We start from the raw sequence: 126,548 nt of genomic DNA, 5'->3' as shown, positions 1-126,548 counted from the left end.
TATGTTCCACTTGCGGGCTCTGGGTCGCAGGTGGCATTGACTACATCAGCTTCGCCCTAACCCATAGCGTGGCTTAGAGGGCTACGCTTAGAAGCCTATACGAAATAGAACGATAGTTACGCTCCAGATTCTATGAGTATAGGCGTAGCCCTCTAAGATCCGGGCCACCTGCTCAAGTTACATTAGCTGAAGAAAAAGCTTATGTTGGGAGCAGAGCAACGTGTCCGCTCTGTTTATATACAGTATTTGCGGACGTAGTTAAAGCCCGAGCAGTACGCAAGGGCGGGAAAGAAAATCTTCACGACTGCGCATGCGCGAAGGGATAAACCCATAGCGTGGCTTAGAGGGCTACGCCTATACTCATAGAATCTGGAGTTACAATAACGTAACTATCGTTGTTGGCCAAGCTCTCGCGATACATGACCCCATCCATCCTCCCCTCAATACGGTGCAGTCGTCCTGTCCCCTTTGCAGAAAAGCATCCCCAAAGAATGATGTTTCCACCTCCATGCTTCACGGTTGGGATGGTGTTCTTGGGGTTGTACTCATCCTCCTCCTTCATCCAAACATGGCGAGTGGAGTTTAGACCAAAAAGCTATATATATATATATATATATATATATATAAAGTCCATTATTAACTTTCTTGTGATGCAGACTATCACAGCACAGAAATATTGAGGTGAAGTTCCACTGACAGACCTCTGGAGAATTCATACCAGTCAGCTCTAGAATAACTTACATAAGGTAAACGTTATTACTGTAGGTGTACAGTGATACTTGTAGCTATTTGTACAATTAAAACTCAGACAAAAACATCCTTTTCTAAATAAAAATAGTTGATTTATTATTGTTGTTATTATTCTATTAACGCTATCTGACCCACTTACTTCTATACCAAAGGTGTTTGAGATAATTACATATTTTATCTCATTCTCAGGATATAAAATAAACTGGAGTAAAATCAAAGCCATCCAACTTAATTTCTTTACTCAGTCTGCTCATTTGGGCTCTGCCCCTTTGTCTGAAAATCTGAAGGAATGAAATACCTGGGCATAAATATTCAAACCCCAATGAACTAGATTTTTGAATCCAATGGTCCAGGTTTACTAAGGGCGTTTTCACACATGAAAGTCCGGACCAAGGTTCATGTTTTTGTTATATTGTATACATTTGATCCAGTAAATTTTGGTTTCACACTGCAGTTATGCAAGCGCACTAAAGATCTATATGTGACAAAACTACGTCCTGCCGTCATCACATATGTGAGCTGCGTCTCCAGATACTTATAATTGATTGGTTTGTAGACGGGCTTCCCTGTCACGTATCCTCTGTCTGTGTCAGAGTTTTTTCAGCTGACTGCTTTTTGTTTTGTTGTGATGTTGAGAAGCAAAGACACGGGAAATTTCTTCCTGAAGCATTTATTCAGAGACAAACGGAATCCTACACTGTACATTTACAGTGGGGCAAAAAAAATGTATCAGCCACCAATTGTGCAAGTTCTCCCACTTAAAAAAATGAGAGAGGCCTGTAATTTTCTTCATAGGTACACTTCAACTATGAGAGACAAAATGAGAAAAAAAATCCAGAAAATCACATTGTAGGATTTTTAATGAATTTATTTGCAAATGATGGTGGAAAATAAGTATTTGGTCAATAACAAAAGTTCATCTCAATACTTTGTTATATACCCTTTGTTGGCAATGACAGAGGTCAAATGTTTTCTGTAAATCTTCACAAGGTTTTCACACACTGTTGCTGGTATTATGGCCCATTCCTCCATGCAGATCTACTCTAGAGCAGTGATGTTTTGGGGCTGTCGCTGGGCAAAACGGACTTTCAACTCCCTCCAAAGATTTTCTATAGGGTTGAGATCTGGAGACTGGCTAGGCAGCTCCAGGACCTTGAAATGCTTCTTACGAAGCCACTCCTTCATTGCCCGGGCGGTGTGTTTGGGATCATTGTCATGCTGAAAGACCCAGCCATGTTTCATCTTCAATGCCCTTGCTGATGGAAGGAGGTTTTCACTCAAAATCTCACAATACATGGCCCCATTCATTCTTTCCTTTACACGGATCAGTCGTCCTGGTCCCTTTGCAGAAAAACAGCCCCAAAGCATGATGTTTCCACCCCCATTCTTCACAGTAGGTATGGTGTTCTTTGGATGCAACTCAGCATTCTTTCCCCTCCAAACACAACGAGTTGAGTTTTTACCAAAAAGTTCTATTTTGGTTTCATCTGACCATATGACATTCTCCCAATCGTCTTCTGGAGCATCCAAATGCTCTCTAGCAAACTCCAGACGGGCCTGGACATGTAATGGCTTAAGCAGGGGGACACATCTGGCACTGCAGGATTTGAGTCCCTGGTGGCGTAGTGTGTTACTGATGGTAGCCTTTGTTACTTTGGTCCCAGCTCTCTGCAGGTCATTCACTAGGTCCCCCCGTGTGGTTCTGGGATTTTTGCTCACCGTTCTTGTGATCATTTTGCTCCCGGGGTGAGATCTTGTGTGGAGCCCCAGATCGAGGGAGATTATTAGTGGTCTTGTATGTCTTCCATTTTCTTATAATTGCTCCCACAGTTGATTTCTTCACACCAAGCTGCTTACCTATTGCAGATTCAGTCTTCCCAGCCTGGTGCAGGTCTACAATTTTGTTTCTGGTGTCCTTTGACAGCTCTTTGGTCTTGGCCATAGTGGAGTTTGGAGTGTGACTGTTTGAGGTTGTGGACCTGAGGTGTCTTTTATACTGATAACAAGTTCAATCAGGTGCCATTAATACAGGTAACGAGTGGAGGACAGAGGAGCCTCTTAAAGAAGATGTTACAGGTTTGTGAGAGCCAGAAATCTTGCTTGTTTGTAGGTGACCAAATACTTGCACAATTAGTGGCTGACTAAATACTTTTTTGCCCCACTGTACTACCACTTAACAAATAAACTGCTGATGTATTCTCTGCTCTGATAGCTGACAGCTGTCTGCTCTGAGCGCTGACATTGTTACCGTCTCTCACGTACACATAAGCACCGAGCTATTCCTTAAAGGAGCTTCCCAGTTCTTGTAACACAAGGAGAGCCTGCCAGAGCTTCTTGTATTTGGTCCGAAAGTCCGAACCATCCAAAAAATGCTTTCGCACTATATACGAACCGGACCATGGTTCAGTTTGGTCCGGACCGAGACCACCTCTTTTTATCGGACCAAAATTTGGTCTTTTGATCCGGTCCGGGGGAGGTTTCACACCTGTAATTTTGGTTCGGATCAAACTGAAAAGTCCGAAAGTCCGGACCAAATGAGGTATGTGTGAAAACGCCCTAAGAACCTTTAAATATGACTTGGGGGTAGATTATTAAAAATGAATGTCCTCCCTAGATTGACTTACATCATATCCTCCATCCCCCTTCAATTTCCTCAAAATTGGTTTAAAGAAATTAATACTTTATTTTCCCAATTCATACAGAAAGATAGAAACCTAGGATTAATCATAAGAAGTTACTGAGTTTATTTGCAAAGCTTATGTCGGTGAACTAGCATGCTGCTACTCCCCACAGTAGGCTGCTTGAAACACCTACCATCAACACACAGGACGAGTTACCAATCGCAGTCCTTGCGGTCTGTGTTGCCTCGACGCAAAGTTACAAATTTCTGCTACTTCTACTTCGAGCTACGGCGGAGTGCTTGGAGAGGGGTTCGCGGCAACGCAGAGGGGTCTGCGGGGGTACGCCATTGATTCGACGCAGAAGCATAAAACAGCTTTTAGTGTGGGGTTATGGAGCCACAAATAGAACAGATTGGGACTGGCTGGAAAGACAAATAATCAGAGCATAACAAAACTATTTCTCTACCATCATTGTGGTATTATCCCAAAACAGTTGCAAAATTGAACAATCCAGTGATTGATGTATCAGTAAATGTAGTTAAGTAGATTCCCAGGAGGTTAGGTACCAGTGGCACCTTTCTTCCTTCATGCCCACTGTGTAAAAATCCACCTTTTTTCAGCGGGCGGCAACCCATTGAACAACATACATTTGCAAAAACGTAACCTACTTCAGATTGGCCAAATTGTGAAGGACAACACCATGAATTTATTTTCCAATATGGTAACTAAATTCAATGTAAATTAAAGCTGCAAGCAGCGTTAGACGGGCCCTCGCTCCACTGCGCGCGTTTGGTTACCGGCGGACGCCGCTCCTTGCGACCGTGCATTTGCGCGGCACTCAGACACTGCAAATCGTCACCAATGAAAGGGGAACTCCCTGCTGAGTTCAATAATACCTCAAACAAGACTCTATTGGTGCGTTCTATTATTTATCCGAGTCGGAGTTCCGACTAGGAAGACGGACGTTGCCTAGCATCACGCACCAACACGCCCCCTTTCCTTGGATTTCCGAGCTCGGAACTCGGACAACCGTGAGGACACCGAGCAAGAATTCCGATACGGAATCCAAGATGGCAGCGCCCTGTGTGACTTGTAGTATGAATTGTTTTCATTGGCTGTTTAAATGAAGATTTTAATCACTCGTATTACTGCAATACCTTACTGCGTCCGTTTCACTGCCTGTTGGTATGGGAATCGGTCTTGTTGTGAGTGCAATATTGAATGAAGCCTTGTTTGCTAACGTGGCTAGCGTTGCTAACTCGGCTAGTGCTACCATAGCAACAGCTTTCCGGGTGCCGTCCATGTTTTTTCTCTGACTCGGACGCGCAAAACATACCAGAACGCTAAAGTGTGGAAGTGACGTCATGTCCGATCACCAATGAATAAGGAACTCTCTGATTTCAATGATACCTCACACAAGGGTCTACATTAAGCAGGTCATAAGTTATAAAAAAAGGGGGCGTGGCTACATCATAGGGGGTGAGTCAAACATCACCAATCAAAAAGAAACTCTGAGTTCAATGATACCACACAAGACTATCTTAAATGGGTCACCAGTTATGAAAGGGGCGTGGCTTAAGCATAGGGGGCGGGCCAAACACCACCAATGAAGAAGGAACTCTGCAGAGTTCAATGATACCTCACACAAGACTCTACCTTAAACGGTTTAAAAGCCATAAGAGGGGGGCGTGGCCTAAGTACATGGGCATTGTTAAAGTATAGGGGGTGGCTCAGTATCACATGTAGACCACACATAAGTTTCATGTAAATCGGATGATGTTTGTCATATAAGGCTACTTTCCTGTTGCCAGCAGGGGCGGCTATGACCAAAAGTAAATTTTGGCCTGTAGATGTCCTCAGGCCTGGACCCTTGTCAAACGTGAGATATTTTGGGCAGATATGACAATGTACTAGCCTGACATGGTCATACTCAGATTCTAGTCAGAATGTGAGTCTGATACTCTTCCATTGGGCTGTGATTATGGGGCGTGTTTCAACCGAACCAGCAAAGAAAATTCCTCTGTACTCATTGGATGGACCTACAACCAATCAGAGCAACGGAACTCAACTGTCAACAGACGAGACGGTGTTTCGTCTCCATAGCAACCACTCTTTGCACAAGGCACTTTGGTCCTAACTCCCGACTTTTAGACTTTTTTGAAGCTGGATATATCATTTGTTTCGTCTAAATATGAATGTGGATAACGTTGGTGATAGTGAGATGCTTGCTACAGTTGCATTTCTAGTGATGAATCAGCGAAAACACATTTTATTTTTCTGATTCACAGCTTTGTTCTAACGCTGCTGGGCACTCCCTCTCTTCAGTCACTCTCTATGTCTCTCCACCATATAACGCAACCGTGCTTTTGGGCGGTTGTTGAGGCTCCGCTCCGTCTAAAACGCTGCCTTTTCGTAAAGCTGTTTTAATGTAGAAATAAAATGGATTATTGATAATTTCATTTCAATAGTTTTTAGCTGACTTTACCAGCTGACTTCTCTATTGGCCGTTGAAACAGGTGAAGTCTCTTACGTTCTAAAACTAGACACTGTGACTTGAACAGCTGAGTCGCAGCGACACCATCGTGTGTGTGTGTTGTATAAAGCCCGCCACGCCCACACCGTTTGACGAAAAGTTTTTCTTTTAATAACTTTTCATCTTTAAGGTGTTGAGATGGTACAGACCAAATATGAAGTCCATCAGATGAAATCTCTAGGAGGAGTTTGCATAGCACCTTGACTTTTAGGTCTACTTCCTGTTGCCACTACGGGGCGCTATGACTTTGAGCCAATACCGGCCTGTAGATGTCGTCAGGGTTGGACTCCTATCAATCCTGAAACGTTTTGAGCCAATTGGACAATGTACATCCACTTCCTGTTTCGATGGCGAAACGCACAAAATGGCCGCCCCGCCACTATGACGAAAAGTTTTGGTGTATTGCAAAAGTTGTACCAAGTGTAGGGGGCGGGGCAAACTGACTAATGAAAACAGAACTCTCTGCTGAGTTCAATGATACCTCACACATAGTATTCAAGAAACGGGTCATTAGTTATTAAATGGGTCGTGGCTTAAGCATATGGGGTGTGGTAAATCATCACCAATCGAAAGGGAACTCTATGCGGAGTTCAATGATACCTCACACAAGACCTGAAATGGGTCACCAATTATGAAATGAAATGTTAGGCCTATATTAAATTGTAAACAGAAATAAGTATACATTTCAAAATAAATAAGTAGGAACTTTGGCTTCACATAATAAAATTGTTTACAGAAATAACCATTATAGGCCTACCATAGTAATAAATTGCAAAATGCAAACAGAAATATATTTTAGGCCTAGCTTATCCATGGGGTTTCATTGTAATATCAATGTGTAAACCAGACCTAGGCATTGTACGCCCCCGGGCTGAGGTCAATGGGAAGTATGCAATCAAACGTGAATAAGTGTACATGCATGGAATACAACTGCATTGCTTTTATTTTGAAGGCGGCTGTTTTTTGTTGTTGCTTTTTTTTGTGCGAACGTATGCAGCTTCTTCTTCTCTGGTTGCAAGTCGCAATTAAGAAGTAGAAGAAGAACTGCAGTTTGTCGGACCCCCATGTTGGCGAGCCGCGAACTGAGCTCACGAGTGATGTTAGCATGGACTTAAATGAGCTGTTATCCCTAAAAAATGTCAGCTCAATGGAAAGAGGCCGACACGGAGTGCCGAGTTTTTAACCAAACATGAACTTCTAAGTATTCATTTACTGAAGTCAAAGGTAAAGCCATGTGCTTATTTTGCAGAGAACAGATCGCTGTGTTAACAGATTATAATTTGAATCGCCACTACAATACTAAACACCAGAGAAATGCAACAACTTGACTGATGCAGAGCGGGCACGGACATCTGAAGCTTTGCTAGTTAAGCTGCAAAAGCAACAAGGCTTTTTTACCAAGCGTCAAGACCAGCTTTGTGATATCCCACAAAATCGCCAAAAACCGTAAGCCATTTTCTGAAGGGGAGTTTATTAAGGAGTGTTTGGTGGAGTCTGCTACGCTAATATGCCCAGAGAAAAAAGAGGCGTTTGAGAATGTGCGGCTTTCCAGGCAGCACATTCTTTTTTATGTGCCCCCTGACATAAAATTAATATTTAGCAGAATTGAGTTTAGCCTATTGGTCTGGCCCTCCACAAAAGTCCCTGTTTCTCATGTGGCCCCTTGGGAAAATGAATTGCCCACCCCTGGACTAGAGTCTATCAAACGGTTTAGGCTACTGAGAATGTTATTTTTCATTTGAATGTTTATGCTGCGGCCGGAAAATTAACGAGCGACATCATTGCGTTATAATCGATTATGGTCAGTCACTGCATCAGTGCAGCATCGTCCATGTCCGCATCGATTATTTGATTAATTTCAATACCTCTATAAATGAATCTGCCTTCCTTTCTGCTTACAATTGAATAAAATCATGAAAATCTCTTCAAAAGGTATTGATATAGGTTGCCATGAGTATCTGGATGATAGCCTTAAAAACTAGCAAATGAGAGGGGAATGGTATCAGGCATTTACAAACTCCTCCTTTCCTCCTCGAATAGCAAATGTGCTCAGACACAGGAAAGACGGGAAAAAGACTCGGCAGCAATGTCCAAATGTGTAAGACAACTGAAAATACTGCATAGAGCATACATCACCCCCTCAAGACAAAACAAATTGATTCAGTTTTAACCGAATTATGCTGGCGTGGTTGCGGGGTGGTGGGTACCCTTGTGCATTTTTTATGGTCTTGTCCAGCAGTTACTGCCCTTTGGGATGGAGTTAGTGGCACACTTTCCAAAGTCTTAAACATAAATGTACCTTTAGATCCAGCCATGTTTGTTGGGTATTGAGCTCCAAGGCATTAATTGTAAATTAGCGCAGCAAATGATCACACTAGCATGCCTTGTAACTAAACGCTTAATCCTTATGAACTGGAAAGTCAAGCGTTTCGACGTGTAATTGGCTTGAGGAGTTCCTGAACCTTATAAGTATGGAAAAAGCAGCGTCCTTATTGGTATATCTGGATGGGAACGGAATGGGCCGTAATGCAGGCAGAGCAACAACCAACAACGGGACATTTTTCATCTTATTATTTCATCTTATTCATCATTAAATTCACTTCTGACAACGTTTTAGGCGAGAAATTAACTGTTTAGATTGCCCTGCCCTGGCTTCTAGCTCATCACTCGGCCAGTCATGCTCAGACACCTCGCTGTAAGCTGTAGGTCTCTCAGACCGCTCTCGTAAATAAGAGGATTTTATTTCACCGTTGACGGTTCGTTTGTTGAAATATCACAATACATGTCCATCATAAGATTAACGGGAACCTGTGGTTAACTATTTTTTCGGAGTTAAACTCCACACACGCATGTCCTGCGGTTCGCCGGCCGTCACACACTTCCCACACACACACGTCCACAGCGCAGCAGGCAGAGGCGGGGTCTGTTCCGAGTATTATAAAGCCCCGTCTGTGTTGAGCAAAACATCACGTGAATTACTACGAGAATGGACGTGCATTTAATATAGGAAAAGTGCACAAGTATTAGCATCATTTGTTGTTGTTGTATGTGGCGCTAAGGTCTAGTGACGATGCCATAAAGACCGTTGCCGTGGTTGCGTCACTCCCTTACCCCTCCTACCAGTCCCTATGGCCACTTGGCCAGTGGGAATGCAAACGGAAAAAAAAGATTTTGTGGGAGAGTAGTTCTTAGAACTGCTTAGAAGTGTACTTTTCCTCTAAAAAGTACAAGTACTATCCGGTCGGAAAGCACCTTATGAGGGCGTGCCACGCTAGCAGCAGGCCGAGCGTTAATCGCCTTTGGGGAGGACTTTGGGCTTTTTCACTTTGTAAACCTGTAACATGCACAAAAAAAGATATATAATACAATGAAGGAAAGGGAAAAGCCAAAAATCATAATATGAGCACTTTAAGAATATTCTAAACCCTAATTCCTAGGGAGGCACCGATCCGAGTTTTTCAGTCTCGATACCTGGGCTTTGTGTATCTGTCGATACCGATCCGATACCATTTACCGTAACTAAACATTACTTTCCTAACTAAGACAAAATAACATAGATGTAATGTATTGAATTCTTATTTATTTGTACACTCAACTCTTCCAGCATGCGACACACATGCGACAGAGGGAAAAAAAACGAACAAAACTGGATCGGCTCATTGATCTGTTCATTTTTCCGATCCCCGATCCAGCTATTTTGTCAATATCGGGACCGATATCCGATCTTAATATCAGATCGGTGCACCCCTGGTAATTCCCCACCCCCTCCCACCCTTGTATTTCATAAGTTTGTCCTGTCACTAATTTGTAGTTACGTTATGTCTTTGTACTGTGTGTTTCCTTTTTTGTTAATCTGTTTGTCATGGAAAATCTTCAGTAATAAAGGATAGGATAAAAAGTTCAAAATTTGCCAAGACAATACAGTTTCACAAATCTTTGACCTCAGTGTTTAGTATGTGACCACTAATCTATGATTTGTTTCATCCCAGTTGGACAAGTCACAGCTGAAGCCAGGCACCAGAGTGGCTTTGGACATGACTACACTCACTATAATGAGGTAGGCTGGATATAATCATCACTTACAATTGGTAAACTAGTATCACAGGCCAACTGTACACTTGTTTTTGCTGAACACTGAACTGGATTATACTGGAAAACTAGCTTGGCATATGGCCCTTTTACATATGGCTTTCGAGCAGTGTCTTGTTTCAGATTTTTCATAGCACACCGTTATCGTTTGTAGCGAACATGGGGTTCAATCAGCTGCTCAGACTGCTGCTCTCATAATTATTTTTCATGCACATCAGTTTTCCTCCAGGAAATTCTTTAGTTGATATGCTAAGCCACTTGGATCCAGTGACGTATTTCTGCCTTGTGATCAATTTAATTAGACGATGATGACCGCAACACAGAGATTAAATCTATGACATTTTCTGTGTGTAATAGTGCCACTGCTTTTTTCCGGAAGAAAAATGTTTTAAACAGGGTACTTTATGATGTTAGCAATAGTGAGGTGGCTCACCTTACTCACTACGGAAAAATTTATGTATATAAAGTAATACCGCTTATCTTTGTGTAGGTTACTTATTGAAAATTTACAAATGAGTGTGTGCCTTTGAAGCTCAATTCAATCTGTAAATGCCACAAACCAAGTGCGTAGTGGTTTGAGAGCAAACCATCTATACATCTGGTGATGGGTGTGTGCTCAGCCTTTGTTTCCTGTTCTTTCAAAGGTACCTGCCCAGAGAGGTGGACCCTCTAGTGTACAACATGTCCCACGAGGACCCTGGCAGCGTCTCCTACTCTGAAATTGGAGGCTTGTCTGAACAGATTCGTGAGCTGAGAGAGGTACAACAAAGCTGCAACAATTATTCAGCAGGATAGACTTCTTGAGTTTTGGCTGTTTTATATTTTCTTCTATTATCTTACTCACATTTTGATATATATGTGTTTTGTATGGTGGCTTTGATTTGAAGGATTCTTAAGACCAGATACATTTTGATTTTATTATTTATTGAGTCCAAAACAATGCTGCTGTTATTTTGTGGCAGGTGATTGAGCTGCCTCTGACCAACCCTGAGCTCTTCCAGAGAGTGGGGATCATCCCCCCTAAAGGCTGCTTGCTCTATGGGCCTCCAGGTCAGTAGTTAAATGAAAACACACCTGTCTTTATAACGCCATGCACGCACATCACAATTTTAACCTGTGTCTGGTATAGGGTTGAAACAATTCCTCGAGTAACTCAAATAATTTGATTAATAAAAATCCTCGAAGCTTCTTTTTAACAATGTAACTAACATTGTATAGCGCAGAGAGCGGAAATAGTGAGGGGCTAAGAGAAGAGACAGGCGGAGAAAACGGTTAGGAATCATTTTAAGCTGCAAAAAACAAACTGGACAGTGTGTCACAGAGCGGACAAGTTACACAAGGTAACACTAACTTCTGCATGCAGTGTCTCATCCAGCGTTTAACACAACAACAGCATGCTACTTAGCAAATAGCGAATATTTTAGAAAGCTGTCGGTAAACTTAGCTGCTGGCGGAGACAAACCAGCCCCCTCTTAACCAGCGCCTCCTGCACATGGCTACTTAATATGCATGTAAATGACGTCATCGGACCATGCAGGTGATGTCTGCATTCTTCATTCTTTCTAAACTTCACTCAGATCAGCCTTCTGAAAATGTGTCCCCCAGAACAGTATACAGTAGTTGAATAGCCCTGCTGTAAGCTTTGTACAGTCACATGTATCTGGGCTTAGTGAACAGCTTTTTTTGTATTTTGTTTAAAATGCCAGAGGCATGAAGGGGGGCGAAAAAGATTTACATGCAGCCAGTGCTAAAAATATTAGCGTCTATTCCTGTTATTGTATGCAATTTAAGCAATAAAATGGTTGCTTTTTTCTAAAAATGAAACCTTTTTATATTTTTACTACTGCTATTTACTATAAAGCAAAAACATTTATTAATAATATTAACTTATCCGATTACTCAATTAATCAATTGAATAATTGGTAGAATAAATAATCGATAGCTGCATCCTTAGTCCAGTATTGATGAGTGATGTTTTTCTTTAACAGGCACTGGGAAGACTCTTCTTGCCAGAGCAGTGGCCAGTCAGCTGGACTGTAACTTCCTCAAGGTGAGTGTCCGTGCCAATTTCAGGGTGTACTACTACACTGCAGCCAGTCAGCTGATGTCTGTGTGTGTGCCACAGGTGGTATCCAGCTCTATCGTGGACAAGTACATTGGTGAGAGCGCCAGGTTGATCAGAGAGATGTTCAACTATGCCAGGGACCACCAGCCTTGCATCATCTTTATGGATGAGATTGATGCCATCGGTAAGTGACACTGGGGAACTGTTATGGTTTCTGACTTTCCTGGGACTTTAGCATTTTAGTTTACGTTTGATGTTTTTCAAAGGGTATATCAGGGATCAAAAGCGATTTCATTAGTTTTCAGTGGAGGTCTGCAGCTAGACCCCTCTGAAAAAGGACTACTTTTTCTATCCCATTAGGTTTACGCTATATTTAGAATATTTTCACCGCGTTACCTTGCTGTCAAAGAGCCCTTTCCAACGGGGAACTGAAACTGTTATATCGCTCTCTTCAAATCCACCAGACTCCATTGAGAAAAACAATAATTTCACCTCACTGAACACATTTTCTGCAGGTGAAGATGACAACTAACGTTTAGCGATTTATGATTAATCGTTTCCAGCTGTGCTTTCTAACATGATGTCATTGTGCTAACCGAGCACTGTTAGCCTTTACAACAGAGCCGCTTCAATACACTTGTTAGATAATGTTTCATTACAGAGTTCTCTGTTTATTTGTTTAAGCTTAAGCTGTGTGCTAGTGGGGGAAAATGATTGTAAACAAAGTTGCGTGCAAGAAATGCAATGCGCCACGGTGAAGGTCCCCTTCAAGGCCAGGCTAATGTTGGAAGTTCCTCTAGTGGACAGAACGTGTGTGCCATCAACAATACATAAGCCTGAGTAGTGTAGTACATATTAATAACAGGCTGCATTTGAGCATTAAATATTTGAATATTATTTGAATATTTAAAAAAATAACAAATGAAATTCAAATGGTTTTAAAGAGAGAGACAGCTAGAGTGTGACTAGCCAGACCTTCCTCTGCAGCGCTGTGGAGATCGGTCTGGCAATGCGAGACTAAGTCTGACCATATTTAATGTGTATATAAATGAAGTTGCTGTTAAGTTGGATCAATGTGCTGCCCCTGGCATCTCCCTCCTAGATAGAGAGGTGAAGTCTGTTTTTATGCTGATGACCTTGTTCTATTGTCTCCTAGTAGAAAGGTACTGTCAGAACTGGGCCCTTACAGTAAATGTGAAGAAAACTAATGTCATGATCTTTCAAAAACGTTCCAGATGTCAGGAAAACAAACACTAATTTGCCATAAATAATATTTGATAGTGTCATCCAACCCATTGCCCTGTAAAGTTGGGTTCTACTCAGTCATCAGAGCTAAACCCGTTGGGACAAACATCCAACAGAGTCTGTACATGAAGAATTCTGCAGATACATTTTACATGTACACAGAAACACACCAACACATGCATGTAGAGCAGAATTAGGAGATACCCATTAAGAATTAACATTCAAAAGAGAACACTAAAGGTTTTTAATGACCTGAAACCCAGCCCCCAAGAGCTGAGCCCAGAAAAGAGTCCCCTATGTCAGTTGGTTCTGAGGCTAACTGCCCCTTTCTCAGACACACTCTGACCAGCATCACAACAACACTGCTCTCCAAACACCATTTGGAGTAAAGTAAATTATAACGCAATGTAAAGCAACCTATCTGGAACTTTGGAAAGAAGAAACTAATGCCTAAAGTAGAATATTATCCAGCCCTAAAACAAGATTATTAATTAGCAGAATATCTTTCTACTGTCAGATTAAAAGCAGAGACAGATCCTAACCAAGTACATGCTCAGTAGGGTTGGGTATCGAACTCTGTACTTTTTTGGGTACCGACCGAATTACCGAGGACCGATTCATGTTAAATCGTTTTTTAGTTTTGTGTCTTTTGTTTTGAGTGTAAAATGTTCTAAATAAATAACAATGTTTTAACTAAAAAGGATAAATAGGGTACCGTTGGGTACCAGAACCGTATTTCAGGTACCTGACCCTAATGCTCAGTGAGCACAAAATAGCAGTTGAAACGGAAGACAAAAAATCATGACAACCAAACAAAAACGTAGCCACTGTTCGACTGGTAAGGTTGAGACAGAAATGCACTTTCTCCTACTATGTAAAACATTCAATGAAACAGGGAAGACTTATTTTAACTTCAACTCTAATCTCAGATTCCAAAGGGCTAAATGACCATTCAAAATTAAAAATACTTCTGAGAGAAGGAGACAGGCATAACATTTTCCATTATGAGACGGAATGTCTGTTTTCGTTTAGGCCTGTGTGGTGTTGTCAACTGCCCATTTTGACACTTGGGCCAGACATGGAACGCAAACATGCAAAAACAACAGGCTGCAGCCATGGTAGAAGTAGAGTAGTATATACTAGGGATTTCAACATTCATGTGCTCGCATTAAATTATATATAGTACTTGAGTTAGTTACTCGCAAAAAAAAGCGTCACGGCCGGTGAAGTGATCCCGACTGGTGCTAACGATGCCATGCTAACGTTACCAGGGGACCAGGCAAGCGGGACACCACTGTTCACAACCACTGTGACGGACATATGACAGAAGCTGCAAGTTTGACTGCCTCATAATGGAAACGTGATTTAACTTTGACAAAACAACTGTGTAGCCTGAATTGTTGGATTGGGACAAATCTTATGTTCTCTACAGGTCGCTCTACAATGTATGTAACGTTATGTTATGGAATATTCTTGTGGCTAATGTTACCATCGCCAGCTTCAAGGTTGTGATAAGATGATTCCAACTTTGTTACAAACTGGCATGCAACCATAATGTGTAATGTACAGTGTATAGAAAAGCCGTATAACAGGGTCTGGAAAGTAGTAGGTCCAAAAATCTCCCTCCTGCCGAAATTCTTCCCCAGTCTTTTAAGCATCTGTTGCATGACGTTAAGCCGAGAAAGGGTGGCTTGTCAGTCGGGTACAGAGCTCCGCAAGACCGCGGGCTTTTATAACAACATAGGAGCACATAGCAACTCCGCTGTGGAGTAATGTCTGGCAATGCGAGACTATCATCTAGCTAACATGTGGGGCGTGGGGTTAAGCGTTCGCAACCTGGCAACCCCCGTAAGCTTCGCAGTGCATTGTAATTGCTAGTAAATGAGCCATTTTTTTATTTAATTTAATAGGGAGCTAGGGAGGGGTTTTATTTTGTGTGGTGTGCAAAAAGTTAACAGGGTTCCTACGCGGTATGGAAAACCTAGAAAAGTATGGAATTTGATTTTAGTAATTTCCAGGTCTGGATAAGTATGGAAAAAAAGAAACGAGGGTATGGAGAAATATTTGTTTCCAGACTTTCTACCATACGTTATATAAAGTTCAGCCAAAATGCTTAGAACAGGGATATTTGCATTTTCAGTGAGGCAAAAGACGTACCACAACGCGATTTTGGGGAAGCCTATGCTGTCTTAGCAAAGAGTGTTTTTTGCGTAGCTCTTCAATTCAACGTCATGGCAGGTTCCGTAGAGTAAACTGTAACTGTGTGTGTCTGTGCGTGTGTGTTGTGCCTCATGTATTTAAGTGATAGGATATGCTTATGGCAAAAGGAGAGAAAAACGGAGACCCTGAACGTTTGTGATTAACTACTTTACATGTTAATATAAGTTACCGTATTTTCCGGACTATAAGTCGCTCTGGAGTATAAGTCGCATTTATTTAGAAATTTATTTCACAGAATCCAAGACCAAGAACAGACATTTAATCTGGAAAGGCAAGTTATTAAACTACACAACAGCACACAGAACAAGGGGCTGAATACGGTAGGTGTCCGCTATGTTAACGTAACGTAACTGCACTGTTGACGAGCCTCTCCCAGCAGCACGTTGTTCAAGCACCCATCTGTGGACTCGTTCCTCCAGCTCTGGCCATCTGGATTTCAGTGCGCGACTAGCTTTCTTTGTTTTCTTCATTGCAGTAAGACTAACCTTTTCACCAGTCCCTCACAAGTTTCTCTCTCACTCCAAACTTTCATTCTGCTGCTCCATTACCGTTTTCGGCTGCGTATTTTACTACCTGCAGTTTCTTATCTTTCTCAGTTGTCTTTAGGAGCAGCATATAGTTGTCACAAGCCTAGAGCGCCTCTCGCAGCTGTAGACGGTAATGTTTTCAGCATGAAATAACACTTATATACAATTTAACATGTTTTTATTTTGATATATAAGTCGCACCTGACTATAAGTCGCAGGACCAGCCAAAGTATGAAAAAAAAAGTGTGACTTATAGTCCGGAAAATACGGTATGTGTTAAGTTTAAAAATGCATTATTTTAATATATGTAATTATTTTATTTTTAGTTTCTTACGACAAAGTGGTCAGCTCATATTACTTTATTTTTAGTTTCTTGAATAGGGTTCATAGTGAACAGTTTTATGTTATGTCAAGTTTGACTAATTTCAACCCCTAATGGTAACAGTTAAATTGCATAGTTCATTGCTGTTTGAATAAAATTCTGTGCGTTGAACACGTCTGGGTTTGGTTTAAATTGAATTGTATGAGCTATAGTAGTCTATCTACCCACAGGGGTGCTGCAGCAATTTTGGGCTGTACTTAATACTATGATATGCCATGTGTTAACAGTTGGATTTTCAAGTAATTTATTTAAATAATTAAGTTATTATTTGCATGGTGACATCCACATAGTCTGGAAATACAACTATGGAAAAGTATGGAATTTTGAAATGGAAAATGTGTAGGAACCCTATAATAAATAACGCAATGTTTGTAAATAGCATAAATAGGTTTGAAATTGTTTTTACAACTTAAATAATTTTTTTTGTTATTACAGAGGGAAAGTACAGAAAATCAAAGGGTATTGATATAACGGTTAAAATATTAAACAGTACCCAACCCTAACTGTTTTTCATTATTACAAACAAGGAACTTTACATGAATACAGGTGTTCAGATTCCCCTCTTGGGGCTTAATTACTTGAGTTAGGACCTGCCTGGATGTTCTAAATCCTCACTGTAAATTATCTGTCATGTTTGTGTGTTGTTCCCTCTAGGTGGCCGTCGTTTCTCTGAGGGAACTTCTGCTGACAGAGAGATTCAAAGGACTTTGATGGAGGTAACTGAGTCACTGTTTCCTTTATTATTATTTTTTTTTTTAGCAGTGGGGGGCATGTCTGTCCGAACATGGTGTCACACAACAAACTCCACATGTACAATACTCTCGTTTTCCTCACGAACGCACAAACCAGACAGAATGAAGAAAAGGAATAAATAAAAAAAATAAAGTCTGCTGCCTCTCTAAACAGACATCAAAGCGCAGTGCTGCTCACTAACCAACATCAGACTGCAGTATCGCCGTCCACCTGCGGGAGGCGTGGACAGGCTTTCCAACTACAGTCCAGATCAGGCCGAATTTTTCTGTCCGAGCCCGACACAGTTAAAATCTCTTTTCTTTTTTTTCTTCATACTAATGACACAGACATGTACGTTTGTTTGTGTGGAAAGCCCGCTTTTATTAAGCAACTGTAGGAAGGCATTCGGAAATGTCAACAGTGCACGTTAATAAGCTGTTTAATTCAAAATGTTCAATGTGTTAACCTTTCATGATTGCTTCGTGTCCGACCATGGTCAGAAAACCAGGGGAGAGTTGTTACCTCCAGGGCCGAAGTTATAAAATGAATAACGTGGAGGTTAAAATTCTGTTTCTGGTGAGCAAATGAATGAACTTGGCTTTTTTGATTTAACTTGAATCGGTCCTTTGTAGTACCGATGTAATTCCGTCGTTACCCAAAAAAGTACAGATTTTGGTACCCAACCCTACCACTCAGTACATACACATTACATTAATGTGTTTATGTTAAAAAGATTTTTTTTTACTAAAGTATGGCTGACTAGTTCTGCTTAGGCCTGAAACCTGAATGTATTCCGCCCCTTCTGCATCATGACATGTTCTTTTCATAGTTACTCACTGAAGAAAGGTGGTAAACATAAAATAGAGCAGGTGAACAGGCTACTCTACAGGTGTACAATTAAAAATCACACATTTACAATCAAATAGGTAATGCAAGCCCTATATCACAGTACAGTCTATCTGCAGTGTCACAGCTTTGGTCATTTGACATGAATGAATATGCAAAGAGTGGCATGTTTGACTCATTCACTGAACTCAACTGTATTGGCATTATATTCAAAAGATATTTAACTTTTATTGTCGTAAGGTGCAACAGTTAAAGTCAGCCCAGTAAATAAATAATTAAAAGCAGTTATTGATTTAGTTGGTTTATGTGTGGTGTTTTCTGTCAGCTGCTGAACCAGATGGATGGCTTTGACACGCTGCACAGAGTCAAGATGATCATGGCAACCAACAGACCTGACACTCTGGACCCCGCCCTGCTGCGGCCCGGCAGACTGGACCGTAAAATCCGTAAGATCTCTGTTCCTGTTCATTATCTGTGTCAGCTCTCTGTGACCACATGCAGCAAAACTAATGTCCTCTTCTGATCTTCAGACATTGAGCTGCCCAATGAACAGGCTCGTTTGGACATCCTCAAGATCCATTCCAGTCCCATTACCAAGCACGGAGAAATAGGTTAGTGAGCAGAACCGCTACCTTGATGAATTCAGCTCCATAGATTTCATTTGTCCTGATCTTCTCTACACCCTTCTTCTAATCCAAATCTGACGCTAAACTAAAGAGTTCCTACGCTAATTATGACATTTCACACAAATGTCTATTAGAATAAAATTATGAGGTGAAGACATTTATATCCAGAATGTCAAAAGTCAACAATGTCCTGCAAAAAAACTTTCTAGACAATTTTCAACACCATAAGTGGGCATTCAAACAGCCTGCATCGGCCGCCAGACAGTGCTGTAAAAACGCAGGTCTTTACATTTATTTTGAATGGGGGTTGTGCGTTTAATAACAAGGTCACATGAGACACTGCCATCTTCTAACCGTATACAACCTGGAACTATATTCTCAGAAGGCAAAGCACTGCTACGTGATTATCGCAACACCTGAAAAGCACCGTTGTTAACTCTCTGCTCCTCACCATGGCGCTTCTCAGGTGCTGCGTGCAAATCATTACGCCCAAGTAGCAGAAGTAGTAGTGCTACGCTGTCTCTCATGCGACCTTGTTATTTGTACACGCTGTGACTACAAATCACAACATGTAAATAGGAAAATGTTGGCATTATTTTGTCACTTATTGGGAGCAGTAGGCTAGATAGAGCCGGTTACCTCCAGGATCTTTGCTAAGCGAGGCTAGCAGTGGGAGCGTCAGAGTTACGACACGCACAGAGATGAGAAAGATATGTATGGACTTATCTAACTCTGGGGGATATGGTGAATAAGCTAAAGTCCCAATAAGTCGGCGTGTTCCTATACAGGGCCCTCTGACCCTCCCCATATTACCAGCCTAGCTTATTGTGTCCTTTCTTATAGTACTGCAAAAGTTATTTGACAATTCCAGCTCTGAAACAAAAAGCCTTAACAATGCAACGGGCAAACAGCATCGAGACAGTGAGTGTTATCACCAAAACAAAAAACGGCCGATTTCTAAAGCAAAATACAAATCCTCCTTACAAATAATCACATCATCACACGGGCTGTGTCTGTGCACTTCAGCGAAATATGGTGACAACGGGCTGGGGTGCAAAACGCATGACAGAGACCCCCTCTTACCACACAAAACCAAGTACATGTCATGTGCCTATACATCATGACAGTGCGCACACAGCCAAGTAACCATTAGTGAACTGTGGACAGTAAATGTGCATAATCTAGGTAAAGTTAAATTTACAGATGGACGTTCATTTTCATGATGAAAGTATTCCCTAATAAACCTTTTAAAATTATGGGAGTTTTTATTGCTAAACACTCGTTGATTGGAATGCATCTGTTCACGGACGAGTTTACCCATTCAAGTTTATTCACGTTACGTTTAGTAACATTTATTCATGTCATGCTAATAAAATAGCTGCAGTTTTCCCAACATAATTACGTTTTTCTTTCAATCGATTCAATCTGTATTGGTAGCTGGCTGAACAGTGAGTTGGCAAGCTAACATTAGCAGCTAACGTTAGCAGGTTTTACCACACTATCACAGTCTATTTCACATGTGAATGTCACCTTTTGGATTTTACCGGGCAGACGGGGTTTGTTGTAACGCTAGCTACTCTACGAGGCTGAGAGATGGGTGTGGGTGGGGATTGCAGGGGGACTCTCCGTGATGATGTTCGATGCCTGTTGTGCAGCAGCAGAACATCTCCCAGCTGCCCGATCTCCTCCTTCACTTTTCTGTTATCTTAACTATTCGTTTTGGTGTTTAACACACCTGTTGTCGAGTTAATTTAGCTAGCTAACTGTAAAGACAGCTGAACGCGAAGGGGGGAGAAATTCGGCAGGGAGGAGATTTTCGGAACAAACACCGTTAACGTTTACGGAGATGTAGCTAGCTAGCTAACATTATGGATGGCCGATGTTGTGACTAGGATGTCTGGGCTAGCAGACAAGGTGGCCGAGTGGTTAAGGTGATGCCTGGGTCTGATATTCTGTTTCCCGACGCTTCGTTAAACTGCCGTTAGCGCCAATAGCACCCGGCACCGGCTGGGGCTAACGGTAACCAGCTATTGCTACATGTCCCGGTTGTGTTGTCAGCTATCATCCTGAATGAAGTCTCCTTGTGCCGGGGGAGTGAGGCAGGCAGACTGGAGTGTGCTAGCTGGCTAAATTAGCATTAGATTAATCGTCTATCTAGCTATACAGCTAACGTTAACGTTACTAGTGAACTTATTCGTGGGTTAGCGCAGTGCTACTTTTATCCATGGTCAAAACAATTATACTACTAATAACTTTATGAGCGTGATGAACAATGTTGTAACCCTATGATGTTATCCACCAAGCATGAATGTTAGCTACTTGTCAACCAGCACATACATTGTAGTAACATTAAGCTGGATTAAAATTGATATGTATCAATAAATAAGGTTTCTGCTGTATTACCGTGTTGCAAAGTGGCATGTAATTAATCACAAAATTATGCATTTTGGCAGAAAAAGCAGTGTTACCAGTATTTTTTTCTGTGACATTGTATCCTACAACTCAAAAAAATATATAACACAGCTATGGTCGTTTTTAGACATTTTAATGCAGAAAAGTTACATATTGTACCTTTTAACATATACAAAACAGTGGTAGTGGCGGCCAATAACATAGCCCGCCTATTTAGAGTGAAGATATGATTGGTCAATTTGACTATCATTTCAAATTACTCTCATTGAAAACTATTGCTTGGCCCTCTGTAAATTTATAGCTGGACCACCAATCACAGAGCTGAAAGCATAACATCTTCCTAGCAACATCATAGGCAGCAAAATGCTGATAGGTCGACAATTCATTTAACTTTTGTTAATAATGTACTGTACCCCCTGTGAATTGTGCTTTTAGGCCAAGTACCCCCTGACCAGTGCAAAACATTTTTACATCTATAAAGAGGACCAATACAGTGTTGGCAGTGACAGATTTACTAAACAACAACCGTGTAACTGAAAAACATTTAAATGCTACATTTCAAATGTTCAGAATCCATCACTTAATTCATTATTATGGTATAATTATTTTAGGAATTATGCATGACATATTTTTAAATGAGCATTTTGCAAAATGATCACGTACCCCCTGCAGTACTCCAAAGTACCCCCATTTGAGAAACACTGATTTAACCCTTTATATTCCAACGCAAACTGAATAGGCAGTTTTGAAGGGTTTATTTCCTCAATCATCAAACAGTTTAGATGTTGATTGTCAAATTATGAATTGACAAAAAAACAAAATTGCAACTGATGACTTTTTAAATATTATTCTTTATAATATCTTAGGCCCTCACGGTTCCCCACTGATGGTCCTCCTCTGTTAGTAGGAACTTTTCTTAACAATATATGGGTTGTGTTTTTATACATTATTTAACTTTCAAATTGTAGTGTGGCAAAATGTTAATCCCGCAAGGGGAAATTAAATTTGTTCACTGTTTGTTGTTGTTGTTGTTACACACATTACACACATTACACACAGGCCCAAAATACACACATGCTCAGCACCTATACATGCACAAATGGGGAGATGTCAGAGTGCTGCCCATGGAAAGGCTCCCTGAGCAGTTGGGAATTTGGTGCCTTGCTCAAGGGCACCTTTGCAGTGCCCAGGAGGTAAACTGGCACCTCTCCAGCTATCAGTCCACACTCCGTACTTGTTCTGTACAGGAACTTTAAATGGCGACCCTCTAGTAGCCAAGTCCCTTCTGACTGAGCTACTGCCACCAGTTACAGTACACTTGTAAGCATTTGGCCAAAAGTGGCTGAGCTTCTCTCATCCACCATTGAAACAAGCTTTAATCTCTAGATAATAAACATTATAAACAACTAATAGTGAGAAGGGCGATTGTTTGACAATATTCCTGTACATGGAGAGAGAGAGAGAGAGAGAGAGAGCGAGACTCAAAGCCGTACATTTCCTGTGATTGCCTCTGGTTGTTTTCAGATTATGAAGCGATTGTGAAGCTGTCAGACGGTTTCAACGGAGCAGATCTGAGAAACGTGTGCACAGAAGCAGGTTGGACATTGTCATTCAATATTGTCATTGGTTTCATTTACTCAGTTCATGGTACTCACGAACAGCTCTATTCATGTTTGTTTGCAGGTTTGTTTGCCATCCGCTCTGATCGTGAGTATGTCACTCAGGAAGACTTCATGAAAGCTGTGCGGAAAGTGGCTGATTCAAAGAAGCTTGAGTCCAAGCTGGACTACAAGCCTGTATAAACCCTATATGTGTCATCCTTGTCTGATATTTTTCATTGCATGTTCATGGACTTGCAGTGTTGTTCCATGCTTCAATGCCAGGAAAAACTGTGGGAAGCAAAATTAAAAAAAAGTGCATGGACACACAGTTGCTAACAAAGTGACTTTCACTAAGTGACCCATTTCCTTTTGCTACTCTGACCTGCCTTTTTTTTAACACTGGATCAAAAGGCTGATCATTCTGGCATCCCACAAAACAAATAAATAAAATTACCTATGTACTGAAAATGTACTATTCTATCGAAAGTTCTGTGTTTTTCAATTTATAATTCTTTTCTCTCATTACCTTCAAGTGAGCGTGATGGACATTCAGCATCTTAGTCACTGCATTGTCCAAAACTGATTAAAAGTTTGTTCCTAACTTTTGGAAAGTAGTTTTCTTCAGTATCAAAGTATAATCCAGTCATGGTTGCCTGTATATGCATGAGCTCAGTGCAGACAGGAACTGCTAATAGAGTATACTTTTAATGGTGTCGGTTCTCCAAAATGTAAATGCATACAGGCTTAAACAAACATGGGGCTCATAAGAGAATAGCTGTGCCTACCTGTCGATGACATTACAACCGCACATTTGATGAGCTTTTATGGGGTCTTGCTTTACTGATGGCTTTGTAGCTATAGTTTGTCGCCCCCATGCGCTGCTGTTGTCCTTCCTCAGCGCTGAAGCAAAACACATCACTCAAGCTTCTGCGCACAAATTTTGCCGGACTACACCATTTTGTTAACATAGCCGTACTGAGAAATACGGAGAGTTTTGTGGGGGCTTATAGGCTTAATTAGCTTTGTATCAACTCATTTGGCAATGGCTTGAATGTAATGGATGTTAATTAAAGCTTTAGTGCGTAATTTTTTTATATTAATAAACGTCAGTTACATTTAAGCCATTGCCAAATAAGTTGCTACAGTTTTGTTGTCATTACTTAGAATTCCTCATGGGGGTTACAGAAACTACTATGCACTATAGCTTTAATATAAAATAGTTGTGCACTGGCTTTAAGTTTGTCTGTCACATGTTCCCAAATGAACTGTATGCACACCCACAGTTTCCTCTAGCACAGCCAGGCAGAGTAGTTCAGCCTCTTGAAAGTAGTAATATGCAATAAATGCATCATGTAAAGTGTCACATCCTCTCCTTTCTGTGGTGAACTGGACCAACACAAGCTGTTTGTGTTCATATGGGTCAGTGGGAATGCAAAAATACACCCTACCACAACAGTTGCGACAGTAATTATTACCTAACCCAGTTCCCCTTAAGACATAAATCCAGTCCCAATGGGGCTTTAGTTATATATATATATTTGAGCTCATCATATACAGTATGTATTGCAAAAAACATCATCTGTGGTTTGACCAAATGTGATTGACAGTGGCCTGGCAACATAAGCAAACATCCCCACTAAAGTACCAGACATCACTTTTTCCCACTGAGCTCCACCCACTCAATATGAGTGTAAAGAGCTCAGAGAAAAACAAAAATACCGAAATCTTGCAAGCTGTTGCAACTAAGGCTGGACCTAGTGTGTTATTTAGGGAGCATAACATTAGAATGTTTTCAGGGCCTTTTAAGATGTTCTTTCGGGATATTTGATTCTTAGAAAATTACCCCACATGGATCATCAAACCTTAATGTCCTGTGTGATGCAAGAATTGGTGAAGAATATTACTAAAGATCCAAATCACCCAGGTAACAGCCTTTTTTGTTTGTTGAGGTTGGGTAGAAGGTACCGAATACTGCTCTTCTATCTTCCATCATTAATTAGGATCATATTACGCTGGAGCCTTCGTCTTCTGTGTTTTTCTGTTAAGTACTCCAGCCTAGTCTTTAAACGCCGCCGTTCGAACACCATTTATTCTTTATTGTGGCGCTAAAGTCAAGTGATGACGCTATAAAGACTGTTGCCGGGCTTGCGTCACTCCCTTACCCTTCCTACCAGTTCCTGTGGCCACTTGGCCAATGCAAATGGGAAAACCGGTTTTGGGGGAGAGTACTTAGTAGAACTGTTTAGAAGTGGACTGTTCCTATAACTACGTTCCTGTAACTATTTGGTCGGAAAGATGCTACTGGCACACGTCAGAACTGGCGAAAATTGCAAAGTTGTGCAGTGATTGGGCTCAGGCTTGGCCAGCAGGCTCCATTGCCCCCCTAAACGTGTTCCTGGGTTGGGATAAAGTTTATTTGATGTTCATGACATTTGTTGGGAACTTTGTTTTTATCTTTAGCAGGGTTCCCACAGGTCAATAAAATGTCTTAAATTACATTTTGTGAAATTAAGGTCATAATTTAAGGTCTGTAAATTTGCTTAAATTGTCGCCGATGGTCTACCGTAAATCACCTAAGGGACCGTTCGGTATTTATGGAATGGCCACCGGAGGAAAGTAGGGGAGGGTCATGTCAGGGGGGTCAGGGCTACCAGATGGGTCTGACCCATGAGTTTGCTGGGGGGCAGGGGGAGCACTGCCCCATGGTGGCTGAAACGGGTAATTGCATTGTTTAAAAAATGAGTGGAATAATTACATCTGGCATGACCAGATATTTTATAAATATCTTAAATAACACTAAACAACTAAATGGTGGTAGGTAATACATCAGATTTCATATACTGCTTTAGTAAAAAAAATATTACCTGGCTGACGATGGGAGCAGCAGGATGCAAAACAGACTGTAGGTCGAACACTAGCTAAGTTTCCATCCGCTTGTCAATCGAATTATCTGAAGTTAGGGAAAAATAACAAATGCGAATAAAGCTGGTGAAAGTGTGTTTCCATCCAACGGCTTTAAAGCGAATAAAAACCTGTGCGTAATGATGTCACATGCTGTTTTGCTGTTAAATTAGTATATCGAATTGATTTGAGACATTTTAAGGTGTTTCCATTCATTATCGCACTGAATCGCACAACATTCAAGCAAACATTTGCGAACAAAGTTTTGCTAGACAAAATGGATCTACCAACAAATGATCGTTATTGCACAAGTTGTAATAGTGCTTATGTGCCAGCTGACATCAAGCTATAATAAGAAAACAACGATGCTATCAACACATTGCTATGATGATGCAGATGCACGTAAATGCCAGACGACAACGGAGGCGGCCTGGTGTGGGAACGACAGCGTTATATTTTGCTCGTAAATTAAATTCAAAAAGTCTCTCGTCTCCTCGTTCGTCCACTTATATCTGTCTGTATTTACACAAAACTGTTTTGCTACCCCATTGTGGTGTAACTAAGATATCTGCAGATATCTGGTGTGCTCAAATGGCTCTGGTGGTCTGCTGTCATCACGGATGTATTGGCTGTCATGCTGATTTGAGCACGTTCTGGGTTTTCCAAGATGGCAACCGTGTAAGGTGTCTTTTCGGTGCGGTGCTGCACGAAATGTGTAAAACGCGTAGAAAAATAGCAATAACCGATTGTCTAGTATACAATCTAACTGAACTTGGTTTTGTGACAACCTGTAACACCTAAATGCCGGGCCGTGATAGAAAATAATGCTCAACAGCGAAAAGAAAAGTTCTGAAGCTCCGCCAGGTAACGTCTTGATAGCCTCATGCCATGACTATGCTAGCACCATGTCAACAGTAGCAGTCTTGTCAGAAGAATTTCCTCTGTTGCCTGTTACCCCGTGCAAATCCCCTGCTGCAAAAAAGGCCCTTTTTGGAGGAGAAAGTGAACTCTCACAAGTTAACTTTGTCGTATCTGCCCTCTCTAAACTCATAAATGAACATTGAAAAGCTCGTTAACGAAAATTCAAAGAAAATAGATGGAAACTTGTTGAAAATAGAGGGGCTGACGAAAACGATGGACTTTGTGTGCGGTGAAATCAAAGATTCGCAGATGAAAGTGACAAATGTTGATTCCTGTCTCAAAGAGGAAGAACTCAAAGTGACTAAACTCTTAACACATGTCTCTGATCTGGAATCTTACTCCAGAAGGTGGAATTTGAAGCTCTACGGCATTCGCGAGAGCCAGAACGAAAAGGTGAAGAAGAAAGTTGTGGAGCTCTGTCAGGTCATTCTCCCAGACGCAAAGCTTAAACCTGCTGAGGCCATCGACATTGCACAACACCTCTGGAAACCAAATCAACCCAACACCAAACAGTCCAGCACAAGGCCGAGAGCCATCATCATTAGGTTCGCTCTGAGATCTCTGTAGATGCCCTTTGGAAGGCTGCAAAAAATCACCCCTTCTTGCTTGACAACAAGCTACGTTTGGCCGAAGATCTGTCACAACCTGTCAAGTAGGCCAGGATGACGTTTTGGCCAATAATAAAGAAAACACGGAGTGAGGGAAAGTCTGCTTATTACGTCGGAGCAAGGGCTTTCGTTGATGGGCAAGAGTTAACTTGGTTGAATAGGTTAGCCTACTGAGGCCTGTTAAACTTCGGTTCTACCTCTGATGGAAAATATGACCACTTAGTTAGATGTCTATCCACTTCAGAAATCTTTTTGTTGTTGGGAAAAAAAGAACGGGCTTTATGAGTTTGGTTATATTGATTTTTACCACGTGTTGTTACTGTTTTTCATAGGGTTATAATTAGGCCTTTACCTACTATATGTGCATATTTCATTGTCTATAGTTTCGTTAAACGCCAGGGGTTTAAGAAATGTTACAAAACGTAAATCAGTATTTTTATTTGGTAAACAGCAGAACTCAGATTTATGTTTTCTTTCAGGAATCACTCAGTTACAGATGATGTGAATTTTTGTACTGCAGTGAAAGGTCAGCAGGTGTTTTGACTTTGAAACATAGTTTTAATAGTGATGTTTGGGACAATTATAGATGATGATCTCACATTCCAACTTCATGCAGACTACATCTATAAAAAGGCAAGACAGCGTCTCTCCTCAGGAAATTGCGAAGCTTTAACACCAGCAAGCACACCCTGACCATGGTGTATAGGTCATTCACTGAGTGTTCTCACGTTTAACATCACCTCCTGATATGGGGTTCTCTCAGTGAAACATTGGAACAAGCTGACTCAGGTGGTAAACCAAGCCAGCAAAATCACAGGAGAAAAGCAGTTACAACTCCACACCTTATACAGCCGTTCCATAACACAAAAGGCTATCCAGGTCTTCAATGACCCCACCCACCACCTCCATCCATCTTTTCAGCTATTGCCATCTGGCAGAAGATTGATGGTTCCAATGGCCAGGAAAAACGGGTATAAGTAATTTGTTCCTTCTGCTGTGTCCATCCTGAACCAAGGCAAACTAAAATAACTCCCCTCCCCACTCACTCATGCACCACCCAACCAGGGTGATAATGAGAATGATCAGTACTGAGAATTGTACTAGTATTTATTCATTCATGTTTCTTTTTTAACCACTTAGTTTATATTTTATGTAACTATACAACTTAACTTATGTTGTCTGTGTGCTGCGTTTTATGTTGCCAGAGTGCCAAAGATGAATTTTCAGTGTATGTAAATTCAGTGGAAAATAAAGTTTTTATCTATCTATCTATCTAGTTTTACATACATACACTGATCCCAAAGGGCATTTTATTTGTCAGGTTATTGATTGCAATAAGATATTTTTCATTATTCTGAATGTGTACGGGTATAATACCAGTGCAGAGAACATACAATTGTTTGTTGATATAGAAATTAGACTTCAACATTGGTTACTTAAGTTTCCGAATTCACACATAGTAATGGGAGGGGATTCTAATGTAATTCTGAATTCTCTAGTAGACAGATGGCCACATGCCTGCACTAATACTAGAAACACTTATTTGAAGCGTTTTATGGAAAATTTTGATTTAATGGATATATGGAGGGTGAAGTTCCCAGATACAGTCATGTTCACGTGGAATAACAAAGATAATATTAAAGCTGCAAGCAGCGATGGACGGGCCCTCGTGCCTCTGCGCGTGTTGGGGTTACTGGTGGACGACGCTCCTTGCGACCGTGCATTTGCACTCATACACTGCAAATCGTCACCAATGAAAAGGGAACTCCCTGTCGAGTTCAACGATACCTCACACAAGACTCTACGTCATACAGTTCATTAGCTGTGAAAGGGGGCTTGGCTAAATTATAGGGGGCGCCATAATTTAGTCAAGTGTGCTGTATACTGCATTCAGTTTGTTTAAATGCCCTATGCAATGTTTGTGTATTAGAATCAGAAAATGATGTAACCTATTGCCCCATAGTAAGTAACACAATAAATTTGCATTGAGTCATTCAGGGGCCATCCACACAGAGACGCTTTTTGGTTTAGCATCGTTTGGGCCCGTCGTCCACACAAATTCAGTAAACGCACTGCCTGAAAACGCACTTTTTTGAAACCTGAAAACAACTCCCTTTTGGCTTCGTTTTTGGACAGCGAAGCTGCATACTTATCGTATCGATGATGTCATCGCCACACCCGACTTTCACCCAGGAGACCAGGGATCGTGTCCCGCGTGTCACGTTTCCTAAACTCAACCGTCGCTTTCTTCTTTTACTAAATCCCACCCCGTCCGCTGTATACGGTGCTCAAAATGCCTACAGATAACACGCCACTTGGCTTTAGAAAGTGGCATGTATGTTTACGCGATAACACGCCACTTGTAGAAAGTGGCGTGTATGTTTACATCCGCTGTATACAGTGTAGACATACACGGAGATAGCTCAAAATGCATACAGATAACATGCCACTTGGCTTAAGAAAGTGGGCGTGTATGTTTACGGCACCTTTCCAAAATATTGCTTCCAGCGCCCCCCGTCATCATCTGAACGCCCCCGTTGAGAAACACTGCTGTAAAAGCAGATTCCTCCACCTTTCGATTTTCCGGAGAGATATTCAGTCATGCTCTGAACTGCTGGAAACTAGCCACCTCTAGCACCAACTTCTGTATCAGATCACAGAGCCAGGTCTCTGTGAAGTACAAAACGGCAGATCTAGAAAAGTCTGTTTTTCCTCAACAGTAGCTGAGGTTAGTCCAGTTTGTTGCACAATGAACCCAAGTTGGAAAGGAGTGTCCCAGGTAGCGGAGTGCAAAGTTCCTGCCTGCCGAGATGAACAAGTGCTCCGGCCGTCTTCCTCTCCTCTTTCGGCACTGAACTGCATGGGCCAGGGTGAACGCATCGTTGACTAAAATGTCCAATAAATATATATGAAATAATGAGTTAATGTTTGTTGTATGAGAGTGAATTATTATTTTTGAGATACTGTTATTATAATTTTGTATTGTATAGGCCTACTGATCCAACTAGTTCAGTTTGCCCAATGTCTGATGTTCAGTGGGGGGATTTCAGGGCCATAACTAAATAAATGAATAATTAAATGTGTATATATTTATTTATATCTTAATGTATACTTTTATATATACTTTGATTTATACTTTAATTTATACATTTATTTCCTAATTAGTGTGAATGCTGATTCAGCAGCATTCCCACTATTGTTATTCGGTTCTTTATTTTTTCTTATTCCGTTTTTTGGCTCTCCGTAACTTCTGCATACGTTCAGCTATTAAAACCATTCAACTTTTAAAATGTTCAGCTCTTTCAGCTAATGATGGGACTTCTTCAACTTTTTTTGTACTATTTATACTTTTTAAAATATTAAGCTTTTTAACATTGAAGTCAATGAGAGCATGCTTCAAATCCTTAAAATCTTCTTCTGCTCCCAAAAGATTCAGCTCCTTTGTACTTTCAAAAAAACTTTGAAAAAGCTGTTTAAGTTTAGTGATCTTTTCAGGATTTTTTTGAGTTTATAATGAGTGTGTATTGGGCGAGTTAGAGTGGATGATGTCATAGCTAGAGCACAGAGCCTTAAAAAAAATATCTTTGTCCCCTCTATAAATTGCTCTCACACCCACAATATCTACTTATACACAATGTCATACACAATATCAAAATGTAGGTATTTTTGTCTAGTTTCAGCCAATGTGCTCAGTTATGCGATAGGCTCGATGCGATAGGCTCGATGAGCTTCCAAATGACAACAGCTCCAAATCTTCCTCCATTCGCTGCCATGTTAAACGTCCTCCATATTTCTGAGCGAAATGCAGAGCGAACCTCTTTTTTAAATCGCTGATATGCCCACATTTTTAAGTTTATCAACATACATTTTATATGGATGTGTTCATAAAGGCCTTGTCGTGGTCACGATTACATCATTTCACTGATACCCCTTATCGTTTTAGCAGTCTGAGCCTTTATTTGAGAGCTTGCTCTGTGTCTTTGAATAGCTCCAGTGGGGCACAGCTGACAGTTTCAGCAGGTGACACGGTCGTTAACTGATTAAAGATCAAAGAGATCTCATCACAGACTTCAAAGGATGTTTTCACTGGTCATACGTTACCATGACAACACTTTCACAGACAGTTGAATTGAATACTACAGGCAGTAATATTAACATTAGTCTATATCTTTTGCGTTCCACTTCTGTCTGTCTGTCTCTCTCTGTATGTCTCTGTCTCTCTTTGTCTGTCTCTGTCTGTGTGTCTCTCTGTCTGTCTGTCTCTCTGTCTCTGTCTGTCTCTGTATGTCTGTCTCTGTCTCTCTGTCTGTCTGTCTATCTCTGTCTCTCTATCTCTGTCTCTCTGTCTGTCTCTGTCTGTCTGTTTCTGTTTCTCCCTGTCTCTCTGTCTGTCTGTTTGTTTCTCTCTGTCTCAGTCTGTCTGTCTGTTTGTTTGTCTGTCTCTGTCTGTCTGTCTGTCTGTTTCTTGTTTTTATTTCCTCTTCCGTACTTTTTTTGGCTCTCCGTAACTTCTGCATATGTTCAGCAATTAAACCATTCAACTTTTAAAATGTTCAGCTCTTTCAGCTAATGATGGGACTTCTTTAACTTTTTTCCTACTATTTATACTTTTTTAAATATTAAGCTTTTTAACACTTTTTTTAAACATTGAAGTCAATGAGAGCATACTTCAAATCCTTCAAATCTTCTTCCGCTCCCAAAATTGTCAGCCCCTCTATACTTTTACCTACAAACGTCAAACAAACGTCAGGTATTAGGCTATGGCTTTTCAGTTTAATATTTTTTACAGTTTTTGTGAAAAAGCTGTTTAAGTTTAGTGATCATTTCAGGATTTTTTACAGGTGGCAGTTTAACAGCAGGTGACACGTCCATAACTGATCAAAGGATGTTTACAAACACTCGTCACCATGACAGCACTTTCACAGACAGCATCAGCAGTCTTTCAGCCTTTTCAGGCAATTCATTGCAATGGATATGTAATGAATTGCTGATAAGTCTTTTTAGTCAATTCATTGAAACTTCCACTTTTGACAGTATTACAGTTTAACTTCCAGCTTTTCTAAAATGTATTTCAGCTCTTAACTTATGTGCAGTTCAGCTTCCAACTTCCAAGTTTTTCAGCAGTGTAGTGCAATGCATTTGAGATTTTTCAAACAATTTGTTCCATATTTCTGCATTTTCATCAATGTTTCTCACAGCATTTGTAAGTTTTCCATACTGATTCATAATTTCAGATAAAATAAAAATAAATTATTTTACACATTTATTCAACTTTTTAATGAAATTCATACTCATTCTACCGATTTCCACTTTTTCAACTATTCTCACTACTTCAACTTCTTACTGATTTAAGCTATTCATCCAGTTTAGCTTTAGCAATTAAGCTATTCAGCATTCCCATGGATTTTCTGCAGGAAATGCATTTTCTAGTTTGTACTTTTATTGCTTTTATTTATTCATAGTGTAACTTGCTGCACGGTACAAAATAGATCTGTAAACTTTAGTCATCAAAAGTCAGGGGGTGGGTTAAAGCTTCTGATTGGTGAATGAACGTGTTACAGACCCAGCAGGCTCAACTTTTCGATCGAGCTCTCTTTGATCGAGCTATGAGTTTGGTTTGCTCTGTAATGCTACAATCCAGCAGATAGAGATCAGGGCAGAAAGAAGGCATACAATTCAAAATATGTATAGCCTGACAAGCCAGACCCACATCAAGATGTTGGGTCTGGGAACTCACCATTGGCAGGGCTCAATCCGAGGGGTGGGATAAACGGTTGCCTTTCAAATTCCCTCTGCACGCAATAGGATAGCACTAAACAAAGCTGACAGAAGCACAGAAGAGTTATGATACCCGTCTCGTCCAGTTGCAGTGCCGTGAACTGGCAGGGTTTAATGTCGCAGACCACTGTTTTTTAGTAGTTTAAAGTGTGAACATGTATTGTTATTGTGAATCTTTGGTTTAAACTAGCTTTCAAACTTTCAAGATGTTGGATCTGGGAACTCACCATTGGCAGGGCTCAATCCGAGGGGTGAGATAAACGGTTGTCTTTCAAATTCCCTCTGCACGCAATAGGATAGCACTACAACCAACCAGAGCAACGCTAGTTGATAGATTAAACGTATCCGGTCGGCAAAACTCCTAACACATCTTCCTTTTTTAAGAATGACTTCAGTGCCGTTCTTTGTTCTTTTCTCAAAGAAAAGCTTAACTCCAAGTCTCCAGAGTCGCGGCCAAAGCCGATTCGAAAGACCGTTGTTCGCCAGCAGCAGCCATCGTCTCTGTTTTCAAGTAGCAGGGAATTCACGCGGAACCGTCGTAAATCTGCCGTCATTATGTTAAGCCCGCCCACCGACTCTATACAAAATGTGATTGGCCCAGCTAGAGTTTGGCTTTTCCAGCTTGCAAGCCAACGGAGAGTTGCTAGACCTCCTGGTTGCAAATTACAATTGCTGCCGTCTAGGCTACAAAATATGTATATGTTCTTTTTGAAATTATTATTTTATTATTATTTGGGAATATCATAAATACTAGACATAGAGGAAACTGAGGCGGAGGGCGTAAAAATGGAACCAATGCTATAAAAAAGACACTGAAAAACACACTGGAAGAAAGACTGTGCATACGGAAAATACTTCGCTTTCTTGTTCCCACACCTTTGTTATGATTAATTTTAATTTTTTAACATTATACAAAAAACACAATTTACAACATGAACACATCCCCTGCCGCAGAACAACCCAATTTGTTATCACCTCTTACTCAAAGAAAAATTAAGACAAGCTAACATAACAACCATAATTATTCAATACAATACAATAAAATTAAACAAACAGCTTCAGACAACATCTGTAAACTACTCATCTTAATCAATATATTCCAACAAAACAAACCCATAATTGTATCATTAGATGCAGAAAAGGCATTTGACAAAGTTAATTGGACCTTTTTATTTAGCACTTTGCACAAATTTGGTTTCAGAGAGTCGTTCATCCACTGGATAAAAACACTGTACACTTCACCTAGAGCTACAATATTCACAAATGGGATCACCTCACCAAGCTTCACACTTCACCAAGGAACCAGACAAGGATGCCCACTTTCCCCATCATTATTTGCAATCGTTATTGAACCATTGGCAGCAGCAATACAGCAAAACAAGACAAAATAATAAAAATTGAAGGTATTATGGGTCGCAACTCACAACACAAAATTTGTCTTTATGCAGAAGATTTATTATTATATAATACTTATATTATACATACAAAGTCTCCAAATCACTTCAAGAGACATGTAACACTATTACCAAATTCTCCTAAATCTCTCATTACACAATAAACTGGAACAAATAAACAATTTTACCATTATCCAAAGACAGCTGTAGCCCAACAAATCCCTCTCCCAATTCCCACTGGCAATATAAAATACTTAGGCATTACCATTTCCTCCAGGCAGTCAGAGCTTTTTTCCTTCAACTACCCCCCTTTACTAAAAAACATAGACGATGATTACAAACGCTGGACCAGATTACCACTCACTCTCATTGGGAGTATTGCTTCAATCAAAATGAAAACTCTAACCCAGATTCATTTTTTTTTCTTTCACTACTTCCCATCACTCCCACCAACAAATGGCTTCAAACCCTTAACACTCTAACAATTCAATGTTATTGGTAAAACAAAAAAACCTAGGATTACACACTCCACATTACAAAAAGTAAAATTACAAGGCGGTCTCGAAGCACCAAATTTCCTCTACTACTACCTGTCAAATCAACTGCAATATTTATTCAAATGGACTCAGAAGGAAAATTACAATTCATGGCTAGAATTACAAGAACAATTATGTAAAACCACTTCACCTGCAGACCTATACTTCCGCAATCAATCAAGAAACTGGACTTTTACAAGAATATTACAATCTCATCAACTGGCAGCCTGATGGAAAACTCACAAAATCTTGAAGTTAAATACCTGAATACACCCCACTTTGGCATTATCTGGACTTGCAGCAGCAAAACAACCCTGTCTATTTTCCATCTTGGCAAAAATAGGGAATCTTTTACCTCCATCACTTATTTGAAAATAACCAATTTATTAAAAAAATGTGCACGTTATAGAGGACCAACTTCCTGTAGATGCCAGTCAAAACAGGAAGTATCTTGGCAAAATTTATTCTGAATTACACGAAACTCGACACAGTTGTTTCCCATGTTCCACTGAGGCTGTGTGCAAAATTTGAAGTAAATCCCATTTCGCCAGTACCCCCGAGCATGTTAGCATGTTTGTTCTGTCTTGTTCAATATCACCAAGGACCATCCTCTATTAAGGACCACATTTCTTCATCAGTAGAGGTAGTTATGACCTTTAGAGAGCAGAGCAAGTCTTTAAAAATCTTGTTATTAATATCTACAGTTGTTGCTAAAGACATCTCCAGAATTGGATCTAACTGCAGAAATAGTGGAGACCAATTTCCTCTGTTTTATGTAATTTTCCTGCTTAGTCTTCCAATTGAAAATAATTTTGTCTTAGATAGAATATTATTTTTTTTAAATTTGTATTTTAATTGAGTCATTTTCTCAGGCCAAGTCCCCACCAATATTGAAACTGTAAACCCATGCCCTTAGGTTGTCAGGCAAGCTGCCTTCTGCCTAGATTTCTGTGGCATCTGACCAGGGATTTGAATGGCAACTTTTAGGATACTAGTGCGCTTAGCTAAACTCTGGGCTTGCCTATACTGCCCAAGTTACCTAATATTTCTACCAGGCCACCTAAATATAGCAGGCTAAAATGGCACTGAGCTATATCATCATATATACACTATCTGCTGTGGAAATAACAGCAATTACATTTTTAAATGAGACTAATAATTTATGGTCAACAGCAAACATTGTTTTTTTTGTTTTTTTTATTCTCTACATTTTAATTACAAAGAAAAACAAAATACAACAAATACAAACAACACAAACACAGTATGTCAGATAAATTACTTAAGAAATCATTGCATCACCTTCAGCTTGAACAGTCAAAACAGACAAAAAAAACATATTAAACTAAATGTCTCTTATAGTCTTTAATGGATTGATTGCAGATTTCAGGTCGACCACTTTGGCTCCCAGACACAGACAGACACACTATGCCCAAACACACTTCTGGGCATAGTGACTAAAAGTGTCTAAAATCCTGTTTCTGGTGAGCAAATGAATGAACTTGGCTTTCAGTCTGGGGTTTATTTCGGACACCGCACACACTGTGTACAAAACATAAACTTATTCCACCAACTCTGCTCCGGTCGCATCTACACGTCTGCTTCCTCTTTCTCCATCTCTCTTCTGCCCACTTTCCACACACACACACACACACACACACACACACACACATCATTTTTAAATATCTGTCCGAACCTGGCCCGGCCCGTCGGGCTCGGGTCGGGTATCCATCCTCTAGTATGTACCATTATCCCTAGCCCCCCCCCAGTTAATAATATATCATCTGTGTAATATTCATTTTGAAATCATACCTATATATATATTAATACCGCTTATTTGTTGGTTAGCCTTGATAGCACATGCCAGGAGTTCTATTCCTAAAATAAAAATTATTGAGACTGGACAAGCCCTGCCTTGTTGATCTAGTTGGCTCAAAGTGAAGACACAATTCCATTTGTTTTAAAGCAACACCAAAGATTCTTTTGTACCTTAAAATAATGTTTCCAAAATCGTTTCAGTGGTTCATCAACTCGTAACAGGGTGAACAGCACTTCTGCATTCGCTTTGCGGCCCTCTATCGGCTATAACCGCACTATGCAAGTTGGCCAGATTGGGTAGCGGATCTGTAGTTCGAATGAGACAATGAGACATTACAACAGCGGTAATGGACAATTCCGCTTCTAACCTGTAGGGGGACCGAAGAGGAAAAGTGCTTTGGTGTTGCTTTAACACAGGCAAGTGGTTTTGTAATAAAATAGATGGATGGATGGATGGATGGATGGATGGATGGGTAGGTAGGTAGGTAGGTAGGTAGGTAGGTAGGTAGGTAGATAGGTAGGTAGATAGATAGAAATTTGGGAAACTGGGAAATCTCTGTGTGCAGCAAGTATAAGGCACACAAGACACATACAGAATATGCAAATACGATGTGAAAGTGTGTAAAGTGCCCTAAACCATAGTCCAAAGCCAAATCTTCTCAAGGTGTGAAATAAATATGGCCATTCAATCCTGTCAAATGCTTTTTCAACATCCAGCGATAACATAACTGCTGGATGTTGATGTGAAACAGCTCTGTGCATTATGTGGAAAAAGCTTTCTCATATTACTTGAGGCAAGGCAGCCCTTTACAAATCCTATTTGGTCATAATGGACTAATAATGGAACCACTCTTTCAAAACGCATTGCCAGTATTTTAGCAAATAACTTTTAATCATTATTAAGCAGAGACTGAGAGACCCAAAATTACTCATTTGCATATGATCTTTGCCAGGCTTTGGTATTGTTGACATTACAACTATTAGCATGCTATAAGCAACAACTTTTTGATGCTAAAACTATTAATAACACATTTAGGAGTTTTTATGAAAATGTATATAAATCAGAGCTTCAAGCTGATGCTCCAGCTATAGTGGATGCTTTTTTCTCCTCTCAAGCTACCAACTTTGTCAGACGACCAGAAATCTGCTCTCAATGCTCCTATATCTAGGGATGAAATATTGTGTGCTATTAAAGGGCCTGAAAAAGCATCTGGACGAGATGGGCTCAGTAGTGAGTTATATGAGGAGTTTCAAAATGTTCTTTATTATATAATGAACCTCTTGCTGCTGTGCTTACTAATAGTCTGAGGTCTTCTAACTTCTGCAATAGAAGGGGAACACAGCAGGGTCATCCACTTTCACCTCTTTTATTTGCCCTGGAAATAGAGCCTCTGGCTGAGGCAATTAGGACAAACCCTAACATACATAGCAGTTAGGGCCTATAGCAGACAAGCAACATGAGATTACCCTTTATGTGGAAGACGTCTTGATCCTCTTAACCAGGCCTGAGGTACCCACCTCTGCTCTTGTTGAGGTTATCAATGAGTTTAGTGTCTTCTCGGGATACAGAATAAACCTTAATAAGTCAGAAGTAATGCCACTTAGCATCTTAAAACAAAAACCTCTAACTCCATTCCCTTTCTCCTTTAATTGGTCTCAGTTGGGTTTATATATTTAGGAATAAATATAACTGCTGTTTTTGCCAAAATGTATAAAACAAATTGTAATCCCCTATTTGAACGTATAAGATCGGATCTGGAGTGATGGAATGGCCTCCCTGTTTTCTGGTTGGGTTGTGTTGCTCTGTTGAATATAAACATCCTTTCTAGAGTGTTGTATCCAATTAAAATAATCCCGGTTCTTTTCTCCTACAAAAATTGAACGGCTGGTTCAGCTCCTTCATATGGGCTAATAAAAGGCCATGCCTTAAAATGGCAACATTACGTCTCTCATCTTCGGAGGTTGTTCTCGACCTACCTGACATTCTAAAGTATCAGTTCGCTGCTTATCTGTGCCATATATCTGACTGGAAACATAAAGATCTTACATCTTTATGGTTGGATATTGAATGCTCCATGTCCGAATTGCCATTTTAGGATATGGGCAACTAAAGGAATTTATAATTTTAGTGATCTTGTTGACGGCCCCACTTTAATGTCCTTTAGTCAATTACTTATAAATACAAAATCAAAATATGTTCCGTTATTTTCAGGTGAGGGACAATATCAAAAAGAAAGTTATAAGAATAAGTTATTCATGTGTAGAGAGATAGCTTTTCTTATTACAAGTTGGCAATTCTATAAAGTTTATCCATAATGTACTTAAGGAGTATGGTACTGGGGCCCGTTTCAGGAACGAGGTTTAACAAACTCTGAGTCTACCTCCTGATTTCCACTGAATGCAGAACTCCGCTGCCGAACGGCTCCGTGCTCCGCCGTCCGTCAATACCCACTAGGTCCGGATTTGATGCGGCACGGCTGCGGCCATGACTGACAGCTGTAGTCACGAGGACCCACAAGATCTCGGGAATTCACGTAGAATAGAACCACAAAACCAACAACAGTTTGTTTCCATCCAGAGGAGCAGATGGAAACAACTCTGTGCTGTGTTTTCAAGGTGTAGTGCAGGGAAATATGATCCACCGTGAACACGGTGTATTCTATTTTGAAAATTAACCGGATGTTTATTTTGTTTCTGTGCTCGACTTCCTGTCCCGCACTATCTGCCTTGTGCTGAATTGCTGCGAAGCTCTCTGGTGTCGGGCAAAAATAGAAGCTCTGCGTGTCTGCTCCGGAGGGCTGCGGACCACCGGAGCTGTGCTGGAGTCGGAACGCACCCGTTCTGCAGTCAGTGGAAATACACACATTGACTTTAATGGAAACCTAATGACTCCGCCGCCATTCCGGAGCGGATCCGCAGCCGGTGGAAATTGGCAGTAACCCTGAACTCTGAGTTAATTCACCCTGAGATGGGAAACTCTGAGATTTCGTTCCAGAACAGCTGATTTGAGTTGGTTCAATCAACTCAGAGTAGGTTCACTCAGAGTTAAGCACGTGCACCACCACTATAAAAAAGCAGCATGAATGGAGCCATGATACTACAATTCACCATGGTAACAACCACAAACAAACTGGTCGGCGGAAATACTCATGCGCACATACAGTGAGTTTGAACATGTATTTAGTTTAAAAAGCGGCTGCTGCAAAAGAGAGAGAATTTGCGTGGGAGCAAATTGCTGCTAGAATACATGCGTAAGTTCCAATATAGTATATTAATATCATATTTAATCATAAGTATAATATTACTGGTGAAATGGTATTGAACCTATAATCTATATCATTTAGGTGCAATCATGCGGGCGAAAAAGTCCTAGGGCCACTACTCCCATTTTGAGGCTACATCATTAACATGGTTAATGATGGTGCTGATATTAGACAATATTAAATATTAGACAAGCTTGGCAATATTTTCCCACAACAAAGTAGGGGTGGAACGGTACATGTATTCGAATTGAACCGAAACGGTACGGTACATGAATTTACACGGAGAATACACGGTATAAAAATAAATAAAACTAGAACTGCAAGCAGTTATGACGGGGCCCAAGCCACCCACGCCAGTCGCCCCCGACGCCCCGGGGAGCGCGCGAAAGCGGAACCCAAAGCCGGGCGGCTGGGAGGAAAACGTCAGTAAATATCGAGAGGCGCGAGCCGCGATGTCTGCGGTATGACGCCGTTGCAAACGTAGCGGTCAACAGTTCACCTCCATGCATATACAGACTACCTTTAACAGTGATATACGGATAGGATTGGAGATGAAAAGTTCAACGGACACGTTACCGCGATCAGCTTCGTGGGAAATTAAGAATCAATGCCACCGACATAACCAATCACACTATGACAGACTCTCCACTTAGCATCAACTGCAATGTTGTAACTCGCAACATTGCAGCACGCAAAAGTGAAAACCAAAACCTAACGGTAGGAGGCAAACATCAGTAAAAATTGAGAAGTGTGAGCTGCAAGGTCTGTGGTACATTCCCATTGCAAATATGTCATTAACATTGAGTAAAAGGGCCAAAACACATCTACGTTGATTATAGCGCCCCCTAATGGCCGATCTTCGCCAAATTTAGTAGAGAGCCTCAGAGCGGCATGCCGGACTAGGATCACAAGTTTCGTGTTGATTGCATTTACTGTGTGCAAATTTCCCATTTAAATGCATTGCGTTATTGGCCAAAACAAATAAGCGTTGCTTATAGTGCCCCCTAAAGGCCGATCTTTGCCAAATTTGGTACAGAGCATCGTAGTGGGATGTTGAACAACAATCTCAAGTTCCTTGCTGATAACATTTAATTTGGTCGAGATATGATATGATACGTGTGTGGTAGCTAGCTAGGAAAATTAGTTTGGTCGCCAAATGCAAATACTTTTGGTCACGTCATCCATCTGGAGATGCTACATACCAGTGAAGTATCTGATTGACGTAAGTATTTGTTACAACACTAGTATCTGATTGACTTAAAGTCTGTGGTACAATAAACATGGTTCCATTTGGCTGAGGTATATGGTTAGAGGAAATGGCTCTGTGAGGGCAAATGGGGTTACTGATTGATTGCCCCCAGGACCTGGATTCACCTACCCCCATCACAACATCTCATGTTACACACAGCTTAGGGTATATGTATTCAGGTTTGACCAGCAGAACCTCAGAGCGACAATATTTGAAGATTGGGTTGGTCGTCTCTCCGAGCTCCTGCAGAAGCTTGTAAATTGATGCTGGAATCTTTGATGTAACAAACCTTTTTATAATCAAGAACAGTGTCAACAAAGTTCCTTCTCCACACATCGGCAACGCAGCGCTGCAACTTAATTTACCACACCAGGTTTCATGCTGATCCGTCGCACGGCCTAGGACGAGTTCGAAAAAGTTGGTTTTGCGCATTGCGCGATATTGCGGAAAGACATTTAAGCGGAAATGGGCGTGGCCTATATCATGTGATTCAGCTTGATTCAAGGAACACGTGGATGTAAGGATTTTTAATGTGCGATGTGTAATGTGGGAGTTAAAGGCAAAAATACATTATAGCGCCACCTAGTGGTCCACATGTGTAATTTTTGGTAGGTGTGGTCCATGACCCCTTGTCTAGCTACGCTGTAAATTTAAAGTTGTTCACGTTAGTGTAAGTAGTAAATTTAGACGTGGGTCCCATAGGCCACGCCCACTTTGACCACTCAGTACCCCACTCAAGGGTTGGCCTCAGGAGTGACCCAAGATGGTACCCAACAAATTTTGTAAAAATTGGATGAGCGGTTCATGAGATATAAACTTTTTGTACTTGTAGCGCCCCCTAGTGGCCAATTTTTGTAAAACGCGTGGGTGACCTTCAGAGGGTCATGGTTAACAAGAATCTAAAGTTTGGCGTTGATGGCATTTATTTTGGCCGAGATATGGCAAAGTTGGTGTTTTCATAGTTAGCTACACAAATTTGTTTGTGCGTAATATTTGCATTTTTATCCTATCTAAATTCTTTTTATTAACTTTTTGTCCGGCCCATCTGCAGATGCTACCTGCCAAATCTCGTGCCGATCGGTCGTACGGTCTAGGAGGAGTTCGAAAAAGTAGGGTTTTTTTTCACGCATAAAAGTTTAGGTGGAAATGGGCGTGACCTATATCACGTGATTCAGTTGGATCCAGGGAACGCGTGGATGTATGGTTTTTGAATGCACGGTGTACGGTGTGGGAGTTATAGGGCCAAACGCGTTTTTTTCTGCTATAGCGCCACCTAGTGGTGGAAGTGGGTGAATTGTTGCGCCTGAGGTCCTTGCGGAGTTCTGGACCATTCCTGAAAATGCCAACCCCCCACCATGTACGGTTTAGGCTGTAGTCAGAGTTTTAGGCGGAGAAGAATAATAATCAGTAGAAAAACAATAGGGTTCTACAGCCCTGCTGTAAGAACGGCATAGCTTTGCTATTGCCCGTTCTTGTAGACTCGGGCTTGGACCCCTAATTAATTAATTAATGTAATGCGGAACTACTGTTAGATACGCGTTTCTTTAGGGACACCCTTTAGGGACTCCCCCCCCGCTCTGAAGCTCCCGAGCTCTACATGTCGACGGTCCAGTGAGTGAGTCAGAGCTAGCAGTAATAAGGACGAGTAGCCTAGCCTATAGCAAGTGGTAGCGACCCACAAGAGTTAGAAGACCCGCAGGCCTCTTTATGAGTCAGTTACAGTAGTACAGGCGAGAGAGTGGTGGATAAGATGAGGACTGTGTCGGCGTTGTTCAGCAGTTGTTGTATGTGAGTGGAAATACATCTAACATGCTAACGCATATTCAACGCCATCACCCAGATGTGCCAATCACTGGAACGACACAAAAAAAACTTTTCCTCCCTACAGTGCTTAACCAGCCTTTAGATACAAATACAAATAGGGCCAAAATCTATCTTTTGTGGGGGAAGGTCTCGCCTAAGTAGAATTTTGTTTTGTTATTATTCTATGTAATTTGCACTTTCATAAATAAGAGATGCTGTATTTTCTGCTGATTGTCTTATTTTGTTTACAAGTTACAACTGGAGTCTGGAGATGATGTGGGGTACTTATTGTTTACTGTTTACATCTTACTTTACATACTTATAGGGCCAAAATCTATCTTTTGTGGGGGAAGGTCTCGCCTAAGTAGAATTTTGTTTTGTTATTATTCTATGTAATTTGCACTTTCATAAATAAGAGATGCTGTATTTTCTGCTGATTGTCTTATTTTGTTTACAAGTTACAACTGGAGTCTGGAGATGATGTGGGGTACTTATTGTTTACTGTTTACATCTTACTTTACATACTTCAGGCTGTTGCAGCTAGCTTAGGGGAGAGACTGTATGACACTAGGTGGTACAGCCTGAGACATGCACAATAAAAAAATTGCCTTCTGCATTTTTGTTTTGCTTTTCCCTCCATTGTACCGAATCGAACCGTGATGTCTGAACCAAGGTATGAACCGAACCGTGACTTCTGTGTACCGTTCCACCCCTACAACAAAGGCATGGACGGCAAGAAAGTGAAGGAGCTGCTCACAGCTGCAAAAAATGTAAATTGTGGTGAGACAGCTCCAGTGATGAAATTGTGATTTTTTTCTGCAGAGAGTAGCATTCTTCATTCATTGACTGACGTTCCTCTTATCATACCATAGTCTCTGGGTGAATCCTCGATTCTGATTGACTGCAAGGTGTCCATTAAAATGTGATATAGGACAACTTCTAAGTAGTTCCGGTGGAGTGTTCACTGTTCTAAATAGATGTGCATCTATTTAGAACAGTCCATCTTAATGAAAAAAAAAATCTGAACATCTTATTTACAACATATTTCCTTCAGTGCCTCATCCTCTGAACACCACAGGACTGTAAAACAGAAGCTGCAAGAATTAAGTTACACTGTCTCTCTGAACTTTGTATTACTGCGATAATCTCACATCCCATTCGCTGTTCAACTCGTTACTTCAGGCTGCGGCCGACAGTACACATGGCGGATCATTTGTTGGTGAAAATTTCCCAAATTGGTTTTGGGACAATGACATAATGACAATAGTAGCTATATTATAAATTATATTTACTGTTTGTCAACCATATACACGTGTTTTTGACTTTGAATCTTGCAAGAATAATGTTAGCTTTCTGGCTAATAGCTGAGCCAAAGGGTTCAATGAGCTGAGAGGACTAGAAACATCTCCCGTTGCCAAGTCATATATAAGGTTTGTCCTATTCACAGTGAATGTTTCCATTGTATAAGAACCTTATGGGATGGTGCATGCAATGGATGATGGAATGGTTGTTCCTGATATAAATTAAACGCTCAGGTGTTACCAGGGAGTTATTGTTTGACAAAACATTAGATTTTGAACACATGAAAATATAAATGAATGATCTAACAATTGTTCAAGCAATTGCCCATGGTGTGGTTTTTTTTTTGCTGCAGTGTTACCCACTGATGTTCAAGATACTATTACTTTCTACAGTCCTGCCAGACTTTTTTATCCATTATAGTTGTATGTAAAATAATTTCAAGATCAAGATTTGGTGTCAGGGATTACTTTGCAATGATGCCTGTCTTCCTGCAAATTATTTCTTAAATAACATTCACTGGTTCGTTATGAAGTCATTGTTCTGCAGCTGGTCCCTGTGTCAGGGTGAAGGACTCCTGGACGAAGGCCCTGCAGATGGGGCAGTGATGGAAGTGTGACACACAGCTGTCACACACACAGGCGTGTCTGCAGGGCAGCAACACCTTGTTCACTGCTGCATTCTGACAGACCACACAGTCTCTGCCCTTTCCCTCTGACCAGTCATTCTCCTCCTCCTCCAGCACTGGACTCTGCTCGACTCTGCTGGCCTCGTCATTAGGTTCACTGGGTTGGGTATTCTGTTCTGAGTCGAAGGGCTCAGATGCCCCCCTGCTGGCAGCTGACATGAAGAGAGGCTGCGGGAGACAGGAGGCATGGTTTTCTCACAGAATATCAACATCATTTTGACAGCTGTTTACAGTGACCACTACTCAAACATAATCATGGTAATGTCATAGTGACGTCTTCTAGGTTATCTCAGGTCAGGCCTGGAGACAACAAATCTATACCAAAAAGCCCTGCATTACAAATTGGAGGTGTGGAGCATGAAATACGTCAAGTAAGCGAAGTAAGTAACACTTACAATGAATTTGCCTTGGTTGTGGATGCATACATAAGCATATTTAACATTAATATGAAATAAACAATAAATACAGAAACAAATATGTACATATAACTGTTTAACATTTAGAAAGAAAAAATAGGTTGCATTTGTATATTTGCATATCTATATTTCTATTGTTTATATGTGGCTGCTTATCAGACAGATAGAGTCTGATGAAAATATTTTGTCCAGTTGCATATCTGCAATCGATCTGGCTGGCTGCTTCTGCGAACATTGTCCGCCACCGCTTCAACTCCTAGCACTGCACAGTGATTGTTTTTATTAGCCCCACCCACTTAAAACCAGTGTATAAAGCTCAGAGAAAAAGAAATCTTGTGATATTGCATCCATCCATCCATCCATCTTCATCCGCTTATCCGGGGTCGGGTCGCGGGGGTAGCAGCTCCAGCAGGGGACCCCAAACTTCCCTTTCCCGGGCCACATTAACCAGCTCCGACTGGGGGATCCCGAGGCGTTCCCAGGCCAGGTTAGAGATATAATCCCTCCACCTAGTCCTGGGTCTCCCCCGAGGCCTCCTCCCAGCTGGACGTGCCTGGAACACCTCCCTAGGGAAGCGCCCAGGGGGCATCCTTACCAGATGCCCGAACCACCTCAACTGGCTCCTTTCGACGCAAAGGAGCAGCGGCTCTACTCCGAGCTCCTCACGGATAACTGAGCTTCTCACCCTATCTCTAAGGGAGACGCCAGCTACCCTCCTGAGGAAACCCATTTCGGCCGCTTGTACCCTGGATCTTGTTCTTTCGGTCATGACCCAGCCTTCATGACCATAGGTGAGGTAGGAACAAAAAACTGACCGGTAGATTGAGAGCTTTGCCTTCTGGCTCAGCTCTCTTTTTACGTCTAGCAGTGCGATAAATTGAATGTAATACCGCACCTGCTGTGCCGATTCTCCGACCAATCTCCCGCTCCATTGTCCCCTCACTCGCGAACAAGACCCCCAAGGTACTTGAACTCCTTCACTTGGGGTAAGGACTCATTCCCTACCTGGAGAAGGCACTCCATCGGTTTCCTGCTGAGAACCATGGCCTCCGATTTAGAGGTGCTGATCCTCATCCCAGCCGCTTCACACTCGGCTGCGAACCGATCCAGTGAGTGCTGAAGGTCACAGGCCGATGATGCCATCAGGACCACATCATCTGCAAAAAAGCAGCGATGAGATCCCCAGCCCACCGAACTGCAACCCCTCTCCACCCCGACTACGCCTCGATATCCTGTCCATAAATACTACAAACAGGATTGGTGACAAGCGCAGCCCTGGCGGAGGCCAACTCTCACCTGAAAGCGAGTCCGACTTACTGCCGAGAACCCGGACACAGCTCTCGCTTTGGTCGTACAGAGGTGGATGGCCCTGAGAAGGGACCCCCCTCACCCCGTACTCCCGCAGCACCTCCCACAGTATCTCCCGGGGCACCCGGTCATACGCCTTCTCCAGATCCACAAAACACATGTAGACTGGTTGGGCATACTCCCAGGCTCCCTCCAGGATCCTTGCGAGTAAAGATCTGGTCCGTTGTTCCACGACCAGGGACGGAATCCGCATTGTTCCTCTTCAACCTGAGATTCGACTATCGACCGAACCCTCCTTTCCAGCACCTTGGAGTAGACTTTACCGGGAGGCTGAGAAGTGTGATACCCCTGTAAATGGCACACACCCTCTGGTCCCCCCTTTTTTAAAGGGGAACCACCACCCCGGTCTGCCACTCCTTAGGCACCGTCCCAGACTTCCACGCAATGTTGAAGAGCGTGTCAACCAAGACAACCCCTCCACACCCAGAGCTTTAAGCATTTCTGGACGGATCTCATCAATTCCTGGGGCTTTGCCACTGTGGAGTTGTTTAACTACCTCAGCAACCTCCACCAGGGAAATTGATGCCAATCCCCCCCTCATCCTCCAGCTCTGCCTCTACCATAGAGGGCGTATTAGTCGGATTTAGGAGTTCCTCAAAGAGCTCCTTCCTTTTACCTCCTCAGTTGAGGTCAACAGCGTCCCATCCTTACTGTACACAGCTTGGATGGTTCCCCGCTTCCCCCTCCTGAGGTGGCGAGCGGTTTTCAGAAGTACCTTGGTGCCGACCTAAAGTCCTTCTCCATGTCTTCTCCGAACTTCTCCCACACACGCTGCTTTGCCTCTTTCACGGCAGAGGCTGCAGCCCCTTGGGCCCCTTCGGTACCTTGCATCTGCCTCCGGAGTCGTCTGGGATAACATATCCCGGAAAGACTCCTTCTTCAATCGGACGGCTTCCCTGACCACCGGTGTCCACCACGGTGTTCGTGGGTTACCGCCCCTTGAGGCACCTAAGACCCTAAGACCACAGCTCCTCACCGCAGCTTCAGCAATGGAAACTTTGAACATTGTCCACTCGGGTTCAATGCCCCCAGCCTCCACAGGAATGCACGAAAAGCTCCGCCGGAGGTGTGAGTTGAAAGTCTGTCGGACAGGGGCCTCCTCCAGACGTTCCCAATTTACCCGCACTACCCGTTTGGGCTTACCAGGTCTGTCCAGAGTCTTCCCCCACCCTCTGACCCAACTCACCACCAGATGGTGATCGGTTGACAGCTCCGCCCCTCTCTTCACCCGAGTGTCCAAAACATATGGCCTCAGATCAGATGAAACGATTATAAAATCGATCATTGACCTTTGGCCTAGGGTGCTCTGGTACCAAGTACACTTATAAGCATCCCTATGTTCGAACATGGTGTTCGTTATAGACAATCCATGACTAGCACAGACGTCCAACAACAAACAACCACTCTGGTTTAGATCAGGGAGGCCGTTCCTCCCAATCACACCTCTCCATGTGTCTCCATCATTACCCACGTGCGCGTTGAAGTCCCCCAGCAGAACTATGCTTGGTGCATATGCACAAACAACAGTTTTTCCCCCCACAACCCGCAGGCGTAGGGAGGCGACCCTCTCGTCCACCGGGTTAAACTCCAACGTAGCGGCGCTCAGCCGGGGGCTTGTGAGTATCCCCACACCCGCCCGGCGCCTCACACCCTGGGCAACTCCGGAGAAGAAAAGAGTCCAACCCCTATCCAGGAGTATGGTTCCAGAACCAAGACTGTGCGTAGAGGTAAGCCCCACCAGATCTAACCGGTAGCGCTCCACCTTCCGCACAAGTTCCGGCTCCTTCCCCCACAGAGAGGTGAGAGCCAGCCTCTGCTGCCCGGGTCTGGTCCGTCGAGGCCCCTGACCTTCACTGCCACCCATGTGGCAGCGCACCCGACCCCAGCGGTTCCTCCCACAGGTGGTGGGCCCATGGGATGGGATGTGATATTGCAACTTAGGCCAAACCTAGTGAGTTCATGTAGGGGGCCAACTATGTAGTAAGTAGCTTACAGAGAGAATACATTTTCAGGGTCTTTAAAGATGCTGACATACCAAGCAGATGGCAAAGAACTAATGGCAGCTAAGCCCAACTCTGAAGTTGCCTCATGGCCAAAAAGTTGTACTTGAACACACTGCAAAGACTACAACTGACGTCCCTCTGCTTCACTCCACGCCGGGACCAAAGCAAACACAGGGAGATGACTAACAAGATTGTCCATCGCCCGGCTGAATGGATGCCCATTCAGACCGAAAAAAGCAATCCAGAGATTTGTCTTAGGGTTGTGCGGCGGTGTGGGAGTGTCACTAAAACAGCCCATTTGTGTAAAGTCTTCTGTGATCTTTAATCCCCCAATGTAGCCCAAGTAGACTTTATATTTCAGAGATACTGTCACTTTAAAAGTTAGTTAAAGTGGCCATATTATGCTCATTTTCAGGTTCATAATTGTAATTTGAGATTGTATCAGAATAGGTTTACATGGTTTAATTTTCAAAAAACACCATATTTTTGTTGTACTGCAGAACCTCTTTTCACCCTGTGTCAGGTCTCTGTTTTAGCTACAGAGTGAGACCTCGCAACTTCTGTAACATCTTTGTTGTCAGTCGCACATGCCCAGTAGCTAGTTAAGGATTACATGAGCTAGCTAGGTGTTTATGCAACTTCGGCCTGTATAAATCAGGATTAGCCGGGAGCCTTCTTCTAAATGAGGGCGCACTTCCAACTTTGTGTGGAATACCTGCAGAACAGGGACATGTAAGTAGTTCTATACAATTTATTTTTTAGATTAGGGTGAATTCGTGTGTGTTGTAGCAGTGTTTTGCCATTGAGAACGAGCTAGCATGCTAGCGCTAGCATGCTAACAGTTACCCCCTAGGCCCCTCGTTTCGGCTAGTGACGTAGAAAGCCGTGCAGATTTTGAACAGCTCACCCGGAGACTGAAGGCAGGACACATTCAGAAACCCGTATCTCACTCAAAACAGCATGGATGGTTTTTTTTCAAAGTTTGTATGCGTGTGGAAGCACCAGAGACACAAAATAACACCCCAAATTCCAGAAAAGTGTTTTTGTGCTCATTTTCAGTTTCATAATTGTATTTAGAGGTTGTACCAGAATAGGTTTATGTGGTTTATTTTTGAAAAACACCATATTTTGTTCTACTGCATAGTGTTGCAGCTCCTCTTTTCACCCTGTGTGTTGAGCTCTACAGAGTGAGGCCTCTCACTTCTGTTCCATCTTTGTTGGGAGTCACACATGTGCAGTAGCTAGGTCAGCACAGCTAGCTAGTCAGTTGCAGAGTATTAGGGCGTGCCATGCTAGCAGTTAGGCGAGCATTATAACGTGTTACAGGTGAGGCACGTTCGTCACGGAAGTAAAGGCTGGACTAAAATAGAGCTGTTTGGAGCAGTTTGTGAACAGTGTTTACTCTGGAAGATGGTAAGTCCCTTTGGGGTGGACTTTGGGCTTTTTCACTTTGTAAACCTATAACGTGAACAAAAAGATATATAACACAATAATGGAAATGGAAAAAGCTAAACAGCATAATTTGAGCACTTTAAGTCACTTGAAGGCAATTGAACTTGAAGAAATACAAATTATTATTTTGAGGGTGAAGTATTCCTTTAATGCTAATTTGTATATTTATCTTCTCTGGTTTCAAAGAGAGCTCACAAAGAAATTAATTATAAGCATTGTTAGTATTATTGAGCCCATTTCAAGCACTTTTTAGTTAAAATGTTATAATAGTCTTTTTTTCTGTTCTATCTCAGGCTGCATTAATGATGGATTTTAAAGGAGACATATCATGAAAAACTTACTTTTTCAGTGCTTATGTATGAACGTTTGGGTATCTGGAATGACTACCAACCCAAAAACTGTGAAATAAAACAACCCAAATTGATTTGACTCTCACTTCCCTTACTTGATAGCTCCTGCCCCAAGGAGCGAGGAGTGAGCATTGAGGACAGATCTCCGAGGAGCTATGAGCAAGGATACACGAGAGCAGCCTTCCCGAAAAAGCTGTGCAGCTGAATGTTGCTAACTCCCGCTATACAGCTGACAATGAATGTGACGTGAGGAAAGGACGTGTAATCCCTCTTAAAACACATTTCCTTGTTTCCTCTCTCCTGGCATGATTTCCTCCAGTCTCTCCTATGCTTCCTCGTGGGATGGACTTAGACGCGAGGAAGGGAAGCAAGTAGAGGAACCGGGGATGCAATTTAAGAACCTGGGATGCACCCACAGTTATAAAAATATGAATGATATAATAAATGTGACAAAAAGTATACCCTTGGGTCTATGGGTACCCCAGTAGGTAGGATAAGGGTTAATGATGTACTAACATTTAGAAAGTTTACCATAAGATTGCTTCTTGAACAGCTCAGTCAGAAGATGAATTTAATTAAAAAAATATATATATCTTTTGAATGAATGCTGGAATCACATATCTACTATCATAAAATCTGGTCTAAAAATGGTCTCCGTCCGGTTGTTTGGTCAGTGTTCTATAAACACTGTTTTTGGAAGTCATAGTACGGTTACTCTGCTAAATACTAACCGATTTTAGTCAAAATATGGAGAGCCTGACTGTGTAAGTTTGTGAGATAAGCAGGAACAACCTGCCTGAAACAAAATGTGACATACCTTTAACTCGTACATGTTCCCTTGTGAGGTGAGAAGGTACTGAAAGAGAACCCGTGCAGAAAGGCTGTATTTGTCATCAGGAACATGAATAACTGTCACACTAGCCACCTAAAAGAAGAAAGACAGCATAATGAGTTTCTTTAAATTTGTATTATCGACTCGCTTGTCAATTAGTCTCACCTTTCTATGCGTTTTTTATGGGAAATTTTCTTTCCTTTCTAGAGAGCTTGGTTTGGTCAGTGTAGTTGATGTCGTGGACCTGTAAAAGCCCACTCACTCACAGTGTACGTATGTCATAGTACTACACAAAAATGCTTGTCTTGCTCTGGCCTGCAGTTTCCCTTTACCTTCAGATGTTGTGATAAGTCTGGTCATCTCACTCAAAAACAAACAGCAAACAATCACACTTCCCAAAATATTTTTATGTGAGATGGACTCACAATGTTGTATGCGTCTCTGGCTTCTGGCTCTGCCAGCGTTAGCACAGCCACAAGAGGGTAGCGTTCCCTTGGCAACAGCCCAAAATCTTTGATCTCATGGTCAGCAGGAATATGTGTGTGGCGTTCCACTCTATCTTCATTGCCGATACTGGAAGGGTGGGGTCAAAGAAGCTAACATCAGAAGCTACAGTAGGACAAATGTATATCCTGCAAACACGCAGGGTAAAGCCAAATAAATATCTTAGATTTGAGTATTATCACCATGATAAGAAATTACGGCATTGACTGCTTTGATTGATTGCTGTTAACATTATAAAATAAACATTCACCTCAAAACAATTCCAACATTACTAACTAACAGAAATTTAACTTTGATGTTCTTTTACTGTTTGGTGTAATAAACACACTATGTAAAATAAACATCACATCACCTCAGAATATTTCCAGCTACAGTAACAAAAGAGAGCATAAATCAGCCATATGGATCATCAGTGCCAGTTACCATCAGGAGTACATGAGAAAATATGAAATTAACTTTTAAGGTATAAGGTTAGAAAAGGTTATGTTTATATATCAGGTTAAATTCAATTTACCGCTATGTTTCTTATGTGCTATAAGCCTTAGGCATCAAGCACTCTACTCGTGCCATGCTTTTATAATAATTAATCATCTTTACTAAGTGCTTTTCTGTATACTCAAAGATGCTTTACAAGATAAAAAAATACATAATTTTCCTATTCTAAATTTTTAGTATTTAACTTACTGAGGAAGTACACACTCTGCGGTGTAAGAATGAACTGAAACATTTGTACTTACTCAGGAAGTTAAATACTTTAAATGTAGATAGGAAAATGATGTCTTTATTTTATAAGTGCTTTATTGAATCTGTTCTTACTTTTGCCATGACTGCTTGGTATGGTAACCTGAACATCAGGGACATAAACCACCTATGCCATATCGGGATGGCAAGTCAGGTGATGGCAGGTGATTTCAACCTGCACATTATTACAAACAAATAACCTTGAGTGCTTGGATAGCTCAGTTGGTAGAGTGGGCGCCATAGCTCAGTTGGTAGAGTGGGTGCCCATATATAGAGGTTTACTCCTCGATGCAGTGGGCCCGGGTTTGACTCTGACCTGCGGCCCTTTGCAGCATGTTATTCCTCCCTCTCTCTCTCCCCTTTCATGTCTTCAGCTGTCCTGTCAAAATAAAGGCAGAAAATTCCCCAAAAAAGAATCTTAAAAATAAATTAAAAAAAACCTTGTTACATCTGAGTCTTTGTCAGTACTGTAAAGGATACTGGAAGATCTGGTAGTTGCGATAGTGGAGGTGCAGGGCCTCCAGAAAATGTTGGGGGGTGCTGAGCTTCAGGCCTTGTTGGTGAGCCTGTAGTGCTCCCTGCAGGGCACTGACCTTACAGCCCCAGAAACAGCTCAGGACACAGGGCTCCAGACAGCAAGGTCTCACTGACACACCATCTGCAAGAGAGTGTTCCAAGAGCAGAGTGTTGGCTAATGTTTTGATGGCCTGTGCCACAAAAGATATAATCACATGTATACTTTCATCTCCACAACATACATGGAACAGGAATGATATTGGGTTTCTGTACCAAGAATCTATTTACTACGCAGTACTTACTGTAGCTTTACTGATTCAGGTACAGACATCCACACATGTGAGCTGTAGCTGTAGTAGCAGTATAACAACAGGCTTTTACCTGTAGTAAATAATTGTCATTCTCTTGTAAACCTTTTATTGTATTTGTTGGATGGAGGATGCATTTGAAATCCCCAGACACTCCCCAGTTTGTGGGAGCCTAAATGCAGTTAAATTAATAATGAGGATCCCTACATGTAAACCGAAGCATTGAGAACTTTGTAAGTGTACAGACAGTTTATTAAAAAGATTCGTATACAGGTTTGTTCACGTATACAGGCGGGCGCCATCTTGGGAAAACAGTCACGAACAGTTGAACGACAAACGCCGTGCTTGAGCTACAGTATGTTACTGGTTACTGGTTGCACGGCGTTCGTCGTTCGACTGGTCGTGACTGTTTTCCCAAAATGGCGCCAGCCTGTATACGTGAACGGTACTGTCTTTATAAACTATCTTTTTAATAAACTGTCTGAGCCTTGTTAGTGGTATAGCATGCAATAATTTAAGTTCAGACATAGTAAAACTACAGTAATTTATATGGTTGATCAATTTAGAGGGACTCAGAAAGAATATTTACAGTATTTATGGTATGTAGGCTAATTACAGCTCATATTTACAGTGATAAAATAAGTTGTTTGATTCTTTGCACTTAATATGTGTGTGCTAATACTTTAAAATATTTATGGTGTGGATTAAGATAAAGGGAATCAATGAAGCGTCAAGCTATAGCTTTAATCTGTGGAAACCTACACAGTTACTGTGTTATATTACTAATGATGACTGTTCTCACCAGTGACAGATGCCGGCCCAGATCCCAACTCGAGGGTGAAAGGATTGGTCATCTGAACCATTTGCTTCTCAGGGGTTGGTAGACGGGACTCTGTTTCATCAGAGCTGCGAAGGATCACTGGGACATCAAAGCCAAACCTGCAGGACAGGAGGCAGAGTGAACAAAGTGTAAAAGACCACAAAGTAATTTTATATATATATATATATATATTATAGTTTTATAGTATAATCTTTAACAATAAAATAAAAAGCTGAGAAGTGTACACATAAGAAAAATCTGTTGAAATCTTTTCATTGTGTATATTCAATGATCATGATATGATCAACTGGCTTTACTGATCTTTTTATCAAACTGACTCTCTGTCCAATAATTACTTTCAGAGCAAGATATTTCTTCAACTATTGGTTACATTATTGTGGATATTCAAGGATTCCCCAATTACTTCATATTTAATGTTATACATATTTTATTTACTTCATATACAATATTATACATATTTTATTAAGTTGGGACGTGTAAAAAGTAAATAAAAACAGAATACAAATCCTTTTCAACCTATATTTAATTGAATACACTACAAAGACAAGATATTTAATGTTCAAACTGATCAAATGTATTGTTTTTTTGTAAATATTCACTAATTTTGAATTTGATGCCTGCAACACATTCCAAATAAGCTGGACGTCCCTGCTTATTTCAGCAAGACAATGCCAAGCCACATTCTGCACGTGTTACCACAGAGTGGCTTCATAGTGAAAGAGTGCAGGTACTAGACTGGCCTGGCTGCAGTCCAGACCTGTCTCCCATTGAAAATGTGTGGCGCATTATGAAGCGCAAAATTTGAAAACGGAGACCCTGGACTGTTGAGCAACTGAAGTTGAACATCAAGCAAGAATGGAAAAGAATTCCACCTACAAAGCTTCAACGATTAGTGTCCTCACTTCACAAACGCTTATTGAGTGTTAAAAGAAAAGTTGATGTAACACAGTGGTAAACATGCCGCTGTCAAAGCTTTTTTGGAATGTGTTGTTACTTGCAAAAAGAAGTCTTATTGTACATACTGTATGTCTATGTGAAAATACTTGATTTATTACCTGTAAACATTTTCATAATGAGTTTGTGGTCTCAATCGGTAGTTTCAAGTATTCTTTAATACAGCATGACGTTCATTTTGTAAGTTATGGTCCCATTTATTTTAAAATAGACAATAAAGCAGGGGATGCTTTAGTGCAGTGGTTCCCAACCTGGGGTCCGGGGACCCCTCAGGGGGGAGGCAAAGATCACAGGAGGTGCGCAAGTCTTTATCTGGTTTGAGGTTGAGGTAAAAAAAAAAAATATTTGCACATGTTAAACAAATTATGATAATACACTAGAATATATAATGTATACAAAAGTCTGTATAAAAACTATGTATTTTTGTTGTCGCTTAAAATTGTAGGCAGCCTACTTAGTAGGCCAAACCTCCGGGACCTCTTAACCTGTGGCCCTTGCTGTCATCAGGACATCACATCACGTTTTTCCTGCCGCCATAGCATCACTATTTTATGAATGAAACATGGCGGAGAAACATAAAAGTGCTGATAACTCAAAAAAGAAAGTAAGGCTCTATCTCGAGAGTTACCTCAACTTCGGTTTCGGAGGGGGGGCTCAGCTTTTCTTAGACATAAGTAGGGGGGGGCGCCAAGGAAAAAAGGTTGGGAACCACTGCTTTAAGGAATGACTACCTGTCAATCATGTTAGAGTCCTAAAATGCGTGTTCAGGCACTGTAGCTGTGTTTTAATTTAGGGGATACATCCTTCGAAAGCCGCATTTGCAGACCTAATGCATCACAGCAGCACGGCCAAGGCTGTTTAAGGAAACCAACGTTGTACTATGTTCGTCAGTAGTATGTAGTAGGCGTTTTGAATATGTGCCTGCCAGTTTCCATCCTTGTATTAACATAATTGATAAGTGTGTCCCTTTTCTCTTTCTCCCCTTTTCTTGATTGGGAATCAAATGAATGCAAAGAAAGTTACTTTATGAACTTGATTTTAAGATTTGTTTATTATATATTTAATCTAATCACACATTTGAATTTAACAACAACTTTGAATGCACCACAAGGCTGTAAATTACCAGCTTCATTGAATGCACCGTCTGTGTTTTTCCGACAACAGCAGCTGCAGATTGTTTCATCCATTCATGTTGAATCCTCTACAGTGAAATACAGTCACACTTTACACTGTTTAGCGTTAGCTGTCAGCATTGTAACTGTGTTTAATCCAGCTACTAGCTAGCGGTAGGCAAACGTTAGCTGCTGTTGAGTATAGTGTTAACTAGCGTCATGTGCAGCGATGTTTCTGTTTCCTTTTCCTGTGTGGTAAAACCACAAGGTAGGGCGCAGAGCAGAGAGGCAAAGCACAGCGCAGGTATCATTGCTTCTGGAATTGGTTCCGCCTTGAAAGGTCAGCGGTAACGAGGTCAAAGTTGAAACAATTTGAACTATAAGCACAGCGCTCTGTGGAAATTCCGAGCGGTGCCTACAGTAGTTGGGAGGCACCACTCTGCCCATTGGAAAACAATGGAACGGCCAGCGCAGAACTATTTTACTGTGGATCATGTGTAGGCAGCTTTAGAATTGTGTGAGTGTGAGAGGAAACCCAATTGCTGCAACTTGGCTGTTGTTTGTTCACATGGATGAGGTGGGACAGAGGCATTTCACCAGACCCCCCGTCCTAATTGCTTTCATCCCTGAGCACTAGGGTTGGGTACCGAAACCCCGTGCTAATACGGCACCGGTGCCTAAACAACCGGTATCTACCGGACCGAATTGCAACGCAGATTTCGGTGCCACTTAAATGCCTTCTGCGCTGCTCTCTGATGCTCTGAAACAGACGTTAGAGGCAACAGGAGCATCGCTGCACGTGACGCTAGTTAACACTACACTTGACAGCAGGAAAAAACAACACAGAGTGCGTTCACTTGAAACTAGTAAGCCTCGTGGTGCATTCAAAGTTATTGTAAAATACCCTATTCCCCTATTTTATTAAGTATCGGTTCAGGCACCGTTTAGGCACTAGTTTTAAAAGTAACGTTTTAGCACCGGTATCGGAAAAAACCCAATCGATACCCAACCCTACTGAAGACACACCAGGGATAAGTACAGCAGAGGGTAACCAGGAGGTGGGAAAGGAGAAAAGCCGGTCAGAGCCTCATAAGAGAAAGAAAGACAGGATAAGCTGCTTGAGCTCATCAAGGATGACATGACATTGGGGATGTTAATAATTAACATTTAACTGCTAATGCTAACTTTGCACTAGCAAGTTGCTAGTGCTTGCTAGTGCTAACTTTGCACTAGCAAAGTGCGTTTGAAGATCTACTGGACAGTGCTCACAACAAAGAGCTACATGTCACTATGTCAATGAGGAATGGTGTCCTACACACAACCAGGCAGACAACACTGCAGGTGGATGCAATGTAGATAGGCTCATACACACCGCGGAACGCTGTGGACATGTGTTGGTTGCGCAAGCTGTTCCAGAAAAGTGGCTGCATGCGTCCACAACAATGGACGTAACAGCAATTAAAATAGCCCCACATCATCACATCCCCTTCACCATACCTAGAGATTGGCATAGTTTTATTTCAGTTAGCCTAATAGCTGGTTTGATTTGCGTTGAGAGATGATTTTATGGAAAGTACCCCATGCCAATCTCTAGGTATGGTGAACGGTATGTGATGATGTGGGGCTATTTTAATTCCAAAGGCCAAGGGAACTTTATCAGGATGCATAGTATCCTGGATCCATGAAATAACTGGCCTTTAAAAATAAAAATCTGCCTGCCTCTATGGGAATTTAACATAGGGGTGTACTTACTTAGTATTTTAAGGAAGAACATTTATTTATTTACGCTACATTATTCATTCACAAAGAAAATGTTTCCTCATTTTTTAAATTAAGGCATTAAGATCACTTTCCAAAAGATGATTTTTTTATTCCTCGTTTTAGTCAACTTTAGCATGGGTGTCCCAATTTTTTTCACGACTGTATATCACAACAATAAAAACAAAACAAAAAACGACAGATGTCAGAGTCGGGAAACACTATCTGAAACAATTCTCTGAGTTCCTCATTTGCATTATAGGACTGAAGGACCCAGAGTAGGGTTAGGTATCGTTTTTTTTTTTCTGATAGCGGTCCAAAAATAATACTTTCTACTTTACGTGACTAAACGGTGCCTGAATCGCTACTTTAAAATAAAGAAGAGCATGGCTTGTGTATTGCTAAGGCCATATGGTCAAATAAAAATTATTTATTTAAAATCTAATAATGCCTTATAACAAACCTGTTTTACCAGTCAATTGCAGTTACACGACAAAAAGAACAACCACTAGATGACAAAAGGGTATTTTACAATAACATTGAATGCACCACCAACTTACCAACTCTAATTGAACACACATTAAGTTCTGTGTTGTTTCTCCGACAACTTTGAGTCTTTAACTGGAGACTGTTTCTCCGTCTACTCTGTGTCTTTAACTGCAGACTGTAGGAGGTCCCAGTGTTGGAATCGTTTCGAGTGAAATACTGCCACACTTTACACCGTTTAGCTTTGGCATTTTACCCGTATTTAAGCAGCTACTGGCTAACATTAGGCTAACGTTACCTGCTGTGAAGTGTAATGTTAACTAGTGCCATATGCAGCAATTCTGTTGCCTCTGATGTCCGTTTCAGAGCACCAGAGAGCAGCGCAGGTATTTCAGTTGGACTGAAATGAGGTACCGAAATCCGGGTTGCTATTCAGCCCGGTAGATACATCGCACCGGGTTTCGGTACCCAACCAAGAGCACCTCCGCTCCATGGCTCTGATCCAAAAGTGACACTGAGGTCGCTTACGGGAGTTGTGGAGCTGCTGTGTGGGTCTGGACTGGACTGTGTGGAGGTAGTGCTTGGGCTGGGGCTGGAGCTGCTGCCAGATACTAGGCAGAACTAACTGCCTGATGGCTGTCGTTTGCTGGAGATGCTTCACAGCAGTTAGATGTTTCTCACTTTTTGCATGAGACTCCAGCGCACACACACCCAATGTTCCCAGTTTAATTGATTTCTCGTTTGCATAAGCAGTAGGCTTCAAATACGTTGTTAGGAACTGGCTTTTCCTCCTAAATTCAGTTTTTCACGCCAAGTATCGCTATACTTGCACTTTCGAATACCTAGAATATTAATAAAATCCGTTTGTCTGGGGTACAATCCGAAAGAGACTCGTTAGCCGTGTTAGTCCCCCCCCCCACCCCTGTTACGCTTACTTACATGATAACTACAGGGTATGCTGGCTGTAATCTAAAGCAGTGTTATTTCCCCCCTTGTTACGATTAATTAGAGAATAACTACAAGATAACTACGGGGTAGGCGGGCTGTTATCAAAAGCCATGTTAGTTCCTCTATTTTTTTTCTTTTAATTTTATGAGTACATTCCTCATTCACAAAAACTATTGAAAAATGACAAAACCCTCTTAAAGAATAAAGAGGGTTTTGTCGCAGTGGTCATGACGGTCGCGACCAGTGTCTTTAGCGCCCCTAGTGTGCCTGAGACCAGCTGGTCCTGACTACACAGATCTTCATAATCAATAATAACAATAATAATCATAATATATCTGATATAGTGTATTTTATAGACAAAAGTTTATGATCTCTGACATTTATCCAGCTAACAGTGCTGCCAAAATGACAGGAAAGGGGAGAAAATACTAAAGCCGCTTCACAGACCACAGGGACCACAGGGCAGACCACTGAGGAGCTGGTCGCGACCAGTGTCTCTAGTGCCCCTAGTGGCAGTAACCACTGGTCCGTGCCAGAGACCATGGTCCCGGGACAGACCACAGAATCGGCTACAACCCCCTCTCGTGAATCCTGCTGTATACTGACCATAAACTGTAGTAGTAGTAACAACAATAGTCTCACTTTGCCAGACCCTCCTCCAAAAGCGCACTGAAGGAGGGTCTGGCTACTCCACATAGCATTGGGGGATGGGAAGAAAACATGCTCTGGTTTAAGGGCTTTTCTTTAAACCAATCACAATCGTCATGAGTGGTGCTAAACTCCGCACAAAGCCGCTGCAAAATACTCTTGCGAGAAAAAACTCTGATTGGACAGATAGTCAAGCAGTCAACAATAGTCCTCATTAATCCACCGAATTTAAAATTCCAACACAAAGAAAGTGGAAGAAAACGGAAAACACATGCATCCGGCAGAATTTCCTGCAGCACTGGAGCAATCCCAGAAGTGGAATGCGAAGGATATAGACTACGACAGGAGTAACCAAGCGTTTATGTCGACTAGACTTAGGATTGATTATAAAATAAAACCACGGACTGCCATGTTCGTACTGAGACGTATAATGAGTATGATGCTGATTTGTTTTATAATTGTATTCTGTGTCACATGCTCTTTGTGAGAAGTTACAAAATAAAGTTGTGAGGGGAAAAAAAGATCAGCAGGTCCTCTGTGGGCAGGGATGGTCATCTAGCAGTAGAAGGTGGGCCAGGTATCCAGTAAATGAACTACAGTATAGGTACCCAGTAGGTAAAAAAGAACTACAGTATAGGTACCCAGTAGGTAAAAAAATAACTACAGTATAGGTACCCAGAAGGTAAAACATACCTACAGTATTGGTATATAGTAGGTAAAAAATAACGACAGTATAGACACCCACTAGGTAAAAAATAACTACAATATTGTTCTTTGTAAGATCCCAAATGTTACCCCATTATAACTTCATTGTTCCGCAGTATCTACAAGTAGCCTGGCCCATTGGTAGCCTACGTACTGTACTGGTACTCCGTAATTCCAGCGTAATTACACAACAGTTTGAAACAGTGTCCGTGTATCTCATACCTTACTTTCATAACTGTGAATAAATTTGACCAACATATGTTTGTGAACATCAGCGATGGGAAGAATCTAACGTTACAGACACCAACGTTATAGCAGTGACAACTGTGAGTTAGGTGCTTCAGATGCTATGGTATTGCATTGTGTATGTCAATTATTTTACTTTCGATGTGATAATGTAACGTTAGTCCACGTGCCATGTCGTTAAGATAAACGATAAAGAAACCCGACTGCTATCAATCGACCGAATTCGAGGGAGACGTTTGGGGAGTAACGTTAACTTTAATGTGTGAAAATATGTGTTGTTGCCAGGTCAGTGGCTAAACTAGTCACTTACCAGCCCATCACCATGGCGGCGGTAACAACGAAACACAAAGAAACCACACTTATGTAAAACAATGGGGAGTACTCATACAAGGTCACCAGGAAAACCGCTGCCATTTCATATGATTTCTAAGACACGTTATTGAAAAATCCACTGGTAAACACTTTCCATGACGGCCATGACAGGAACTCCTTAGATAGAACTACGGTGGCCTAGAAGGTATATAAAGTATTCAACAAGCACATAATATATCTAATGTATATCAACGTTTTTATTTTTTATTTAATTTAATTTGTTTTACCGTAAATCAAGTCGATAGTCAATGTCTATGGTTTGAACTAACGGCAATAACCTAAATGTGACTCATTTAGGCCACAGCATTTAGCCACAGAAACTTGCATGTAAAAATAAGCCTGAGAGCTAGCTAGCTAGCTAGCTATGTTTGGAAACTACGTTAGCGTTATAGTATGAAATAGTAAAACTGTTTGTACTATTGTAACGTTACTTGTATACGGTTGTATTTTCATTCAACATATATTTCGCCTATAGGTATACTTTGCATTGTATTATTAGAATTTTAAAAGCCGCTTATTCTTGCCTGCGGATATCGATTTTATTTTGAATGTTTGAACAGGAAGTTTAGTTTGTCTTCATTGACTTGACATGATGGGCAACTGAGATTACCACCCTAGCTAGTAGGCTACCGTTCATTGATTATTCCAGCAGTTATCCCCAAAAAACAGGAATGTGAACGGGGAGTGTGTAGCGTTGCAGGCAGGAAATCAGGAGGTTATGTTTCGTTTAAACACTAAATATTTTTAAAGCTGTAACGTTAGTTATAATGTTAAGAAATATTGTCGGGATCAGAACATTTCGGCACACAGATGTTACAAAATGGGGAGACGAACCCGTTAATCTGGTATAACGTTAATGTTGATAGTCTGACGGTAGGGACATTGTGCATTTTTTTATTTTCCATTTAACGTTATTGAGTCTAATAATCTGCGGCCAAACCATGAGCAATATGAGGGATAAAACGAGTAACGTTATCCGCCAACAGAGCTCGGAGAATAACTCTGTCAGCAGTAATGAATGGGATATGGCAAATGATGTGTTTTTGTCCGGCTACGACGACAATCCGATGGGAGATAAAGGTAGTGTTGCTGCGGGGGACAGGGACCCAGAGCAGCCCGGCTCTGACATACACCTGCCGCTGTTATCCCATGATGTCATGATGCTGGGCCTGGCTGGGGAAGAATATTCGACCTCGTATCTGGACATCGATCCAGACTACACCGAAAGTGACGGAAATTCCACAACCAAGAAGCGCATACGGTCAAATAGCTCCAGGCACCGCGGTGAGATCGTCACTGAGCTGGGACCAGAGGAGGTGCGGTGGTTTTACAAAGAGGATAAGCGGACGTGGAAACCATTCGTTGGACATGACTCTTTAAAAATCGAGATCGCCTATCAGAGATTCAGTAAACAGAACCCTGACAAGGTCAAACGCCCCGTCAATCCTGTCGAGGCCGAGGAGAAGGAGGTCCAGCCGGAGAGCGGAGCCGATGACAGTGCGGAGTCGGCGGTGCAGCGTAGCGGAGGTCAGCGGCACCCGTCAGAAGAGATGAGGGATCCGGACGACATCAGCGTGGAGGCAGTGTGTGTCAGAGGGGGACTCTATGAAGTCGATATCAGGGAGAAGGAATGCTACCCTGTTTACTGGAACCGTGAGCATGTTAAGGATTTATGGGATTTATGTCCATAATGATAAAGCTGTTACAATATACTGCTACCATTTAATTACTACTATTAGTAGCAGCTCCACCAGCCTAAAGCTACTTAAAAGTTACAGCTATAGTAGGCTACTATGTAACTTACTTGCCTTTGGCGAATAAGAAGTAAGACGTTCCGTTATTACTACCTCTGCTTCTTCAAACACCACTTTGTACCACAAGTATCATTATTACCGACTATTAGAACCAGCCATACTACTACTACTGTACTGGATATATATATTGCAGTTGGCACTAATCAAGCAAGGCTACTATTAACATAGAATGATCATTATTAGTAAGTAATAGCTTTTACTATAGAAAATACTGCAAGTACCACTGTTTCAACCACTATTTTTGCCATGACTGCAACCTCTACTCTTTAGAGCTAAAATTACAGTTAATTCATCAGTTACTTAATTATTTGTCACTTATTAGAAAGAATAAAAGCACCATATATTTTGATGTTGGTCTCAATTTGAAAATGTAACTTTGGGCTATGTTAACTTGTGATAGCTTAATAATATTTGTTGTCATTATACCATAGTTTTATATATATATTATAGTTGATTGACAAACCGTTTAGGTCCTAACAACCTTTCAAATAGTGTGGTAAACATCATGTGGTGTCCCTCAGAGCAAGACCGTATTCCTGTGATGAGGGGTCAGTGGTTCATTGATGGAACATGGCTTCCCCTGGAGGAGGATGAGAGTGACCTCATCGAGATGGAGAACCTTGCCCGCTTCAGGGGGCAACGGATGAGGGACACCTACGAGATGGAGGTGGTGACCACCACAGTAGACAGCAAGGATGGTAAGGAACGTTATACAGAGTGTAGAATAAAGTAGACCTTGAAAGATATCTCCATGACAGACAAAGAAGATAGGTGTGTATGGAGATGAATGTGTTGAGTGCAAGTGTATGGCTTCAGGTGTTGTGAAAGGGGTAACTGTGTGTGTGTGTGTGTGTGTGTGTGTGTGTGTGTGTGTGTGTGTGTGTGTGTGTGTGTGTGTGTGTGTGTGTGTGTCTGTGTGTGTGTGTGCTGTTGGTTGGGGTAACTCTGCCATTAGAACAAGGCCAAAACAAATCAGGTGAGGTTATTTTAGCTGACTCCAGCTGAACCAATAGGAAGCTCACCTGAGAGAAGAGCACTGAGTGTGTGTACATGATGACTTTTGTGAATGTGGACTTCAATGCAATGGAGTTTTACACACCTACACACATATTCTACACACCCTCATTGGGAATGGTAAATTAATTATGCTTGATGAAGTGTGTTACTTGCTGCTAATCACACGAATGTCTCCCAGCCATCCACAGTCTGAAACTGAGCAGGAGTCATGTGGACTGGCACAGTGTGGACGAGGTGTACCTGTACAGCGATGCCACGACCTCCAAGATCGCACGTACTGTCACTCAGAAACTGGGCTTCTCTAAAGGTATATGTAAAAATGATGGCTGTCACTCGATTAAAACATTTAATTGGGCTTAATCGCATGATTGTCCATAGTTAACTTGCGATTAATCGCAAATTAATTAATATATATACATATATATATGTATGTTTACTATCATTGCAACAATCCAAAACAATAACAAATACTATCTAGAATATTCTCCAGAATAACCCTAGGGCTAACTCAATCCCATCAAGCAACAACTAATGGGCATATTGACCTGAATGCATCGGCATAAATCGCGGAGGGGTCAGGACTTGGATTGGGCATCAAGAACCGATTCCTACTTGGAATCGTTTAAAAAATTACGATTCCAGTAGAATCGTTTCTTTATTTGAATCGTTTAGAGAATTTGGAAATCCGATCATCGCTTCCCAATATATGCGCAAGTTTTGGTTTCTGAAGCAGCCAGGCGCTTGTTAGCTTGCAGCCTTCGAGCACAGTAAGCAGCGCTCTATTGTGGCTTTATTTTACATTGAAAAAGCCCTGTAAAACTGCAAACCACCAGTGAATCAAAATAAAACTTTCCTCTTATGGAAATGTGACCCGTTTCAACTCCACCCCTCAAAGAAATGTAATCGAGAATCGATAAGAACCGGAATCGAAAGGAAGAATCGGAATTGGAATCAGAAATGTTAAAATCCAAACGATGCCCAACCCTAGTCAGGACCTACCCCATCTGAGGGTTGTCGACCCCTAAAAATTAAGTGATTTTTTTCTCTAATACAGATGGTGTTGTGTCATTAATAAATTAGTTATGACAAAAGATTTTTCCATGAATCCTCTATGTTAGCTATTATAACATTACCTAGCTTGTTTAGTAGCTTGTTTAGTAGCTTGTTGGATAGTTAGTTAGCTTGCTTATTCCACCCAACATGCTTTCACCGGTTACCAAAAATGTACCGGCTGACTAGTTGTCTAGCTTGCTCTAGTTCTCAGTTCAGCATCATCTGTATCAGAGAAAAGAATCACTTCATCCGATGTTTAAAGTGAAAAAAGCCTACTTACTGGAGTTCCACAACTACACATCCTCTACAACTGTCCAATTTTGGCTGTATTATTTGTGTCCCCTGTTGTTGATAAACCAATGTAAAAGAACTGTCTTGTTCTCTTAAGAAATCACAGAGTAGCCAGTGTAATGAATCAGATCGTTTATCACGTGCAGCATGGGGAGAAGACGAAAGTGTTCTGAAATCGGTGGAAGAAGTGATGGAGGAGCTACTTAAACTCCAAACTCATCTTACACCTCACACCTGGAAGCAAAAAAAACAGACCAAGATGCAAGGAAAGCTTTTTTGACTCATGGCTTGATGCAATTGTCTGAGTGATATTGTATCAGTACGTACTCATAGTGTATCTACATTGGAAGAATTGTATGTACCTAATTGTCTTTTGAATCTTGAACTATATATGACCTCCCTGATAAAGTAAAAAGTTAAAAAAGAAAAGACAAAAAAATTGCATCAAAAATCATAAAAAATTAGTATCATCAAAAACGATTTGATTTCGCCCTGCAGCTCAGGCTGGAAACCTGTACATTTATCTTCACAATTTTGGGGGAACAAATCACTAACTGGCTTATCCACCTGGCGCGCTATTGGTTTAAAACAATGACGATAGAGAAGCGACCAAGCAGCTTTTGTTTACAGTCAACAAGCCGGCCACCGAAGCGCAGCACTCCATGACAGCAACCCGTTGATGCCGCTGTCGCTGCTACGTCACCCGGATCATTGGTCTGATTGGTTGAAGGACTATCCAATTGCTTACAGAGTCATTTGACCTATGCCCATTAATTACGCCTCTTGTGCAGAGAAAATACAGAGCAGACTCCCCAGACTAATGTTCAATCTTAAAAGACTGAGCTTGGTCTGGTGATAGGCTGTGTTCAGCTCTGTATCAAAGTATGCATCCTCTTGTAATGACAATTTCACACACAAATAGAATCATAAGGTCTGGCGTTATGTCTGACTGTTTTAGTGATCACTCAATTGTCTACTGTGTATGGAAAATCAAACTAACTAAATTGCCTCCAAGACTAATCAAAATCAGACACTATAGGAAATTGAAATTTAGATGTATTTATTAATGATTTGATTGCTATTAATGTGAATACAAATTAATACCTGATGTACAAGATGTCTGGGATTTTCTGTATTCTGAGTTTAATGATGTTGTGGATAAACATGCTCCTTGGAAAACTACTAAGGTCAAGGGTAAACATTGTCCTTGGATCAGCCCGGAGCTTATGAGTTTGTTTAGGCAGAGGGACAAAGCATGATCAACATTCTGTCAGACAAGGGATGGTGCTGATTGGATGGAAGTATACAGGCAGTTGAGAAATATGAGCAAGACAAAAACCCGTAATGCAAAATCAAACTATTATAGAGAATGTCTCACTAGTGATTTTAAGAATCCTAAACAATTCTGAAAAAAAATCAAAACCGTTATTAATATATCAGATAAACATTCTATTATCGTCAATACAATACTGCATGACTCTTTATCTATTTCCCAAGCATTCAATTATCATTTCTCCTCCGTTGGTACCTTATTACCTAACTCTCACTTGACTAGTGGTTTCTTTAGTAATATTTCACCTTGCTGTAGTTCCTTTTGGTTTAGGAAAATTTTACCAGCTGAAGTTCAGAAAGCCATTAATGAACTAAATGTGAATAGTGGTGCTGGACTTGATCGAATAGAAAACAGATTTATTAAACCAGCTTCCCATATTCTTATGTATCCATGCTGATTTATTCAATCTTTCTTTGTCTACATGTGAGCTACCAGCTATCTGGAAATGTGCACGCATCACTCCACTCCATAAATCTGGAGATGTACTTGATCCAAACAATTATAGACCTATATCCGTTAGCCTATATGTTGTATTGCTAAATTTATTTACAATCAACTTTTACATTATCTCAGTACCAACAATATCCTATCACCATTTCAATCTGGCTTCAGGTCTAATCACTCCACAACTACTGCCCTACTTAAATTTACCAATGATGTTTACTGTGCTGGAGATAATGGTGAACTCACAGGGGCCATCTTTATTGATTTAACTAAAGCCTTTGATTTTGTTGATTGCTATCTGCTTTTAAATAAGCTCCATGATATTGTGGTTCAATTCATATTTGCATAATAGAAAACAATCTGTTGTTCTACATGGAAGTAAAGCCAATCTTTTGATTAAACAAAGAGGTGTGCCACAGGGCTCAACATTGGGACCACTTCTTTTCTCTATTTATGTAAATAATTGACCATCAATTTTCAATAACTGTTGTATTCAACTTTATGCTGATGACACTGTCATATGCAAACCTAATCTAACAAATTCAAGCTTCTCTTCAGTCTGACTTCAATATCTTATAAGATTGGCTTTTACATAAATTATTGCTAAACAAAACAGTCCTGTGATGATGGCACTCCTCTACATAAAGTTGATAAGATTAAATATCTTGGTGTATGGCTTGATTCTGAATTCTCATTCAAATTACACATTGAGCAAGTGTTACGTAAAGTGAACTTTGGAATCAATGTTTTACATCAATCTCGGAATTGCTTTACGCGCAGTGTTCTTATGAATCTTTCCTCTCAACTTTTACTTACGATTCTGGACTATTGTGATGTTGTCTATCAAAATTAATTTAAATCAGACCTTGTTCTACTTAAAGGGATATTTCACCGCTGGAAAGATGATTGGGTCATTGATGTTTGGGTGATTGGGTCATTTATGTAGTAGAAATGTGAATTTTTTAGAAATTGGTGCCTTCTAGACCGAGAAAAGCCAGAAAATTTATTTTTGGCTCATGTGGATGAAAGACAACAACTCCCAGAATGCACTTGCTTCGCTTCCCTACGAGGCCACTCCCAAGCCACGCCTACGGTTACAGACATAGACAGTGAAATTGGTTACAGAGAGGCAGTCAAGTCAAGTCAAGTGTGTTTTATTGTCATTTCAACCATATACACGAAACAACGTTGGTGTTACACATTTAAAATATATAAAACATTATATAAAAACGACATACGAAACAGGCTTCATTTAGTGCACACACATTATAGGCTCTGTAAAGTTCAGCTAATGCATTAGTAGCATTAGCGCTTGGTGGGATGTAAACACCGAGTATAAACACAGCCGTGAATTCGTGTGGAAATGTAGAATGGCCATTTAACAAACTCCCCCAGTGGTGAGCAGTTAGTTGGATACAAGCACCGCATTTCTGCAACAGTTCGTGTTAACACAGCCCACCTCCACGAGTCTTACCCGTCAGAGCATCTCAATCTGCTCGGAAGGCTAGCAGGCCTGGTAGCTGGATAGCGGAGTCCGGTACACTGTTGTTCAGCCATGTTTCTACAAAAACAAAAACACAGCAGTCTCTGCGTTTTGTTGAAGTTGGATGTAGTCCAGTTTGTTGTCTAATGAGCGGACACTTGCAAGCAAGATGGATGGGACAGATGGCCGGCTAGCGTTAGCTTTCCACCTAGCTCAAACTCCTGCCCTCGTTCCGCATTTCCGCTTTCTCGCAAACCGCTTTCGATGTCCCCTTCGGCATCGAGCGACACCGCAGGCGAAGTGCTGGTCTCTAGCAGGCGAAGCTAGCGTAGTGTGTCAAGTATTCCGTCTGTAATAAAGTTTCCTGCATATTCTCCAATCTGTACCAATGTATCCCAGTGGTACACATGTGCGGTAGTTTGAATGCAAATAATTGCATGGTTGATGCTGAAAAGAGAGAGCCTGTTAGCTTAGTTTCAAGATGGCTGACACTCGACTCGCATTGGGTAGTGACAGTCCCAGCCCCTATGGTGGGTTGAAAACATGCGGAACTAGCTGGCTGTAGTCCATAGTCTCTTTGCAAAAATGGCTCCGATGACTCTAAATGACGATTTTTGCGTCATCAGAGGCTTTTTTCCAGACCCACAATACAGAGAAATCTAGTCTTAGGGGGACATGAGGGAGGGAAGCACGGTTGTTCGAAAATACTACCGGGTTTCTACTGATATAATGCTAATCAGTGAAGTATCCTTTTATCACAGCATATAATAGATAAGTTCGGCACTATGCTCAACTCTACTATTCTGTCCCTTGTGTTAAGAAAACAATTGGCAAAAAAGAGCAGCAGATTGGACCAGCAGATTGGAATAATTTCCCTGTTGAAATAAGATCAATTTTAATATTTGGTATGTTTAAGAATGTCATGTCTTGTCACGTTAAAATGGATCTCATTGTTATCAATGATGCCGTCATTCCCTATACCTACTGTTTATATATAATGTTCATACCCAATTGTAGATGGTGATCGACTCATACTTTACTGTTTATTTATTATTAGTGGTTGTAATGTTTTGATGAATTTATGCATGTGTTTTGTTTTTGCTTTTTTATTTGTTTTTTTGTTATGTTTTTCCCCTGTTGTTTGTACGCAGTGTTATTGATAATTGTATTCCTATTTTTATTTTGTTTCTTTTTTTTCCTGTCACTCTGTTGTTATGTAATGATTGTGATATATGTTGGGATACATCTCAAGGGGTTTATCCTTATAAACAAATTTGAACACATCAAATACATGCAAGTATAAGTATTGTACAAGTGCACATTCCTAGTAGATGACTTTGTAGATTCTTCTGTTTGCCTGGTTATCTTTGAGATTGAGGATAAAATGATTGTCACAGCTTTAACTTTCAGTCTAAAATGTGAAAGTTAAAGTAAGTAAAGTATGCTTTATCTGTTTTTCTGATAGCCTTTGTTCTCATAGATCTTACTACTACAACCAGTCTTAATGGATAGTATTTCATTGTCTCACCCGTGAAACAAAACACCCACATCAGTGCAGCCCTTAAGTTTGTTTACACAGTGCTTTTTTTCAGTAAGCATGCATAGTTATAGGGACACGGCTTCTAGAACAAGATGACGATTTAATCTTTAATTTTTTAATGCTGTGAGCAGCACAAACTAATTCAATTCATCTCCATTGAGTTGCGTTGGCAGAAATCTCAGAGTCAATCTCCAAACCTGGACAAAAAACACTTGTGTCTGTTCTGTGCATTGTGCCCTTCATGGCCCATCTCAAGATCATGGTCATAATATATGGTGATATACAGGGGTTTTAAAAAAAAAAGGTTAACGTTTGCCTTTTTGCCAGGAAACATGGTTTGACCACTTTAGTTTACTTGTTACTGGTTGGCAGTGTTAGATAATGACTAAACAGGCTGTGGAACACATCACCTCAGGTAGTAATGTTCCCTCTCATGTACTCAGCCTCCAGCAGCGGGACGCGTCTCCATCGGGGATATGTGGAAGAGGCAGCACCTGAGGACACCCCACCTGAAACCACACACATCGTCTTTGTGGTGCATGGCATCGGCCAAAAGATGGACCAGGGCCGCATTATCAGGAACACCAGCATGTGAGATATCAAGAGGTTCCCAATGAGAACACAGAAAATTGAAAAAGGAATCAGAATAACTCTTGTATAATTGTTTTGTCTTGGCTGGTGTGCAGGATGAGAGATGCTGCCAGAAAGATGGAGGAGAAGCACTTCTCTGATCGCACCACAGAGCATGTAGAGTTTCTTCCTGTTGAGTGGAGGGCAAAACTGGCTCTGGATGGAGGTATGCTGCACCTCTGCTAACAACCATTCTACCCAAAGCGTTACACAGGAAAACTGTAGTGGCATTGTGAAGGGTCTGTTGTACCATAAATGTGTAAAAATCAATCATCAATCAATCAATTTTATTTGTCACATGAAATCATACAAGGTACAATTCCAGTGAGATGTAATCCTATCAGCTCCTTCAACTATTCATCATAAAATGTGTGTGTGTGTGTGTGTGTGTGTGTGTGTGTGTGTGTGTGTGTGTGTGGGGGGAGGGGGATTCATAAAAGTCTTCATCTTTCATGAATGTCCTAGCCTTTTTCCTTGAACACCGATTGAACCACTCTCTGCAGGGTAGCGGTCTTGTTTGTTGCTGTTTCCATACCAGGCAGTTGTGTTTCCTGTCAGCACGCTCTCGATGATGCAGGAATACAAATTGTTCAGTATTTAAGGGGATACCCAGAATTTCCCTAGGTGTCTGAGGTCTCTGCCTTGCCTTTTTCACTACTGAGTCAATATGCAACACCCAGGTCAGACCCTCTGTGATGTGGACACCAAAGTACTTGATGCTGTCCACCCTCTCCACTGTGAACCTGTTGATATTAAGGGGGAGATAGTTCTTTCCCTTCTTTTTTTCAAAGTCACTATCATCTCTTTAGTCTTTCTGACATTCAGGAGAAGGTTGTTGTTCTGACACCAGCGGATCAGGGCCTCTACTTCTTTTAAGTAGCCCTGTTCATTGTCTGTGATCAGGCCCACCACAGCTGTGTTGTTAGCAAACTTGATGGTGTTGGAGTCGAAAGTGGCTACCCAATCATGGGTACAGCAGGACTCAGAACACAGCCCTGGAGTGCTCCAATGTTAAAGATGAGCGTGGAAAAGGTGTGTCTGGCTATCTTATCCCAGGTCCCAGGTCCTTGAGCTTTGTGACGAGCCTGGAGGGAACTATAGTGTTAAATATTGAACTGTAGTCTCACATAACTTCATTTTGTTTTCCAGGTGAGATAGGTTGGTGTGAAGGATGTGGGCAAAGGCGTCAATTGGTTTATTTATTTAAATTAGTGTTTTTGTGATTCCTTGTCATGGAGAAAAAGGTTGATCATTGTGACATTCTGACTGAACAGAGATGCTTGATGTGATATCTCAGGGTCACCAAAATCATTAGGACTCATCTTCTGTGACTATGAACTGTCAATTCTAAATTTCATTTCCCAGTAGTTATATATATATATATATATATATATATATAAAGTGTTGGACAGATGTCATTAACATTAACTTCTGGTCATAAAACATGAAAATATGTGTTTATATATGACTGTATCGCAGATCAGAATCACTGTTTTTTCACTAGAATATGAAACAGTATTAAAAAAGAAATAATTTTTCTCTGGGAGCATCTGACCATTGTGTATTTGTTTCGTTTTCTCCTTGCAGACACGGTGGACTCCATCACCCCAGACAAGGTGCGAGGTCTCAGAGACATGCTGAACAGCAGTGCCATGGACATCATGTACTACACCAGCCCTCTGTACAGAGATGAGGTTAGACTGTGACTATACTACACTACAGCTTTCTAGTTCCCTTTAAGTAACATATCGAGCCTGAAGTATAGCCTCATTCTGTCTCCTCACACCTGTGTTGCTGCACTTTGTTAACATGCTGGTGGTTTGGGAGTGTTATCCCATGAGCCCGAATCAACTTCCCTCAGGCACAACTAAATCCTGGCTAAACTGTTTTAATCCAAAATGGCTGCATAGCACTACATTATGGTCTACTTCCCGACTTTGAAAAAATAGATGATTAATCAAGACTCTAAAGCATCAAACATAACCAAATGTATTTGAATTATTGACACAATTAAAAATAACAAAAGAGGCACGTACCTCACAATTCTTTGTGTGTTGTTGTTGTATGTCAATGGAGGACAAAATATGACAAGTCTCAATAAATAAATACATAAATAAATATATAAATAAATATGGAAATAAATAAATGTATAAATATAGCAACAAATAAATAAATACAGAAATTAAAAATAAAAGAGTAGATAAAAAAAAATGTTCAGCTTACTTTTAGCTCTGAGGTTGTGCTTGTTGTTTCCTGTAGCAAACAGATTTTAAGAACAACAACACAAAGAGAGCGGAAGGTGAGGGACATCTGGCGATTATCCTGGAACTGTCGTTGATCCATACTACTGTCATGCCAACGTTAAATCACACCCTCTCGTGTAATATTGCTTATAGGTTGGATCTATCTATGGATAGAGTATCTCACCTGCTGTTCCTCTTTGTCTGTAAGGCAAAAATAGTAGATCCAAATCAAGCACACTCCTTTAAAGCAACACCAAAGATTCTTTTGTACCTTAAAATTAATGTTTCCAAAATCGTTTCAGTGGTTCATCAACTCGTAACAGGGTGAACAGCACTTCTGCATTTGCTTTGTGGCCCTCTATCGGCTATAACTGCACTATGCAAGTTTGCCAGATCGGGTAGCGGATCTGTAGTTCGAATGAGACATAAGAAACTGTAATGGACAATTTTGCTTCCAACCTGAAGAGGACAAGTGCTTTGGTGTTGCTTTAACCAATCATTAGCATATGGAAACAGAAATACAGAAATAAATAAATGTAGGTGAACAAAAATGTAAATATAGATTTAAAGCATTTATTTATTTATGTCCCATTTCATTACAAACTTTTTTATATGTATTTACATATTTATTTATACATTTATTCATTTATTTCTCCATATGTGTCTTTGTGTGTATGTAGATAACCAGGGGTTTGACTCTGGAGCTGAATCGTCTGTACTCACTCTTCTGCTCGCGAAATCCAGACTTTGAGAAAAATGGGAAGGTGTCCATAGTATCACACTCACTGGGCTGCGTCATCACTTATGACATCATGACGGGCTGGGACCCTTTGCGCTTTCACCATCAAGAAGCGCCAGACCCTGAGGAGACAATGGTCTGCTGGCCGAGTGATGAGGAGCACTACCTTCAGGAGCAGCTAAGACTCACACGCCTCAGGTACTGCATAGGCTATTTTTCTGGAGCAGGTGAGGAAGTCAATTCCACTTCTGTTTTGGCGTAAAATTTACCTAAAGGTGAAGGTACAGAAGATTCCACTACTTGTCCACATTTGTATTGCTTAAGCAGAGGTAATATTTATTCAATTCAATTCAATCCATATTCCATATTGCATGTCATATCATTTGTAGCAATATTGCAAGAATAAAGGAGAGATTAAACAACACAGTCTCACTCCCATGGCAGCCTGGGTTGGGACTCCCCTTTTCGTCACTTTTTGACGCTCTGGATCGGAACCGATTTGGCGTTATTTCTCAACATGCAGGAAAAACCACTTAGTTAAGGTTAGGAAAAGGTTGTGGGTGAGGTTAAAAAAGTTATGTTTGAGTGATATGCGGGACAACAACGGGACATTAACCCCGATCTCCTGGGTGAAAGTCCTGTGTTGTTTTACTTATCGACCGCCCCATAACCAACAACCCAATTACTCTAATATGCAAAAGCCAAAAAGAAATCTGGAACCTCCAGCCTCTTTTCAAAATTAATTTTACGTAGGAAAGCCATGCAAAACAAAATATTACTCATAACAGTCAGAGTATTTTTAACATACTTGGAGTGGTCTGGAGTAGGACTTTACATGTAGAGATACAGGAAACTTTAGAATTATGTTTCCTTCATACCTATATAATAGGTAAATAGATGGGATAGCTATATAGGATATATGTGATGTAATTAATTTAAAGTTACAGAAAACCAAATTACAACTAAAAAATATACCGTAGAATGGTATAACTGTAGGTGGAATAGATGCAAATAATATGGGTATAATTGTGTGCTGTAGCACAGTGTAAAGACAACTGAGAAACCCAACAACCTCATGGTGAATTCACTCCGCCGCAAATACATTTACTCCGCTTCACTTTACCCGTCCATGTAGAGCTGTAGGCTTCTATCTATCAAATTATAATTAATTAATATATCTATCAAAATTGCAACAACAAAGCGTCCTCCTACACTGTAGTGGTGTTTTGCATCCAGTTTCCTGTACCTTTAAAATTATTAATTTGTAATTAGAAAATAAGACTCAAAAATCTTGAAAAAATTGAGCATTTTGCATGCTCAGACCACCTATTTATTGCAAACACAAGGCAAAGTTGGTGTTTTGAGTTGGTAGACGCCTCACGAAAACCACAAAACACTTTTCATGTATGTTAAGTGTTTACCCCTTTTGCTTTTCTCTACAACTTGACATGTAGTAAAGATTGAAATAGTCACTGGAACACAACTGTTAATTTGATTAAAAAGAGTTTATGAACTCAGATTAATGGTTTAGTCTGGCAAATAATGTTGTTCACGTCACTGAATGTAATCAGGTTTTTGCAGAAACCTGGGGTGGTATGTCATGGGGTTGTGTATTTGTGGTAAGGGGCTTCAAAGTGCTTCAAGAGGTGAACCTGTTTTCATCTCTCTCAGAGACCTCATTCTTTCTCCCCCATTTCATCAGTCTGCTGAGAGGGGATGAGAGATCATCATGAGATAATTATGCTTGTTCAGACTCCATCTGCTGATTATGTATTCCTTATACAAATAATGTATTCAGCCTCTTTACTACTTTGCACCCACCTACGTAAGAATTTCACTACTTATGGTCACACAAATAGAAATTAGGTATCATTTGATTAAATTAAGTTTTATTTGAGTTTACACTAGCGTATGCCCTTGGATAAGGTTTACCCTTTCAGTGACAGACTGCCCAACAAGCATGCCACTTGAATTGGAGTTATTTTATTTTGTATATACTATCCATCATCCCAGGTTGAGTGACTTGGAGGATCAATTCCAGCGTCTGCAGACCTCATCTTGTTCAGTGCCAGCCTTGAAATTCAAGGTAAAGTTGACAAATGTTTGACTGCTTTATCTGTCACTGTTTGTCACTGGCCACTGCCAGCCATTTCCTGTTCAGCATGTGTCCTAGATATGGTTACAACTATAAGGTTCAACACTTTTTTTTACAGTAAAAAATTAAGGACCACATAAAAACTTTAGGGGCACAATGAAAGTTGATCAAATAATGTGTTTTTCTTTTTAATAAAGAGATACGAGGAGACATTAAAAAGTTTCATTTGTTTGAGTAGAAAAAGTATACTAGGACAATACACGATACAGGCTATGTACACAAGTATTTGGGATCGGAAAGAGAATTTGGTTAGTTTTTTATCCGTTTATTATCATATTTATTAGTCCATTATTAGTTTTCTTTGTGATGTAGCAGTACAAAAATATTTAAGTTTTTCATTTCTCACTGAATCCAGACAAACCCCTGGAGAATTATATCCAGTCAGCTTTAGAATGACTTAGCCCACATAGGTAACTGCTATTAGCCTACTGTTGGTGTACAGTGATACTTGTAGCTAATTTGTACAATGATACAATCGTGTTATGAATACAAACCTATTTTCTGTTGATCAATAAATTGTTAGTGGTGTTGAATATACGGTAGTGGTGTAATGGACCACCCCCACGGTTGTGAAGCGTGGATTAATTGCCAAGTATAACCATCATAGTGTGAAATACAGTTCTCTAATTTGAGCTTTAAATGCACTGCTTGACGGTTTTACCGCGGATCATTTGTATGCGGCTTTCGTACGGGGCGCAGGAGGAAGACACCGCCTTGCAGCTTGTTTAGTTAACAGGGATAGCAATGCTGCTAAAGCTGCCGCAACTGTGGTTAGACTTTTTAAGCTCTGTAGGAGCAGGTAGGAGCTGAATACCTTTCAAAGGGAGTGTCTCTTATTCTCTCATGTTGAATTTAGCCTGTTCTCTATGTTGCAGGTAGAAAATTTCTTCTGCATGGGCTCTCCTCTTGCTGTTTTTTTGGCGTTGCGAGGAATCCGGCCTGGAAATAATGGTGTGCAGGATCACATCCTCCCCACATCTATCTGCAAACGCCTCTTCAACATCTTTCATCCCACAGACCCTGTGGTGAGCTACAGCTCCCACAACTGAGTGTGTCACTATTCTGCTTAGATTGCAATCATCACCCTCTTTTATTATCTATTATCTGTCTATTATTGCCTGTTGCCAGATGTTTAGGAAGTAATGAGTATAGTGTAATGGCTAACAAACAGAAACAAACCTTTCAGTGGATACTTTTATAAATCTGTGGTGTTGCTATTAGATTACACAGCAAAACAATGAAAACTAGACAAGCTGGCAATTGCGTTCAAATAAAATGTGTAGAAGTAATGTTGTGAGACTGCTCAATTATTCATATTAGTTTGTTTGTTTCAGGCATACAGATTGGAGCCTCTTATCTTAAAGCACTACAGTAACATTGCACCTGTTCAAATCCACTGGTAAGACTCTCCTGTGAATATTTTAAAGCAGTGGATATTGTGATATATTGAATTGTTTTATATTATCCACCATTTCTGTCTATCTTTTTGTTAATCTGTTATTTGTAAAATAATTTTGTTGTTCTCAACAATTTACAATAAGAACAATGGTATAACAACCTTAAAAAAGGATTAAGTATCATGTTTCAGTCTGTTTGTTATTATGTAACCCAACTTTCACTAAAGCTAAAGTATGCCTAGTTTAATGAAATTACAGCTGAAGACAGAAGGACCTGAGGTTGATGTGGATGTGATATGCAGGTACAACACCACCAGCCCAACACAGTACGCTCGGATCCGGCCCACACTGCTCAACCCCCCAAAGGAAACAACATCTGTCTCAGACTCAGAGAGCATCCCAAGCCCCTGCACTTCCCCGCCCCAGGCCAGACGCCACTATGGAGAGTCCATCACCAACCTTGGCAAGGCCAGCATCATGGGTGAGCACACAGGGAGGGTAATGGCTGCATGAATGGCAGATGCAGTGAACATTCAATTCAAATTTTTTATTTATTTATATTTTATATATGTATAATTTACCTTGAGCAGAACCTAGGCTTTAGGGTGGGCAGCCATCTGCCTCAACCAAGACAGAGAGAGAGAGAGAGAGAGAGAGAGAGAGAGAGAGAGAGAGAGAGAGAGAGGAGAGAGAGAGAATAGATGCACAGCAATAACAATAATAACATAAAAAAGGCCCTTACACATCAGGGAGGTTTTTTGTGTGATTAATTCGCACATCATATATTTTTTCGAACTGCTGACAACTTACACACAGAACATGAATATTACACGGCGATAAAGCAACGTAATTTTATTTTCAGTAAGGTTGATTTGAGCTTTCACCCCGCAAATAAATACATCAACCAATCATTTTTTGGTCCTATCAACCTTGACAAAGGCAGCGTTTTTACTAGAGACAATCTTTCCGTTCTTACGTACTTTACAGTAAAAGCCAGACATATGTTTACCACAAAATAGCTCACAGAAGCTTAGTGTTAGCTTTTCCTGCTGTGGCCTGATCGTGGTCAGACAGCAAAGGGGTAGAAAGGGCTGGAGTCTCCCTGGAGATAACCCCGTCACTTCACGCAGCAGCTGGGGAAAGCTGCAGCATTTATTTGTGCTCAAACTTCAGATTCTAGCTAGTGTACATTCACTTGATATCTTACGGAGCCCCGGAAGGTGGCATTGGTACAGTACATTTTAGACATTTCTGCAGCAGTCTATCGTTGTAACGGTCACCAAAGTGGTTAGCTAGCACCTAGTGGCTAATATTCACGGGAGAAAAAATCATCTCTTTGGTCTGGGAACTCACTCTGACCGTTTATTCTGCGCATGCTCACAATAGCATTCAAGTGCATGCAGGCACACACGTTCTACGATATGACATCACTGCGTATTTAACATGGCTTTGCTACTCATATTATCAAATATGCTGTTATATGTTTATAGCTCTCTATAGTGGTAAACAAAAACCAAAATACATAACTCCAAAATAAAACATCTGGCATACTGGCAGTGTTCTAAAAAGTTTAAAAACATTTACATTTGCTAGTTCACATTACTCTCCAAACAAATACCCCTTGAACCTCTCAAACTTAGCCTATGTCACTGGCTTGGTAAGGACATCAGCTACCATGTTTGCAGTAGGGCAGTATTCTATAGATATTTTCCCTTCTGTGTGTGCAGACCGTACAAAGTGATACTTTATATCTACGTATTTGCTTCTCTGTCTGCATATTGGGTTTTTAGATAAATCTATCGCCCCATGGTTGTCCTCAGCCCGAGCCCAGGCCGATTTTTTACGCCGCTATGAACGGGCCGGGCTGGGCCAAGCATTTGTGTCAAGCATTTGTGTTTTTTTAATCATTACTTTATTAGCCTTATTCGGTGGGGAGCAAGCTATGCCTCTCCAGCTTCTCCCGTAGCTGTGGGTGTATGTCCTGCACTGACTTGAGTGTGAGGTAAACTGTGCTGATATCGTGTCTCCCCCCTCTGCAGCACTGTTGTCGGCCAGTGCGTTGGCATGCAGACCGTGGCAAAGGACAGTATTAATTAGGTGATCGAGACAAGAAAGTCTCCTATATGGTTCCAGGGCTTTGATTATGTTGCTGCCTTGATCTGTTACCCACACTATTCGGCTGAGGGAGCTAGGGTCGAGGTTTTTTTTTTACGTTTCTTCATTTGGATCCATTTGTGATCCATTCCATTCTGAATAAACAAATAGCGCAGTTTACTTGCTTCGTCCTTCTTGCATTACCAGTATTTATTAAGATAATTCTAAACAGATTTCTTTAGTTCAAACAACTTGGAATTGTAGTTGAGAACATCAGTTATAACGGGTTTAAATCGGGTTCGGGCTCATAATTACAGTTAATGTGTAGGGCCGGGCCGGGATCGGACACAACATGCACAGGCTCGGGTAGGGTCGGGCTTGATTTTTTGGGCCCGATCTAAGCTCTAGTTTGCATTCAGACATTCCAAATTTCGCTAACATCTTCTCTATGTGTCTCTGTCTGTCTGAAGTCGATACCCAGGAAGTGTTTAAGTGGACCCGTATCTTTCATCTTAAACCTTCTCTTCAACATTTCTTTTACATCACTGAGTAAGGTGTTAACTAACAGAATCACTTTCTCGTTCTCAGATTCTCTGCTGTAGACACAATGATCAGCATCATTTTGTACAAAATCATTCTATGTAAGGTGATCATGTAGTAACTTGTTCCAGTTACGCCCGGACTGTTTTAAACCATACAATGACTTATTAAATTTACACACTAAGCGTTCTCCTGTTTTTGACTTGATCTCAAAACCTTCCGGTTGTTCCATATATACCTCACAGTCCATTGGAGCATGGAGGTAAGCAGTCTTCACATCCATTTGGTGTAGGGTAAAATCCTCCTGTACAGCCACCTGCATCAATGCTCAGACAAAGGTCATGTTGGCTGTTGGTGAAAAAGTATCTTTATTGTCAGTCCCTTCTAGTTGACCATATCCTTTTGCTACATATCTGGCTTTACAAGTCTCAGATCCATCTGGGCTCTCTTTCACTGCATATACGCAGCAGCCTCCCACTGCTTGTTTGCCTCTTGGCAGTGGGGTCAGAGTGAAAGTCTCATTCTCTATCAAAGAGTTCATCTCCTCTTTCATCGTGTCAGTTCACATTTTTGACTTCTTAGAGTCCATAGCCTCTCTAAATGTTTTAAGTACACCATAAGCCACTCTGTAGAAATAATCTACGTTTTCACTTTCGTCATTATTACACTTAGCTTTACACTGGTACTCCTTTAAGTATTCTGGAGCCTTTTTCTGTCTTGTAGGATATCTCCTTTCTCCCTGTTCTCTCTGAGTACTATCTGTCTGGGTCGGACCTGCCTCAGCAGTCTCCTGAACACTGGACTCTTTACTCTACTTAGGCTGTCCCTGACCCTGGTTGACTATCTTCGGTGGTGTATTTTCATAACTCTCAATGTCATCCCCATTGTCACAATCCGTCTAAGTCTGGCTATCTGCGCTATCTTTGGTGATGAATTTCACCAGCCTATGTTTTAGGACTTTTCCTGTCTCAGGATAATACACGTTATATGCTGGACTATATTTATCATAGCCTACAAAAATCCCCTTTTCGCACCTTGAATCCAGCTTCTTTTTATCCTGCTTATATACGTAGCATTCTGAGCTAACTATCTTCATGTTAGATAGGTCAGGTGTTTTCTGTGAAAACACTGTAAGGTGTCTGGTCTAGCTGCTTACTGTAACACATGTTGCGGATTTGAGCTGCTGTCTGTACAGCATATGTCCATAATTGCTTTGGAAGGTTACTCTCCAATAGCATGCATCGTGACATCTCAAATAAGGTTCTCCAGCCTCTCTCGGCAGTTCCGTTCTGATGAGGTGAGTAAGGTGCACTCGTCTCGTGCCTTATCCCGTTACTCCTAAGTAAAGACTGGAACTCCTGCCCGGTAAACTCTTTGCCGTTCTCAGATCTTATGCACTTTATCTTTCCAAATGGAGCTACGTCTACTTTGAATTTTTCTGTAGCTTTGTCGTGTCACTCTTTGCTTTGATAAAGTATGGAAAAATCATCCCACTGTAATCATCAGTAAATGCTAGTGCATACCTGTATCCATCTTTACCTGCTGGTTCTATAGGACCGCATAAGTCTGTGTGTACTAGCTTGAGTACAGTTGTAGCTTTAGCGTCTGCCTGTCTGTTTCTGCTTTGTGTAAACTTGCCCTGTGTGCATATTTCACAGTTTTGATTAGACAGATTTGTTTCCCTTTTATCGTCATCCCTTTAACCACCTTTTCTAATTTTGCAACATCATCCATCACCCATACTTACAATGACCAAGTATCCTATGCCACGTTTGAATGTCATGACAACCATACACTTCATCAACATTTCATTTTCTACTGTGCTAAGGTAATACAGCCTACCATACACATCCATTTTGAACTTGGTACCATCCTTGTGGAACAGCCAGTTACCGTCCTTGAAGTGGATCTCTGCTCCGTTGGCTGTAGCTGCTTTGACTGAAAAGATGTTTTGTGGAAACGATGGGATGTACAGTGCTTGCTTGAGCCTCGTTTTCACTTGTCATCCCTCGCTGTCCAGCAAGTTGACTTCCGCGTCTCCCCTCATCTTCGCCATCCCGCTCACCTTAGTTCTGTCAGCAAGCTCGATCACATGGTCCTCGGGTCTGAAGCTCTTGTCAACTGTTTTGAACTTTGTGGCATCGTTGATCATGTGTGTTATGGAGCCGCAGTCGACCATTAGACCCTTCTTATTTCCTCTTTGTGTAGAACAGTCAGTCAACTTGAAGAAACAGAAAGATGTAGGCTCTGCCTCTGTTTTTCCATCAGCTTTCTTCACATGGTCACGGCCTCGACCGCGCCCCCTTCCTTGCTGTGGTGTGTTCCATTTTTGTTCTTCTCTTCTCGCCTGTGATTCGTGTGTCCTGGCCATGTGTCCCTTTTTACCGCACGTGTAACAACAACATCAGCCAGGTCCATTTTCTTTTCCCTGTGACATCGTTTCCCCACTAGTCTTCATCACGTTGTCTTCTTCTACATTCTTTTACACTTCTCCCATATTTTTCAGCACTCTCATAACTTCGCAGTTTTGTTTTAAACTCGCCGAACATTACAATGTCATTTGTCTGGGTGACATGGCACGACGAATGACTTGTATAAATCAGGTAGGCCATCTGAAGCCCATCACTAATATACTTGTCTGCTCTTCTCAATGACATGAATATAGTCTCTGCTCGAATCATATAATCAGTGACAGTTTCATTGGAGCGAGGAAAGTTCACAATACAAACTCAACGTTTGTCCTTTCCCGCATAGTGCTCCCGAAGAATCTCCAGTGCTCTTCTTCCGTCACGTTTCGCATCCCTCATTACCAATACAACTCTTGTTGTCCAGGCATTGCACTAGCTCTGCATATGCCTCTCCATTCTTTGCCTCATTTTCCGCGAGAGCTGCTTCGTCTTCCTCAGCTATCTGCGGGTCCTCCAAGATAACTTGTCTGAGGCCACGCAACTCCATGTGCGCGAGGAACCTCGTTTCCCAGAGTTCGTAATTTTTCTCATCACTGTCGAATAAAAGTCTGAACCACCTTTGGCCTGCATTACTGGGCCCATAACCTGTAGTGTTAGACATTTCTGCAGCAGTCTATCGTTGTAACGGTCACCAAAGTGGTTAGCTAGCACCTAGCTAATATTCACAGGAGAAAAATGACAGACCGCCATCGTCTCTTTGGTCTGGGAACTCACTCTGACCGTTTATTCTGCGCATGCTCACAATAGCATTCAAGTGCACGCAGGCACACATGTTCTAATATGATGTCACTGCGTATTTAACATGGCTTTGCTACTAATATTATCAAATATGCTTTACACACGGAAACCCTCATATGTAAATGGCTTGTGTGACAAAAGAGGAAAAACTGTAAAACTGCGTATCTATCATTTGTTTGATCAAAATTACTAATAAAGTAAGACAAATAGAATAGAAAATAGAATATCAGCAATTATGATCAAACAGAAGGTCAAACAAAAGAAACTGTAAAACATCATAAGATAATCTATTTATATACTGTATGTACATATGTACATATCTTACAACAGAATAGAAATAGCCAAAAACTGAAAACATGTCATTTTACTGAGTGATATGACATGTTATACTACTGTACTGCAGTTTATATGGAAGAAGAATAAAAACATACTATGTGGTCCCGGGGGAATTGCAGGCCTACCCTCTTCCTTCCTGTCATCTTCATCTGCCTCCTCCTGACCACCACCTGCCTCTATCCTCTCTCTGAATCTGCAGCCTCCTCTTCATCCCTCACAGTCAATTCTTCCTTTTCCTCTTGTCCTTCACTTATTGCTCAATCTCCTTCTGTGGCCTTCTCCTGCTCTACCCCTCCTGGTCTCTCCAGTTTTCCCTCCTTCTCTTCATTCTGTGCACTTCTCTGAATTTTCTTTGCAAAAAACTGGCAATATCCCGACTTTTAGCTTACCTTTTCACTTTTACGCTCCAGCTAATCTCTCTAGCTATTCTGGCCTGTACAAATCCAGATGTGAAAAGCTCTGGTTAACCTTGTATTACATTACAGTGTAGGGCCCTGTAGCTAATAAGTAGGCCTAGCCTATAACAAAAAAAATCTGAACAGATTTATCACATGCAGTTATGTTTAGTCTAGCCTACTTAATCCCATTAATGTTGTATTCGTTTTCCCAGTTTGACAGTAAAGGATGTAACCTGGTTTAATTTGTGCAGCCTTATTGCTGTGATATGTGAGAGTAAGTGGATTTTATAGTAGGCTACTGCTACCTAAACACCCTAACCACTAATCAAATAAAAATGAGCAAGCACTGTGTAGTGTGTTGTAACGTAACGCCACCCTCTGTAAACATTATGAATTCAAACATGCCAGGTTTTAATATTTTGTGTTAAGCTGTTCTTGTCTTTACTAAAATCAAAACTAATCAAAGGGCAGAATGCTCTTACGACTCACGAGGGAGCGATTTCACTTTTGGCTAACGTAACAGACTCGCTGTTATGTGTACATGTGTGTTTAAACTTCACCTGGGGAAACTGACTTCACCTTCAGAGGCACGGGGGCAGCTCAGTCGCTCCAATCTTTGCCGGGATGTAGGGCCCCCATACCACAGCAGACTTGCTGTGTGCGAGTCAGACTGTGCAAACGCCGCTCTACATGTTTGATGCAGGGACGAAGTATTTGAGGGGCAGGGGGCTAAGATTACATTTACAATTATTATTTATTAAAAATGATTATAAATGTATTGTTGGTTTCAATGTTTTGAGAAGCTTGTGGACATAGTGGAGGTTTGTTTTTACAAGTCGGGAAATATCGAGGGCGTGAGCCGCAAGGTCTGCAGTACGTTGCCGTTGCAAATATCCCATTAACAGTGATTGAGTAAAAGGGCCAAAACTGGTCTACGTTGACTATAGCGCCCCCTAATGGCCAATCTTCGCCAAATTTGGTACAGAGCCTCAGAGCGGCATGCCGAACAAGTTTCGTGTCGATAGCAATTACTACGGCAGAGAAATAGCAATCGCAATCGAGTTATTGGCTAAAACACATAATCATTGATTATAGCGCCCACTAAAGTCCGATCTTCACCAAATTTGGTAGAGAGCATCATAGTGGGATGTTGAACAATAATAATAGTTTTTTGCTGATTTCATTTAGCCAACATATGATAACGTTTGTGTTTGGTAGCTAGCTAGGAAATTTAGTTTGGTCGTCAAATGCACATACTTTAACGTAGCAAAATTATTTTAATAACTTTTGGTCAGGTATCTGGAGGTGCTACCTACCAGGTTTGGGTAGGTAAATCGGTCGCACGGCCTAGGATGAGTTCGATAAAGTTGATTTTGCACATATTGTGAAAAAACTTCTTACCAGAAATGGGCGTGACCTACATCATGTGATTCAACTTAATTCAAGGAACACGTGGATGTAAGGTTTTCTAATGTGCAATGTGTACTGTGGGAGTTAAAGGCAAAAAAAACATTATAGCGCCACCTAGTGGTCCACATGTGTACTTTTTGGTAGGTGAGGTCCATGACCCATTGTACATCTACCCTGTAAATTTAAAGTTGCTCACATCAGTGTAAGTGGTGAATCCAAATGTGGGTCCCATAGGCCACATCCACTTTGACCAATCAGTACCCCACTGTAGAGGTGGCCTCAGGAGTGGCCCTAGATGGTACCCTCCAAATTTTGTAAAAATCGGATGAGCCGTTCATGAGATATAAACTTTTTGTACTTGTAGCGCCCCCTAGTGGCCAATTTTCTTAAAATGTGTGGGGGACCTCCAGAGGGTCATGGCAAACAAGAATCTAAAGTTTCGCGTTGATAGCATTTATTTTGGTCAAGATTTGGCAATGTTGGTGTTTTCATAGTTAGCTACACAAATTTGTTTGTGCGTAATATGCACAATTTTTATCCTATAAAAATTCTTTTAATATCTTTTTGTCAGTCGGTCTGGAGATGCTACGTGCCAAGTTTCGTGCAGATCGGTTCCACGGTCTAGGAGGAGATCGAAAAAGTAGATTTTGATAAATCGCGATTTTTCACGCATAAAAGTCTAGGCGGAAATGGGCGTGGCCTATATCAGGCGATTCAGTTGGATCCAGGGAACGCGAGGATATATGGTTTTTGAATGTCCGGTGTACGGTGTGGGAGTTTTAGCACCAAACACGTCTTTTCTGCTATAGCGCTAGTGGTGGAAGTGGGTCAATTGTTGCGCCTGAGGTCCTTGCGGAATTTTTTTGACCAGTCCTGAAAATGGCACACCCCCACCATGTACGGTTTAGGCTGTAGCGGGAGTTTTAGGCGAAGAAGAAAAATGGAAAATAATAATGGAAAATCCTTAGGAAAACAATAGGGTTCCACAGCCCTGTTGTGTGAACCGCGTAGCTTTGATACCGCGGTTCTCCCACCCCTCGGGCTTGGACCCCTAATAACAGGTCACATCTGGTTGCTACTTCACACGTCCCTTACAGCCCATATGCAGACACCAGACCGTGATGTAATTGTTGATTTAAATCTGATGTGATTAAACAGATTTGTCCCACACAGTACAAGACTATTACAGGTAGAAAATGAACATAGGCGACTGTCTGACTGGCGATTGATTGTTACCACAAGTGCAGGCTATATGTTCACGTTTCCGTCCCTGAACTAACTTTCTCTCTTTGTAGCACTGCTATATATCCAACGAGGCCCCCACATCAGCGCTCAGTCCAGTATCCAATGTGAACGTATCTCTCACTGTGAATATGCATTCAAAGTTATCGGCTAATTATTGACATCTAAAGCCAAAGCCAGTCAGAGAGAAAGTGTGACCAAGAAATGAGCAGAGCCTATATAACTCTCTATAAAGCAGAGGGATCTGCAGATTCTCTGATAATTCAGTGTTCATCGCCACATCATGCGAACCTCTTACATCGCACATTATCTCTTTTATACATTGAAGAAATAGGCTATTGATTATAGCCTATATGAGATATAAATGTGCCCATTGAGCAAAAACAGATCACACAAAGCATGTGTGTTAATGTGTTCACGCGCGTGTGTGTGTCTCTACTTGATCAATCTAGACCACACTATATAATTTACCCAAGACCCAACAATTCCCAGAAGATCAAGCATGTAGTGCAACAGTGGCGAGGAAAAATCCCTTTAGGCAGAAACCTCGAGTAGCGAGGAAAAACTTCCTTTTAGGCAGAAATCTCGGACAGACCTGCAACTGCTGGTGCTGGTTAGGACACAGAGACACTGATACAGATATACAGATATAGAGAAATATGATTCATAATAATTATATAAGTTTGTATGATGAACAGTGGCAATTATAGTAACAATAAAGATAATGGAACTATGACTAGAAATAAGAACTGTAGCAGTTCAGTGCATAGTAGGGAATAGCAGGGCACCGAGCAGGACCACAGCGGCAGCTGCAACCATGATTTAGGTGCCACCCCAATCCAAGGTAAACTGCGAGGCGAGAAAACATTAGGACTCTGGGGAATAAGCTCCCCGATCTAAGTTAGTAACAAGCATTACTGGGACATGAATGCACACAGATGGAAAGACAAAGGATTGAGGAGCTCAGTGTGTCAAAGGAAGTTCCCCGGCAGTCTAGACCTATAACAGCATAACTAAGAGCTGGTCCAAGGCAAACCTGAGCCAGCTTTATGAGGGTTGGTAGATGAATCTGATGATATGAAGAAAAGCACAGAAGAGAAGGGGTGCCGTGTCTGTAGATATACACCTTCCCCCGCCGGTCTAGGCGAACGCAGCAACTCCTCACTCCCTAACTATAAGCTTTATCAAAGAGGATAGTTTTAAGTTTACTCTTAAAGTAGAATTCCGGCCAATTTTTACGTTAATCTTGATCGCTATAGCTACGCGAGTACTTTCGATAGAAAAAACCCCGACCCGAATCAGTGCAGGCAACACGGAGTAGCTGCAGCTACGTACTACAAGCGTCCCCTGAGCTACAACGGCAGTTGTCGGGGCAAGTTTTAGAGTGCCTTTGTGCCTCTTAACAGACAGAAAATGCAATTAATATGTCTGTGCCACATGAACAGGTGTCAACAAGATGCTTTTTCAACTCAGACATTGTTTAAATTCACCTACCCTGGTCCCTGTCTCGATCCTGCCGGTAGCTAGCTTGCCCTGATAGCTGATAGCCGTTAGCTGCTAGCTGCTGTCCGGTGGGTGTATTCAGACAGGCTTCTGTGATAATCATCCCAATGACAATCCACGGAGCGGCGGTGGTGTGGCTATGTCCTCCAGAGGACAGGTCATGTTGGGTCTTGAAGTTTATTCCCCCCTAAAAAAAACAGTAGTGCGGTAGTAGCTGCTAGCTGCACTCCGGTGAGTGCATTCAGCAAGGCTTCTGGGATAATCATCCCAATAACAATCCACGGAGCAGCGGTGGTGTTGCTATTTCCTCCAGTTACTGAAGGCTAGCTTTAGCTTGCGCTTGGAGCAGAAAGTTCATCTGCCTGTTGCCCCTCTGTCTGTCTCGTTCTTTCCAACTCTTGTGAGGCTAGTTCTTCGTCTGTATACTCAGGTTCGAATAAATAAGGACGACCATCAAACTCAAAAGGCTCTTCTGTCTGTTGTATATCTGCTATATTCTCCATAGTTACGTTACTCAAAGCTTCTTCCCTTGTAAACAACTCCGCTCTTCACTCTTCACACACTACGCTCCGATCTGCACACTACTGTTTACCTTTTCCTGCTACAACTGAATTCCCAGGAGCCTGTGCGATGCTACAGCTAAGCTTCAGTAACGCTATTACTGTGCAAGCCACATACATAGTTTATCCCGTTTCCATGTAGTTACATAGTCACTGATATGGTCATAACCACTACAGTGCTCAATTACCTATTTTTGAGGGAGAAATAATCTAAACTTTTCGCTGCGAAGGCATGATCTGTCCTATGCAGGACATCCACAAGACCACTGGGCGCTCGGGGGATTTTTGTCGGCTGCGGCAGGGGGACGAAGGCTGCTTGCCTGGCTAAGCGAACTAGCTACCACACAGATCGACACTGACAAGCCTCCTACTCACCAACACCAGATTGATCACACACAAAATGGATGAGCTACAAATACACACGGAACTGCTGCTGATGATTTTTTACAAAAGCCTGGCTGAACACATTTATCACGGACGGCAGATAGCAGCTAACAGCTAACAGCTAGCAGCTAACAGGCCAAGCTACCCACCGGCAGGATCAAGACAGGGTAGGTGAATTTAAACAATGTCTGAGTTGAAAACGCATCTTGTTGACACGCAAGGGCCCTGTTCATGTGGCACAGACATATTAATTGCATTTTGTGTCTGTTAAGAGGCACAAAGGCACTCTAAAACTTGCCCCAACAACTGCCGTTTAATATAGCTCTTAGAAGAGTTCGGATAAATATGACGTCTTTGATTAGTTCTTGTCAGTACACACACTGCAGCATCCTGGATCAGCTGGAGAGTCTTAAGGGACTTGTTTGCGCAACCTGATAATAAGGAATTACAAAAGTCCAGTCTTAAAATAACAAATACATGGACTAGTTTTTCTGCATCGTTTTCAGACAGGATTTGCCCAATTTTGGCAATGTTACACAGGTGAAAAAAGGCAGTTCTTGAGATTTGTTTTATGTGGGCGTTAAAGGATATATCCTGATCAAAAATAACTCCAAGATTTCTGACAGTATTGCTGGAGGCCAGTGCAATGTCATCCAGAGTAGCTATATTTTTAGATAATGAGCTTTGGAGGTGTTTAGGGCCTAGCACAATAACCTCAGTTTTGTGTAAGTTTAACATCAGAAAATTGTAGGTCATCCAGGATTGTATGTCCTTAATGCATGCTTGAAGTTTAACTAACTGACTGGTTTCATCTGGCTTGATTGATAGGTATAATTGTGTATCATCCGCATAACAGTGAACATCGATAGAGTGTTTCCTAATAATATGGACCTTTTTCACAGCAGACATTTTGACTTGTCATAGTATTTAAAGCACGGCTGAAATTGATACCCTTAACGATGGCTCAATTCCATCAAGTGTCCCAGTAAGCTATTTCAGTGAGTCAGCATACACACTACCAGGGCCTCTCCTAAGTGGAATGCAGCCATCATTAATGATTTTGAATACACCTGTGCTTTTCCTACTATGACATGTCAACATGTCTGCCGTGAAAAAGGTCTATTGCAAGAGGAAGCATATATAAGGTGAATAGAATTGGTCCAAGCACTGAGACTTGTAGAACACCATGACTAACTTTAGCGTGCCTGGAGGATTCATCGTTAACATTAACAAACTCAGATTGATCTTATAAATAGGACTCAAACCAGTTTAGTGTGGTTCCTTAAATGCCAATTAAATGTTCCAGTCTCTGTAACAGGCTCTATGGTCAATAGTGTTGAATGCAGCACTAAGATCTAATAAGACAAGTACGGAGCCAAGTCCTTTGTCTAATGCAGTTAGAAGGTAATTGGTCATTTTCTCTCTCTATGCTATGATGTACTCTAAATCCTTATTGATAATCCTCAAATAAACTATTGTTATGTAGAAAGTCAAATAACTGATTAGCAACTACCTTCTCAAGGATCTTGGAGAGAAAGGGAAGATTAGGTCTATAGTTGGCTAAGATCTCGGATCGAGAGAGGTTTTTTTTAATAAGAGGTTTTCACACAGCTACTTTCAGTGACTATGGTACATAACCTGTTAATAAAGACATATTGATCATATCTAGTAACAAAGTGTTAACCAAGGGTAAAGCTTCTTTAAGTAGCCTAGTTGGGATGGGGTCTAAGAGACAGGTAGATGGCTTAGCCGAAAAAATCATCATTAGCGTTAATTAATCAATAGGAGAAAAGCATTCTGTATGTCAGGTCTTAAAGCTCTTTCTAGCAGTCCTGTGTTTAAAGGTAAACCTGTATGAATGAATCATGAATCTTATCTCAGACTAGGAGCCATTCACTGAGAAGTGATTACGGAAACGTCGTAGTACGCAGTGTCCTGATTGGTGGAAAACGCTTGCAGGAAGAAAGGCCTGTTGTCAGGTAAAAATATCACTCTCAAAGCAAAAAGTTGTCATGAAAAAACGCTTTAATGAAGAATGGACTGATATGTCTGAAACTTTTTAGCAACGCTAAACCTGTATGCCTCATTTGCAATGAAACAATCCCTTTTGCAAAAGAATACAACCTTAGGCATTATCAGCAAGAATGAAGAACGCAAAGATGACAATGACGTAATTCACGTGCATATTAAGTAGCCATTTGGATTTGTTATGGTCTTATAATACATCAATATGGATTTCCTGCTCCAGTGGAGAGGATGGTTTATTTAGCCAGCAGCTAAGCAGCTACAAATTTGTCAAAATTTCAACATTCGTGGCAAACTAAGATAAAAAGACTACAAACCATAGCAGCCGTAAACATTCAAAGAGTGGGCTGAAACGGAAACCATGATCAAGCTACGTTGTAAAAATAAACCCAATATATATAGAATTAGTGTATTACATTTTGTTTTGACATAATAGGCTATAATTAATAATTTGTAATACTTTATTTTATAAGCTTGTTATATATTGCCATTAGCATAACAAATATGTAACACATTAGCATCAGAAAGTGAACAATATAAATGTAATGTAATAAAAAAAGTTAATAAAACCTTTACAAGTATGATAAACACTGTATTGTGGCTACTTACACTTAGTTTAATTATTAACTTAATAGTTTCTCGGGGTGTAATAGAACTTTTTCAGTTTGTGTGTAAGTGAAAGTTCTGCACAAGTGGAATTTTTATTTTGTCTGGTGCAACAATAGGACAAGAGAACACAAACAAAATGTTAATCTAAGGGCGTTTTCACACCTATAGTTTGTTTGCTTTGGTCCGAATCAGTTGATTAGTTTGTAAACTTGGAGCGATTTGCCCTTGGTTGGATTTCGTTTCACACCTGGAAAAATCCAAGCATACCAAAATGCATCATTACAAATCATGCAATAACATTCACTCCTCTTATTGGTCGGATGTGTCTGGCAAGAAAGTAAATACAGAAAGAAGGTCCTGTGTGGACTAGTTCATATTTTATGCATCTCCATGTTCAAACCAGCTTATTTCATTTAAATAATCAGACATTGTTTCGTGAGCGACCTTGCTATGTCTGCTCTGGTCACCGAGACTTGGCTCTGCTCTGCTCTGCAACTTTAGCAGTGGCTGGTTTGACCACGGAGATGCGAGAAACACTGCAAGCTGCTACAGATGGCATGTTCTGCCACATTGCACATTGCTAACCACACCTGACTACAGGAGACATTAGCTGAGACTTGCGGAGTATATAGGCCTGTAGTTGGTGCGGTTCAAGGTTGGATCACGTTCTCACCACAAACGAACCGCTCCAGAGTTCGATTGAACACCACCGAGACCACCTCATTAAGCTGGTCTCGGTACGCTTTGTTTGGTCCACTTTTGGTGCGCACCAAAGTGTGATTGCCGCGTTCTCACCTGCCCAAACTAACCGCATGGGAATGCTCACCCAACTTTTGGCACATTTTACTCTGTCTTGATAACTAATGAATGAATTGTATGAAGCATGAAACTTACTGCCCCTCAGGTGCTGCCAGTCTTGGAAAGGGAATCGGAGGAATCCTGTTTTCCCGCTTTTCCCGTTCTAGTGGCCAGGTGGGAGGAGTGGAGGAGGAGCCATCAGATTCTGAGGGTGGAGCCTCTGAGGTGGAGAACGTGGCATCAGGAGATGAAGGGGCAATGGTGCCAGAGAACGAAGAGAAGGATGAAGAAATAGAGAAAGAGAGGACAGTCGTGGAGCCTGCAATGTCCCAGTCTGCCTCAGCTGTCATGGACAGCACCTCATGTAAGTTGTATGTGCTTTTGGTCAGAAACTACCTGCAGCTGGATATCAGGGAGTCAAAATCAATCTTCCGGTAGTCAGTTTTAATTACGTCCTCACATTCCATTTTTCTTAAAATCTCTCTTGTCCAGTTCCAATGTCCCACCCTAAGCCCTCAGTTCCTGAACCCTGACGGACTTTAATCTACATTACCTGTGACATCAAACTCTTGTGAGGACTCCAAACTCTGTCTGAGGAGTGGGGCAGCACTTAAGGCCCTGACACACCAAGGAGACCGTCGGCCTTCGTCTGCCTTTTTTTGGCAGCTGTCGGCCATCGACCGAACAGCCAATTCATCTGATTGGCTGTTCAGCTTGAAAACGAGAGTGAGGAAAGAAAACAAACGCTATCTGCTAGCTGCTATCATCCTCATTTTTCCTGCCGCCACGGGATCACTATTTTATAAATGAAACATAGCGGAGAAACGTAAAAGTGCTGATAACTACTCTGTATCAAAAAAGAAAGTAAGGCTCTATCTCGAGAGTTACCTCAACTTCGGTTTCGGAGGGGGGGGCTCAGCTTTTCTTAGACATAAGTAGGGGGGGGCGCCAAGGAAAAAAGGTTGGGAACCACTGACCTAGAAGGAGACATTTCTGTGCACAGTAAAATGTGAGCCTTATATCAAACTATGTAGTTTAATGAACTGGAGTGTTTGTGGTTTTCTTTCAATGGAGAGCCCAAAACCTCACCCAAACTGCACACCACATATCCAGACAATTACAAGACAGCCAATGCCCAAACTGCCAGTCAATCCAATCTGGCCAATCCAGTACCCAGACACCCAGCACACAAACTGTACACCACCTATTCAATTACCAGACACCCAGCGACCAAACTGCACAACACCTATCCCTTACTAGACATCCAGCGCCCAAACTACACACCGCCTATCCAGTTACCAGACACCCAGCACCCAAACTATCAAGTTTTTACTAAACCTCTGCAACTAAAACATATTTGAGGGGCACCACAAATTTCTCTATGCAGGAAAAACCCTGGATCTATTGTGGTGGTAGGCTTGGGCCAGTGTAAAAATGTTCAAACCGGTTTGATATCAAGCCAAACACCGGACCGGACAGTTATAGCAAATTTTACCACAAGTTGCATAGCTGCCAACACTCCCATTTTTCCTGGGTTTCTCCCGTTTTTTAGCCCTATCTCCCAGACACCTCCCGGTTTGTTATTTCTCCCGGGAAACTCACGTAATTTGCATGGCCCAAACTCCTTTATAAATAATCAGACCAATATGTTTGTCTAATGTTGACCAGTTGCCAGATCTTGTATGAAACGCATCCTATTCACATAATCCACACACCATATACAATTTTCAACAATTTGTCACATCAACCTGGCAACCTATAACCCAGTTGATCAGTTGATCTCTGCGCAAGCTTCGCGGAAAGTTCAGACCCGAAAGCGAGCCGATAAAAATGGCAGGTGAAGGCGGTGTTCCCGCAAAGAAATCGAAATATAGCTGTAAATTTCAACAGTGTTGAGCGCAACAATTTGCATGCATCTTACCTAGTCATATCGACAACCTCCACGCTTTTTGTAAGGTGTGTCGTATTGATTTTAATGTAGCGCATGGCGGGAAAAATTACATTACCCAGCACATTAAAACACAGCGGTACCATCGCGCAGAAGAGGCACATAAGATTTCATCCTTCATTCATCACGAAAGGACAGACAGAGGCAGAAAATGTGATGCAAGCTGAACTCAAGATGGCAATGTTGGTAGCACAGAAAAATTTTCCTTTGCTTTTTGTGATGACATCACTGCGAGTGTGGCAGGCATGTTCTCTGATATTAATAAATTAAGTTATGTTTTCATTTTGCAATGTAAAGTGTACTTTACTTTTTCGAAAACCAAATGTTGGCAGATATGACTAGGTGTCGCACTTGTCTCATCCGCTCCAGAGTGAGACTGATGAGAGAGCCCATAATGAGAGTGTAGCGACTTCACTCCACATGGTTGCGGTAATGCAACTCTAAGCCATGACTTTTTACCTACGGGTATATAATAACCTCTTTTGTATAGTGTTTACACTTTGACTCGTCTTTTTCACCTCACTTATTTAGTTGGCTTGTAATCAGAAAGTTTTCTTTGATACTGCCATATTTCATCTCGTTACCCCAAAAAACACAAACTTTCTAGTAAACGAACACAACGTACCCAGTTCCCTGTCCCCCTGCTACTGAAATGATGAAGCGATCTCCTTCATAGTGTCACTACAGTAAAGTGCTGTCAAACACAAATCAGCTAATTACATTGTCATATTGCTTTTAACCAGTACAAGTATCTTACCAGTAAATGACTGGTAGAAGTTAAATGACCTTTTAGAATATTACTAAATATCAATGACTTTAAAACTTTTACTGATATTAAATGTACTTAATTATTAAAAGTTAAAGTAAAAAAAAAAATGCTTTCAGGTGGCTTCCTTATAGTGAAACATAATATTCAAGGTTTCCACACCTTCTTCAACATCAAATTCAAAGCCTTTTCAGGCACAATTCACTCAAGTTAAAGGACCAAATACTGCATATTTTGAGAGAGCTGACATCAACAAAGAGAATCACAATCAGTTTTATTGTACTACCATAATAAACACTCAGCACACAAGCGAGATATCATTCTCCATAGATCATAGTATGTTACGTGTAAAAATAAAAATAAAAGAACAGACACATTATGAGACAGATTCAAATTTAAAATAGACATACATTAACATTTCATAAATAAGGGGCATTATTAAATAGTAAAACCATTAAAAAGCAGTGATTGGTACAGAGATAAAAGTGCTGTTGTATCGTGTACATGTGCAATATATGGAACCCATGTGTACACATTTAAAGTGCTTGAACATTTACATCTATACATTATGTGTATAATACGTTATGTGTATAAGTAGAGGGAGCAATGGGTGGCAGCATTTGAAGAGAGTTCAGGGTTCTGATGGCTTGGGGGAAGAAACTATTGCACAGTCTGTTGGATCTTGCACTAATGCTCTGGATCCTCCTACCAGAAAGCAAGAGTGCGAAGAGGTGGTGGGATGGGTCGGTCAGTATGCTTGTGACCTTACTGATACATCTGTCTTTGTGTATGTTGGCTATGGAGGGGAGACAGACACCTGTGATCTTTTCTGCTGGTCTCACTATTTTCTGTAGGGGCTTGCTGTCAGTGGCTGAACAGTTCCAATAACAAACTTATTATTCGCCAAACTGCTTTTTTTGCAGTGTAACAAATTCTGCTGTGCTTGTGGGAACTTGGGGAAATGTAGCTTGTGTGGACGCTACCGCACTATTTGTTCAATAAAAGAGCTAACATAAGCTACTGAAAATTTGATTCAGTGACACTGTTGAGAAGTAGTTAAACTAGTAATGTCCAACACTGCTTGTAATACAAGTTGGATTTAGCACCATTCAATCCGTTAGCATAAAATCTAACCAGTTTAGCCTCATAGACTGGACCGGTGAAACCGAGAATCGACCCGTTTGGTTGTCACTCAAAAACTCATTAGCCAATGGGGTTGCACCCCTGAAAAGACTCGCCTTTGCGAGAGATTTGTGTTAGAAGTCAATCATGCCTACGTACACCTATCAGCACCGCCATCCTTGCCCTTGCCAATGCCCTCCTGTATAGATTACTGTAACTCTCTCTGGTCTACCTCTCAAGTTTCTCCATCAACTCCAACTGGTCCAGAACTCAGCTGCCCGAATAATCACCAGAACCCCCTCCATAGATCACATCACCCCTGTCCTTCAACAACTCCACTGGCTCTCTATCAAATATCGCATTGACTACGAGATTCTCCACTCACTTGTAAAGAGCAACATGCAGGTTGGACACCCCTATATAGCATAGTGTATATTAATGATAACCAACTAGATTTTCAAAACTGGAGAAATATATAACTGCCATAAATGATATTTTGAGATGAAATTGTGATAAAATAACTTCTGCATCTATAAATCACTAACCGTAAGTGACGTTACGCGAGGGAGTCTGGTCAAGTTCAAGCTCCAATGATTTGATTTGATTTGTATGGTAAGGAGATTCGTAATGAGAGCCTATACCTGTCAACATTTGAGTGGCAAAATCTAGGGGATTTCAGCATATTGATTAATAAATCAATTTGGTCCTTACAAAATCGGGCGGGAGAATGGTCTGAATTGAAATGCGGGGGAAACGGGAGTGTTGGGCTAGCTGCCTGCCAACAGCTCATAGCTATAGCTTTGTGCAAACTGCTACATTGATGTCAGAAGGCAGACAATTACGAAAACCTTCTAATCTTCTAAGAGCTCATTTTTGGTGCATGGAATTTCTAGTGCTAGCACTTGGTCCTCCTGTCCTGCCCGCGCCAGATTCAGGTGAAAACTTTGATGGTGGTGGACTTGATTCCATCGAGTGCAGCAAGGGAACAGCATCAGTAATCAGCCTCACATTGTCCTTACTCCAAAATCCCATCCGAGACTCCAATAAATCTCTTCACCTGCACAAAACGCACCCAAAAATGAAAAGCCTTGCTTTTCCTATAAGGAAAATGATGGACACGATGTCCTGACAGGCTGGAATTCGTGCAACCAGCACAAATACAATAATTTACCATCTAAAACTCAATCTAAAACTTTTTTCTATATCTCACTCTGTCTCTCACCACTGCTCTAACTCTTATTTGCCTCTGCCTACGTCATATGACGCGTTGCTAGCGGGAAAGGCATATTTCAGAGCCTAGCTTAAAATGGGCACATTTTCATCAAAATTTCTGTTTTAGGTTTTGTGTAACAGCAATTTCTACATATGTGTTTTTAAAAGACCTCTTCAGACAACATTAAGTATTAATTCAGTTATAAATTCAACCTGCACGTTGCTCTTTAAGGCTCTCCACAAACTCAAACTTTCGTACTTTTCTGACCTCCGTCACACCTACAAACCCTCCTGGACACTCTGATCCTTCTCCTCCATGGTCCTCACCACACCTCCTGCCCGCTAAACAACCATGAGGTTTAAAGCCTTGTGCTGCATAGCCCCCATCTCTGGAACTCTCTCCCACAAACCACCTGTAAAATGAACCCTCTCCCCACCTCAAATCAGGATCAAAATATATTTTTTAGATTAGCATTTTACATCTGATCAAGCCTTCTTACTTCCACTATTGGTGTGTTATTTGTTTTGTTTTTATTTAGCTCTGTGTTCTTGTTTTTAATTACTGTTTTACTGCTGTAAGGGGACCTTGAGTGATGTGAAAGGCGCCCATACAGTAAATAATGAATTATTATTATTATTACATGTGTGTTGACTCAGCAGAGATAACATTAAATGAGATAACATTGAATGAGAGAAGTTGAACTACAGAAAGAAATTACTGGATTATATTCCATTATGTTTTTGAACTGTCACCTGTTTTTTCCTCTACATAAATTAGAATTTTCCACCATAAATTGGTGCAAACAAATTCACCAGAATGCAGAAAATGAAGTGTTGTATGGTCAGAATTTCCTGGGGGAGGGCCACCAGACCCTGCACTTAATATGTGTCAAAAATGTGATTTGTCACATAAAATAGTATATGGTACATTTCCAGTGAAATGATAACTCACCAATGTTGAAACAGATTTTTGTGCCATTTACCCAGGAATTTGCACCAGCAACTTTTGGGCTATATTTCCCTTCTCTAGTCTCTGGGGTAGCTACTGCCCAAGTTGACCACCTATTATTTCTACCAGCCCACCCATAGCAAGCTAAAACTGGCCCTGTCTAGGCAAAGTTGACCAATCACCGCAAATTTGACCAAAAACCGGAGTTTCCTGCGACTTCAACTAATCACAGCAGTCCCAGGAAAAACCGGGGATGAGACGTACAGGATGACCTAAATTGAGGACAGCTACGCTTGTTATTGTATGTGCAATGATAAGTTAAAGTCCAATAAGTGCTTAATCAAACCATATGAATGTGTGTCCCAGCCCAGGCCAGGATGGGAAATTAACTAACAATGTAAAGATCAACAAGCCACTGACAGATATGTTCAAATTTGATTAATTCATATAATAATAATATAATAATTATAATAATAATATATTTATAATAATAAATTATTATTTTTTGTCTTAAACCCACCAGCCATTTTCATATTATGCCAGCATTTGCAGCATCCTGAGCCTTTTTGGTAAGGTTACTAGGAAAAACTCTGCCCAGAGTAGTTTTATTCTCCCCGAAACAAGTTTCTTTTCTTTTTTTTAAGAAGTATACCACAAAAAAAATCGCAACTTTATTTTGCAATTTTCAATGTCCCTCGCAACTTCATTGCAAAAAAAATACAGAAGACATCGCAACTTTTATCGCAATTTTTTACAATTTTGGACTGTTATACACTGTATAATGTATATTAGCCAGCGTCATTACGGTTAAGAAAAATACAGAGGCTTAATATGTTGACAGTGGGAACTCCCAGACAATATGACCGAAGTCCACCAGGGCTCAGAGAACTACTAAGGAAAATATCTTCTTCTGACACTTAATGCAGCTAGATACTAATCTGTCATTTTCTCTGTTCCAGTGGAACTGGAGAGGCGCATCGACTTTGAGCTGCGGGAGGGCTTGGTGGAGAGCCGCTATTGGTCAGCAGTGACCTCACATACGGCCTATTGGTGCTCTTATGATGTGGCTCTGTTCCTCCTCACCTTCATGTACAGACCACAAGAGCCTCTTGAACCTGCAGAAGATAACCCAGAGACCTCATAACGTGCAAACTGACATGGAGCCATCATGGCTGGGGTCATTTTGCTTTCTGTTCAGCCTTTTAAACAAATGAAAAGCCCAATTTATGAAACATAAAATGAAGAATGAAGACATTTCCTTTTTTTCTTAATTTAAATGAAACAATTCTCTGCTCGACACAATTTTTGAAATTGGTCAAATTAAATATAAATAATATATTATTTAACTAATGGCGTTTTTCCATTACATGGTACCTGCTCGACTTGCCTCGACTCTACTCACCTCGACTCGACACACTGTGCGTCCGTTTTCCATTGCAGATTTTAGTACCGCCTCAGCGTGGCTGGTCGTTATATGCCGGCTATAAACATCAGGCCACTTGAGCTTGTTTTACAGTTCTGTGGAGGCTCCACGTAGAGCTTTCGCCGTATACTATGTAAGTGGCCTGATGTTTATACTTGTGCGCTGGTGCCTGCGTCGACCCGGCTATGTGTGTGTGTACGTAGGCCATGGCAAAAGCTCTGCCTGGAGCCGCCGCAGTAAAACTGTAAAATAAACGGCGCCGCAGGAAACTGCCGTGACCTAACGCGACACACACACACAGAACGTGGAAGGTGTGTTGTTGTTGCCACAGCCAGAAGACACATTTAGTTTCAAATGAAGCTGGAGGCAGAGCAAAAAAACAGCTGGCTAAACTATTTAAAAATAGCGGGTTTGTTCAGCTCTGTCGCTTTCACGTCACCTATTTCGGCTCGCCTCAGCTCGCTTGGAACCTCGACTGAGGTGGTACTAAAAAAAGTAACTGTTAGCAGGTACCAGGTACTTTTTTTCGTAATGGAAAACCAAAAAAGGCGAGTAGAGTCGAGGCGAGTTGAGCAGGTACCATGTAATGGAAAAGCGACTTTATATACTATATATATACATATATGTTTTGGTGTAATTAGTCTTACAATATTTCATATGTCCAAAACATATATATATATATATATATATACTTTCAGTTAACATTTAGTTTGATCAAATAATGATTAAAATAGCTGTTATATTTAAGGGAATTTAAAATGAATTGACCCAACATAGACAGAAGCACCCACAAATCACTCACCTGTTTTACTCTAAAAACACTAACCTCGATGTGACCTTTGCTAAAGACTGACCGGTTTCATGGTCTTCTCTCAACAAAATCAACAACTGTTTCCTGTGCAAAGCACCCTACCGTGTCCTACTGTATCAGTGACATCCCACTGAAGATTACTTGTCTGATCACAAAGCTTGTTGGTTCATTGTGGATACACACACACATATATATGATATGTATATATATATATATATATATATATATATATATATATATATATATATATATATATATATATATATATATATATATATGAGAGAGAGAGAGAGAGAGAGAGAGAGAGAGAGAGAAAGCCCCAGTGCTTAATCCCGATCTAACCTTGTGCTTGTGTGAAATATGTTTAATCATTTCTCATAATCTCATGCCTCAGATGAGAACAAAGAAGCCCACAAGTGATCATGGGAGCCATATTATCGACAAGGATAAAGGGAATTATGTATTTAATACAATGCACTGTACAGACATTTAATCCTAAAACCTGGATATTTAACAGATAATCTGTTTAAAGCAGCATTTACTATTTTTGACCACTGGAGGGCAGAAAGACTCCAAAACAGAATTATCAGCCTCAATATACCATTAGCTTATCATGTTGCTGTTGCCTAACAGCTAATGGTATATTGAGGCAACTGCCTAACACTAAAACTGTGTCTACACAGGAGGCGTAGCACCACGTAAGCAGAGCAGCTGTAGTTACACATGTAAAACAGAAGACACAGTCCCTGTTTTGTTTTATTCAAATCCTACTTGACAAAGTTGCTACCTTTAGGGTGTCTTCATTTACATGAACTTGAGTTACCAGTTGCAGTTGTTTTTTTTATTTAAATTTTGATTTCTTAATGTCATGTAAACAAGAAACCTGGTGTCCATAATCGTAGAAAGGGGATTAGAGAAACCTGATTTGTCCAGCTAGATTTGTCCTGGAAAAAAAGTTGATTTCTCTGCCATGTACGCATAACCAGGTTAATCGGCTTTTTGCATGTAAAGTATGCATGAGTAAGTCTTCAGACAAGAAAAGTGTTGGTGTGACAGTGGAGCAGCTGGATGAAAAGAGCAATAACAAGTAGCAATGCATCCTTGTATTTAAGATAATTCAATCCAAAGTCTGACTGAAACTAACACAAAGGCTCTTTTTTGTCAACCCAGCAGCACAACTCACAGTCAAGTGGTGAGTCAAGCTTTGCTCAGGGTTATGGGGCATATTGGTAATTCTGTGACCCAGTTCGCCTGGCGCACACCTGGATACAGGGTGGGATCAGAAAGAATACATTATAAATGGGCGTGTTACAGGTTTTGACAATCATGGGCAATCACGTTCCCTATTTACATCTTTAAACACAGGGCTCTGGGTAAGCTCCGGTTACCCAGTGCTTTGGATCATTGAGACACTGGGGGAGGACTGGCAGGAATGGACTGCTCTGAGGGAGTTATTAAGCCGGCCACACACTGGCTGTGTCGCGTGAGCGTGGCTTGGCGTTTCTGTTGCGCGTCAGCTGCGTGGTGGCTGCGTTGATTTTTCTGTCTTTACACACAAGAAACGTGTCTGATGAGCCTTATCTGTACACATGTATGTTTCCCATTGATTTACTGCACTCAAGCAGTATACTTCATGTTAAACATAAATATATACTGATTTGATTACAGCAAAGACAACGTCGGCAAAATAGGCTGTATTGACAGGTGCAATATTTTGAAAATCAATCTTTTTTCTTTTCTTTTTTTTATTACATTTATATCTGCATTTATGTCAAAACCGAGAGACTTTCAAACATCCACCTGTCATTTATTAATATGTATTTGTGTCAAAATGACATATAAACATCTTTTCCTATTCTAGTTTGCCTGGAAACGCTTCCAACAGGCTTGCGTGTCGCGTGAAAAATAGGCGTCAGTTCTATTTCTAGCATGCACGCGTTTTTCGGCGCGGCTCGAGCCCCGCCTGAGACATGCGTGTCACGCAGGCAGTGTGCAAGCTCTTACCCGTTAACATGGGAGCCGAAATAAAAACGGACACGCCACGCAGCTGACGCGCTCAGGCGACGCAGCCAGTGTGTGGCCGGCCTTAGTGGAGAGGGAAGATTTAATTGATCCATGATTTTTCATGGAATTCTGTGAACTGTTTGTTCTGTTAATCATATCAGACAAGATTGATGTGCACATAAGCACAGAGGTTTCTTTGGTTATTTTTGCAACAGCCTGTTTAATACTATAGGCTATATTTAAAAAATCTGTTGTTGGGCTTTAACTCCACTTTAATATCAACCTTTGTTTCGTATCATCATGTTTGTATCGACTGAGCTGTTGTTTCTTTTAGGAATAAAGGACATACCAGTGAGATGCCAACAGACGTCATGATGGCATGATTCTGACTGTAATCTCAATAAAGAAGTTGCCACAAATTACTACTACACGAAAATATCATACTCCACATGATTTGACATTTTGCTGTATGTTGAACTAGAGTCAGTCAGTTAAAATAAATTAGTTAATAAATTAAGAAATGAGTTAATTTATAATAATAATAATAATAATAATTATTGATATACATTAAGAAAAAGTTCTAAAAGTTCATGTATTGATCTTTGAGCATTTTCAATGTTTTTTAAGGTAGTCACACTTCAGGTTCAAACAAAGCATGATGAGTTTTATTACTTTAATGACAAACACTTAAACCTGCCATGAGTTTACACTGCTGTTTTTCTTTTCATGTATGTATATTCTCTTTAAAAGGTGTAAATGAGTATTACATCTACAAAGTTCTGTTGGAGAGTGGGACTCATTTTCAGCCCTGGAATTTCATGCATTAGGTCTAATGCACTTTACTTCATGACTGACTATATTAAAATAACATTAGTGTATAAGTCTGCAATAGCGCACTGTTCTCCACAGCCTTGTAATTCTGTGTATTTTTGTAAAATATAATTTCCAATTCAGTGCAAATACAGTAAGTGTTGCTTCACAATGTAGATTTAGAAAGGGGTTATATTGTTACTGATCTGATCGTGTTTGCTTGTTCACACACTGCGGTACTTACCTGTGCCTTCCACACTGACAGCAGCAATACATTGCACAATAGTGGGTCCTGGCTCTGCTTCTGACACTAAATCAAATTCACTGTCAGTACAAATTTCCCCTTTTTACAAAGCTTTCTGATCAAGTCAAGTCTGCTTCATTAACCAGAGGTGAAAAAAGTACTAAAATATTGTACTCAAGTAAAAGTACCAATACGTTGATGAAATATTACTCAAGTACAAGTGAAATTACCTATCTGAAAAATTACTCAAGTAAAAGTAATAAGTAGTTCATTTAAAATGTACTTTAAGTAAACTTAGTTACATTAAAACAAAACGGGGGGATCTCTCCCATGTAGGGAAAATAGGACAAGGGGTCATAAATCCCAAACTATTTTGTTTTTAATTAAAGAAAAATCTATACAAATGTATAAACATCTACACAAATGTATACACATGTAATAACAACATAACACATGTAACTGGAAGTGCCGAGTGACCTAGAATGCTAACCTACAATGATTAATGTCACAGCAGGCAAAGTGCCTCATGCTATAATCCTATAATCAACACCAGTGTAATGAGATTGATACTTTAGTTCAGTTTATTTCCAGTATGCACTGCTGCGGTTTCATCAAAGAGACAACCTGGCTGTCTGTATCTGTGTAAGTGCCGCTGCTTTCAGCAGACACACTTTGTTCCTCCTCCCCCCCCTCTTGTGATTTGATGTTGTACCATCACGTGAATCAGCGGCGCCAGGCAAACACGCAAGCAAGCAACCAGGCCTGGTGGCGGCCAGCAACACACACACAAGCAGGACAGAGACGGAGCAGAAGAATGGCAGAGAGGAAAAGGAGCGCCATGTGGCTATATTTTCAGGCCGAAAATCAAACAAGCTGTATATTTGTGAAGAGGCTGTAAGATACAGTGTTAACACAACAAATGCATGCAAGCATATGACAATTCTGTCCTGGGTTTTAACTTATTAATAATCCAAATGTAAAATCACAAAAACTCTTGCATTTTAAGATGCATCCACCTTAATTATTAAAAAGTATCAGTATCGTATCGGTATCTTATTGGTATTGGCGATATTGGCCCTGTATTTACTTAGTATCGGATCAATACCAAATATTGCAGTATCGCACACCACTACCGATTAGCCAATCCGGGCCTGAAGAGCCTCTGGTCACGTAATTACGTTTCCTGTCTTTTTGGTTTGGCGCACAACTAGGCGGGCCAAAATTTATCGTGAACCTAAAGTGTACACCGGCTGGATCAAAATTTGCACATGCTCTAAAAGGTGCATATCTCCCCTTAACTCCCATTATAGCCAAGGTGGGACAAAGGAAACTGGTACAGTGGGGCTTAGCATTATATCCCCTATCCTTATTTCATTTACTGCATCTACAAATTTTCCTTCTCTTGGCAAAGTTGTAAAACCTTATGACCTTTTAAATTTGCCCAGTAAGTTAACTCAATCTGATTCCTTCTAATATTCAATGGCATTTCATTCATCTCTACTTGGAAGTCTGCTGCTGGGGTTGTTTTAAAAGCACCACAACAAAGTCTCATGACTGGATATTGAATTGCATCCAACTTCTTAAGTAATGTTCTTGAAACAGACTGATAAATTGAACATCCATAGTCAATAACTGCCCTAATTAGTCCAATATGTATGCTTTCATATATATATATCCTTACAACATTTAGTATTCTTTTACATTTTTCAACAATTTACCCTGAATGTATATTCCAATTAAGATTCTTGTTAAAACACTCCACTCTCTCTAAATTGTCTACATAAAGTTTAAACTAGGGCTGTCAGCATTAACGCGTTAATCGCGATGCGATTAAGGGCCCAGCATAATGCGTTAATTTTTTTTTTAAACGTATTAATCGCATGCCGACATTTATTAATTTATTTTCACTTCACTCGGCTTTGCGTCGTGCCTAACAGGCTACTATTTTGCCGTACTTCCTCGTAACACATCCTGCTGCTGCAGGAATAGCAACGCGGATTTCTGGTGCCTCATTCTGGTGCCACTGATATGCCTGCACTTCTCTCTGATGCTCTGAAACAGACGTCACAGGCAACAGAAACATTGCTGCATGTGACTCTAGTTAACACTATACTCGACAGCAGCTAACGTTAGCCTACCGCTAGCTAGTAGCTGGATTAAACACGGTTACAATGCTGACAGCTAACCAGAGATGTTCACAAGTCATTTTTTGCAAGTCCAAGTCAAGTCTCAAGTCTTTGAGCTTGAGTCCAAGTCAAGTCTCAAGTCTTTTGCCACAAGTCCAAGTCAAGTCTCAAGTCTCTGGCCATCTGATCTGTCCCTAACACTGTATTGTTAAATCTTATGAATTCAAAACATGTCCTGTAGCTACCATCCATACAGTACAGTATCAAAATCAGTTGTAGGATAACTTTATGTGGTCTACTTAACACATCCCTCTTGACCTTGGACCTGGTCAAATATTAACCTAAGTCTGTCACATCATATGGCTACAACTATAAAGATACAATTTGCATGTTCCCAGCATTAGCACAACACTTTGCGATGGTTAGCTTGTTACCTGTGACGATATATGCTAAATGTGACGTCTCTTTTCACATTAGTGTGTGAGTGACTGACCTATTTAGGTGAGTTTTGAGATGTCTGATGAAGTCAGACGTTGTTGATCCGGCATCATTTATCTTGGTGCCACACACTTTGCATGTAGCTGTTAGCTTACTGCCACTGTTTACCAAGTTATTGAAAGCAAAACTAATGAGAAAAGGCACAACTCCAGGAGGATTTGGTGTCGCCATCTGCAATGCATTTTGTGAGTGCATGTGAGTGTGCGCACATAGGCACATGCGTTACGTTGCACATTATGGCAAAGTCTTTTGGGTTGAGTCACAAGTCAAGTCTGAAGTCTTTTGGGTCGAGTCCGAGTCAAGTCTGAAGTCAGCTGTTTGTGCGATTTAAGTGCGACTCGAGTCCGAGTCTCAGACTCGAGTCCCCATCTCTGCAGCTAACGCTAAACGGTGTAAAGTTTGACTGTATTTCACTGTAGAGGATTCCGACAATCTGCAGCTGCTGTTGTCGGAAAAACACAGACGGTGCATTCAATGAAACTGGTAATTTACAGCCTGGTGGTAAGTTGTTGTTAAATGCCCTTTTCCCATCTGGTGGTTGTTTTTGTCATTCAACAGCTGTTTACTAGTGAAATAAGTTATTGTTATAGTGATTACATTATTATTATTAAACATTTAATTTTGACGATATGGCCTTAGCAATAAACAAACCATTCTTTAATGTCGCCAACTGTTTAGTACCCTTCTTTTTCAGGTTCAGGCACCATTAAGGCACCGGTACCGCTTTAAAAGTACCGCTTTAGCACCGGTATCCAAACCAAACAATACCCAACCCTAATATTGACTCTAGATTCAAATGTGACTAGATTAAATATATAATAAACAAATACAAATCTTAAAATCAAGTTCATAAAGTCACTTTCTTTGCATTCATTTGAGTCCCAATCAAGATACACTGGTAAGAATTTCTTTATATATATGTACTTAAAAACAGTTCTGAAATGCAAAATAATAGAATTTTAATCATGTGATAAAACATGCGATTAATCGCGATTAACTATAGAAATTCAACGATTAATCACGATTAAGAAAATGTAATCGTTTGACAGCCCTAGTTTAAACTGTTCCTGAACTTCCTGTCCTGACATGCTGATGTCGGGGTCAGCCCTATGTTCCCACATCCCAATGGTCCCACAGGTTTATGTTCCCCAATTTCTAAGACATTTTTTTTCACTGAAAATTAGGCCCTATGTTCCCACATTTCTAAGATTTCTCTTAAAATTAGGCCCTATGTTCCCACAGCCCTATGTTCCCACATTTCTAGGACATTTTCAATATTTATATATAGGTCTTGTATTCCCTCTCCGGGAACCATCACCTTATCGTGGTGGAGAGGTTTGTGTGTCCCTATGAACCTGAGGGCTGTGTCCGGGTTCTCGGCAGTAAGTCGGACTCGTTTCAGGTGAGAGTTGGCCTCCGCCAGGGCTGCGCTTTGTCACCAATCCTGTTTGTAGTATTTATGGACAGGATATCGAGGCGTAGTCGGGGTGGAGAGGGGTTGCAGTTCGGTGGGCTGGGGATCTCATCGCTGCTTTTGGCAGATGATGTGGTCCTGATGGCATCATCGGCCTGTGACCTTCAGCACTCACTGAATCGGTTCGCAGCCGAGTGTGAAGCGGCTGGGATGAGGATCAGCACCTCTAAATCGGAGGCCATGGTTCTCAGCAGGAAACCGATGGAGTGCCTTCTCCAGGTAGGGAATGAGTCCTTACCCCAAGTGAAGGAGTTTAAGTACCTTGGGGTCTTGTTCGCGAGTGAGGGGACAATGGAGCGGGAGATTGGTCGGAGAATCGGCACAGCAGGTGCGGTATTACATTCAAGGCTGGGTCATGACCGAAAGAACAAGATCCAGGGTACAAGCGGCCGAAATGGATTTCCTCAGGAGGGTAGCTGGCGTCTCCCTTAGAGATAGGGTGAGAAGCTCAGTTATCCGTGAGGAGCTCGGAGTAGAGCCGCTGCTCCTTTGCCTCGAAAGGAGCCAGTTGAGGTGGTTCGGGCATCTGGTAAGGATGCCCCCTAGGGAGGTGTTCCAGGCACGTCCAGCTGGGAGGAGGCCTCGGGGGAGACCCAGGACTAGGTGGAGGGATTATATCTCTAACCTGGCCTGGGAACGCCTCGGGATCCCCCAGTCGGAGCTGGTTAATGTGGCCCGGGAAAGGGAAGTTTGGGGTCCCCTGCTGGAGCTGCTACCCCCGCGACCCGACCCCGGATAAGCGGATGAAGATGGATGGAGGTCTTGTATTCCTACATTTCCCTTTAATTTAAGGGTTAGGGTTAAACCTTAAACCCTAACATAGGTCTGTGGGAGCGTTATGTCTTACTTCAGGTGATTCCGTGTCACGGACGCTAGTTTGCTGCTCCAGCAAAAACGTACTCAACTCTGTTTTATTGTTTAATTTAGCGGCTAATTAGCTGCTAAACGCCTGGATTGCATTTAAACTACACTAGTTATACTTAAGCACTTATAGTTCTCTTCTCTTACTGCCTCGCTGATCTCACAATTGTTAAAAAGCTGTTAGCTACTTTTGCTTAGCCATTAGCAATGGCTAATTCCTCTCCCTCTCCTGCTCTCCCTTGCTCGGTGTGTCAAATGTTTAACTATTCCTCTGCCTCCTTTAGTGATAAAGATACATGTAATAAATGTAGTTTATTCACTGTTCTGGAGGTGAGGCTTAGTGAGTTTGAGGCACGGCTTTGCACCATGGAATCAAAATCGTATGCTTCTGTAGCTAGCCAGCGCTCCGTAGCTGGTGCAGGCCAACATACTGTAGCTTCAGTTAGCAGTCCCCGGGCAGGCCCCGAGCAGCCGGGCGAGTGGGTGACTGTCCGAAGGAAGCGTAGCGCTAGCTCTAAACCGGGGAGCGCACATGGCAGCGGTCACTTAAACCTGAGCCTATGGCTAACCACCAACATCTTCTAACAGATTCTCTCCACTCGGTGACACACCCGCTGAGAAGCCAACTCTGGTTATTGGGAGCTCTATACTCTAAAAAAAGACCCTAATTGGCCCATAAGAAACATTTAAAAAACAAAAACAAGCAGCTGATTGGATCTAGACTTGAGACTTGGGACATTGTCCCAAAGCGCCATGCTGCAGACACAGTTCACCTGCTCGTGGGTCAGCCGCGCCCCCGAGAGGGATGGAGGGAATCCCCGCCCCCCCTCCACCTGTTGCTGCGGAGGTGAAGACACAAAAAGAGGCCGAAAAACCCTGCTACCTATAGCTCGGATCCTGCATGTTAGGATACAATTGATGAATACATGAGGGCATATTGGATTAAAACGGGACTTAAAAGTTGCCAGAACAAAGACGCAGATGTTGCTGCCTCAGAAAGACAACATACACCATAAGAGGTAGGCCACTTTTCCAAAACCCTGTTTAAAATGAAACTGGCAAATGGTGAAACGCAGCCAAGAGAATGGCTGTTGTATCCCCCCTCAAATCTTGTTATGTAATTTAAAGAGAAACGGGAGAAATGGGTATCTCTCTCTCCCCCGCCTCTGCAAGCTGTGCCGTGGACGTGTGTGTGACTGTGTGTGTGTGTGTGTGTGTGTGTGTGTGTGTGAGACAGCGAGGTCGTCAAGCCCGCAGGGCATGCTTGTGGAGTTTAACTCTGAAAAGACAGTTAACCACAGGTTACTGTTAATCTTATGATGGACATGTGTTGTGATATTTAAACAAACGAACAATCAAAGGCGAAATAAAAGCCTCTTATTTACTAGACCGGTCTGAGAGACCTCCAGCTTACAGTGGGGTCTCTGAGCATGACTGGCTGAGCGACGAGCTAGCAGCCCCGGCACGCGCAAGCTGGCTGTCGCCTCACTTCATGGAGCTTCTCAACTCCGAAAACTTTGAAGCAAATTGTCAATTCGGCATCAGTTTTCGCAAGACTGCCTATATTCGAAATCTAAACAGTAAATTTTTCGCATAAAACGTTGTCAGAAGTGAATTTAGTGATGAATAAGATGGCAAAAAATGTTAAAATTGTCCCGTTGTTGGTCTGTCTGTACCGGAAACCCGACCCTTGTTGACCTAGGTTCCAATGCGGAAAAGGGAACAGCGAAAAGACCTTGCCATGAAGCAAGGGGGTAAGCTTTGCTTCAGAACTCGAACCTCCAATGTCGCCTCCAATGTTTTAGTTAGCAATAATTAGCCTGTGCCTATGTTATCTACGCTTTCCGTCTCTGCAAGATTGGGAATGATTGAGATTTCTCACAGCTACCAGAAGACTTTCAGACAGGTTGCTCACGTCACATTTACGTCGTCTCTCTTGGTTGGAGGCTGCGCAGTAACGCTCAGCGCTCACCGGAAAAGTGCTTCTAATATCCTTCACTGGTCTCAATTGGTGATGGTTTGACCCGCCCCTTATGCTTAAGCCAGGCGCCCTTTCATAACTGGTGAACCATTTAAGGTAGAGTCTTGTGTGAGGTATCATTGAACTCAGCAGAGAGTTTGTTTTTGATTGGTGATGGTTTGGCCCTATGCTTAAGCCACGCCCCTTTCATAACTGTTGACCCGTTTAAGGTAGAGTCTTATGTGAGGTATCACTGAACTCAGTAGAGAGTTTGTTTTTGATTGGTGATGGTTTGATCCTCCCCCCTATGCTTAAGCCACGCCCCTTTCATAACTGGTGACCCGTTTAGGGTAGAGTCTTATTTGAGGTATCAATGAACTCAGCAGAGACTTCCTTTTTAATTCGTAAAGGTTTGCCCCGACGCCTATGCTTTGGCCACGCCCCCTTTCACAGCTAATGAACTGTATGACATAGAGTCTTGTGTGAGGTATCATTGAACTCAGCAGGGAGTTCCCTTTTCATTGGTGACGATTTGCAGTGTCTGAGTGCCGCGCAAATGCACGATCGCAAGGAGCGGCGACCGCCGGTAACCCCGACTGCTTGCAGCTTTAATTAGGGCCCGAGCGCTGACAGCGGCGAAGGCCCTATTGAAACTGAAGGAATTATTATTATTATTATTATTATTATTATTATTATTATTTTCTGCAAGTAAATTGGCTTTTTGAAGGGCTTAACATATTCAAAAACTCACCAAAATTGACGGGCGCATCAAGTCTGGTGAATCTTTACGTATTTTAAGGGTTTCGGGAATAGGCGCACAAAAATGCCTCGCTAGGGCCCCCTACAAAGTTAAAGAAATTGAGCCCCTGCAGTGCGTTTAATGTAGACTCACAAAACTTGGTAGACATATGTAGCATGTCAAGATGTACAAAAAATGTCATTGGAGCCATACCCTTAACCCAACAGGAAGTCCGCCATTTTTACTTAAATGTTCGAAATTAGTGTGATTTTGGCCATTTCCACGTCGTACTTTAACGAACTCCTCCTAGAGATTTCATCCGATCAACTTCAAATTTGGTCTGTACCATCTTAAGACATTAAAGATTTTTCATCATAGGGCATGGCCGTGGCGGGGTGGCCATTTTGTGCTTTTCGCCATCGAAACAGGAAGTGGGTGTAACTTGAGTGTACATTGTCCAATTCACTCAAAACTTTTCAGGATTCATAAGAGTCCAACCCTGAGGACAAATAAAGGCCGATATTTACTTAAAGTCATAGCACCCCTAGTGGCAACAGGAAGTAGGCCTAAAAATACTTTAACAAACTCATCCTAGAGATTTCATCCGATGGACTTCAAATTTGGTCTGTATCATCTCAACACCTTAAAGATGAAAAAGTTATTAAAAGAAAAACTTTTCATCAAACGGTGTGGGCGTGGCATGGCAGCCATTTTGAGTGTTTAGCGATGAACAAAGAAGTTGTTGTAACTTGAGTGTATGTTGTCGTATCTGCCCGAAATTTCTCACGATTGACGAGGGTCCAGGCCTGAGGACATCTACAGGCCAAAATTGACTTTTGGTCATAGCACCCCTGCTGGCAACAGGAAATGCGCCTTATATGACAAACATCATCCGATTTACATTAAACTTATGTGTGGTCGACATGTGATACTGAGCCGTCCCCTATACTTTAAACACGCCCACTTACTCAGACCACGCCCCCTTACACAACATTTTAACCGTTTAAGGTAGACCCTGTGTGAGGTATCATTTAACTCAGCAGAGACTGCCTTCTTCATTGGTGATGGTTTGGCCCACCCCTATGTTTAAGCCACGCCCCTCTTTCATGAATGCTGACCCATCTAAGATAGAGTCTTGTGTGAGGTGTCATTGAACTCAGCAGAGAGTTCCTTTTTAATTGGTGATGGTTTCACCCGCCCCCTATGCTTTAGCCACGCCCCTTTTCACAGCTAATGAACTGTATGATGTAGAGTCTTGTGTGAAGTATCGTTGAACTCAGCGGGGAGTTTCCTTATCATTGGTGACGATTTGCAGTGTCTGAGTGCCGCGCAAATGCACGGTCGCAAGGAGTGGAGTCGGCCAGTAACCCCGACGCGCGCAGAGGCGCGAAGGCCCGACCATCGCTGCTTGCAGCTTTAATTAGGGCCCGAGCGCCGTCATTGGCGAAGGCCCTATTGGAACTGAAGGAATTATTAGGGCCCGAGCGCCGACAGATCGCCCCCTATGCTACACTCCTCTCTATTTCCATCTGTGTGCATCCATGTCCCAGAAATGCTTGTTATGAATTTTGCTCTGGGGAGCTTATTCCCCGGAGTCCTTATGTTTTTTCGCCCAGCAGTTTTCCTTGGATTAAGGTGGCACCTAAATCATGGTTGCCTGGGCACCTGCTACGTCCTGCTACGCCGTACTACGTCCTGCTATGCCCTGCAGTGCCATGAACTACTATTTCTAGTTATAGTTCCATTATCTTTATTGTGACTATTATTGCCACTGTTCATCACACCCCCAACCGGCACCATCAGACACCGCCTACCAAGAGCCTGGGTCTGTCCAAGGTTTCTGTCCAAGGTTTCTCACCACCCGAGGTTTCTCCCTAAAAGGGAGTTTTTCCTCGCCACTGTCGCACTAAATGCTTGCTCTTGGGGGAATTACTGGAATTGTTGGGTCTTTGTAAATTATAGACTCTATCTGTAAAGTGTCTTGAGATAACACTTGTCATGATTTGATACTATAAATAAAATTGAATTGAATTGTCAACTTTACTACTTAATTTATCATAATTAAAAACAAAACTGGACTAACTATACTCCCTTGAGGATATCCATTTTCCACTAAATACTGGGGGGGGGGTGGGCGCTGGAAGCAATATTTTGGAAAGGTGCCCTTGTTTGTTTGAAAGCTACTTTAAACCAAATATTCACAATAACAATACATGTTTACACTTTAAACTACTAAAACAGTGGTCTGCAACATTAAACCCTGCCAGTTCACGGCACTGCAACTGGACGAGACGGGTATCATAACTCTTCTGTGCTTCTGTCAGCTTTGTTTAGCGCAGCTCCGTGCTGCGTTCATGGAAACGGGACATCAGAGCATCATCTTAAATGAGCTCTGTAGTACGTGAAGCTGCGTTCACATAAAAAAAAAAAAGCAATCGCCGCGACGTCCTGTTGTGTTTTTTAACCCCCCAATGTAGCACAAGTAGACTTTATATTTCACAGTAACAGTTTTTCGTCAAATCGTTTATAGAACACAACGTTTGCTGCACCTGAAGGCAGCTTCATTTCACGGAGAAAGAGAGAAAGAAAAGAGAGGAGCGAGAGATATCGACTGTGCTTTGTTGTTTCGCAAACATTTAGCCGTTTCATAAACTCCCGGGCAGTTCAGGGCTTGTGTTTGGTGTTTTAAAACTTTCTAGTGGAAGCGATAGAGGCAGTGATGTAACTGTTTACTGCAGGCTACAGGATTATCACACCTCAAAACGCAGCGCGATATGGGGTTGCGTTTCTCCAAATGTTTTTTTTCTGCTATTTACTCGCAAGACAGGCTATAGCAAACCTATACTATTCTAACCTATACTATTCTAAGCATCAACAAAGGGCTCTCACTAACTTTCAAAGGTTGTAAACTTATTTCCATTCTGCAGTAGGTGTCGTTCTTCAAGTTGGATGTCGTTCTTCAAGTCGTTTCTCATCACCAATTGTTTCCACAATATGTCATATACCTTTTTCAACATCAAAAATACAGATATTATACTTTCTTTATTATTTTGAGCTTTTCTGATTTCATTCTTTAAACATAGAGCCAAGATCAATTGTGCTTCTTCCCTTTCTTTTCTTTCTTTTTTATAACTTTGTTTATTGATTTTCACATGTAAAAGAAAAAAAAAACAGTTAAAATCTGTCAATCAATAGTTATTGTAGTTGTCTGTTCATAACCAACGAACACATACAACAGAAAGTAGAGCACTTCTTTAATCCAGATCACATGGGTAGGTGGAACTGGGGATTTCCACTTTAACAATTTCAACCTCCTAGCCAGCAAAGTTGTAAATGCTATCAAGTCCTTATTACCAGAGGAGAGGTATGGTGGCCAGTACACCAAACAAAGCAGTAAAAGTATGAGGGACAAGATTCTGCCCGCTTACCTTAGATAATCTGTAAAAAATGTCAGACCAGAATATATTCAGAGATGGGCAGCGCCAAAATGTGTGTAATTTGCTGGAGCTTGCTGACATCGATCACACAATGGAGATGCTGTTTCAAATATTTTTTTGAAAAGCTTTGGTGTAGTGAGCTCGGTGTAAAATCCTGCACTGAGTGAAACGGTGTCTGGCGCAGATGGATGACTTGTGTACTCGCCGTAGAAACTCCTCCCAAACATCACATGGAATAATCTCTCCCAAATAGTTTTAAGGGCACTAGAAGAGCCTGAACAAAGATTGGGAATGTTTGAATAGATAATAGAGATTGCCCCTTTCGGTGATGAGAGAGGTTCCAAAACAATATCAAGAGCTGAAACATTAGGGAGGGCAGGAAAATCTTGAGATGAACTACGGACAAAATTACGAACCTGGAGGTACCTGAAAAAATGCCCTTTGGGGAGAAAAAACTTTTCAACTAGTTGTTGAAATGATGCAAAAACAGAATCTACCAATTATCCTTTTTTCCACAATTTCTTTTTTACACACTGACTGCAGTTTCATTGCTTTATTTCTCTGTTCATCATTCTTGCATTTCACCAACAGATTACCACCACGCAAAATCTTCGCCATTTCTATTTCCCCAATTGATTTCCTCAATCCAATCGTCAGAGTGATTGGGCGAACTTATATATCGCTCCCTACTTTAAATTTAAGAATGATCTTAAACTCTTCCGTCATAATCTTTTTCCTGGCCTCTTGCCCTTCTTCATCTTCTTCTATTGCTCGTTTATTTGTTGACTGACTGTTTCCTTTCTCCCTCCTCCTTTCCTATTTGCACTATACACAATAGTGTACACACAATATACAATATGTATATTGTGTTTACTAATATTCTACCCAGTTTAATTAATTAACATTTAACATTTGCAGAATTATTTACTCCTAAAGACGTCAAGGGCTCCGCAACTGCACCCATCCCAGTTGTGCCAGAGGAGTCAGCAGAACCAGACCCAGTTGTGCCAGAGGAGGAGTCAGCAGGACCAGATGCAGATGGAGAATATGTTCTACATACCGTGTCACCTTCTCAGCTTCCTCTTATCTCCCTTGCCTCCTTTCAGCCTCCAGCTCTCTCTTCTGCTCGCCCTTTTCATTCAGCCTCCAGCTCTCTCTTCTCCCTCCTTTCAGCCTCCACTCTCTCTTCTGCCTCCTTTCAGCCTCCTGCTCTCTTCTGCCTCCTTTCAGCCTCCTCTCTTCTGCCTCCTTTCAGCCTCCTCTCTCTTCTGCCTCCTTTCAGCCTCCTGCTCTCTCTTCTGCCTCCTTTCAGCCTCCTCTCTTCTGCCTCCGTTCAGCCTCCTGATCTTTCTTCTGCCTCCTTTCAGCCTCCAGCTCTCTCTTCTGCCTCCTTTCAGCCTCCTGCTCTCTCTTCTGCCTCATCCCAGCCTCCTGCTCTCTCTTCTGCCTCATCTCAGCCTCCTGCTCTCTCTTCTGCCTCATCCCAGCCTCCTGCTCTCTCTTCTGCCTCATCCCAGCCTCCTGCTCTCTCTTCTGCCTCATCCCAGCCTCCCGCTCACCCTTCTGCCTCATCTCAGCCTCCAGCTCTCTCTTCTGCCTCATCCCAGCCTCCCGCTCACCCTTCTGCCTCATCTCAGCCTCCCGCTCACCCTTCTGCCTCATCTCAGCCTCTCACTCGCCCTTCTGCCTCATCTCAGCCTCTCACTCGCCCTTCTGTCTCATCTCAGCCTCTCACTCGCCGTTCTGCCTCATCCCAGCCTCCCACTCGCCCTTTTACCTTACCTTACCTTCTCCCCACACCTCTGTCTACCATCCATCAGAGGTGGATGATAGACAGACCAACCTGAACCTGTTTGTTCAGGTTGGCAGAATGCGCAATAGGAAGTAGGAATGACTATAGAGACGTATCTCTTCTGAAGAATCCAATATGTCCTATGGCATATGTTGAAGTGGATCTGCTGGTGATTTGGGCTCTTGGAACAGTGGGAAATGTCCCAAACTGTCTCCCAATTAATTACGTCCCCCTCTGGACTCAGTTCTCGCTCCCATTTCTTTACTATTGCGAGTTCTCCTACGGATACTTGCATCAGTTTAGCATAAATCCTGGACACTAGTCCTCTCACAGGAGAATCAACAAGCCATTTAATGATTGGGTTCATCTCAAGACTGTTCCCCCATGGTACTCCATAACATTTTAGGGCTGATCTTAAGCCAAGATAAAGGAAGAAGGATGTCCTAGGGACCTCAAAGCTAGCTCTCAGGTCTTCAAAACTTAACATACCTTCATCAGTGAATAGCTGGTCTAGTGTATAAATACTTGTCACTCCACTGGTTATAAACAAAAGGTTTGTTACTAGACATTAAGTGTATGTTGTGCCAAATTGGGGTGTTCAAATGCCACTTACTGGTGTAACGTAGTTGCTCCTCCAACTGTTTAAAGTTGGTCAATGTGTTGGTGATAATAGGACCATAGGTGTGTGTCCAAAAAAGTGTATGCTAATACACTTTTTTGGACACACACCTGTAAAAGGCAAGGGCTTGCAGTCTTAGACTTCCAGCGAGGTTTTGCTCCATTTCTCTCCATGGGATTGTAGATACCCTTATCTACAATCCCATGGAGAGAAATGGAGCATTTGGGCCCTCAGAATGTGGATGGACCCCTGTCCATCCACATTCTGAGGGCCCAAAGCTGAAAGGCTGTGTCGTACACTATAAGGTTGGGGAATTCATTGGTGGGGATAAAGGGATCATTGTACTTAAGAAATTCACACAAGGAACTTATGTTCATTTTAACAACAGCAATTCTGGACCGTAGCGATGCCGGCAGCGCAGACCAATTGGCCAGATCCCTTTGTGTCAGGGGATGCGGGGGATGGGAAGACAACTACACACAGGTGAATCACATTAGGGCGGAGACAGGTAATCAAAAACGGCGGGAAACCAACAAAGGCAGGAAGACAAGTGAAGTGAATGTTGACAAAACAGTAAATGTCAAAATAAAACAGGAAGTCAAAGAAACAAACAGAAAACACAATAAGAGTTCCAGGGAATATAGCCAGGCGAGTCCCTTCAGGGGGTGCCCGCAGAACAGGTAGCAGTGGAGCCGACAGACAGGAGTTTAGGGGAACTGTTAGTAGCTGTACTGGACCCTTCTCTTCCAGCTAGAAGGCTGGCTGCTTTGGCCTCCTCAGTCTTTCTAGCACACATAACAGCATATTAGAATAAAGTCACAAATGTCTCTGGCTCACCTCCAGGTTGAGAAATGACACGACTCAGAACTGCAGGCAAAGGGGCAGGCTGGGCGCCGAAAAAAGAACCTGTAGCCAAAATGCTAGTAGGCCGAGAAACAGGCTTACATGGATTAAACCTATTAGCAGGTGGAGGAGTAGGAGTGGAAATGAAGCTTATCGCCCAAGGAGGAATAGAGTCCTTTAACCAGGGTTTCTCAGACACCTTCTCACGAGCTTCCAACAAAAATCTCTCCTTTTGGTATTCACTGTTAGCCTCCTTCCACATGGCCTTTAGCTCCACCAAATCACAGACAAGATCACAAAGATCATCCGAAATAATCTCCGCTGGATCCATACCAGAGTCCATCTTGGCCAGATTGTGCTGTCAGGGTACAATAAGCGGACTCAAATGCACGACTCAGGACTCAAGATAACATGTAAGTGCAATTTATTGTTCAAGGAACAATAAGGCAGAGGTACAAAAAGCGGCAGGCAAAAATCGTCGTCAGGATACAGGCACACGGTCAAGGAAACACTGGGAAAAACAAACACTAGGAAACGCTGGAGAGTGAGACACACGAGGAGTAACAACAATCTGGCAGGGAACAAGTGAAACAAGGGGGGTATATATACACGGGGATGGGAAGAAAACTACACACAGGTGAATCAAATTAGGGCGGAGACAGGTAATCAAAAACGGCGGGAAACAAACAAAGGTAGGAAGACAAGTGAAGTGAATGAAGACAAAACAGTAAATGTCAAATAAAACAGGATGTCCAAGAAACAAACAGCAAACACGAGTGGAACTGGACGTGACACTCTGAACACTACTAAGTATAGTTTCATAGTTGTCCTGGACAACTTGCTGTAGCTATGTGTGAATGGTGATGCCCAAATATGTAACTTTGCATTCGGTTGGTATTGTAACACTAATAGCCGGAGTACCTGTCTGTTGTTCAACAGAAGAAGATTAGATTTATTCAAATTCATTTTATTACCGGAGATTGAGCCACATTCATTAAAAATCGTTAAAGCTCAGATATGTACAGCAAAATATCATCTGCAAATAATGATATTGAGTTGTTATTGGATTTAATCTGGACATTACATATTTTATTTTGCCTTATGGACTGGGCTAACTGTTCAAGAGAGATCGCAAATAGCATGGGAGATAGCGGGCATCCCTGTCTCAAGCCCCGTGCGATGGGGAATGGCTGTGAATGCAGGTCATTGGTTGAGACTATGGCCGTGGGATTCATATATAAAGTACGTACCATGTCAATGAATTTGGCTCCCAAACCAAGCCTCTCCATTACTTGCCACAAGTAGTTCCACTCTAGGCGGTCAAAAGCCTTTTCCGCGCCCAGTAATAAAATTGCTGCCGTTGTTGGAAGGTTTTTGGCTTCTTCTATTACATGGAGTAATCTGCGTATATTGTCTGCAGCTTGATGCTTTGGTATAAACCCTGATTGGTCAGGGTGGACTAGCTTCTCAATGAAGCGTTCTAGGCGTAGTGCCAATACTTTGGAATAAAGCTTAATATCAGTCCCAATGAGGCTGATGGGCCTGTAGTTCGAGCAATCCGTAGGATCTTTGCCCTTTTTGTGTATGACCGAAATTAGTTGGTTTGTTGATGAAAGGTGCCCCTCTCTATGGCCGAGGTTAAAGTTTGTAAAATGATAGGTCCTAGTGTGTACTGTAGTAAAAGTTCTGACGGAATTCCATCCAACCCTGGTGTTTTCCCTTTCTTAGCTGTTTTTAACGCTGATTCCTCTAACGTAATAGGTTGACCCAGTGCTTCTGCCTCCTCTGGGTCAAGAAGAGGCAGGTTTAGCTCTTTCAGGAACTTTTGGCACTGTGTCGGATCCGGATTGCAGGAGGATTCATACAACTTTGAATAAAAGGATTGGAAAGTGGCAGTGATATTTTTAGGATTCGTTGAGATACCTTGGTCCGTGCGGATGCTGTTGATGGCAGCTCTGGACTTGCTTTGTTTTAATTTCAGAGCTAGCAATTTGCTTTGTTTACAACCATTAAAATAGTAATTTTGCCTCACTCTGTGTATTATAAATTCAGCTCTCCTTTTTAGCAAATGATTTAGCTCTGCTCGATTTGTGACTAAAAAAGAGTATGTGTAGATTTAGAAAAGCACGTCTTTAGAGACTTCTCTAACGATTTACAACGTTCTTTCAACCCCGCAATCCTTACCTCTCTCTTTTTCTTAAAATTTACCACAAAGGAAGATGTGAAATCTCTAATAAATCCTTTAGTGGCGTGCCAGATGTATGCCCGGTCCGAAACTGAGTCAGTATTGATTGATATAAACTCTGCCAGTTTGGCTCCAAAATCTGTGTTTTGAAGAAGGGAATTATTAAATTGCCACCTTCTAGATCTTTCTCCTAACATATCACAATGGAATGTAGTTATCAGCGCATTGTGATCAGACAGGATTGCTGGTTCTATTGCTATCGTGTGGAACATTGCCTTAAATTCACTGGAGCATAAAAAATAATCAATGCCGTGTGGAAAAAAAGGTGTAATCCTTGCTAGTAGGATTGTGTTACGTGGCCGCATCAAAAACTCCAGCTCAAAACTGCCCCTCCTGTCTAGAGTCACAGGTTAACTGAAACAGGTCTAATGCTTTCCTATGTTAAACATGAACAATGTTACAACAAAATTAAAACTTTAAAACTAAGTCCCAACCATCTATTAAGTTCTGAAATGTATGTATGAAAAACAAATCAGCCATGTAGGAGTAGTAGACTCCCAAGCTCATATACATTATAGTTTCGTCCAGCTACTACGCTCTGAAATAGGCTGTGTGGGAAACAAAGCATGCAAGAGTAGTAAATATAGATTATAAGATAAGTGTTTATCATGTTCATTCAGTCTAATCAAATATTTCTCCCCAGCTTGACTCCCAAACTCACCCACCACGTTCCAACCAGCTACCAGTTTCTGGAGTAGGCTATGTAAAGTGAGCAGTCCATGTCCATCATGTTTTCAGCCTCATCAAACATTCCTTTAAAGTCAGGTTGCCAAACTTACATGCAGTGTCCTCGAGTCAAACTTGCACAGTGTTCCAGATACGCTAATCCACAGTCGTCGGATCTGCCCGCTCAGGCTCACCACCGGACAAGAGGTCCCTACCAGATTCAGCTGATTTTGCCGGGGCTTCATCCCCGAATGTTTTGAGTGTAGCCCCGAATGTATTTTGAAAAGTTGACTGACAAATACGAAACCGGACAATAGCCTATGTAAACGTGGCTGATCGCCTGGCCATTCATACCTGACACTTATTTCTCTGTCCCTGTCACAAAGCGATCCCTCCCCGCTCTGCTGCTCTCTTTCGCTCTCTCTTTCTTTCTCTCTCTCTGATAGAAAGAGACAGGATGAGTGGGGAAAACTGTGATAATTGTAGCCTATATGTGGCTGTGTGTGTGTGGGTGTGTGTGTGTCTGTCTGTCTGTCTGTCGTTCTCTCCGTGTGCCTGATCGCGTGTCTCGCTGTGAGAAGTCAAGATTATGAACCTACAGTGAGACCTCGCCCGCTCAGCACGGGTAGGGGAGACTAGGCTACAAGACCGCCGCCACGGTAGGCTACCGACTCGAAGATCCAGATAAGCAAAGCCCATGACGTGTTGTCGCCATAGCGACTGCAAGCAACGGTGATTAGACTGTGTTGAAAGCGCAACTTTTCAACCTGAAGCCAAGAATCGCTCTACCATTAGTCTACATTCAAGTTAAAGTGGTGTGAGAAGTGGTTCAACTTGGAAATTGCAACTACAGTATAAGGACTGTAACAACCAGGGTGTTTCTGGTTGTTACATGCTACAAGGTGTAAAGGGGAATCTAACTCCATAAGGGAGTGAATAAGGTGAAAGAAAAGGACAACATAAGTTTAAGTACTCCTCCAAGACTCCTCCAAATCACAGAGAACACAGATGGGATGAGTCATATTTTGAATGTGCACAAAGTTTTGAACATGAGCAGAAATCTTGCTCAAACACATCTGAAATATTACAGTCCAGGGCTTTATTAATTAATTAAAATTGTGTCGACCCCTCCCAATCTGCCTGCCTGTCATGTTCTGCACTTTTGTTTGCAGGTACTGGGAGGGTCGTCTGTACCTGGCCATCTGGGCGTGGCTTACAGAAGGCATAAAAGACTGCCCTCCTGGGAGTATCAGTCTCTCTCAACTGGTCCTACTGCATCCATCAACCATTTTGTTCTTTGTTTGGTTTGTTGCACCTTACAACACACATCACACCATTCACTCATCCACACATGGCAAACACGACTGATGTCTTCTACATTTACGCACCCCACTATTGCATTTATGTTGAGTTAATTTGTGTTATTAGTCTATTTAGTTAAATAAACTACTTTTTGACTAATTTATCTGTGTGTGACCTCCCTTTTGTTGCCGGCCTTGAGCCAGACGGTAACAGAATTAATTAATGTATCATTGAGGTGAATAATTGTCATGTGCACATTTAAGGAGGTTACTTCCCCAACAAAAGACGCAAAAGAGGAGGGAAGAGTAAATTATAGGCTACATGTGTGCTGACTCAGATATAATTAGAAAAGTTGATCCAAAGGAGAATAAATAGTTGAAAGCAATACAGAATGCCTGAGAGCCTTATTGCAATATATTCCATTATGTTTTTATATTTTGAATTGTCCCCTATGTTTCCTTTTACATATTTCCAGCATAAATTGCTTCAGAAAAAGGTAGAAATAGGTGCATAAAAATGTACCTGAATGCAGGAAATCAAGTGTTTAATGTTAAAATTTTTGAATCCAGACCCCCCCACATCATAAGTCGCCACACAGATCAGGAAACAAAACCTTGGCCTTTGGGTTGCCAGGCCAGTTATGATTAGGCCAAATGTTGGTGCCATCTAACTTACATCTACAAACTGGAAGCTAAAATGACCCTTAGGATGACTGCTAATCCCGATGACAGGGTAACAAGGGATTCCGCCCTTGTTACCTATTCTCAGCTAACGAGAGACATTGGGTCTACTATGTTGTCGGCCATGATGTCACGGCGGCAGGTTTGGTTAGCGCAAACGTCTCTGTCGGAGAATATTTGGAAAGAGCTTGTGAATATGCCGAGTGTTCCGGGTCACCCTTAAGGGTATGGGGGTAGCCGCCGGAACTCATCCCCAGCTATGCCAGTTGGGTGAGAAAAGTTTCAGACCCGTGGGTACTGGCTACGGTATCAAACGGGTACAGACTTCAGTTTTGGCACCGTCCCCCTCCTTTCTTGCGGGTCCGCATGACCATAATCAGGGATCCGGTCCAGGCTCAGTTTTTAACAGACGAGATTTTGATCGTTCCGCAGAAGGATGCGATCGTGAAAGTTGATCCCAGCGAACAGCTCACTGGCTTTTATTCCACGTATTTCCTCATTCCAAAGAAGGATGGTGGGTTGCACCCCATCTTGGACCTAAGGCGGTTAAACACCTTCATGAAGGTTCTGCCTTTCAAAATGCTGAACACAAATCAGGTCTTGGACTCCGTAGAAAGAGGAAAGTGGTTCATCTGGCGGTCAGAACGGACCTGCTTTCTCAGGCGGAGGGGCAAATATGGCACCCGAAGCCAGCCGTCTTGCAGCTCTGGGCTTGGCCCCTTCTCAGTCCCTCTCGCAGGGACTAGATGAGGCGGTCCCGCACACTAGAGGTAATGCCAGGGCTCCACTCATTCTAACTATTCCCAGAAGTGGAGGGTGTGCAGGAGGATCCAGCCACTTGCTCCGTCCCACTTGTTCTCCGCTTCCTTCAGTCGCTTCTGAACTTGGGGAGGGCGGCTAGCACCATTAAGGTGTACTCTTCTGCTGTATCCCTCTTCCATGAGGCTTTGGGGGGTGTTACGGTGGGGAGACATCCCTTGGTGTCCCAATTCATTAAAGGGGTGTGTAGACTGCGTCCATACAGGTCCCCCAGGTCTCCTTCATGGGAGCTACCCTTGGTGCTGAAGGCCTTGACTCAAGCTCCTTATGAACCCATAGAACAGGCTACCCTTAGGTTTCTGTCTCACAAAATGGCTTTCCTCTTGGCTATATGTTCCGCTAAAAGGGTTGGCAAGCTGCATGCTCTATCCATTAGTGAGGAATGTTTGAGATGGAAGGCTGAAAACACTGGCGTGTCTCTCTGGCCGAATCCCTCTTTTCTGCCTAAGGTGGTTAACCCTCAGACTCTTAACCAGGTGATTAAGATCAGCTCCTTTCAGCTTGATCCAGCTCTTCCGCATGGGGATGTGAGCCTGCTTACTTTATGTCCAGTGAGGGCACTAAGGGCTTATTTTGCCCGCACTCGGGCTCTGAGAAGCTCTCACACCCAGCTCTTTGTTTGTTTTGTTGGCAAGAAGTTGGGATTCCCTGTATCTAAACAGACTTTGTCCCACTGGATTGTGAACACTGTCTTTGCAGCCTATTCTGGGCAGGATCTTCCGGTCCTGGCTAATCTGGTGGCCCACTCGACCAGAGGCGTGGCTGCTTCCTGGGCTGCTCTTAGAGGAGTTTCTCTTTCAGAAATCAGTGCAGCAGCAACATGGTCTGCTCCCTGTACCTTTTCCAGGTTCTACAGAGTGAGTGTGGCATCCCCTGCACCGTTGGGTTCTGCCGTTCTTCTCTCGGCTGCGGGCGCAGTTGTGACGGGGTGGAGTCCTCTGTTCCTCACTACCCTAATGGTACTTGTCATCCAACTTGTCATCCATCCGGGGAGCCTTCCTGTTTCTAGATTGTTTATTTAGGAATTGGGACATCCTTCAAGATGGTGCATTGAGATAGATTTCAGGTTACAAGCCAGAGGATCGAGGATCAATGACTCTAGGAGGTACAAATTAGTAAATTAGGAAAGGCGGCAGGTGGTGTTTCATAAACAAGGCTCACAAACAGGGCTTACTGTGAAAAGCCTGTGTAACAGACTGAACCAGAATTTTTTTATAATGCAAACTTTAAATGAATAAATGGAGACCACATTGGGAATGTCGGCCACCTTTAGTTTAAAGAAAAATCCAAGATCCCCCTGTCTTGCTGAGAATGAGACTAACTTGCCTGGATAAGTGTATGTCTTTCCTACTTCTAGAGGGGTTTATGCTGTGTTGAACTGGCTGAACTGAACTGGTTTCACGTCTGAACATGACTGCTTGCTCCATTGACCACGACGTAGCTTCGGGTCCGCTTCGTCCCACATTCTCTGTTGGCGTCTCGCCGGGCCAGTCCCGCTCTTCCTCGTTGTTGTAGTTCAGGTTTTAAAATGTGTATTTACAAAAGTAGTGTTGTGGCACTACTTTGTGGCAGTCTTTTCTGTCGGAAACTGTCACGATTGTGGGTTTCTGTTGTAGTTTTTTCCTGTTTTATTGTGTTTATTTGTTGTTTCCTTGTTGTTTCACATCTCATGTTTTTTGTCATCTCAAAGCAACAGCCAATTAAGACATATGTCTTATTGACAGGCAAAGACTTTGTGATGAAAAGTGATAAGCAGGGTAAAATAATGTATATTATCAATTTAATTTTTATTTTTTCATTTATACATCTCAGCTCATACAATCTTTAACAATAGAAGAGCAGCACACTTCCACCCCAGCTGATGCCCCCACCCCCTGCAATATAGGGCTAGTCAGCCCTGGCTCTGTCTATGAGACAGCTGGTGACTGTTCTCTGATTCCCAGCCCTTAACCACGTGCATGTCAAACTCTTAAAATGGGATGGGCTGTGATTTATTTGAGCCTTCACAGCAAAGCACGCTGTCTGGACAATTTTAATGAATTTAACAGGCTACTGATTTTCATTTGGACTAACCAGACCAGTCCACCTCTACCAGAGACGACTACAAGATTCAAACGATACAGACAAGAACAGGTAGGCTAACCGGTCGGATAAACCTTGACCTACAGATGTATTATAATAATAATAATAACAACAACAACAACAACAACAACAACAATAATAATAATAATACCGGTAATAATAACAATAATAATAATAATAATAATGTACTTTCTCTCCTTGGGGAATTTATTCTTTTGATTCTGTTGTTATTTTTCATAATTAACAAACACAATCATGAATCATTAATGTAGGCTATGTATATGAAAGATGAACACATTATCAACTTTAGCTTCTGATTACTGAAACTAATTTTAACTGTGGGCATATCACTTGTATCATTTAATTTCATAAAACTCTGCCTAACAGTAGCAGCTGAAAGTAGGCTTT

At 41.6% G+C, this 126,548-nt stretch overlaps 3 protein-coding genes across 3 annotated transcripts in view; 2 read left to right on the top strand and 1 right to left on the bottom strand.

Moving 5' to 3' along the window:
- Positions 1–23,250, top strand: part of psmc6 (proteasome 26S subunit, ATPase 6) — a 35,167-nt gene extending 11,917 nt beyond the window's left edge. Inside the window, exons 5-14 of the mRNA XM_078274505.1 lie at positions 9,894–9,961; positions 10,638–10,752; positions 10,956–11,043; positions 11,982–12,043; positions 12,119–12,242; positions 17,087–17,148; positions 18,336–18,456; positions 18,541–18,621; positions 22,573–22,644; positions 22,732–23,250. Of these exons, the coding sequence (XP_078130631.1) occupies positions 9,894–9,961; positions 10,638–10,752; positions 10,956–11,043; positions 11,982–12,043; positions 12,119–12,242; positions 17,087–17,148; positions 18,336–18,456; positions 18,541–18,621; positions 22,573–22,644; positions 22,732–22,850 (912 nt within the window). The 3' untranslated portion in view covers positions 22,851–23,250. The remainder of the gene's footprint in view (positions 1–9,893; positions 9,962–10,637; positions 10,753–10,955; positions 11,044–11,981; positions 12,044–12,118; positions 12,243–17,086; positions 17,149–18,335; positions 18,457–18,540; positions 18,622–22,572; positions 22,645–22,731) is intronic.
- Positions 23,251–43,395: 20,145 nt separating this feature from the next.
- On the bottom strand, positions 43,396–61,591 carry cgrrf1 (cell growth regulator with ring finger domain 1). The gene is made up of 6 exons (XM_078274466.1): positions 61,403–61,591; positions 54,197–54,333; positions 53,051–53,228; positions 51,751–51,898; positions 51,311–51,418; positions 43,396–45,072 (listed from the first exon to the last, which is right to left on the bottom strand). Exons 1-6 carry the CDS (start codon positions 61,504–61,506, stop codon positions 44,752–44,754), a joined length of 996 nt encoding a protein of 331 aa, XP_078130592.1. The 5' UTR covers positions 61,507–61,591; the 3' UTR covers positions 43,396–44,751.
- Positions 61,592–62,064: 473 nt separating this feature from the next.
- On the top strand, positions 62,065–100,752 carry ddhd1b (DDHD domain containing 1b). The gene is made up of 13 exons (XM_078275299.1): positions 62,065–63,117; positions 63,800–63,976; positions 64,474–64,602; positions 70,883–71,030; positions 71,126–71,235; positions 72,657–72,763; positions 73,993–74,249; positions 76,065–76,137; positions 77,082–77,231; positions 77,541–77,605; positions 77,906–78,084; positions 92,815–93,072; positions 99,665–100,752. Exons 1-13 carry the CDS (start codon positions 62,406–62,408, stop codon positions 99,847–99,849), a joined length of 2,550 nt encoding a protein of 849 aa, XP_078131425.1. The 5' UTR covers positions 62,065–62,405; the 3' UTR covers positions 99,850–100,752.
- Positions 100,753–126,548: the final 25,796 nt, after the last annotated feature.

Source organism: Sander vitreus, chromosome 18 (genome assembly GCF_031162955.1).
Source record: "Sander vitreus isolate 19-12246 chromosome 18, sanVit1, whole genome shotgun sequence".
NCBI lineage: Eukaryota > Metazoa > Chordata > Actinopteri > Perciformes > Percidae > Sander > Sander vitreus.
The sequence above is the reverse complement of the archived record's forward strand: the minus strand, read 5'-3'. Positions and strand labels throughout refer to the sequence as shown.

Excerpts from the sequence above, each read along its gene's own strand:
- cgrrf1 (XM_078274466.1), bottom strand. The coding sequence starts at position 61,506 with ATGGCAGCGGTTTTCCTGGTGACCTTGTATGAGTACTCCCCATTGTTT. Across the intron at positions 51,899-53,050 it reads CGCAACTACCAGATCTTCCA|TATCGGCAATGAAGATAGAG; the intron begins GTATCCTTTACA and ends CCACCCTTCCAG. Across the intron at positions 45,073-51,310 it reads GGAACATGTACGAGTTAAAG|CCTCTCTTCATGTCAGCTGC; the intron begins GTATGTCACATT and ends TGTCTCCCGCAG.
- ddhd1b (XM_078275299.1), top strand. The coding sequence starts at position 62,406 with ATGAGCAATATGAGGGATAAAACGAGTAACGTTATCCGCCAACAGAGC. Across the intron at positions 74,250-76,064 it reads CTAAGACTCACACGCCTCAG|GTTGAGTGACTTGGAGGATC; the intron begins GTACTGCATAGG and ends CCATCATCCCAG. Across the intron at positions 78,085-92,814 it reads TGGCAAGGCCAGCATCATGG|GTGCTGCCAGTCTTGGAAAG; the intron begins GTGAGCACACAG and ends ACTGCCCCTCAG.